This window comes from Parambassis ranga, chromosome 1 (assembly GCF_900634625.1).
Source record: "Parambassis ranga chromosome 1, fParRan2.1, whole genome shotgun sequence".
Taxonomy (NCBI): Eukaryota; Metazoa; Chordata; class Actinopteri; family Ambassidae; genus Parambassis; species Parambassis ranga.
The window spans coordinates 6,406,980-6,545,359 of record NC_041022.1 but is presented as its reverse complement, the minus strand read 5'-3'; the positions used below and the strand labels follow the sequence as shown (position 1 = coordinate 6,545,359).

Here is a 138,380-nt window from a genome sequence, read left to right as displayed (position 1 = left end):
ATATTTGTCCTCCTGATGGTTTTTAAGAACGTTATCTGCAAAATGCAAGGTAGGTAGAGGATCACACACACACACACACACTGATAATCTGTAAAGTTCTGTTTAATCTTGTTTCAGGAAGTAGAGTCAGTGAGACAGGAGAGGAGAGGAGGGTCAATCCTGTAAGTAAACACACAGTGAAACACACTGAACAAGTTCACACTCATTTATTCATGAATATCAAAGAAAACACACACCACCTCTTCAAAGAGCAACTTTTTCCACCTTTTACCTCAATCTTCTAGCTCAGCATGAAGAGTAAATCTGGTCTGTACGTGTAAAGATATTTCAATCATGAGAGACTCAGCGAACTAAATGAGAAAGATTCATTAAGTACAAAGTTTGAATGTGCATTGGCGTCCTGGACCCCGTCATGAAGACCACATCCGGAAAGGGGGCAAATGCAAGAGGAGAGGCCGCTGGATCAGAACATCCCCTCGGGGTCTAGAAATGGTGGTGGTGGAGAGCTGGAGGGCAGGAGATAGGAGTCCTTACTGGCGTGGATCTGGTGGTGCTTGGGGTGGAGGAGGGTTGCCGGGTTCGATCAGAAGATAGCTGGACAAGAGACGAAGATTTTAAATTTCGTGCTAAGCTGTGATTGGTCAGGAGAGGGATGGAAAGCAACAGCTGATTGGTGAGGGAGGTGCTTTCTATTAAGCACCTGACGGATATTGGAATAGCGATAAATGGTGACTGATGGGAAACAGAGTCTTCCTGACTGAACTTACGCTAAGAGCTACATTAGTTTGCGTGCAACAAGTTTCTCTGCCGTTTTCTTGGGTTTCATGAGTCTCACTCCAAACACACATTGACCAGTTGCTTCAGTCACTTTTAAATATTGACCCCAGACCCCAGTCTGTGTCCAATCACCAATCAGCAGCCAGTATTTTGTTTTATTCTTTTTCAGATCTATGACTTCAGAGAAGATGTAACATATGCAGATGTTACCTTCTCCAGTCCACAGACCATGTTTACCTATGATGGTGGTGTAGATGATGACCAACAGGTTATCTACCAGGACGTCCGCACAGCAGGAGAAAACTAGACTGTTCTAAATAATTCTCACCATACAACAGCTGAACAGTGCTTGTTTCATCTTAACAGATAGACAGTGATGTTTAATGTGTCTGAACTCCTTGAATGTAAATATGGACAACTGTGGGGCCTTCTAATCATTGGGACAAACTCAATGAAATGTATCTTTCATTTAAATAAAACAATGTAAACTTAAACAAGTCTGTGTGTTTTTTTTCTACTTTTGGCTGGTTGCCACAGCCAATCATCTGTTTCCACTTCACACTATACTTTGCATCCTCCAACTAACTTCATGTCCTCTCTTTGTACATCCACATATCACCTCTTTGGCCTTCCTCTTGAGGTCTTGTCTAACAGCATCTTTCCACCGCCATTTATTTAGATTTATTAAAAAGAAGAAGTGTTGAGCTCCTGTCACCATGACGGTGCAGCTGAAGACCTGCCAGGCTATAAAAATATCACATTAACAGAAGAAGTTTACATGAATCAATAGTTCCAAGAAGCCAATAACTAGCCCCTGTAAGGCCAAAACGTGAGAATGGCACACTGTAAGCAGGATGATCACAGCTAGTGTCCTGTTCTACACTGTGCTGCCACTGTATTCAGCTTCATGACTGAGTCATCAGATCATTAAATCATATTTAAACAGTGCATTGAGATAGCAGGACATTGTACATATGACATTGACCTGTAAGGTGAGGCGTTCAAAGCCTGTGTGTGCTTTGGCCCTGCACTTCTTATCAGGGCATTCCTCTGTAACAAATACACACGAATGGTGATGTGTGAAAACTCTTGCTGCAGTGTGATGATCGCAGATCACCCAGCAAGACACTGAAAACTGCACCAAGAGCCAGCTGTCAGTAGATAAGATCATAACTGCTGTTTGTTATAGTACTGTGGCATCAGACCTGCACATCAGTCTAAGAGGCTGTGAACTGCATCTGATAAGTAAACACAACGCATGTTTTCCAAGGGACTTATTGTTTTTAATATACAGGAGTGTAAGCTGGTTTAGAAAGATGAAGACGTGGATACACCAAAACCTGCTGTTGGTCCTCTGGGCTTCTCACCTTTACACTGTAAAAACATGCTGGCTCTATTATTGATTAGAACTGAGACAGCTGATCTATCATAAGTTGTATCCTGGTGTATAGTTTCCAACACTACACTGTAAAAGGCTTAGAAAGATAAAGACATGGATATACCCAAAATCCGCTGTTGAGTCAAGATTCAAGATTCCAGACTATAGAAGTTTATTGTCAAATGCACAGCAGAGGTTACACTGAGCAATGAAATTCTTACTTTGCGAGTTCCCTTCACATGACTTTGTACACAACTAAACTAAGATAAAAGACAATATACTTATTTTAGGCATAGTAAGAATAAATAAAGCTAAGAATAAGCAATAAGAAAAATAAAATAAGCAAAATGTGCAGTTCTATGTACAGAGGGTAAAGTGTTATCGGTGTTAAGGTGCATTGTTTGTGCATTATTGTCAGAGGTAGGACATTTAGAATGTGCAAATATATACATGCAAAAACAAATATGTGCAATTTTTGTATTGTGGCAATGATGTTACATGATAAATGTTCAGTCAGTGTTCAGCAGCCTGATGGCCTGCGGATAGAAACTGTTTTTTAGTCTGGTTGTTCTTGCTTTCACACTCCTGAAGCTTCTGCATGATGGCACGAGTGTGAACAGTGTATGCTGTGGGTGAGTGCAGTCCTTGATGATGTTGTGTGCCCTCTTTGTGACCTGGGTATTGTAGATGTCTTTTAGAGATGGGAAAGCTGCTCCACAGATGTCATTTTAATGACACGTTGGAGAGCCTTCCTGTCCTGAACGGTGCAGTTCCCATACCAGACTGTGATGGAGTTTGTCAGGACGCTCTCCACTGTGCATCTGTAGAAGTTGCAGAGGAGTTTGGAGGATAATCCAAATTTCCTCAGCTCCAGTATGAATCTGCACTGGGAGTTGTAGCTTTTCATGCCACAAGAGGGCAGTGTAAACGAAATAAAGAAAATAACAGGACTTGATCTACATTACAGTTGATCATTTTGAGGACAGCAGGATAAGATCTGATCTGATGGCCACTGGCAGGGAGGACCTCCTGTGGCGTTCTGTGCTGCTCCTCGGTAGTCTCAGTCTACCACTGAATGTGCTCCTGTAGGACAGCAGTGTGTCATGCAGAAGGTGAGACTCCAGCTCCACTCCAAGTACCGAGCCAGCCTTCCTAATGAGCTTGTTGAGTCTGTTGGTGTCGGCAATCTTTATCCTGCTGCCCCAGCACACTACAGCGTAGAAGATGACGCTGGAGACCACCATCTGCAGCATGGTCTGGCAGACGTTAAAGGACCTGAGTCTCCTTAGGAGATACAGGCGTCTCTGACCCTTCTTGTATATTGCCTCTGCGTTTGTGGACCAGTCCAGTTTGCGGTCAATGTGGACACCCAGGGGTTTGTAGCTGTCCACAATGTCCACATTGGTACCTTTGATGCTGACCGGGTCTGGGAGTGTCTGGTGCTTACTGAAGTCCACCACCAGCTCTTTTGTCTTAGTGACATTCAGCTGCAGGTGGTTTTGTCCGTACCACTCCACGAAGTTGTCCACCACACTCACCACACCACCACCCCACTCAGGTGGGGTAAGGGGGGCAGGGTAATGTTAGTGATGTTAGTGATGGGGAGGTGAGACTGGTTAGTGTGGTTAGGGGGAGGGGGAGGAGGTACATTGTTACAGACAGGTGGTAATGGTGCATCACAGGAGGGTTGAGGGGGAGGGTGGTCAGGGAGTGGACTATCAAACCTGTCAAACCTGTTGAAAAACAGGTTAAGCTGGTTGGCCTCCTGCAGATGCTCCATCCATCAGCTGGTCAGAGATCCTATTGTGGCCGGTAATGGTTCTCATGCCACTCCATATCTCCCTCAAGTTGTTCCTGAGTTGGCTCTCCAGCTTCCTCCTGTAGCTCTCCTTGCCCTCTCCGACCTTCTCCTTCACCTCTGCCTGGGCCTGCTTCATCTCCTCTCTGTCTCCACTCCTGAAGGCTGTCTTCTTTCTGTTGAGTGATGCCTTGATGTCCTTTGTCACCCATGGTTTATTGTTTAGAAAGCAGCGTATTGACCTGGTGGGGATTAGAGAATCTGTACAAAAATTAACATATTCGGAACATAGTTATCAGACAGATCTGACCCTAAATCTTAAAGAGCCACATCAGTCATTCATACAGTTCAGTTTATATTGTCATGTTGACAAACAGGGTAGAAGTCTTGTGTCACAGTCAGGCTTTGGTGCACATTTTCAGCTGGTTTATCACTGCAGATGGTTCTCTGCTGTTTACTTGAATCCAGCTCTGAGCAAGCTGCAGCTTACTACAGTTTACTGAAGTGTAATTAAAGCAGGGTCAGGATTTAAACTGTACTGAACATAGAAATTGTGTTGTTGTTGTGTTGTCAATCCACAGATCACACTGTGAGTCAGCAGCATCCGATCCATCAAAGCAGTCATACCCATGATTATGCAAAATTTGAAGGCGTAATATATTAAAAACAATTCTACATCTAACACCATCTGATGCTTCAGCTCTAAACTCAACTGTGTGGTTTGTTTGCTGTGAGAGGTGACCACAGCCTGCTGCAGACATGTGGAGGGCTGGTTTCCTCTGCAGATGTACTTCAGGTTGTTCTGGTCCACAGACTCATATGGACAGCTGATGGACACTGAACCTCCATCATAACTTTGGATTTTAGTCACACTGTGACAGCACAATTTATTTGTGTTTGTATTATATTGAATTATATGTAAAAATGATCTATGATATGAACACACTTTAAATCATTAAAATTGGTTCTCTGTGTTATACAGACTGAAATCATGCGTTATATGAATTCATAATCATTACAGTTAATACAATCAGCAGCTTCTTTATGTCCTTTATTTTGTTTTTTTCAAAGAGATGCATCATTGTAGTCTTTTGACCTAAATGCTGAACTAAGATGTTCACACATTTGCAAACGCCCAAATGATTCAGCAAACTGTTTCACACATTCTAAACTTAAAGACTGCTTTAGTTTGTGTTTTCTCTCTGAAGATGAAGATGTGGATCCTTCAGCACCTGCTCTTCATCCTCTGCAGTAAGTTATATTGTTTCATTTAAAACAAATACAACCTCACTTTACTGTGTAATCATTTTGTTTCTCTCTTCACAGCTGCTCTGAGCTGTGTGACAGATGCAGCAGTGATCCATGTGTCTGGATATGAGGGGAGTGATGTTAATGTTTCCTGCTTCTATGATCAGAGTTATGAGTCTTATGAGAAGTACCTGTGCCGGAATAAATGTGGAGACAGTGATGTTCTTATTACAACATCAGAAACAAAGAAGAACAAATACTCCATCTATGATGACAAAACAACAAGAAAATTCACAGTGACCATCTCTGATCTTCAACACAAGGATGCTGGAAAATACTGGTGTGTAGTGACGAGGACTGGGCCAGATTTCTATACTGAAGTCAACGTGTCTGTAGTGGCGGGTAAGTCAGAATTTACATTGACATAAAATAAAATCGAAGGAACAAATGAGATAGATATGAAAACTAAGAGTGTTTTTACTCATTCTTTTCAAAGCTTGTGTTTTCTGTTCTGTACAGACAGCTGCTGTCACAATGTGACTAAAGTCCAAGGTTATGATGGAGGTTCAGTGTCCATCAGCTGTCCATATGATTCTGTGGACCAGAACAACCTGAAGTACATCTGCAGAGGAAACCAGCCCTCCACATGTCTGCAGCAGGCTGTGATCACCTCTGACAGCAAACAAACCACAGAGTTTACACTGACTGATGACAAGAAGTCACAATTCACAGTGACCATCACCACTCTGACCCAAAAGGATTCTGGGTCGTATCTTTGTGGTGTCCATAGAAACACTGGACTGGATGTTTTCTCTGCTGTGGAGCTGGAAGTCAAAGGTCAGATGTCACAGTGACACATTTAACATCCTGCATATGGAACTTTTTATTAATTGTGTTCTTTCTTTCTGACAGTGTGGTGCTGTGTGAAGTCCAGCACAGAGAAACCTGTCACACACAACAAACACATCAATGGTACGTGTTTCTGTGTGTGTGGTATGTGTGTATTTTTTCCATTTACTGCTGTGTCTCAGCGACTCTAAGATCCATCTGTCATTGAAAAAAACCAGTGATTGTGTCTTCAGTCGGATTTATTTTAGTTTAGCTGAGATCATTTCTTTTGTCTTTTTAGATGTGACTGACTTCCCACATCTGGTTTACATTCTGCCTGTGACTCTGCTACTGATCATTACATTGGTCCTGGTTTTTGTTTTCAAAAACAAAGTCTGTAAAACCCAAGGTACATTTTACACACAGAAACACACAGACAAACTCAGATCAGCTCTAATATTCATTGTTGTGTTCTTTCAGGAGTCTGTGGAGGAGAGAGGAGGACATTTAATCATGTAAGTAAACATTGTTGCCTCCATGTGCTGATATTAAGTTTCAAAATAATCGTTTGTTCTGACCCTATGCCGGACATAGTTATAGTGTGCAAGTGTATTTGGCAATACTTAAATCCTTGGCCCGGAACCTATTCTCACCAGGAAGATGGAGCATGAAGTCGATATTTCAGTACTAGTTGGAACATGTGTCCACATCTGTATGTGTTCATTGATCCTGACAGAAGAACTCTACTGTAATCAACATTTCCATGAAGCCTTTAAATAGCACCAAACTATATGGATGGCATACAGGTTCTGTTTATTTACTGTAGTGAATATAAAATACTTGTTTCTTAGTTTTAACAGAACAAACTGCATTTTGTTTATGAAATCGTAGATAACTGCTCCAAAATAATACTCCATAATGTAAGTTACTTTTTTTATATGAAAGCTGTTACTGAGAGAAGGGAAATAACTGAACACACTGCACACAATGTGCTCTTGTCATGTTCACGCTGCGGCCCTGTTTTTTTTACATGTTAATAAAAGGAAGTTCCCCCTGTTCCTGCATGCTGAACTGAAGCAGTGGAGCAGAGGACGGTCAGTCCTGTAAGTAAACATGGCTTCAGCTCCACAAGGGTTCTAGTTCCTTCTAAAGGCTGTGATGGGGTTCTCTTGAGAACCTCAAACTTTTTCGGTGCAAAAATCAGAAATCCCTCTCTTTGAGTATCTTTGGAAGCTTTCATCACAGCCAAGGTTAAACATACATAAAACCTGCATGGCCTTTCTGAACACATCTGCACGTGTGTTTGACAAAGTGTTGGCCAGAAACAGATTGATTTACATGAGTCGCACTAAATCATAACAACACAGCTGAGGTCATCAGCTAAATAAATCTCTTTTTTTCATGTCATGCGGCATATAATCAGCCGGCCTGACACTAGTTTAGTGTCTGTGAGAGACAGAGTCACAATGTAAACTCTTTATCAAACTTCATAAACTTTACAGGGCAAATTTATAAAAGCATAAATGTCTGCCTTGTCTCCATATCTTACATTTCTACTTTCAAGAACAAACCCAGAATTAGCGTCATTAAGTAACCACGTGTTCTTCTTGTGTTTAGACATGTGAAAATCCAGAGGACACCGCCTGTTGACGAGCAGCTGGAAGTGTGTACCAAAGCCTCACTGCAACACACAACATCTACCGTTTGTCTCTCTGAAAGTAAAAACTGCATGCTGTACTCTAGTGTAGCTGAAGTTTGTATTTTAAGATTTTGTAATAAAAAATATCAACAACAACATTTATGTAAAACTGTAGTTCAACCGCTTTATTGCTGAATTTTGAACAAGGTTTATCTTTTATTCAAGGTTTGTAGCACATTATGTTGACAGAACAGATTTACTCCTTATAATAAAGTCAGAATAACTCTGTCATCTTCTTCTAAATTTGTTTTTTACACATTATAATTATTTTGACCAAATCAGCAATCTGACCCCAAACTGGTCTGGATAGTTTCTCTGTCACAGTCTGGTCCGTCAGTTTTTTAGGTCCCTTGGAAACATTGTGGTCTCCATTCTTCAACAGTTTTTATTAGTTCCCTTCACTCCTTCATGCATTGTGCAAGCCTTACTGGTGGTGATCTTTGTATGTGAACCTGGGCCTGGTGCAGTGCCATTAAAAAGGCCTTTGGCCCTCAGTTCTCTCTCTCCTTCCTCATCTGTCCAGACATGCCGAATCGCACGGGTGATTTCTTTCTAGATTGCTGGTTTTGTTTCGCAAACAAACACACTCCATAAGGCACGCATACATTACTACAGTTTTTTCTGAATGCTTAAACAATTTCTAAAACTATTATTAGTTATAGAAAAATCACTCACTGAGTTTGCAAAACTAAAAGCTTTACACTCAATTTGCACTTTTGTAACACACAATTTGCAATTGTATAAATATAATCCACTGCACAGCACTCTTTTTGCTGAATTGTAAACACAACTCACTGCTTTACACACAATTTCCAAATGATCAACACACTCCTAGTAAAACTACACACATTTATGGCTAGTATTTACACTATTTTGCCAACTGTCTGGCTACACTGTCACATGTGAGAACTGTTTTAGATCATTAGTTCACTTTGCAATCAGCATGAGCTCTGTAAATAAGACACAGGTAAGCTTCAGTGTGGAGAACAATGGAGGGAGAAGAAGACTGAGAGGAGTGAGAATTAGAGGAGGATGAGGACATGAGGAAGCAGGAGGAAGAGGAGGAGGACGAAGACTAGGAGGTGAATTTAGAGGAAGAGGACGCGGAGGAGAAGAGGAAGGAGGAAGGGTAAGAAATAGAATTACTGATGTCATCAGAGCTACAATAGTGGATCATGTGATCAACCATGGAATGACCCTGAGGGAAGCTGGACAACGGGTTCAGCCTGAGCCGCTACACTGTAGCAAGCATCATAAGGACATATTGATGAGAATCGGTTAGTACAGTTCCCTCACACTAAGTTTTGTAGGTGTACCATACTCTAATGAGAAAAACATCAATACTGTACATGTAAAACTGAAACTGTTACTCCACAGAATTACTAGACATCCAGCATCTGGAAGAAGGCATGCAAGGATATGGACCAGGCATCATGTCAGGCCTGGATACGGCACTCCAGGAGACATGTTCCCCGGTGCCTGGGACTAAAAGACATTGCATGTGATGTTGATGAAATTCTGCGGCCGGAGCCAGAGAGACGACAAGACTGATTTTCTCTCTCTCTCTTTCAGTGAAATTGTATGTTTTCTTGTTTTCTTGTGATTGTTTTGATATGTGTGAATAAACATTCATACTTGAAATTTGAATCCCTGTGTGTTTATGGAACTATTTATGACAAAAGTTTGACCTCAAATGGACAGACCTTGTGCACAGAGAAAGCAAACGCCAGATGTGTTTTCAGTTAATTCCATCAGTGTGTAGTTAGCAAATTCACTCACTGAGTTTTCAAAACTGAAAGCAAAAATGCTGCTTTACACACAATTTGCAAATGTATAAATATAATCCTGTTATGTGAGGTGTAGGTTTTCAACAGGACCCAGGCGCAGACAAAAAATAAAGTTCAACAAAAGTGAGCTTTATTTAAAGCTAAACAACAACAATGACCAGAGGAGCGGGAGAACAAAAGGAGGGCTACTGAAAAACAGTGCCAGTCAAAAATGCAAAAGACAAAAGTACAAATACAAAAGAAAGGAGGATAAAAACAAAGCCAAACCTGAGGAAGATGGGAGGATGAAGAAACACAGAGGAAAAAGGAGGACGACAAGATGGTGGAAGGCAGGTAAACACAAGGCGAGACGAGCAGGGATTTACACAGGATTCACATGGGAAGAACTGACAAAGACAAAGGGAAGCACAGGTAAACACAATTAGGGAGGAGCTGGTAATCAGGAGGAGGGAAAAACTGGCAGGAGGTAAAAACTGGCAGGGAGACATACAGGGAAGACATACAGGAAAAGCAGGACTACAGAGTAAGACAAGGGGGGCACAGCAACACTGAGGACAAGAGGGAGGAAAGAGGGATCAGAGGAGGAGGAAGACTTAATAAAACTAACAGAAAATCATAACAACAAATGAGGGAACAGAATAAATACAACTTACTGCTTTACACACAATTTCCAAATGATCAACACACTCCTAGTAAAACTACACACATTTATGGCTGGTATTTACACTATTTTGCCAACTGTCTGGCTACACTGTCACATGTGAGAACTGTTTTACATCATTAGTTCACTTTGCAATCAGCATGAGCTGTAAGCTGTAAATAAGCCACAGGTAAGCTTCAGTGTGGAGAACAATGGAGGGAGAAGAAGACTGAGAGGAGTGAGAATTAGAGGAGGATGAGGACATGAGGACGCAGGAGGAAGAGGAGGAGGATGAAGACTAGGAGGTGAATTTAGAGGAAGAGGACGAGGAGGTGAAGAGGAAGGAGAAAGGGTAAGAAGAAATAGAATTACTGATGTCATCAGAGCTACAATAGTGGATCATGTGATCAACCATGGAATGACCCTGAGGGAAGCTGGCCAACAGGTTCAGCCTGAGCCGCTACACTGAAGCAAGCATCATAAGGACAAATTGATGAGAATGGGTTAGTACAGTTTTGTAGGTGTACCATACTCTAATGAGAAAAACATCAATACTGTACATGTAAAACTGAAACTGTTACTCCACAGAATTACTAGACATCCAGCATCTGGAAGGAGGCATGCGAGGATATGGACCAGGCATCATGTCAGGCCTGGATACGGCACTCCAGGAGACATTTTCCCCGGTGCCTGGGACTAGAAGACATTGCATGAGACGATGATGAAATTCTGTGGCCGGACCCAAAGAGACAAGACTGATTTCCTGTCTCTCTCTCTTTCAGTGAAATTGTATGTTTTCTTGTGATTGTTTTGATGTGTGTGAATAAACGTTCATACTTGAAATTTGAATCCCTGTGTGTTATACATATATTGTATTATATTTATACATTTGCAAATTGTGTGTTACAAAAGTGCAAACTGAGTGTGAAGCAATGTTTCTGCTTTTAGTTTTGCAAACTGTGAGTGATCTTGCTATAACTATTAATAGTTTTAGAAATTGCCCTATAGGAATTATTGTTAGTGTTTAAGCAATCAGAAAAAAGGGTAAAAGAGGAAGTTCCTGAACAAGACCACTGCAGCAAGTTGGCACACAGATACAGAAGTAAGGGAGCTTCACTGTGCTGGAGGCGATTCGTGGATGAGTCATCTCTTTATAGGTAAGATTACTTACACTTAAAGTTTATTGATAGATTTTTTTATAGAGTTGAATTTAGAAATGCTTTGAGAAAGCAGCAAAAACAGGGTCAACAACTTGTTTTTATGGGCATGAGGTTTAAAGCTGAAACTGTAACTTTGCTGTTTCATGGACAAAAAGAGATGATGTCACATCCATTGTGGACAGTATCAATCTGCATTAGAGTTTTGTTCATTAAAAAAAACTGCATTATTGTTGGGTGGTACGGTGGTGCAGTTAGCACTGTCGCATCACAGCAAGAAGGTTCCTATTCTGTAGAGTTTGCATGTTCTCCCTCTGCCTGAGTCCCTCCATGTCCCACATTCTAAAGACGTGCTTGTTAGGTTAATTGGTGACTCAAAATTGTCTGTGTAAGTCTGTGTATGTTGCCCTGTGATGGACTGGTGACCTGTCCAGTGTGTATCCCGCCTCTTACCCTGGAATAGGCTCCAGCACTCTGTGACCCTGCACTGTAAAGCGGGTTATTAGAAAATGGACGAATGGATGCTCTTTTGTATGACTGAAAATGGAGGCAGAAATTGATTAAATTGCTGGTGGCTTTGTTTGATTTGTCTTACATTTATATTGGGAAGTTCTTAATACTTTCTTATTATTCTTCTGTGGTCATTTGACTCTTTAACATGCTGGGAAATGCTGACATATTACTGACTCTTCTGGGAGTTATTGAGAATGTTTTTATATATATGTTTTAGTCTCTGTGTTGTCTTGTTAAAGGTGAAGATGAAGATTTATCAGAACCTGCTCTTCATCCTCTGCAGTAAGTTTGTCATAGACAACATCAAATTGTTCTGTTACTGTGACAGCTGTTAATCATGCCTGCATTATAAATAAACGATGAGCACTTCTTTTGCAATGGATTTATTACTAGAATGAATGCAGATGTCATTTCCTATTTCTGTCTTTTTGCAGCTGCTCTGAGCTGTGTGACAGATGCAGCAGTGATCCATGTGTCTGGATATGAGGGGAGAGATCTTAATGTTTCCTGCTTCTATGATGAGGGTTATGAATCTTATGAGAAGTACCTGTGCAGGAACGACTGTGGAGACAGTGATGTTCTTATTACAACATCAGAAACAAAGAAGAACAAATACTCCATCTATGATGACACAAAGGCACAAACCTTCACAGTGACCATCTCTGATCTTCAACACAAGGATGCTGGAAAATACTGGTGTGGAGTGTGGAGGACTTGGTTTGATATCTTCACTGAAGTCAGCGTGTCTGTAGTGGCAGGTAGGTAAATAAGTCAGAATTTACATTGACATGAAATAAAATCCAAGGAACAAATGAAATGGATATGAAAACTGAGAGTGTTTTTACTCATTATTTTCAAAGCTTGTGTTTTCCATTGTTGTCTATGTTCCTGACAGACAGCTGCTGTGACAGAGTGACTAAAGTCCAAAGCTATGATGGAGGTTCAGTGTCCATCAGCTGTCCATATGGGTCTGTGGACCAGAACAACCTGAAGTACATCTGCAGAGGAAACCAGCCCTCCACATGTCTGCAGCAGGCTGTGGTCACCTCTGACAGCAACCAAACCACACAGTTCACACTGACTGATGACAAGAAGTCACAATTCACAGTGACCATCACCAATCTGACCCAAAAGGATTCTGGGTCGTACCTTTGTGGTGTCCATAGAAACACTGGACTGGATGTTTTCTCTGCAGTTGAGCTGGAAGTCAAAGGTCAGAGGTCACAGTGACACATTTAACATCTTACATACCAAACACTGAAATATTGTTCCTCCAGACTCACAGTGGAGTGTTGCAAACTACACAAAGATCCAGTTGTCAGTAGGTAATGTGAAGGAAGAATTAGATGAAACATTTTGTGCAAAAGAAAAATTCAGTTTGTGTCTTTATATTTGTTTCTCTGACAGTTTTTCCACAGCAAACCAGCACTGGGAGTCCAAACATCACTGTCACATCACTGACATCATACATCACCAGCAAACACCCCAAAGGTACGTGTGGTTAAAACCATTTGCCGTGTGATAAACCTCTCACTGTCAGCAGACATTGTGTGTGTGTGTGTGTGTGTGTTTAATAAGTGTATATTTCTTCTTTTTCTTTTCTTACAGATGTGACTCTTTTCACCATCTTTAATTACATTCGAGCTGCATTTCTGGCTCTGCTGACACTGCTGATCACAATGTTCGTCTTTGTCATGGTCTATAAAAACAAAGTCCGCAAATTGCAAGGTAGACATCACATACACAAACACACATACATAAAAACACACAGAGACAGGTCAACTGTAATCTGTTCTTTGTTGTGTTGTTGCAGGAAGTGAAGTCAGTGTGATGATGCTGAGCAGTACTGAAGCAGTGGAGCAGAGGACGATCAGTCCTGTACGTAAACATGGTTGCACTAAAACATAACACAGCTGAGGTCATCAGCTGAATAAATCTCTTGTTTTCATGTCATGCTGCATATAATCCGCCGGCCTGACACTAGTTTGATGTATGTGAGAGACAGAGTCACAATGTAAACTCTTTATCAAACTTCATAAACTTTATAAGGTCAACTTATAAAAACCATAAATGTCTCCAGCTGATGTTACATTTCTAATTTCCAAGAACAAACCTAGAATTAGAGTCTTTAAAGTAACCACCTGTTCTTCTTGTGTTTAGACATGTGAAAATCCAGAAGACACCGCCTGCTGATGTGGATTCAAAGGAGGAGCATCAGTCACAGTGACAAGCAGCTGGAAGTGTGTACCAAAGCCTCACTGCAACACACAACATCTACTGTGTTTGTCTCACTGAAAGTAAAAACTATATGCTATACTATAGTGTAGCTGAAGTTTGTATTTTAAGTTTTTGTACTAACAATTATCAACAACAAATGAGCTACTGTCAGTATATTTATGTAAAACTGTAGTTCAACCATTTTATTGCTGAATTTTGAACAAGGTTTGTCTTTTATTCAAGGTTTGTAGCACATTAGCATGTTGACAGTTTGTTTCACAAACAAACACACACGCAGACTCCATCAGGTATGCATACATTACTAATACTGATCATTGTTATTATGATTTGTTATGCTTTCTAATAAATAGTTCGATTGGCACTTAACTTTGTTTCTGCTCCTGTTCTTGGTTGCAGCATTTGAGTTGTAACACAATACACCCAAACAACACACATGAGTATTTAGAGAAGATTGAAGCAAGGCGTCTGGACTTGTGGAGTTTTCTTGAAGACGTTTCACTGCTCATCCAAGCAGCTTCATCAGTTCTAACTGTTTGGTGGGGAAACATGGTTTATATGTGGTTACAGACCTCAGTGGGTGGGTCTGGGTAAAACTTATAAAACAATACCCCTAAATGTTTCCATACTTACCTGTGATGATCTGGCTGACTGGGCCAGGTGTGTCTAACGACTGGCTAACGACTATGAAACTGCCGGAGGGGGACTGGTTGACAGCCCTTTGTTCTTGCTGTGAGTATGTGCAAACTTCCTGGGAATGGATGGTGTTGTGACCTTCCCTGGTCACCCCGGATTGTCAGATTCCGTCTCCTGTATTCAGAACATTGAGTGAAAGAAAATACCCTGGGTTTTGTAGTTTCGCCTTTTGCAAAAGGGAGAACACCCAGTGAACACAGGCCTTTCAGTCTGCTTCACTCCCATCCATATGTGTTCTGCCCTTCCCCTGGACACAGGCTTGTTTTATTGAAAGTTGAGGTACATTTGCATAATAGATAAACAGTTCTTCAAGACCCTCGTTGGTATTCCCATATTGGGACATGTTGCCCCTTTATCTCCACCTACTAATTATCATAATTGGTCTAACATATTTATGACTATGAAACCCTTTGTCCCTTCTATGTTGGACGATTTATCTTAGTCCATGCCTCCTAGTGCTTCGGCCTTCACCGCATCAAAGAGTTCCTCCCTAACTCTCTGTAAGAGTTATAGATGTGTTTTTCTCTAAGTGTAAGCTTATATAATCAAATACATACATGGTCTGTATCATGTCATTGCATAAATAACCTTGTATACTTCACAATGGAATCACTGCATTGTATGTGGTAGAAAGATGATGTCTGAGGCCACCACCTCTGTTAAGGGAAGGTTTTTCCAGCTTAACATAGATGGCTTCCTTGACTCCTCTTTCAAACCACCTTTCCTCCCTGTCTAAAATGTGAACATTGTTGTCCTCAAAGGAGTGTTCTTTGTCTTTGAGGTGGAGGTGAACAGCTGAGTCTTGTCCTGAGGAGGAGGCTCTCCTGTGCTGAGACATTCTTCTGTGGAGTGGTCTTTTAGTTTCTCTAATGTACAGATCAGAGCATTCCTCACTGCACTGGACTGTATATATCACATTGCTGTGTTTCTCCCTGGAAATATTGTCCTTCGGGTGAACCAGTCTCTGTCTCAGTGTTGTCACTGGTTTGAAATAGACCGGGATGTCATGTTGTTGAAGATCCTGCGGAGTTTCTCTGATACTCCTGACACATATGGAATGGAGATGTTCTTTCTCCGCTGGTTGTTGTCCTTCTTCTTGTTGTTGGGGGGTCTTGTTTTTGTGGCTTTGATGAGTGCCCACTTGGGATAGCAACAGGTCTGCAGGGCCTTCCTGCTGTGGTGTTGCTCCCTCTTCTTCCCCTCTGAGCTGGTTGGTACAGTTTGTGCTCTGTGCTGCAGGGTCCTGATGACTCCCAGTTTGTGTTCCAGTGGGTGGTGTGAATAAAACAGCAGGTACTGGTCCGTTTCCTGTACAGTTCCACATTGAGGCTCGAGCTTCCCTCAGGGTCATTCCATGGTTGATCACATGATGCACTATTCTAGCTCTGATGACATCAGTAATTCTATTTCTTCTTACCCTTCTTCCTTCCTCTTCACCTCCTCGTGGTCTTCATCTAAATTCACCTCCTAGTTTTCGTCCTCCTCCTCTTCCTCCTGCTTCCTCATGTGCTCATCCTCCTCTAATTCTCACTCTTCTCAGTCTTCTTCTCCCTCCATTGTTCTCCACACTGTAGCTTACCTGTGGCTTATTTACAGCTTACAGCTCATGCTGATTGCAAAGTGAACTAATGATGTAAAACAGTTCTCACATGTGACAGTGTAGCCACAGTTGGCAAAATAGTGTAAATACCAGCCATAAATGTGTATAGTTTTACTAGGAGTGTGTTGATTATTTGGAAATTGTGTGTAAAGCAGTAAGTTGTGTTTACATTTCAGCAAAAAGAGTGCTGTGAAGTGGATTATATTTATACATTTGCAAATTGTGTTACAAAAGTGCAAACTGAGTGTGAAGCAATGTTTCTGCTTTTAGTTTTGCAAACTCAGTGAGTGATTTTTGCTATAACTATTAATAGTTTTAGAAATTGTGCTATAAGAATCATTGTTAGTGTTTAAGCAATCAGAAAAAAACTGTAAAAGAGGAAGTTCCTGAACAAGACCACTGCAGCAAGTTGGCACACAGATACAGAAGTAAGGGAGCTTCACTGTGCTGGAGGCGATTCACGGATGAGTCATCTCTTTATAGGTAAGATTACTTACACTTAAAGTTTATTTATAGATTTTTTTATAGAGTTGAATTTAGAAATGCTTTGAGAAAGCAGCGTAAACAGGGTCAACAACTTGTTTTTATGGGAATAAGGTTTACAGCTGAAACTGTAACTTTGCTGTTTCATGGACAAAAAGAGATGACGTCACAGCCATTGTGGACAGTATCAATCTGCATTAGAGTTTTGTTCATTAAAAAAAAACTGCATTATTGTTGGGTGGTACGGTGGTGCAGTGGTTAGCACTGTCGCATCACAGCAAGAAGGTTCCTATTCTGTGGAGTTTGCACGTTCTCGCTCTGCCTGAGTCCCTCCATGTCCCACAAATTAAAGACGTGCTTGTTAGATTAATTGGTGACTCAAATTTGTCTGTGTAAGTCTGTGTATGTTGCCCTGTGATGGACTGGTGACCTGTCCAGGGTGTACCCCGCCTCTTACCCTGGGATAGGCTCCAGCTCTGTGTGACCCTGCACTGTAAAGCGGGTTAATAGAAAATGGACGAATGGATGCTCTTTTGTATGACTGAAAATGGAGGCAGAAATTGGTTAAATTGCTGGTGGCTTTGTTTGATTTGTCTTACATTTATATTGGGAAGTTCTTAATACTTTCTTATTATTCCTCTGTGGTCATTTGACTCTTTAACATGCTGGGAAATGCTGACATATTACTGACTCTTCTGGCAGTTATTGAGAATGTTTTTATACATCTGTTTTAGTCTCTGTGTTGTCTTGTTAAAGGTGAAGATGAAGATTCTTCAGAACCTGCTCTTCATCCTCTGCAGTAAGTTAATGCATGTTTGTCATAGACAACACCAAATTGTTCTGTTACTGTGACAGCTGTTAATCATGCCTGCATTATAAATAAACGATGAGCACTTCTTTTGCAATGGATTTATTATTCGAATGAATGCAGATGTCATTTCATATTTCTGTCTTTTTGCAGTTGCTCTGAGCTGTGTGACAGATGCAGCAGTGATCCATGTGTCTGGATATGAGGGGAGTGATGTTAATGTTTCCTGCTTCTATGGTCAGGGTTATGAGTCTTATGAGAAGTACCTGTGCAGGAACGACTGTGGAGACAGTGATATTCTTATTACAACATCCGAAACAAAGAAGAACAAATACTCCATCTATGATGACACAAAGGCTCAAACCTTCACAGTGACCATCTCTGATCTTCAACACAAGGATGCTGGAAAATACTGGTGTGGAGTGACGAGGGCTGGGAAGGATATTTATACTGAAGTCAGCGTGTCTGTAGTGGCAGGTAGGTAAAAAAGTCAGAATTTATATTGACATGAAATAAAATCCAAGGAACAAATGAGATGGATATGAAAACTAAGAGTGTTTTTACTCTTTCTTTTCAAAGCTTGTGTTTTCTGTTGTTGTCTATCTTCCTGACAGACAGCTGCTGTGACAGTGTGACTAAAGTCCAAGGTTATGATGGAGGCTCAGTGTCCATCAGCTGTCCATATGAGTCTGTGGACCAGAACAACCTGAAGTACATCTGCAGAGGAAACCAGCCCTCCACATGTCTGCAGCAGGCTGTGGTCACCTCTGACAGCAATCAAACCACACAGTTCACACTGACTGATGACAGGAAGTCACAATTCACAGTGACCATCACCAATCTGACCCAAAAGGATTCTGGGTCGTACCTTTGTGGTGACCATAGAAACACTGGACTGGATGTTTTCTCTGCTGTTGAGCTGGAAGTCACAGGTCAGAGGTCACAGTGACACATTTAACATCCTGCATATGGAACTTTTTATTAATTGTGTTCTTTCTTTCTGACAGTGTGGTGCTGTGTGAAGTCCAGCACAGAGAAACCTGTCACACACAACAAACACATCAATGGTACGTGTTTATCTCTGTGTGTGTATTTTCCATTTACTGCTGTGTCTCAGACTCACAGCAGACCGTTTGAAGCGACTTTAAGATCCATCTGTCATTGAAAAGAACCAGTGATTGTGTCTTCAGTCAGATTTATTTTAGTTTGAGCTGAGATCATGTCTTTTGTCTTTTTAGATGTGACTGACTTCCCACATCTGGTTTACATTCTGCCTGTGACTCTGCTACTGATCATTACATTGGTCCTGGTTTTTGTTTTCAAAAACAAAGTCTGTAAAACTCAAGGTACATTTTACACACAGAAACACACAGACAAACTCAGATCAGCTCTAATATTCATTGTTTTGTTCTTTCAGGAGTCTGTGGAGGAGAGAGGAGAACATTTAATCATGTAAGTAAACATTGTTGCCTCCATGTGCTGATATTAAGTTTCAAAATCATCATTTGTTCTGACCCTATGCCGGACATAGTTATAGTGTGCAAGTATATTTGGCAATACTTAAATCCTTGGCCCTGAACCTATTCTCACCAGGAAGATGGAGCATGAAGTCGATATTTCAGAACTAGTTGGAACATGTGTCCACATCTGTATGTGTTCATTGATCCTGATGGCAGCTAAAAATGGTGACTACGCTGCCTGAGTGGTTTTCCTTGTAAATTGCGTTTAACAAAACAGTGAAAACAAAATGGTTTGCGTTGTCAGGGGGACTAGAACTCAGACTTAAAACTGTATTGGTCCCATGATTGATGGTGATCCGTTGTGGTTCCACTCAGGGGCTGGAGTCATCACTTCACTTCTCTTAATGTACACAGCAATGTTTTTTTAAAAGCAGCCTGAATGTCCCTCCATGAGAGAATTAATAGAATTTGTTTTATGCTCTTTGTTTTTCTTCAGATCTATGAAAATTGAGATACTGTAATGTCTAACGTCACAGTGACTCTACTGTAATCAACATTTCCATGAAGCCTAATAGCCTAATAGCACCACACTATAAGGATGGCACACAGTCTCTGTTTATTTACTGTGGTGAATATAAAATACTTGTTTCTTAGTTTTAACAGAACAAACTGCATTTTGTTTATGAAACTGTGGATAACTGCTCCAAAATAATACTCCATACTGTAAGTTACTTTCTTATATGAAAGCTGTTACTGAGAGAAGGGAAATAACTGAACACACTGCACACAATGTGCTCTTGTCATGTTCACACTGCGGCCCTGTTTTTTTACATGTTAATAAAAGGAAGTGCGCCCTGTGCCTGCATGCTGACCTGCAGTCCGGACCCTGAATATTCCTGTGCTCATTGACTACACCAGTCTCTGCTGCTCATCTTTGTTCTAATTACTGTCAAATTACTTTTAGTATGTATGGACTGACGATATATATAGATATCCATTATAATATAATCACTGTTTCATCTTGCTTGTCAACATCAACAACCTGTCATGTATGATGTTTGTGCATGTTAGTTCCTCTATCGATCTCTCTCTCTCTTTCTCTCCTTGATCCTCTCTGTCCTGTCTACCTCTTCTTCTCCTCCTCTACCCGGCCGGCTGTCAGCAGGAAGGTTCTCCCTATGAGCCGGGTCCTGTTCAAGGTTTCTTGCTGTTAAAAGGGAGTTTTTCTTGCCACTATTGCTCTTAAGAGGGTTCAGGCTCTGGGTCTCTATGAAGTGCTTTGAGACAATTTCTGATTGTAAGATATAAATAAAACTGAGTTGATCTGAACTGAATTGTTTTAAATCACAGTTTTATAATTTACAACTCCCTGCATAACTGGGGGTGTTTTTGTTTTCAGGTTTTCAGGTCTTCTTATTGTGAAAAACCCACCGTAATGAAGATTATTAATACACTGTTACTCATAAAGTTTGGATTTGAATTTTGTTATATTATTATATTTTACATTGATGACGTTTGGTGCGACTTTTCGGATGGTTTTGGCCATAATTAAAGAATTACTGTGTTATTAGTGCTTATGAAGGGGGAAAAGTCACATTTTCTAATGGAATAAAAACATCTCAAAACAAATATACATATTATTCAACAACATTTTTAGCACAGATTGTCAGTCTGTCTGCACTGCAGCCCTACACACAGATAACAGGAAATTACTACAGAACTAACTGAATGTTTGTGGTGACGAGTGATCACAGCTTTAGTCTGCAAGGTGATGTTTCTTCCTCATCTTCCACTTCTTTCTATCTGACGATCACACAGCACAGATCTCACAGTGGACTGTTGGAAAATACAGCAAGGTTCAGCAGTCAGTAGGTAAGACCATCACTGCTGTTTATTATAGTTCATAAGATGTTCACATCTTCCATCTTTGTAGGAGGATTTTTTATATGCTGTCAAATAACAACAGAATAGCTGTGACAGAGCAGAAACAACACGTCCATGCACTTTTGCATATCACATGAACACCACAGGGAAACAGCAGCACATTGTTAGAAGGTTTGATTATTCATGAACAGGATCAGAACATGATGATGTGTGTGATCCTCAGAGACTCACAACAGGATGAGAGCAGGAAGATCCAACATAAAGTGTGTTTATTTCTGGAAGCAATGTTTCCACTCACAGTATGGACCAAATGTCATTTGTGCAGAATCAATGCATTGGTGATCAGAATGTTAAAATGCACAGCCTGAATTAACCACTACAGTTACATAAAGTTCATGAAAATATGATGTAGAAATACATGAGAATGTCTAAGGTTGAGCTTTATGTTGTGAAAATCAGGCCTGCACATCAGTGTAAGAGGCCATGAACTGCATCTGATAAGTAAACACAATGCATGTTTTCCAAGGGACTTATTGTTTTTAATATACAGGAGTTTAAGCTGGTTTAGAAAGATGAAGACACCAAAACCTGCTGTTGGTCCTCTGGGCTTCTCACCTTTACACTGTAAAGACATGCTGGCTCTATTATTGATTAGAACTGAGACAGCTGATCTATCATAAGTTGTATCCTGGTGTGTAGTTTCCAACACTCCACTGTTAAAGGCTCCAGTATGAATCTGCATTGGGAGTTGTAGCTTTTCATGCCACAAGAGGGCAGTGTAAACGAAATAAAGAAAATTACATTACAGTAGATCATTTTGAGGACAGCAGGATGATGTGCAGAACATAGTTATGAGACAGATCTGACCCTAAATCTTAAAGAGCCACAGCAGTCGTTCATACAGTTCAGTTTATTTTGTCATGTTGACAAACAGGGTAGATGTCTTGTGTCACAGTCAGGCTTTGTTGCACATTTTCAGCTGGTTTATCACTGCAGCTGGTTCTCTGCTATTTACTTGAATCCAGCTCTGAGCAAGCTGCAGCTTCTGGACTCAGACATCTAAAAAAGAAAAAGAAACAGTTTACTGAAGTGTAATTAAAGCAGGGTTAGGATTTAAACTGCACTGAACATAGAAATTGTGTTGTTGTGTTGTCAATCCACAGATCACACTGTGAGTCAGCAGCATCCGATCATCAAAGCAGTCATACCCATGATTATGCAAAATTTGAAGGCATAATATATTAAAAACAACTCTACATCTAACACCATCTGATGCTTCAGCTCTAAACTGAACTGTGTGGTTTGTTTGCTGTCAGAGGTGACCACAGCCTGCTGCAGACATGTGGAGGGCTGGTTTCCTCTGCAGATGTACTTCAGGTTGTTCTGGTCCACAGACTCATATGGACAGCTGATGGACACTGAACCTCCATCATAACTTTGGATTTTAGTCACACTGTGACAGCACAATTTATTTGTGTTTGTATTATATTGAATTATTTGTAAAAATGATCTATGATATGAACACACTTTAAATAATCTTTATCTGTGTTATACAGACCGAAGTCATGTGTTATATGAATTCACAATATTACAGTTAATACAATCTACAGCTTCCTTATGTCCTTTATTTTGTTTTTTACAAAGAGATGCATCATTGTAGTCTTTTGACCTAAATGCTGAACTAAGATGTTCACACATTTGCAAACGCCCAAATGATTCAGCAAACTGTTTCACACATTCTAAACTTAAAGACTGGTTTAGTTTGTGTTTTCTCTCTGAAGATGAAGATGTGGATCCTTCAACACCTGCTCTTCATCCTCTGCAGTAAGTTTTATTGTTTCATTTAAAACAAATACAACCTGACTTTATTGTGTAATCATTTTGTTTCTCCTTTACAGCTGCTCTGAGCTGTGTGACAGATGCAGCAGTGATCCATGTGTCTGGATATGAGGGGAGTGATGTTAATGTTTCCTGCTCCTATGGTCAGGGTTATGAGTCTTATGAGAAGTACCTGTGCAGGAATGAATGTGGATACAGTGATGTTCTTATTAAAACATCAGAAACAAAGAAGAACAAATACTCCATCATTGATGACAAAACAACAAGAAAATTCACAGTGACCATCTCTGATCTTCAACACAAGGATGCTGGAAAATACTGGTGTGGAGTGACGAGGACTGGGAAGGATATCTATACTGAAGTCAGAGTAGAAATAAAGCCAGGTAAATAAACAAGTCAACAGTGTGTGGACAATTCATTTAATATTTCAGTCTTTCTGATGTTGATTATCTTCCTGACAGACAGCTGCTGTCACAGTGTGACTAAAGTCCAAAGTTATGATCGAGGTTCAGTGTCCATCAGCTGTCCATATGAGTCTGTGGACCGGAACATCCTGAAGTACATCTGCAGAGGAAACCAGCCCTCCACATGTCTGCAGCAGGCTGTTGTCACCTCTGACAGCAAACAAACCACACAGTTCACACTGACTGATGACAGGAAGTCACAATTCACAGTGACCATCACCAATCTGACCCAAAAGGATTCTGGGTCATACCTTTGTGGTGTCCATAGAAACAGTGGACTGGATGTTTTCTCTGCTGTTGAGCTGGAAGTCAAAGGTCAGAGGTCACAGTGACACATTTAACATCTTACATACCAAACACTGAAATATTGTTCCTCTTTATGTCTGACAGAGTGGTGCTGTGTGAAGTCAGGTAACATGAGTGGCGTTATGGGACATCCGGTGACTTTACAGTGTCCTTATCCACCACAACACCATGGTAACAGGAAGTTCCTCTGTAAAGGAGACCATCACAGCACCTGCACAGACATGCTGAACAATCAAAGCAGGTTCACACTGAAAGAAAATGTTTCTTCCAGCTCTTTCTCTGTGACGATCACAGAGCTGGAAGCAGGTGATGCTGGGACATACTGGTGTGGCTCAGACTCACAGTGGAGTGTTGCAAACTACACAAAGATCCAGCTGTCAGTAGGTAATGTGAAGGAAGAATTGGATGAAACATTTTGTGAAAAAGAAAAGTTCAGTTTGTGTCTTTATATTTCTTTCTCTGACAGTTTTTCCACAGCAAACCAGCACTGTGAGTCCAATCATCACTGTCACATCACTGACATCATACATCACCAGCAAACACCCCAAAGGTATGTGTGGTTAAAACAATCTACCATGTGATAACCCTCACAGCAGACACACACTATCAGGATGAGTGTGTGTATCGACGTCTTTACTGTGTTGTGTTTATTTTTCTTTTCAGATGCAACTCACTTCATGATTTGGGTTTACATTCTGCCTGTGATTCTGCTTCTGTCCATAATATTTGTCCTCCTGATGGTTTTTAAGAATGACATCTGCAAAATGCAAGGTAGGTAGAGGAACACACACACACACACACACACAATGATGACCTGTAAAGTTCTGCTTTATGTTGTTTCAGGAAGTAGAGTCAGTGTAAACACTGCTGAGACAGGAGAGGAGAGGAGGGTCAGTCCTGTAAGTAAACACACAGTGAAACATACTGAACAAGTTCACACTCATTTATTCATGAATATCAAAGAAAACACACACCACTTCTTCAAAGAGCATTTTTTCCACCTTTTACCTCGATCTTCTAGCTCAGCATGAAGAGTAAATCTGGTCTGTACGTGTAAAGATATTTGTTTGTCTGCAACAAGTTTCTCTGCCGTTTTCTTGGGTTTCATGAATCTCACTCCAAACACACAAAGACCAGTTGCTTCAGTCACTTTTAAATACATTGACCCCAGACCCCAGTCTGTGACCAATCACCAATCAGAAGCTATTAGTTTTTTGTGCTATTCTTTTTCAGATCTATGACTTCGGAGAAGATGTAACATATACAGATGTTACCTTCTTCAGTCCACGGACTATGTTGACCCATGGTGGTGGTGTAGATGATGACCACCAGGTTATCTACCAGGACGTCCGCACAGCAGGAGATAACTAGACTGTTCTAAATAATTCTCACCATACAACAGCTGAACAGTGCTTGTTTCATCTTAACAGAGAGACAGTGCTGTTTAATGTGTCTGAACTCCTTGAATGTAAATATGGACAACTGTGGGGCCTTCTAATCATTGGGACAAACTCAATGAAATGTATCTTTCATTTAAATAAAACAATGTAAACTTCAACAAGTCTGTGTGTTTTTGGCCACCTCACACTATACTTTGCATCCTCCAACTAACTTTATGTCCTCTCTTTGTACAGCCACATATCACCTCTTTGACCTTCCTCTTGATGTCTTGTCTACCGCCATTTATTTAAATTTATTAAAAAGAAGAAGTGTAGAGCGCCTGTCACCATGACGGTGCAGATAAAGACCAGCCAGACTTTAAAAATATCACAGTAACAGAAGTTTACATGAATCAATAGTTCCAAGAACCCAATAAATAGCACCAGTAAGGTCAAAATGCAGAGTGCTGCCACTGTATTCAGCTTCATGACCAAGTCATCAGATTTTTTATTCATTTCATTAAATTGTACTTAAACAGTGCATTGAGATAGCAGGACATTGTACATATGACATAGCCTGTAAGGTGAGGCGTCCAAAGCCTGTCTGTGCTTTGGCCCTACACTTCCTATCAGGGTGTTCTTCTGTAACAAATACACACTAATGGTGATGTGTGAAAACTCTTGCTGCAGTGTGATGATCGGAGATCATCCAGCAAGACACTGAAAACTGCACCAAGAGCCAGCTGTCAGCAGATAAGATCATCACTGCTGTTTGTTATAGTACTGTGGCATCAGACCTGCACATCAGTGTAAGAGGCCGCTAACTGCATCTAATATGTAAACACAACGCATGTTTTCCAAGGGAAATATTGTGGTAGGGAGTTGTAGCGTTTCATGCCACAAGAGGGCAGTGTAAACGAGCTGAAGAACATAACATGACTTAGAATAGAGAATAGAATATACTTTATTAATCCCTTTGGGAAGGTCCCTCAGGGAAATTTCGGGTACCAGCAGCAATACAACACTGACAGTCAGAGCAAGAGTTAAATAGAATTAAATAGAACATAGTGCAGTAAAATAAAATAAAAGATTAATTATATACAAACATTGCACAACCAGCATAGTTATTGATACACAGGGATATTTCACAAGTTATTGCACTTTATAATAATAAATTATTGCACGTGTGCTGAATCAGGCGGGCTGTACTCCTCCCTCCTTCTCCCCCTCCTGCCAAAAGCAGCAAAGAGTTGTAGAGTTTGATGGACAAAGGGGACAAAGGAGTCTCTGAGTCTGTTGGTCCTGTTCTTGGGGATCTAGACTTGATCTACATTACAGAATTAATTAAGAATTAAGAATACCTTTATTAGTCCCACAATGGGGAAAAAACAGATACAGAAGAAGACAAGATAGTTAAGGAAAAATTTATACATGATAAAATAAACTACCAATAAAATATAGATTAGAATAGAATCAAAAAAGACTTTACATATTAACAGTTATTGCACAGGTGAGTGGAGGTAGAAGTGGTCTGTAAGAAAACTGTACATAGTGCACCTAAAGAAACTAAATAAATAATTTATTGTACACTGTGGTGTGTGAATTTTGCACCTATCAGAAGTGTTTATTATACAGTCCGACAGCAGCAGGAAGGAAAAACCTTCTGTATCTCCCCTTCACACACCGAGGGTGGAGCAGACTCCCACTGAAGCTGCTCTGCAGTGCTGACAGGGTGTCCTGCAGGGGGTGGGACTCATTGTCCAGCATGGATGTCAATTTTCTCAGGACCCTCCTGTCACCCACCTCCTTCACTGAGTCCAGAGAGCAGCCCAGGACAGAGCTGGACTTCCATGATGACTCTGTCCAGCTTCTTCGTCTCCCTCTTAGTGATGCTGATACTGATGCCACCACAGAGTCATAGAAGGTCTTCAGGAGTGCCCCTTTCACTCCAAATGATCGCAGTTTCCTCAGCAGGTAGAGCCTGCTCTGGCCCTTCTTGTACAATGCATCTGTGTTGTGAGTCCAGTCCAGTTTGTTGTTGAGGTGAACACCCAGGTTAGTCCACCTCTGTACTCCGCGTTGTCGTCACTGATGAGACCAACAATCGCAGTGTCGTCTGAAAACTTCTGCAGCACACAACCGTCAGTGTTGTGTCTGAAGACACCCTCTTCACAGACGTGTAGAGGGTGAAGAGGATGGGGGCCAGGACAATCCCCTGAGGGGCACCCATGCTAGAGGTGAGTAGTCAGACAAACAGTTCTGGGCTCGGTTGATCTGGCACAGTTGATCATTTTAAGGACAGCAGGATGATGTGCAGAACATAGTTATCAGACAAATCTGACCCTAAATCTTAAAGAGCCACATCAGTCATTCATACAGTTCAGTTTATATTGTCATGTTGACAAACAGGGTAGAAGTCTTGTGTCACAGTCAGGCTTTGGTGCACATTTTCAGCTGGTTTATCACCGCAGCTGGTTCTCTGCTGTTTACTTGAATCCCGCTCTGAGCAAGCTGCAGCTTCTGGACTTTCACACATCTAAAAAACAAAAAGAAACAGTTTACTGAAGTGTAATTAAGCCAATCCACAGATCACACTGTGAGTCAGCAGCATCCGATCATCAAAGCAGTCATACCCATGATTATGCAAAATTTAAAGGCGTAATATATTTAAAACAACTCTACATCTAACACCATCTGATGCTTCAGCTCTAAACTGAACTGTGTGGTTTGTTTGCTGTTAGAGGTGACCACAGCCTGCTGCAGACATGTGGAGGGCTGGTTTCCTCTGCAGATGTACTTCAGGTTGTTCTGGTCCACAGACTCATATGGACAGCTAATGGACACTGAACCTCCATCATAACTTTGGATTTTAGTCACACTGTCACAGCACAATTTATTTGTGTTTGTATTATATTGAATTATTTGTAAAAATTATCTATGATATGAACACAATTTAAATAATCGTTATCTGTGTTATACAGACTGAAGTCATGCGTTATATGAATTCACAATATTACAGTTAATACAATCTACAGCTTCCTTATGTCCTTTATTTTGTTTTTTTACAAAGAGATGCATCATTGTAGTCTTTTGACCTAAATGCTGAACTAAGATGTTCACACATTTGCAAACGCCCAAATGATTCAGCAAACTGTTTCACACATTCTAAACTTAAAGACTGCTTTAGTTTGTGTTTTCACTCTGAAGATGAAGATGTGGATCCTTCAACACCTGCTCTTCATCCTCTGCAGTAAGTTTTATTGTTTCATTTAAAACAACACAATTTAAATACAACCTGACTTTACTGTGTAATCATTTTGTTTCTCTCTTCACAGCTGCTCTGAGCTGTGTGACAGATGCAGCAGTGATCCATGTGTCTGGATATGAGGGGAGTGATGTCCATGTTTCCTGCTCCTATGATCAGGGTTATGAGTCTTATGAGAAGTACCTGTGCAGTAACGACTGTGGAGACAGTGACGTTCTTATTACAACATCAGAAACAAAGAAGAACAAATACTCCATCTATGATGACAAAACAACAAGAAAATTCACAGTGACCATCTCTGATCTTCAACACAAGGATGCTGGAAAATACTGGTGTGTAGTGACAAGGACTTGGATCAATATCTACACTAAAGTCAACGTGTCTGTAGTGGCAGGTAGGTAAATAAGTCAGAATTTACATTGACAAAATAAAATCGAAGGAACAAATGAGATAGATATGAAAACTGAGAGTGTTTTCAGTCTTTCTGATGTTGTCTATCTTCCTGACAGACAGCTGCTGTCACAGTGTGACTAAAATCCAAAGCTATGATGGAGGTTCAGTGTCCATCAGCTGTCCATATGAGAGTGTCGACCAGAACAACCTGAAGTACATCTGCAGAGGAAACCAGCCCTCCACATGTCTGCAGCAGGCTGTGGTCACCTCTAACAGCAACCAAACCACACAGTTCACACTGACTGATGACAGGAAGTCAAAATTCACAGTGACTATTGCCAATCTGACCCAAAAGGATTCTGGGTCGTACCTTTGTGGTGTCCATAGAAACACTGGACTGGATGTTTTCTCTGCTGTTGAGCTGGAAGTCAAAGGTCAGAGGTCACAGTGACAGTTACACATTTTTTAGTCAAACATCGTAAATGTTGTAAAAGTAAAGATTATTTCTATCTCGACAGTTTTTTCACAGCAAACCAGCACCGTGACACCAAATAACATCACAGTGGAACCTGTCACAACACAGTCAACATACATGATATATATATATATATGTATATTTCTTCTTTTTCTTTTCTTACAGGTGTGACTCTTTTCACCATCTTTAATTACATTCGAGCTGCATTTGTGGCTCTGCTGACACTGCTGATCATAATGTTCTTCTTTGTCATGGTCTATAGAAACAAAGTCCGTAAATTGCAAGGTAGACATCACATACACAAACACACACACAGACATAAAAACACACAGAGACAGATCAGCTGTAATCTGTTCTTTGTTGTGTTGTTGCAGGAAGTGAAGTCAGTGTGATGATGCTGAGCAGTACTGAAGCAGTGGAGCAGAGGACGATCAGTCCTGTAAGTAAACATGGCTGCAGCTCCACAAGGGTTCTAGTTCCTTCTAAATGCTGTGATGGGGTTCTCTTGAGAACCTCAAACTTGAGAACTCGATGGGTGCATGGTGTGACTCCGCTGATCCCCCTCTCTCTTTGAGTATCTTTGGAAGCTTTCATCACAGCCAAGTTTAAACATCTATCAAACCTGCATGGCCTTTCTGAACACATCTGCACGTGTGTTTGACAAAGTGTTGGCCAGAAACACATTGATTTACATGAGTCGCACTAAATCATAACACAGCTGAGGTCATCAGCTAAATAAATCTCATTTTTTCATGTCATGACACTAGTTTAGTGTCTGTGAGAGACAGAGTCACAATGTAAACTCTTTATCAAACTTAATAAACTTTATAAGGCAAATTTATAAAACCATAAACGCCTGCCTTGTCTCCATATCTTACATTTCTACTTTCAAGAACAAACCCAGAATTAGTGTCTTTAAAGTAACCACCTGTTCTTCTTGTGTTTAGACATGTGAAAATCCAGAGGACACCGCCTGCTGATGTGGATTCAAAGGAGGAGCATCAGTCACAGTGACAAGCAGCTGGAAGTGTGTACCAAAGCCTCACTGCAACACACAACATCTACTGTGTTTGTCTCACTGAAAGTAAAAACTATGCTGTACTCTAGTGTAGCTGAACATTGTATTGTAAGATTTTGTACTAAAAAATATCAACAAAAAATGAGCTACTGTCAGTATATTTATGTAAAACTGTAGTTCAACCGCTTTATTGCTAAAATTTGAACAAGGTTTGTCTTTTATTCAAGGTTTGTAGCACATTAGCATGTTGACAGAACAGATTTACTCCTTATAATAAAGTTAGAATAACTCTGTCATCTTTTTCCAAATTTCTTTTTTTACACATTTTACAGTTTTTTTCTGATTGCTTAAGCACATTTCTGTAACTATTGGCTATTTGTGCAAAACTCTACACACAAATAAAACAACCTTACACCAAATCAGCAAAACATTGTAGATCTCTTGCAAAAGCTAATACATCTTGCTTAACTCTTCAAACCTTTATAAAAATGGTATTTTTGTACCACACAGTTAACACAAAGCATCATATTACTAAGCACACAATGTGCCAACTACACACTGATGGTATTAACTGAAAACACATCTGGCGTTTGCTTTCTCTGTGCATAAGGTCTGTCCATGTGAGGTCAAACTTTTGTCATAAATAGTTCTATAAACACACAGGGATTCAAATTTCAAGTATGAATGTTTATTCACACACATCAAAACAATCACAAGAAAACATACAATTTCACTGAAAGAGAGAGAAAATCAGTCTTGTGGTCTCTCTGGGTCCAGACACAGAAATATCATCAACGTCACATGTAATGTCTTCTAGTCCAAGGGGAACATGTCTCCTGGAATGCCATATCCAGGCCTGACATGATGCCTGGTCCATATCCTCGCATGCCTCCTTCCAGATGCTGGATGTCTAGCAATTCTATGGAGTAACAGTTTCAGTTTTACATGTACAGTATTGATGTTTTTCTCATTAGAGTATGGTACACCTACAAAAGAGTGAAGGAACTGTACTAACCCATTCTCATCAATATGTCCTTATGATGCTTGCTACAGTGTAGCGGCTCAGGCTGAACCCGTTGTCCAGCTTCCCTCAGGGTCATTCCATGGTTGATCACATGATCCACTATTGTAGCTCCGATGACATCAGTAATTCTATTTCTTCTTACCCTTCCTCCTTCCTCTTCACCTCCTCGTCCTCTTCCTCTTCCTCCTGCTTCCTCATGTCCTCATCCTCCTCTAATTCTCACTCTTCTCAGTCTTCTTCTCCCTCCATTGTTCTCCACACTGAAGCTTACCTGTGGCTTATTTACAGAGCTCATGGTGATTGCAAAGTGAACTAATGATGTAAAACAGTTCTCACATGTGACAGTGTAGCCAGACAGTTGGCAAAGTAGTGTAAATACCAGCCATAAATGTGTGTAGTTTTACTAGGAGTGTGTTGATCATTTGGAAGTTGTGTGTAAAGCAGTGAGTTGTGTTTACAGTTCAGCAAAAAGAGTGCTGTGCAGTGGATTATATTTATACATTTGCAAATTGTGTGTTACAAAAGTGCAAACTGAGTGTAAAGCAGTGTTTTTGCTTTTAGTTCTGCAAACTCACTGAGTGATTTTGCTATAAGTATTAATAGTTTTAGAAATTGTGCTATAAGAATCATTGTTAGTGTTTAAGCATTCAGACAAAAAACTGTAAATAATGGCAACAGCTCGGGTGATGCTGTGACAGTGGAAATGAACATGAGGACTCTCCTCTGACATAACAGGAAATTACAGACCACTCATCACTAACCACATCTAAACACATATTAGTGGTGACGAGTGTTCACATGAACGTTTCTTCCACCTCTTTCTATGTGACAATCACACAGCACAGATCACACAGTGGACGGTTGGAAACTACACCAAGGTTCAGCAGTCATTAGGTAAGACCATCACTGCTGTACACAGACTGAAGTCATGCAATATATGAATTCATAATCATTACAGTTTATACAATCTACAGCTTCCTCCTCTATTTTATTGTTCTCAAAAAGTTGCACAATTGTAGTCTTTTGACCTAAATGTTCACACATTTGCAAACGCCCAAATGATTCAACAAACTGCTTCACACATTCTAAACTTAAAGACTGCTTTAGTTTGTGTTTTCTCTCTGAAGATGAAGATGTGGATCCTTCAACACCTGCTCTTCATCCTCTGCAGTAAGTTATATTGTTTCATTTAAAACAAATACAACCTGACTTTACTGTGTAATCATTTTGTTTCTCTCTTCACAGCTGCTCTGAGCTGTGTGACAGATGCAGCAGTGATCCATGTGTCTGCATATGAGGGGAGTGATGTTAATGTTTCCTGCTCTTATGGTCAGGGTTATGAGTCTTATCAGAAGTACCTGTGCAGGAACGGCTGTGGAAACAGTGATGTTCTTATTACAACATCAGAAACAAAGAAGAACAAATACTCCATCTATGATGACAAAAGAACAAGAAAATTCACAGTGACCATCTCTGATCTTCAACACAAGGATACTGGGAAATACTGGTGTGGAGTGACGAGGACTGGGAAGGATATCTATACTGAAGTCAGCGTGTCTGTAGTGGCAGGTAAGTCAGAATTTACCTTGACATAAAATAAAATCGAAGGAACAAATGAGATAGATATGAAAACTGAGAGTGTTTTCAGTCTTTCTGTTGTTGTCTATCTTCCTGACAGACAGCTGCTGTGACAGTGTGACTAAAGTCCAAGGTTATGATGGAGGTTCAGTGTCCATCAGCTGTCCATATGAGTCTGTGGACCAGAACAACCTGAAGTACATCTGCAGAGGAAACCAGCCCTCCACATGTCTGCGGCAGGCTGTGGTCACCTCTGACAGCAAACAAACCACACAGTTCACACTGACTGATGACAAGAAGTCACAATTCACAGTGACCATCACCAATCTGACCCAAAAGGATTCTGGGTCGTACCTTTGTGGTGTCCATAGAAACACTGGACTGGATGTTTTCTCTGCTGTTGAGCTGGAAGTCAAAGGTCAGAGGTCACTGTGACAGTTACACATTTTTTTTCAGTCAAACATCGTAAATGTTGTGAAAGTAAAGATTATTTCTATCTGACAGTTGTTTCACAACAAACCAGCACCGTGACACCAAATAACATCTCAGTGGGACCTGTCACAACACAGTCAACATACATGACCAGCAAACCTGTCAGCGGTATGTGTGTGTGTGTGTGTGTGTGTGTGTGTGTGTGTGCCTAAAATGTTTGACTGTATTCTCACAGTGACACTTGAAAAAGGAACAATATGTGTGTATGTGTGTGTGTGTTTCCTTCATTTCAGGTGTGAATCACAGAATTTTGGTTTACATTCTACCTGCAGTTCTGACTCTGCTTCTGGTCATAACAGTGGTTACAGTTTATAAAACCATCACAAAGACAGGTCAGGCACACACACACACACACACACACACACACAGAGGGACAAATGTGCTGATGTTCTTTGTGTTTTTCCAGGAATTGAAGCCAGTACAAACGTATCAAACACTGCTGCAAGAGAGGAGAGGATCAATCCTGTAAGTAAACATTGCTGCAAATTAAATATATTGATATAAAAGCCATTTGATCACAGGAGGTTCGTGTACCTTTATTCTTCTTATATGATAACACACACTGTGGCACTGCTTAGGTGACTTTCTTATCCAAATCAGAAGACGCAATTAAATTTCATAGCAGTCTGACCATGTTTTTCTCTATTATTGTGTTTGTTTCATTTATTTATTTGTTGCTTTCTTTTCAGATCTATGACTTCCACTAAGATGTAACAGATGAAACAGACTCTTCCAATAAACACAGCATGAAGATCAACAAGATATCTACCAAAACATCCCCATAACAGGAGATATATGTGGACATGTTAAAATGTTCAACATCATTTCTTTGAGCTTTTTTTTGTAGCGTGTAGCATGAAACGGGAGGTTATCATCTCATTGTATGCAGAAGCTGCACAACGAATGAATGGAAGTTTGTAACTGAACAGAAACATTTTCCAATGGTTCAATCGATGATGCAGACAATCATCAGGAGCTAATCTTGCAGACTGCAGCTAAACTGATGTCCATTTCTGGTTGGTTGCATAGTGTTCATTGTCTCTGTTTACTGCATCTTTGTCAGCACATGGTATGAGGTGTACAGGTTTCCACTGAGTGCCCTGTGTATTCTAGATTCTAAGTTGATGGATATAAATAAAGACATGTTTCCTGTCAGTGGAGTTGATCATTCTGTTGTTTATTATGATCTTAATTAATCTAATAATCTTGTGTACAGTAGCCACTGAGTGCCATTTCTGCATTTGGTAATTAGCTCAGTCACCTGAGCCAAAGCTGCTGCTGTTGCCAGCTTGAGTAACTTGGCAACACCAAACAAACATTCAGCCGCTCAGGACTCACTCAGTCTTCTTTTTCTTTGCTTCTCCATCTGATCATATCTGCGTTTTTTTTGACTGATCAGAAATGAGCTGGGACGTTTTGGTGTCACGGCCGCAGTATGACAGCAGAGCTGTGGCTCAGGGAGTCCAGGAGAAAGATGCTCCTGCAGACCCGGAGGTCCTGCAGCTGTCCTCGGGCTCAGCCACCGCCGGGTACCGCTCAGCTAAATACATCCCCGATGAATGGTTCTCCAACTACCGAACCATACTTCATCAGGCCGGCACTGACAACTACGAAGCCCAGAGCATCCAGCGTGACTCCAGGACTCTGTACCAGGACGCCGAGGCGACCACAATGAAAACCCAGGCCGATGGGACCCGCCTCCTCGGAGAGAGACTTCAAGAAATCCACTACTGGAAGTCCGAACTGCAGCGACACATCGAGAAGCTGCAGGCCGACACAGAGGCGCTGCTGGCGCTAAAGACGCGACTGGAGAAGGCGCAGGACGCAACGGAGACCCCGTATGCCATCACGACCGACAACCTGACCTGCAGGGGAAGAAGACCTGGACCCGACCTGGTCAGAGACCCTGTGGAAGAGGAGCTACTGAAGGTGACCACTCCACACATTAAAAAGCAGAAAAGCAAATTACAATCAATAATTTCTGTCTTGATAAGATCTTTTGAAATGGAGATTCGTGGTCAACACAAAAAGCTGCAAAGTTTAATAAAAAGGCAAAGCAATAATCAATATGTGAGCTTTCACCATTTTTTTTTGCTATTTGAGATTGTTATACTTTTATGTGTCTATTCAGTGTTGTGCTCTCCATGTTCTCTCCATCACATAAATAATAAATTGTATGAGTTTTGCAGGAGGTGGAGCTGATCAGAAGCATCCAGGCTCTTCTGAAGAGGACTACAGCTCAGGTTGTCAGTCAAATTAAGTGAGTGTCAAACTCAAAGTTCGTCATTTTCATGACAGAGTTCAGGGCACTAAATGCTTTCTGTGTGTCAGGATGAACAGAGAGGCCAAGCAGATGTTAGAGCTGGACTGGTCGGATAAGTACCAGGCTTACAGCTTGGATGACCACAGTGGAAGACACAGTAACATGAGTCCAGACACAAAGAAGCACCCCAGCTCAGCTGCTGTGCAGGAACAGTGAGTCTGATAACCCTATAGACTCATAGTCCTTCTACGTTTGGACACAAACTTATCAATCGTTTCTCAACAATATGAAAGCCTGTGCTTAAATGTTGGGGTTTTAATACACAATCTGCTCTGCTGCAGGGTGTGTAACTGCTTGTCATGGACAAAGTTTACACGGGACAACCTGTCCAAAGCCATGCAGGAGGAACAGGCCACCAGCAGTCTCAGGTCAGAGCACAGGCTAGTTCAGGAGACCTACAATCAGCCCGGTGTGTCTGGTATCTTTGGCACAAAGTGGCTTGTTATCATTATGTCATTTGTTGTGCTGTGTGTGTGTTTGCTGCACACACAGTGATGCTGCTGTTTTGTGTTTTATCAGAGCGCTGGTAGAGCAAATGCTGCAGGACACCACTGAGGATCTGAGAGTGCAGTGCTCTAATGTGGACCAGGCCTTCAGCCAGCGCTGCAAGGAGCTGATAGACGCCAAGATCCAGCTGGAGATGAAGCTCGCACAGGTGGACAAACTGACAGGATGACTGACTGATCAATGACCTGTGATTCATTACTGTATGTGTGCAGATTTTAGAGCAAATTGGGGCCCAGGAGAGGAACATTGTCACTCTTCAGCAGGCCATCCACAACAAGGAGGCTCCACTGAGAGTGGCTCAGTCCAGGCTTTACCTTCGCTCCCTGAGGCCCAACATGGAGCTCTGCAGGGACGACCCCCAGCTCAGGTCACACATGCACACAACACAAAAACCCCTCTCTGTTCTCTGTCTCCACGTTCTCATTCTTAACTTGTGTCTGCAGTTTGGAAGGTGAGGTGAGGCAGATCAATGTCAACATGGCATCTCTGCAGCAGCAGCTTAGCGAGGCCAGAGGCTCCTTGTCCCACCTGGAGGAGTCACGCATGGCGCTTGAGAAGGACATCAAGTGTAAAACTCAGTCGCTGTTCATCGACAGGGATAAGTGCATGATGCACCGTAAACGATACCCGACCATCTCACAACTGTCTGGATACTGAACAAAGACATGTTTGTTTCAAGTGTGTGAAAAAGAAAGCCTTAAGCATTACTGTAGTTATTACATCACATGTATTTGAATTAATTTTCATTCCACATTTATGTAATCCAAACAACATTACCTGTGTTTTACAGTGTATGTTTCTAGAGTATCTGTTCTTTTTTCTGTGGTCTCTGTTGCACAAATGCATTGATTCATCACACAACTCATCACAGCTGCTGCAAAAGGTTTGAAATGTAATTGTGCTGTTGAGATCAATTGTAAATTTACACTAAACAGAATTTACCGACAACTTCAGCCAAACTTCATTCACTCCACTAGAGGGCGTCCTTGAGCTTCTATTACTCCTCTGCAGTCCTTAACCTAAACGGTACAAAGAAATACTCCATTACTCTCCTTTATAACAAAAATGTAAAATACAAGTGCATAAAGTATTCAAAAAAAAAGTAGTGTGATATACATATTTTTTTTCGCTTCATTAGAATTAAGCTGAGATAACATATGAGAAGCTTAAAGAGAAATTTACTAATCGATCATAGAAGCTTAAAAAGTTTGGAAATAATTTGTTTCATCTTGGTTTTTATCCATAAACGTAACTAAAGCTGTCAGATAAATGTTTTAAAGCAGAAAATAATATAACTCTAAGGTGAGCTCATTCATTCAGTGGATCTTTGGGAATCTCTGGTCTTCTTCACTCAGCCACACAGACACCATTCGTCTATTCTTAGAGAGAGAACTGGCCTCAGTGAGGAGCTGCCACGACTCAGGAGGTTACGAAACTCTGCTTCATGCAGTTTCATTCTTACAGCAGAGCACATATTTCATGACACTGCCAACTGTGTGTGTGTGTGCATATATTTTTATGATAAAACAGCTAACAAGTGTTCAGACTTCAAAAGGGAAACACCTTTTGGTTTGATACACAATAGAATGTGTTTAACTGTGGGGGTAATAGACAGAGGTCCCATACCTGCAGCAGGTACAGCATGATTTAGGTTTGTGCTGGTGACAGCTTTGGAACAATGCTGACTTCTTTGGTCAGTTTCCGTTTTTTCTCCAGACTTTCTTTGAGTTATGAAAAGGAGAAACGTGACCTGGAGGAGGAAGGGGGGGGGGTGCTTAAATAAGAATAAAATGGGAGGGATGGATGAAGTAGGAGATCCAAGGGAGTGACAGAGAAGAAAGGGGGAGGGAAAAGAGGAGAACAGTGGGACAGCAGGACCAAACTCACTGCCTTCTTCTCCCCTCAGTTCTCTCTCCCATCTTTCTCCCCGTCACTCCAGGCTGAGATCAACAGATGAGGTGAGTTAGCATTTCTCTCCTCTTTCTTCTCTTCTACTCACACCTGTCCTCCGACAGACTTCACTCATTACTCAGGGGTGCAGCTTTAACCTGCACATATTTGCACTGTTGTATTTTTAAATGAAGACAGACTTGTCTGAAAACTTAAATTGACAGAAGAGATAAAGGTTTTAGAGGTGGACCGAGGATGAATCAATCATTGCTCATTAACCTCTCACAGAGCTGCTTTATGTACGTGTGAGAACATTTTTTATGACAGTGTTTATTTGCTTTTGTGTCTGATGGCTAAATACAAGCAGCTAAGCTTGAGGTTTTGCGGAAAGCCAGAGTTTCCGTTGGTTGGATGGAGAGGCTACTTTTAGCCCTGGTTATTACTCCCTCGGCCCTGACTGGTTCAGACTGTTTCTCAGGCCTCCAACTGTCCTTTAAATGACTCTGATTATGTTACAGAATAAAAACATCTATCATCATCAATCTTTCACTTTACTGCCGAATGTCCCGTCAGGGTTAGAGGAGAAGTTTCTAATTATATGTTTTGTCAGAGCATGGAATGTGAGTCCTGTGGCTTTGCGTGATTTTGGGGGGATTTTTGTGGCAATGTGCATATTTGTTTGGGGGCTCCTGTTTTCCACATTCTCTCTCCCCCTCATTCTGCTTTTATTCTGTTACTCCAGGATGCTGTGCCTCAGCTCCCTGTCCACACTCCTCGCCCTGCTTCTCCTCTTCCCTCCTCCGCTGTCTGCACAGGAGGTGCATGTGCGCCTTGCAGGCGTAGGTCGGCGTGGAGCAAATGAGGGCCGTGTGGAGGTGTTCTACAATGGAGCATGGGGCACAGTGTGTGATGATGAGGTGGATATTAACCTGGCCAATGTGCTGTGCCGACAGCTGGGCTTTCAACGCAGCTTCACTTGGGCTCACAGCGCCAAGTTTGGCCAGGGACAAGGTATGTCCAGCGGAGAGCATCTGGCCTAAGTTTGCTGTTCTCCTGAGTCAATAACCGTCTGTCCCTTCTTGTGTTAGGTCTCATCTGGTTGGACAACGTGCACTGCAAGGGCACAGAGATCTCTATTGCAGAGTGTCACTCTAATGGCTGGGGAATCAATGACTGCACCCACTCTGAGGATCTAGGGGTCATTTGCAGCCCAGAAAGAAGACCCGGCTTCCCCCCTGTCTCTTTAGAGGAGCCCCCTTCATCTTCAAGGCAACAGCCAAGTCAGCAAAGACAGAGAAACGCACCACCACCACCACCGCCACCACCACCACCGCCACAGTCTGCACTACCACCAGCTCCACCTGCATCTCCAGGCCAAAGCATCTCTTCTTCTTCAAGAGGTCATGAGATTGCACTCCATCGCAACCCAACCTCCACCCGCCGCAGCTACATCTCCCCACAGGAAAACGGCCATGAGATCCAGATCTTAAGACGAAATAGGGGCAGTTCAAGAACGAGAGAGCAAGTCAGCACAGCTTTGCCACAAGGGCACCAGCTGCGCTCACGTGTGGCAAACGGTGACGCCAACAGGCAGAGACACGAGACGGCCAGGAACGGTCCACAGGCCGTGAGAAGAGAGGCAGGGCGTCAGGCCAGCAGACAATCCCAGCTGCAGTCAGAGAGGAGGAGTGACAGGAATCAGCAGCTCAGTGGGAACCATGTCGAACCAGACCCAGTTTATCCAGACATGGGCCGGGAGACTGACACACAGGTAACAAGAGCACACGCTACAGAAGTACCTAAAGCTAGTTTTATAAGGACTTGTAGAGAAACATCCTTTTTGAAGCTGCAGGCCAGCGGGGAGGTGTAATTAGAGACAAACCAAAAACCAGATCCAGCAGAGCCTGAAGTTTAGTTTAACTACCAGTAGGTCTGAACTGAAATAAAAACTTCAGCTCACAGGAAGTTGAGACATTCATCACTTCTGTTTGCAGTCCTTTCTTCTCAACTTGCAAAGTTGACGTTTTCTTTACCTTTTTGTAATCATCCTGACACATTGAACAAACAGCTGCTTTCCTTCCTGCTGCCTTCAGTGTGTAACACTGATTAGAGAGTGTGATGATTAGAGGCACAGTGTGTTATCTTTTGTAGCCTGGATTGTGTGCTGTTTATTTAAACAATGTGACAATGAGTTGTTTGAATAAAGATGAAGTTGTGTTTATTAACTCAAATGAATCCTGTTACAGAATGACTCATCAAGCCTCTGTCTGTGAAGTCATCAACACATTTTTTTTGATGTGTACAGGGATCAGAAAGGCTTCATCTGGAGGAGGCTCGTCTACGGCCTGTGCTGTCCAACAACCATGGCGGCATGGTGACGGAAGGAGTGCTGGAAGTGAAGCATGCAGGGAAGTGGCGTCATGTGTGCAGCGAGGGGTGGGACCTGAGCGGCAGTCGTGTCGTCTGTGGCATGTTAGGATTCCCTGCAGCAGAAGCGTTTGACCAAAACGCCTACAGGTAAGTATGTGTGACTGGACGAGGATGGAGACATAAAAAGAGTATAAATGGACGTGTGTGTGTTTATAAAAGGGATGGAAACGTGCGGTGGACTACACATCCCTTCACGGATTAACTGGCCCTACGCCTGGATTGCTGTTCCAGCACCGCTGTAGTGGAGGTTAACCACAACTGCTGTCATTAGTATAACCACACCAGGCACAGCTTGTCCACAGCAGCATTAGCCAAGCTGGGGCTGTCCGCCAGGCCTCTCTGCGCCCCCCGCCCCACCCCCTCAGGCGGAGTGGGCCTCAACCTCAGACCTTTAAAATAGTCCAAGAGAGCATGTTATTAATGTCAGATCCAGACGACAAGATTATCATCATCATCATCCTCATGGTGTGTCTTTACATGAAACCTCCTAAACATGGCTTCTAATCTCATATAATTAAGAAGTCTGTGTGCAGCAGCATTTTCCAGTGCTGGATGGGCATGTTGGAGAGATGAAGGACTCCCTTCACTTAAACAGATTAACTATTGATGCAATTTGATTTTGTAATTAGAGTCGACCAAAGGCTCGGTGCATTTTGGCATCTTTCAGCGTGTTGTTTTGGATTGTGATAGCATCCAGAGAGGTAAGGGTTAAAAATAAAAAATTAAAAACAGGATCTAAGCTGAGGATGTTCTGTATCCCACTGCAATATTGCCAGATAGGAAAGTATTATAACATGGAGGTATATGGGGACAGACTCGTTTTTTTGCAGCCAGCCTCAAGTGGCCATTTGTGGAAGTGCAGTTTTTGACCCCCAGCCCAGGGGGGTTATCACTTGAGGAAAACCAATTCAAACTTAATCAATTCAGAAGGTGATGCTAAAGCAGCTTAGCGATGACGACAAATAGAACGAATTACAGACTAAACATCTTACAAAGGACACACACTATTTTTCAAATAGGAGTATTATTTTAAGTCACTGGTTTACACATGCAGCTGTATCGACCTTAATTCCATGTATATAGTCATTAATTTGTTTTCCTATGACACTTGCTCTACTAAAAATGACAGGCTCATGTTGATTTTATTCTCATAAATCTGAATAATCTGTCTAACTTTAGCCATAAATACACTGAAGCACCTACACAAACCTTCAAAGCTCGTACACACACATACCATCAAAACCCAAATATCTCACTTACAGACATGCTAATATACCCCTCTCTCCACCCTCACTGCACACAGGCCAAAGTCCACAATCCACCTTCACACACAAATAAACATCCAAACGCACACACGCACATACACTCGTGCACATGCACACAGCGTGTGTCCGACTGTCTGCCCACAGAGGTCTTTTTACGGCTTGGCTAACAGGGCGACTGTACTGACCGCTGGCCTGCCCTGCACCATCTGTGTCTCCATGTCGCCAATAATTACCCCTTGTGTCCTGCTCTGCTTCAGGATACAGGCTGCTTCTCCTCAGCTGCCCTGTTCACCACCACGGCCACAGTGTAGCAGTGAAAACGTCTCTGTTTTATCTCTCAGAGCTTTGATGGGAGTCAGATGAAATGGTGAAATGGTTTGTCGTCACTTTTAGTCTAGCAGACCTCTTAAAGGTCAAAAATATGGTCAGGTCTGGTTGTCCTTCAAGTTTTCAATACAACAACAACAACAACGCTGAACAAACACCTCAGAGAGCAGACTAGAGAAACATCACCTTTCTGTGCCAGGAATCCAACCAGCAGCTTGTGTAAAGACTAAAGCAGCCCATGAATGTTGTTTGTTTTCTGTAAACCTCCACCCAGCTATGTGGGAGACGATTTAGGCAGACATTTCGGTCCAACAGTAAACAGCTGAGGGGGGTAGGAAGATTTTTTTTAACAGACAAGAACAAGTAGCATCAAGTAGTTGTTCTGTCTTTAGGGCCACAGCTGTCGATTGGTTTCAAAGCAGGTTTTTTTTGTTGTTGACTATCATTTGAGGTTAGACGTTCTATATGTCATTGTCTTAGTGGCCACTTAGTGGTATTAACAACCTTTTGTTTTATCCATCCATTCATTTTCTGAACATGTTTTGTGTCACTGCTGTTGTTTTCTTGGTAAGGATGGCATATTTGCTAGGTTTACATCAGCATCCACACTACTCCTTCATGTCAGGCCTCTCAACACTGCCCTTCCAATTTTAGTTTGAATCTACCGGTAGTTTGAACTTCAGAAGGAATAAGTCCAACACTTTACCCGCTGATCGGGTCCTATCAGTATCAGTCACCACAAAAATGTGCTCAGCTATCTGATGGATGTATTTAATTTCCACAACCTGCAACAATTCATAGTAGCATTGTCATCGTGAACATCTTATGACAACATTAACATCACAAAGTAACTAGCTTCTTCTCAATACTGATCTACGCATGACAACAGTCACATGACATCTTCCTGGTGCTACCCACTGTGCTGGCAGAGGCCCATGCCTGCTCTTTTTTTGGTATTTGCATGCACTTCAACAGCTGTAATTATGGTCTGAGAGATCCTCTAATCTAGAATATTCTCTTAACTGAACCTGCTGCACACCCTTTGCTGTGTCAGCACTCCTCTCTCTCCCTGGCCATGTGGTTGTTTTTTTTGTGAGACAGCCTTTGTCTCTGCCTGTTAAGTTGCTCAGCGAATTTTTACAGATGTGTAAATACTCCCCCACTTTGCTACGCTTACAAAAGAGAATGCTAAATCCATTTTCCAGCTCCCTTGTTTCATCACAGTCACACTCTTTAAAGCTGACAGTCACTTCTTCAGTTCATCTAATTTACTTTCACCCCCTGCTCCACGCTTCTCCTCTCCTCCTTTTTAGTTCCAGCCCTTTTTTAAAGACCATGTTTAATTCCTTTGTGGCAATTAGACTTAAAAAAAAACACTTTTCTTGGAAAGTACATCATTATGACCCCCTTTTTGTTCCACAGAGGTTGATGGGACTGTTGAGGAGTCAGTGAGGCAACCTGTCGTCTCCTGAGTGAGACGATGGTTTCCAGTCAGGCAGCTTTGCATTCATGCAGTATAATGAGGGGTTATCTCAGCTTTTTCTGACAGTCAGCTTCTTTCTTCACTGCGGCTTATGGTATTGTGTAGTTAGCTAAAGATGAGGATCCTAAGAAGAAGAAGAACTCAGTGCTGCAGCTGTAACCTGAATGCTGTGTTGAGGCTTGCTGCTGTGGTTCACTTCCATTCCCTGCAATCTTCTTATTAAACAAGAGAGAGCATCAACTCGGTTCTAACCTGTCTCTGACCTGATAAGCATCACACCTTATGCCTTTAGTTCTCACCAGAAGAGCTGAAATATGTCTGAAAACCAAAATAACATGCTTTTCCACTTGCTGTGAAGTTGGGCAATTCTCATAAAAGTTGCCCAGTTGACAGAGATTTCAGTCTTACATCACTCGTTCCGTGTTTCCCAGCATGCAGTCACATAACGACAGCGGACTTTTAAAGATCTCTGTTTTTACAGAGGCAAGGCAGGGAAAGTTGATATGTACGTGCATATTTCCATGTCTGGTGTGTGTGAACCAACATGCTACTGCTCGACCGCAAAGCAGACACTGCCAAGCACACCAGGCAATTATATGGGTAGCACTCTCAACCCCCGCCCCCTCTCCAAACCCTGAACCAACACCCCCATGCTGTCTGTCTCTCTCATTTTGATTTACCACGGAGTTATGAAACACTTTTTAAACAGCGAAAACAAGCACAGATAGGATTACCCACCACACACAAGGAAAAAACACACAGTCACACACCGCTTACACATACATGGAGTACACCCATTCACTGAAACTATCAATATAAGGAGAAATCTATACCTCCAACACAGACTGCATTATGTCCATTCATCCCTTCACTTGTTTGGAATTACAGTTTTTAAGTCTCTTATTTAACATGTCAGCATATATAGCTCTTGAAGCATGATGATTGACAGCAGACAAAGTCCACAAACAGAGGAGGTGGAGTGGATAGTGGTTATACACCATGTCCAGATTTTCACCCCAGAGTCTGTGTACCATGTGTTGGACTTTTTTTTACTTACAGTTAGACCCTGGAGGTTCTTTCACAATGTTAAACACTGACCTTCTGCCACATGCAATAAGCTGCTTCATGGTCAAAATCTTCTTTGCACAGAAAGCGAACAAACCTCTGCATTGGTCAGAAACATAGCTCAAAATCAATACCAACAACTCCTGAGTGAGTTACACTCAGTGTGATGACTTGTTTGAATTCTCAGCCAATCCTGATCAGGAAAATAATGGCCAAATGTTTAGGAAATGACCATAGTGTGCATCCACTTATGGTCATGTGAATCATATGAAAGCTTCCAGGCAAAGCGTGACTCATCACCTCCGAAAATGGTAAATAAACTTGTTGCTTTGTGAAAGGGTCTATTTTAACCTAAACTATGATCTTTTCCTAGACCAGACCACAATATGAGTGAAAAGAAAAGTGATGTCTGACATGGAGAGTGAGACTTCTGACTTTTACCACCGCTGCTCAAAGACAGACACATGTTTTACTGTTTATCTGGCCGAATTAAAATGCATTGTAAATGCATCCACCAGCAGAGACCGAGCTATCCAGACCACCAGCCTGGCTTCTGTTACACTTATTCACTGCTGGACTGCAGCAGAAATTAGAAAATAATAGCATATCACTGTATCCTGAGAGTGGAAAGTTTCCTGTTGCTGTCATGCACAGTTGGCCCTCTACAGTCTGGTCTATTGTTTGATTGTAAATAACTTGTGGTGTGCATGTTCCGTCTCTACCCTGAGATTCCTATTCATTTTTATTTTTTCATTCCAAGACTCAAACTCATTTCTCGTCATCTGATGGTGGGATGAAATAGCCATTGGTATACCAGGAACCAGGGGTTCCTCTGGAGAGGAAACATTGCCTGTTTTAGTTTAGCCAAATATTTAATTGCATCATGAATCTGGTTGTTCAGTCAACTCTCCTCCTGGCTATACTTGGCATTCTGACTCATTTTATTCAGACGAATTCATGAAGGGCGTCAGTCACACTGCACCTGTCTGTGGTCACACTGGCTGATGCAAGTGGTCAGCTCTAATGTGTGCGTGTGTGTGTTTGTGTAAGGCTTAGAGGGCCTCATTTTGTGTATACCCACTATTTCCCCCTTGGATTTGACTCTCGTTTAGGGTAAGACCCGTCAAAGTAGACACAGTTTAGAAAACCCTGTTGGAGTTGGCAGACCTCAATAAGGCTTCATGGAGGGATTAATGTATAGTGGCCCAGTCATATTTTTAGATTTTTTTTCCACACGGAGGCCTCAAACCAGACATCCACTGTAGACTTATAGCCAAACAGTGAAACAAAAAGAAAGACATGAAAAGGACGGGTTGGTTTTAGAGGGAAGGGAGATGGTTTTATCATCTCATATTGTAAATCTCTCTCTTTCTCTTTTAATCTGTGGACTAACCACAGATGCAATTTCCAGCATGCGATCCCTCCTTCATATTTGAAGGTTTCAGATTGTTTATTTCATATTTGATAAATGGGATGACTGAAGAGGAAATGAGAGGTTGGGCAGGGGTAAGAAGCAGACTCGTACAGGGCGTGTACAGGACAGATGGTTGTTTAGTCCGCTTGATGTAAAGATGCACAGTTGTAAATCCAGAATCTGATGTTTTTTATGTTTTGTTTTTTTCAGAAAACTGTGGGATTCCAAGTTAGCTGATCCTTCCTCCAGGTAAAATCAGATCTAAAGTAAGTGCCAAATGACACATCTCTGCCCTGTCTAGCTACATGTTGCTCTTTTTCTGCACAGGCTGAGGACGCAGATCGGTAAGAAGGCTCACTGGGTGGAGAAGGTGCAGTGTCAGGGTGCGGAGGCTTCGTTGTCACAGTGTCAGGCCCAGCTCTCCCTCCCCTGGAGTGATGTCCCGTGCAGGGGGGGCATGAGCGCTGCGGTCCGCTGCGTCCCCGGCTCTCAGTTCGTACGTCACGGCAGACCGCCTGCACCACCCGCTGTGCCGGTGAGAGACTGAAACAAACACAGGAAACACAAAAACAATTTAAAAAAAAAATGTGTAATATGTTGGTTTACAATGGCAAAGGTTACAGACTCACAGTAAGTGAAGTGAAGTCAAGTGCAAACTGATCAAAAAACTGTTACACAGTTTAATATGAGATTTGGTTTAAAGTTAACAGTACGATTAACGTTGCTTCAACGTCCTTGAATCTAGAAATGTAGAAATACATCCAGCGCATTGCACCCTGTAAAAAAATCTTGTTTCTGTTTGTTTGCTTTGAGCCAAATTCTTTTCTCTCCTTAGTTCAAGTTCAACTAACTTCCAGCAACAAACTTTATCATTTCCACACTATGACTGAGAAAGTTGATGCCAATCTTATATCTGTCAGATAACTATGATGCTGTATGTATGTATACTCTAATTCCCTCTACATAATTGATGTTGTCAGTTGAATCCACCTTAAAAAAAGTGGTACAATGACACACCAACATGGCAGTATGTTGAGCTGGTACAGTAGAATATGTGATTGAGACTAAAGTGCTGGACATGCTACATAAGATTCACCTAAGCCTTTCCTCTTTCCTCCCTCCAGCCTGTTGTGCGACTGAAGTCTGGGCCCAGAGTCGGGGAGGGCCGTGTCGAGGTGCTAAAAGAGGGCAAGTGGGGCACTGTGTGTGACCACCTCTGGGACATAGCTGCAGCCAGCGTGGTCTGCCGAGAGCTTGGTTTCGGTACAGCCAAAGAGGCCCTGACCAAGGCCCAGCTGGGCCAGGGTAAGATAGGACACATAAACACAGCCACACACATAGTGTGAGCGCACAGTCCCGCCACACTTTGAAGTCTTTCTGGTGATGAATTTAGCTTTATTCACTGTGACAGGGGAGGTTATTGTGGGCAACATCTGTGTGTTTAAACAAAACTATAATTGAGTCTTAGTCCTAAGTAAGCAGATAACCTCATTCAAAAAAATCATAAACTGTATAAATATGGCTGCCAGCGACTGATCTGATAATCAGGCTTCTGTTAAATACAGACATGGAATCGGCTCATGACCCTGTCTATGATCAGTTTAGCTGAGTGTTTCCTTTAGACTAAACACCTCTTAGTTTAAATGCATGTTGCTAAACGCAGACCGTAGATATGAGCAAACAAATAAACCCAGAGAATATGTTTACAGCCCCACCTCTACTTCTATCGCAAAAGCTGAATGTTGAGGAACTCTACCCATGACCAATTATACAAGTGTAAACTATGCTAGGAGGTTCCAGCAGATAAAACAATGGCATGTGTTGTTGTCAAAATAAATCTGTTGTATATGTGAAAAGTGAGCGCAGCTTTGAAACCAGGATGTCAAGCAATCAGCAATGCTTAGGACCAAACGTTCAGAAGTAATTATTTTGGCTTTTGTTATGGGCGTGAAAATGCAGCCACTAAATTGTCAGGCAATAACAGAGTTAAACATTTTTCCTAGGAAATAGCACTTTCTCACACTCAGTCGTTGTCCCCCCATTTCTTGCCGTACCTCTGCAGTAAGTCTGTAATCACGTTCATTTCCTCCCATTATCTTTCTGCCCAAATGAGCACATAGCACGTCCTTTAATGGCTTCCTTCTCTCTACTTTACTTAATTAAGTAATTCATGGAAAGCATTTGAGTGTTACTTTTAGGGTTCTATTAAAGTAGGTGCAAGGGTGCTGTTATGTCTCAATAATAACCACGGTTAACTGGTGTCTCATGCCACTTTATGAACTGTGTGAAGGCTCACGGCAGTCAGGGAAGAGCAACTTGGAGCTAAGCATGATGACATCATTTGCTATTTAAGGCCAAATTATAGGGCTTTAATGGGCTTTAGCCTGGGGCTCATACACCTACGCAAACATCGATGTGTTCAAAGATTTTACTCCAGTTCGCCATTTTGGTGTCTATTTTTGGTGTATAAGGCACAGGGGCACAGCAGCTCTCTGGCTAAGCTCAGTTTTAGAGCCACATCAGAAGTCCTCACATCACATCTGGGCTTTTAATCCCTCTCTGTGGACATCTGTGGCTGCACAGCCACCTGCTTTGAGAGACTTTAATGTGTGTATCACTCTTTGCATGTGGCCTTTATTTGGCAATCAGTCAACTGTTGCTCCACACCCTTCTTTTCTATAGGTACTGGCCCCATCCACATGAACAGCGTGCAGTGCACAGGCAGGGAGAAGTCCATCACAGACTGTCACTTCAGACCGGTGCCACTCTACAGCTGCAAACACAGCCAGGATGTAGCCGTCCGCTGCAACATCCCTAAGACTGGCATGCAGACCACGGTGAGAAATGCACCCGCGTTACTGTACACACATTCACACATCACACGGCAGCGTTAATGGACTAAAGAGAAAATACTTTCAGGTGCGTCTGGCTGGAGGCAGAGAGCCTGCAGAGGGACGTGTGGAGGTGCTGATGGATGTCGGAGGAGTGAAGCGCTGGGGTGCAGTGTGCAGCGAGAACTGGGGCATCAACGAGGCCATGGTGGTCTGTCGGCAGCTGGGCTTGGGCTTCGCTTCCAGAGCTCATCAGGTAGAAACAGAATTTTTTAAGTGTTGCCATGACTCTCTTCTTTTCTGTCAGGTTTGTTCTGTGTGTTCTTGCATTTCCACTCTCTCTCTCTTCCAATCCTGCTGTTTGTGTGTCTGTGCTGTATTATTACCAAGGCCTGAGGTAATTACAGGCTTCCCAAACGTCCACTTCCAGCACACTGAAAATAAAAGAGGGAAAGCGAGGCGAGGAGAGATCAGGAGAAATTCACAGAGCAAACAAACTGAAAATAGAACTGTACATGGAAAGGGCAGCTTGAGTGTGTTTTGAGGGGGGCTGCTGGGAACATTTAACAGGCAGTTTTAAAACAGTGAAAAAGAATGGAAAATGTGATAATGTGTACTGATAGCTCCTATAAAAAACTGGGTTTCAATGTTTACAGCAGAGGCTGCCATTTGCGTTCAGAGCCCACATTTTTTTGTTTACTTGTTATTTCAGGAATGTTTAAATGAGCTCTAATGATTTGTATGAATGTGTTTGTCTTTTTGTGTGTGTATCTGTGCAGGAGACTTGGTACTGGCCTGGATCTTCAGACGCTGCTGAAGTGTTGTTGAGTGGGACTCACTGCATCGGCACCGAGATGTCCATCCAGCAGTGTCGCAGGAACACAAACGTCTACTGTCCCAGAGGAGGAGAGGGCAGGGCTGCAGGAGTCACATGTGTGGAGAGTGAGTCCAAAACCAGCAAACACATGGACACAATTGTATTTATAGTGCAGTGGTTATTTTAAAGGGCAACGCATATTAAAATCTGTTTACAGGTGTTTGGGAGACCTATTGCTGAGTGGAAAAGTATAAATATGTTCCCCTCTCCATGCATGGAGCTAAACGAAATCTTATAAATTGCCTCTGGTGATGGTGCTTCTCATGATTGGTAGGCTGTGACAAAAAAATGAAAGTGACATATTCATCCATACTTGAAGCTCACAGTTCAAGGCTACATCAGCTTAGCATTACACTCGAGACGAGACGAGGTCTTGCCCCTCCAAAGTAGAAGGGTCGACTTTTTCCTGAATCACTTTTTGTAAAAATAAATTAAGATATGTGTGAAAACATATATTTAATGGGACACTATTATAACTGATACCTTCTAGGACCCTTATGGACATACGCTAATCCAATTCTTCGTCTCCTGCAGCTGCTCCTGACCTTGTGGTGGACGCCCAGCTCGTCCAAGAGACAGCCTACCTGGAGGACCGACCTCTCCACCTGCTGACTTGCGCTCACGAGGAGAACTGCCTGTCCTCCTCTGCTGCCAGGATGAACTGGCCCTATGGACACCGCCGCCTGCTGCGCTTCTCCTCACGCATCATGAACCTGGGTCGTGCCGACTTCAGGCCCCGGGCTTCCAGGGAAAATTGGATATGGCACCAGTGTCACAGGTGAGGTGAGACAGGGATCCATAACCTGAAGCAAAACAGAGGTTTAAAAGGACAGTGTGTAAGATTAGATTTAAAAAAAAAAAAGACTAAATCAGACAGCGGGCAGGAAGGGACACACCCAAGAGAAAGGTACTGTACCTTTTTTCTTTAAATTGTACCTTTGAGGTTTCACTTAAAGCAGCAGTTGCTCATTTTATGCTTTCCACCAGAGAGGGAGTAACAACAGGGTGATTTGGTAAAGAAAATTTGATCTCCTTCATGGCCCAGGCCTGGGCATCATTATGGGGTGGCACAAGAATAAGAAGCTGTTTGTGCAAGAGGTCAAAAAATTCAATGTCAGCATCCAAAGATGAATGGGGAGCTAGGATTTGGTTTTTGGAATAGGATCACTGGGTGCAGCACAGAGCAGTGATATTTTTGGGATGTGGACTATAAATACAAACACATATAAAAGACTGTTATTTGATGCAATAAACACAATCTTTTATTCTCCAAAATGATGTTTACAATAAACATCCTCCTCACTGGTCACCCAGTTGTTACAGTCAGAGCCATGACTGCACTCTGGCTTCTTATCTCAGCGGTTGTGGTTCCATGTCCCAAAAGCTGGAGGCACAGGTCTCCCAGCCGCAACCCAATCACTACCTCTACAACCAGCAAACACATGGTTACACTCTTAGTTTTGGTAGAGTTTCTTCTGGGAATGGCTCTGTAAAGAGAGAAAGAGAAACACCCAGCTGATATCCAAATGTAGCCTGGTGTTGTTGTTTATATAGCAGCTCTGTTTCAAACGTTCTTCCTCTCTATCACTCAGGCACTACCACAGCATTGAGGTCTTCACTCACTATGATCTTCTCACCCTAAATGGAACAAAGGTGGCCGAAGGTCACAAAGCCAGCTTCTGTCTGGAGGACACCTACTGCCCCGACGGTAAGGCCTGATTCTAGATGAAACTGCTCGTTAAGGGGAAAATCTGGAAACAAGAAGCGAGAGAGTCGTGACAAACAAGCGAATCGAAAAAACATAAAAGTGCAAAGCTGAAATCCTATAATGAGCAGTCAAAGTCAGCAGCAGGCTGTAAGATCAGAGGCCAAGCCTAAATCGACCTTGGCTTCACAGAGCCCAGACAGCTTTATGCAGCTTAGAGAGCCTTTCTATTCATTTGAAAGAGACACCAAAAAAAGATCTGGCCATTTAAATTGTTTTTGTTATAATTTGAGAGTGCTGGTGGGAAATCAAATCCACAGAAAGTCACAGTGAAGATTTACACGTGGGGTCTTAACCCTTTTTGTTCCGTTCAGGTATCCATAAGCGGTACGCCTGCTATAACATGGGACAGCAGGGTATCTCAGTTGGCTGCTGGGACACCTACCGCCATGACATTGACTGTCAGTGGGTCGACCTCACGGACGTGCGACCTGGAGAATACATCTTTCAGGTCAGTATATGACACAGCGTGGAGCTGTAATCCACATTAAATCTTCATGGTAAAATCTTGGTCGCTTACACAACTTCTTAGATTAGGCATGAAGGCAAACACAAGAGTTTGTGTTTCAACATCTGAAGGCACACATGAGATAAAAGCTGTGATAAAACACTGTAATTTCAGCCAAATGGCTCCTGGCTGTGTTTCCAGTCATTCAGGTGTACAGCATGTATGTAGTTTTAAGGGTGTGTGTGTGTGTATTTAAGGAAAGTGAATTTAGTCTGGATTTATATAGAAAGTAGACCTGCTATTAGTCCAGCTCACTCTCACAGTGTACGGACCTATCGGCGGTGGAAAAGCTCTGTCAGCAGTTTACAAGTTTTATGTTTGAAAGCTGAACATTTGAGACATCCAATCTGCTGCGGTGAGCGACTCATCCATCCTGCCTCTCTGTTATTTGTTCTATTTTTTCCTGACGGCTTAGTGATGATGTTTAAAGTTTCTAATTATTTGCTGAGTGTTTACATAAAATCAAGATGTTTAGGTTGCCGCGTGTACATTGGACTGTGCGGGAACTACATGACACATGTCAACCGGCAAGTCTTCAGAGATAAAAGCCGCGTATATGTCATGAAGCAGAAACCAACAGCACTGTGACGAAGCAGCACTTTGTGGTTGTGAGTGTGGTGCAACAGTAGTCGCACTGCTCATAATTTTTTTTTTCTGTGAGAAGTGAGAGATTGAAGGAGGGTGTAAAACTCTGTCACAGGGTGGCAGCCATTTTTAGGACCATACATTTAGGCTGATGAGTCACGTTCACCTCAGTTTGATTGCTCCTGATTGTGCTGTCAGCTGCACAACCTCGTCGTCTTTTACACAACAGTGACACAGGCTTTCATTGTGCTGTAAAGCAGGCTGTGGGCCCTTTGTTTCACATCATTACAAGAGCCTATAATAGGGCATCCACTGCTACCAACTTAATATGGTGTTTTACACCGGGACCATAAAATATGTGCTGAAATCATCAGTCACTCTGTACATATATGAAGTTCCAAATTTGGCCTAAAATGTATAAATATGTAAGATTTATACTGTACGTAAAAATGAAGCTAGGCTGCTTTATTGAATATGTGGTCAGGTTATCTCTTTGATGTGTGCATCAGGAAAATTCATTTGTGTGCTTTTCTTATATATGGCAGGCAGACAGACAGGGTGGAAAACAACAAACCATGGCAACCAACCATGGCTACAGTCTAATGATAGGCTGCGACTTAAATCCAAACCCAGAACTGTCATCTGCATCTTGCTTTTTTTTCCTGCCTCCACACAGATAACAGTGGAAAGTGATGTCATGCATCGCTTGAACCCCCAATTTATACATCATGGGTCGTATAGAAAAGGAGAAAACAATAATCCTGTGGCCTCTCAGCTGTGTCCTGTGGAAAAAAGTGTTGTTTCTAAAATGCGTTACTTTCTCACATGTTGCCTCACTTTATTAAAAGACACCATTTGCAGTGTTTAGAGTCTAGACAGTTACGTTCCCAAGCAACCAGAGGAAACTTCAGGAGGTCACTGAGGAAAGAGTCCCACATACACCCATCTCTGTCTGTGGCCTGTATACTAAACAGTCTCAGTTTTATATTTAATATACACATATGCTAAATATATCTCCTAAAATGTGCACATACACACATAATATAATTTGATAACATCATACTTCCAGCACCACAGCAGAAAGGGCAGGTATAGTAAGAGGTTAAATTCTTAGTTGTGTAGTTTAGCTGCAATCGCTTAACCCAGATTAACATGCAAATATAATACAATATCATCAGCATACAGGGACATACAATGGCCCCGTTGAAGGAAAAATGAAACACCGGCTCTTGGGAGCAGCCAGTGGGGGTGCAGAGATGTTGTGCAAAATACGTTTTGCATCTTCACCATTAAATGAGAAATCAAATAATCTCAGAATTGTGTTTAATTGTGTTTAAGCATCTACCAGATTTCAGTACGGGGAAAAGGGATAAAAAAAGACCTAAAAAATCAAATAAAGGTGGTCATGCTGAGAGCTGTAGCTGTGCAAAAGGAGAATTATTTGGTTCTGGAAGCACTGGTGCATCAGACTATGGGTGTTACTTATGCAACATTTGGGTGTGTAGTCTTTATAATGACATACTTTCTCAGTCTTTTCAACAATTTAGGCAGTAAAGCTGCTACTTACTTCTTTTAAATTGACAGATATGATACAGCATACTCCAAACAAGATAAAAAAAAAACACATGTATTTTTACTGATATAAGGTCCCATGTAGATCCACAGAAAAAGGACAGGACTTTGCCTCTGTTTATATCCTAGTCTCTGCATGTTGTCTGTCTGTTTAAATTGATCCCTCTGCTTTAAAGCTGCATCACCGAACCATGAGATAAATGAATGAACTTTAAACTTAACGCAGCTTTGTTTTTCTTCCTCTGCAGGTAGAGGTCAACCCTTCCTTAGACATGGCTGAATCCGATTTCCAAAACAATGTCATACGTTGTCGGTGCAAGTACGACGGAGCACGTGTTTACATGTTCGGGTGCCATGCAGGTACTGCAGTGTGTTTTCAGCAACTTATAAATAGCCACCTGTGTGTGTTTGTGAGTGTTTGTTCCACCTCTTTTCTTTTTCTTGTTCGATCAGGCGACGCTTACAGCGCTGAGGTGGAGGACTTGTTTGACCACCAACGTCAGATTTCCAACAACTTCCTGTGAATAAAGGAGCAGCCAGACTTAACAACAAAACACCTGTACAACTCCTTACCACACCTCAACATGTCAAGGGAAGGAGGGGGTGGATGACATGCCAGTAAACAGGGAGGAAAGTGGAAAAAAGGGGGGCTGGTTTAGGAACATTGACAAAATGACAATTAGAACCTCCTGACTGATTGTCATCACCAGTGTTTGTTGTTGTTTGAAAGATAAAGAGATTAAAAAAATGGAAAGTTTGAGCAAAAAATGAACAAGACCAAAGTCACAAGCATCTTGTTACCATAATAAAATGGAGCAAACTGAGTAACCTTGATACATGAAACATTACCACAGTTATGAAACGTAATGACATGAAGGCACACGTGAACGTCTTCTACACCATCACAGATTGTTTACAAAACTCTGTACGTGCTTTCTGTGCTTTCACTGTCCACATTACAAACTGCAGTATTTACTGTCCCAACTGTGTGGTCTTTGGTTTGGTGAGACCTTTTTTATTATTATTATTAATTTCATGGTGCTAATTTGCCTTTTATTGAATAAATATTGTAATGTATTGCACATGTATTGTCATGTACAGTTTTATATTACCTCTCTGAAATAATGTTCTTTAGACCTTTAATTTATGCAGAATTTTTAATGTACTTTTGAGTTGTTTGTGTTTGTTAATTTTATTATGAAAACTATTCTCCACTTTTGTTTGTTCTTTACCTGTCGGTGGTAACAGATGAGATTTGGTTACGCTTATCAGTACTTGGTAATGGTAGTGAAAGAATAAATGTCAGATTGACAAACTGTACGACCATTTGAGGCATGGTTCTTTGACCACAGATTTTTGTTAATGCAGGCGCCTATTGTTACAGTTTCTGCAGAGGATTTAGAAGGAAAATAGATTCTTGCAGTTTATATAATCCCTTTTGTAAGCTTGACAGTCTGATCACAACAACACTGCTTCACCACAATTTTTAAAGAAAGCTCTAAACCGAGTTTCCCATCCTTTCCCCCGGGAGCCTGAGCTAACCTGTGTTTTATTTCCAACCTCATCCAGTCTCATGCACGCACACAGTGCAAACACTGGAAACTGTCACAGCTGCCCATTACCTATATTTTTTGAATTGGTTTTTTTAGTACAATATGATGTTGACACTGTATACACAAACATGGAAAAACAAAGTCCATGGAATAGTCCTTTTTAGTCACAGCAGCAGTGTGTGGTTGGTATAGTTCAGCTGTCAGACTCACAGGCCACTTCCTCCTTTTAAAGTAAAGTCAAATCTAAAGCAACAATAAATCATCTTATCATATTAGATCATGTCTGGCAGCGGCATGAGCATAATGTGTGTACACAAAACTGTCTAACATTATTTCACTATGCAGTTTAACAGTGACACAAACTGAATAAGTTTGACTAATCAGTTCATCAGCTGACACAAACTTACACATACAAACACGATGGTACTTACTTGATGGTCTTCTGCCTTCCTGCTGGTCTTTTCTTGAGGAAGGTCTTCAGCACACTTCAAGTGAAGTGTAACTTTCCTGCATTCACACACATGAACACTGTCAAGGAGAGAGAGAGCAATAACATTCAATAAAATCCATAAAGTCCATAGCTTGAAATTTGTAGAAGGAGGTAGACTCCCATGTTTAAAATGACACCGAAATTGCTTAATATTTAAAAAACTATAATTTTTTGAAAAAAACTGAAGTTGACCCGGAATGTCCTCTGTGAGATGAACATTTTGATAGTTTAATGGCTGAAATCGGTCAATGTATGCTGAAGATATGCTGCGCCAAAAAACGTACGGAAGAAGAAGAAAGAAAGAAGAAGAAAGAGGGTGAAGAACTGAATTGCCTAGCAGCAATCAAACTAATAACAACAGTCCATGTCGTATTAAATAGCAGCAAAATGATTGATTTTCTGTTGGCATTTGAGCAAGTAAATTCAATTTTCGATTAAACTCAAGTTCATTAGCATACTGTCTTTTACAATCACAATTATCTCTAGGTGCTTCAAAGAAACCCAAAACCTGAGCCTGGAGCCTTGAAGACAGCAAGTGGAAGCTGCAGCTTAGTCTTTCTTCTGCATTTCTTCAGCTTTATGCTCTGACTGATCGACCTCTTTGCTCTCATACTAGAAGACACCAGTTTTGCAGTTGAAAACATTCTCAATACAAGCAAGCACTGGAGTCATCATGACACAGTTTGTCATTCCTCTGAGAGCCAATGACATCACTGGTCCCCTAGGGACATAAAATATTTGTTTTTTGGCTCCTGACAAATAACAGTTCGTATAAATGCTATTATTACTAGAACGATACTAACAAGATGCAGGTGGCAAAGAAACCGTGTCAACACTATCAACGTTTTAAAAGGCAGGAGGGTATGTTTGCTGACAGTGCTAGGAAACCACCCTTCACCACCAGCCTCCTTTATTGTGGTTGGACGTTAGATTATTCCTTCATTTGGATCAGGCCTCACACTTCATTTGCTCCATGACCTAACATACACACTGTTTCTGTGTTGAGTGCACGGTTGGCACTTAAAACCACCACTTGCTCAGTAGTGGTTTGTGTTTGTGTAGTTAATCTAATGATTGTGTACGACTAACAGCATCCAACAGGCTGCTCTGTGGTACATCACCTCCACACGAAGCCACAGTAAAACATGAGATTATGGGCAGGGTTCAGATCTCACACGACGATGGTAAAAGAGACTCCAGTTCAGCTGCAAGAACACCAACTTGCAGGGAGGTCGGTGATGAAATTATTTGACACTGGAGGCAGGTTATGAAAGAGAAAGTTGTGCATGTGGGTGTCTGACTGCAAGAGGAAAAAACTATGAACAATAATCTCTCCAGTAGAGCTTGAATAATGACACATTAGATTAAAAGGAGCCTTATCACAATTTAAAAGCCTGTTTTCCCACCACAACAGTTAGTACTGATGAAGCTGGAGGAGGAGCAGCAAAATGTCTTCAAGAAAACACTACAAGTCCAGTTGCCTTGCTTCAAACTTTTGAATCAAAAAATGACCTGGATGACTGACAATCTTCATCTACACACAAATCAAAGTGTTTTTTCGACCTGCTCTTGGGTTGATAATCAACAATGCTGCCAGATTGATTTCCAACACTGTAACAATGAGGCAGACTTTTATCAACAAACTGCAAAATCCACTCACTATATGAAAATTTGGCCCTTTCTGCCAGAATTATAATTTGTCTGTGCATAAATAGAACATGTAATGAGCCTAAGGCACAATTAGCCAGCTAGCAGCCACGTGGCACAATGTCCCCATTGCCCTCAGCTGATGAGCTAAACGGTTACAGAACCAGCCTTCTTATAGCATCACTGTACAGGCAGTTGTAGTTATGGATGTTTAATAGTGGGAGATACCACATAGTCACTAAAATTAACTAATTCTCTGTGTTATACAGTATTTTTAAACATTTCCAATAAGAGCAGTAGCTGTTAAAGCCAAACAGCAAGTTCATAGAAGTTTTATACAAAGTTCAGTAACTAAGAACAAGCGACAAATTCACAGGTCTGTCTCTAAGCTGACTGAAAGGGGTATAATTATTGGCTGAGAAGGTGAATGAGCCGCAGTGCCGCATGGTCTGTGGTCGGCGGACTGCAGCCTCAGAGGAGGCGGCTGCCTGTCAGAAAAGTCTCCTCTGACGTGTGTGTGTGCGTGTGTTTGTGTGAGAAAGCTGAATTATGAAAAGTGAAAAAGACATTGAGGATAAAGGCTAAAAACACTTTTATGAGACAACATCTCAACTTTCCAGGAATAAAAAGACACATTTTCTGTGTTAAACCCGAGTGTCACTGTATTTTCTAGACAGTAGATAATGTGAAGATGAAGAGGTACTGCATACTCAACAACTTATTTTACTAAAATACTTGACTACTGTGACAGAATTAAATGCATACAATATTAACAAATTCAAATTCACAGATGCAGGAACTGTGCAGCTACTTGAATAACCAACACTTTTTTGCTTATGTGCTACATAAACAGCAATTATGAAGCTCTTTGTGGTGTGAAAATGTTTAAAAATATCACCTGAAATGTGCCTGAATAGTGAGCTGTGTTGTGTATGCACCGAATGATCGTTGTTCTTCTTCCTGGGAATACAATGAGACTCCCGCCAAATAAAAAAACATATCTCTGTTGTTGTTGACCACATCATCATCATCATCACTTATGTTTGAACAATAGGCTTGCACCACTAGCTTTTAGGTTTTTACAGACAGCACACTTTCTACTGGACAATGACAACAGCAGCTGCTCTGATTTAAACACAGTGTCAATTCAGAAGCTGCACACTACCTTTAATAAAACAGAGATTCAAACAGTATTATTTAAAATAACAACTGATAATCCAAACACTTAAACAGAATAAAAGCTACAACGTTTCTGCACTTGATCATCATAGCTGAATTTCATGTTACTGAAATTTTATAATTAAAAAAAATCCATAGAAATACCATCAGGTGATTCAGGTTGGAGCTTTACAAAATTAATTAATTAACCATTTAAATATATGTTTAGCTTCAGTGCTTCACCAAAGACCATCCAAACACTGTTAGATGTAAAGGTGGTGTTAGGGTCGGTCCCCGCAGGAGTATAAAGGTAGGTTAACAGTAGTGGAACACTTTCCTCTGCAGGATAACAATAGACAGAGAGTGAGGAGGAGTTCAGTGGCAGTTGGTGAAAGAAGGAAAAAAAGAGGGAACCCATTTTTGGGAAGCGTGGTGGTAGAAAGGAGTGGCCATTCGATAAAGACGGAAACAGGAGAAGAAACTGAAAAGTCCTCAGCCTTTGGTGAATTAAGGAATATACACAAGATGTGTGTCCAGTCATTTCCCCTCCCAAGCGTCTTCCCTCTGCTTGGCTGCCAGGCGTTTTTGTTCTGAAGATAAATCACAAACAAGACAGTTCAACACACGAGTAAGGGAAAACCATTTTATAAACAACACTTAGGTGATTCGTTGCTCTAAATTTACATCACTGTCCTGACCACATGTAGGGAAGTGAAGAGCTGTAGCAGACTGAAGAGCCAGCTGCAGATTAATCTCTGCCTAAGAGCCATACGTGGCATCTGTTCCGAGGACATAATGTTTATTTCATGATGCGCTTCTGCACTGACATTTACTGTGCGTGTAGTCTTCTTAAATAAAGAGCACAGCAGCTCAGAACAAAGGAGCTTTTTTTAGTTCACTATACTCAAGGCACTGACTTCCTGGACTGACTGTTCAGAGGACAGCCTGCTGTGGTTTTCTCTGCCTATATACTTATGTTCCATCTGTGAAGGGAAATGGCTTCTGGACTGATTATAGACCTGTTATGATCTGCACAGCAATGGATGGACTTGACATCCCACCAGACCTAATGATTCAATTGTAATGTATGAAAACAGCTCCCACTTGTGGTGAAGACCTTTCGGTGCAAACAGCGGAGGTGTCTGGTGGGGACTGTCTCATATCTTCCACATTTCTTAATGCAGACAAACTGGGCATACTGCACAACACTCACACATACACTACTGAATCTACTGAATCCACCCTTAACTTTAGTAACAGCCCACCAAAGAGAAAAGCTCTGGAGAGACATCCATGTGTTAATCATGCTACAGAGCACAAACCAGAACATACACACAACAGCCTCTAAACTCTGAAGAGAGAATAGCAAGTTATACACCTGAACTCCAATAGTGCTGGACATCAAGAACATTTCTATTCAGAAATGGGCCCAACTCTTCATAATAGAGAGCATAATAATAGAAAACCGATGGTAAAAAGCTAGTTTAATGTCCAGTCTGAGTGATCTGGATATTTGCATTATGAATACATAACCACCATCATAACCTGGGCATAGTGTGTCTGTACCCCTTTTGTACCTCGCGCTTCCTGGAGTTTCTTCCTCTCTGCCTCTCGCTGCTCCTTCGTCAGGTTGCTCTTCACACCAAGAGCACCGATCACAAGCTTTCGAGCCAGCGCTGCACTCGTCTGAGGTCTCTCTTTAGCAGGAAGGAGGTAATCTGATGATGAAAGGAAAAGATAATAAGAATGATACAGATTATACATTTTAAATGTGCAAGAACAGTACTGCATTTATAGGAAATTTACATGTTTGAATTCTCATTAAACCAACAGCAAAGTATCTAAGCAGCACCGAATTTCAATAAAAAGCATGGCAGCAGCCTTAAAGCACTTTGAATACCTTTGCTCAGGGTAATAAACTGCATTTCGGTGCAATAACATCCTTCCTGCTAATATGCCTGAATCCTCACATTATAGAGTCAGTTAGTGTGTTTGTACCTGAGCAGCTACGAGCTGCGGCCTTTGTGGCAGAGGAGGATTTGGAGAGTGGTCGCAGCTTCATCAGTGAATGCTTTGATCGTAGAGCTTCACGCGCTAAACACAGAAAAGACAAATAAATTGCACAGGGTACATTTAGATATGTGTTTGCTGAGCAAGTCGGAGTCTGCTTACATACCACAATCATCTTTACGACAACATTTTCCCTTGTAATTTTATGACAAGTAAAACTTCCTGCAGAGGATAATGAAGTGTTAAAAACTTAGACCAGTGTCACTAACCTGCTATGGGGCTTGAGAAAAGCCCCAGGGCATGTGTGTCATCGACCCACTTAATGTCAAATCCTCTCTGTCTGAAAATACAGTCACATAAAATCATTAAAAGATGTTGATATCAGATCAATTACTTTTATTAGTTCTATCATTTCTCAAATCATAAATATACATACTGGTAGCACTGAAATAACTTCAGTAGGTCTTCTGTCTTGAATTCTGCAGGGAAGTCATAAATCTCTACAATATGGGAAAGTTCATCCTCCCTGAGGTCAATGTCATCATCGTCATAACCGTCCATGTTGTAGTAATCGAACCTAGATTCCTGGATTGACTTCTTTTTTCTACCTTCCTTCACAGCCAGCTAAAGAGGTGAGGAAGACAGGAGAGAGAAGGACATAAAGGAAGGAATCAAATTAAAGGCATAATACTTGAAACACCACACTGCATTCTTCTTGGTCTAGTTTTGTGTTAGATATATTTTAGCAAGATGTACCTCTTCAAGCAGGTGTGGATCTAAACAGTCTCCATCATCATTGAACAAAGTGTCCCAGCTCTCCTCTTCCTGGTTTTCCTCCTCAGCTGATGTGGCATTCTGCTGGGCTGTAGTTTCTGCCTCCACTTTTGTTGAGTCTGGCTGCCCATTAACTATACCCTCTGCATTCTGTAACCGCTCCTCGTTCACATCCACCTTGACATCATTATTCTGTACCTGCCCTCCATCTCCTCCTCCTCCTCCTACGGGTGCTGCTTGATCTGCTCCTCCAGCCTTGTCTTTCTTGTTCTTAGCATTCTTTCGTGCCTTGTCTGTGTACCGAGGTCTGGGCTTGGGTTTGACTTCTCCCTGAGTCTGGTTTTTGTCTTTGGAGGCATGAAGTCGTTGCTTGGGGGCATATAGAGCCTGACTGGGCCTCTTTGACTGAGAGGGTGGCGCGGGTGTTTCCTGGGCTGAAGCACTGTCGTTCTTTGGCTGTTCTTCCTCCATGGTTCCGTGATGTTACCAAAACATCAGGTCTGGATCATTGAGGAACAGAAGCATTCCCTTTAAACATTATGTTAACATAATGTTAACAGATTTCTAATTGTTATATGCATCTAATAATTCCTTAATCATTAATTCTCTTACCAGCGCCCTGAACTGGCTAGCTAGCTAAGCAGCTCAGCTAACTTTAGTACTCGCGTTCAGACTATAATTATTATTTTTGAGAACACAAACATAACAAAGAAAACTAAAACTAACATTAAATGCCATTGAATGCAGATGTGTACTGAAACTATTTCAACAAAACAAATAAAGATCCATTTGCAGCTTACCCGTGTTCGGTCTGTTTAACAACAGGATTCTGTCGCACTGATGACGCAAGCGTAGGTCAAAGCAAGGCATTATGGGAGATTGTGTTTTTTTGTACGATGCTGCAACCTAATAATTTCGTAAACACTACAGAAACCTGAAATAAGCAAATATTTCAAGAGCGCAGCTGACAAACTAAATGTTTGAATGTATATTGATCACTATTAGGAAGCTCACCGATTAAGCTAACGGCGCGTATACTTGAATTTTTAATAATTGTTTATCGTGGAAAGTATTTTATATTTAAGACACTTGTATCGCCTGATTGTTTTCATTTTTATTTCATTTAATCAGGAATATACGAGACGCATTAAGAACTAACTAACCCGTCTTTGCAGTTAGGGGTCAACGCAATGCATTGTGGGAAATCGTGTTCTTTTACTGTGCTGCAGCGGACACAGCTAGCAAGATTGCCTAACGATTCCTCTGTCCTCGACGTAATACGCACAGTTTGTCTTCTCCCACTCCTTGGGAGCATTATGTTGTTGCATAAACATGTGCGTGATGTGGAAGTGTTGTGTTTATATTACAACAACTACAAACAGACCGAACCTGTGCATGTCAGACACACGCGTACAAAAATACCATCCCGCTATTGGTTAATATCCCAATTATTCAGAGAGCTCCTTGCTGATTGGCCAGAAATCTTGAGGTTATACAAGCTGTTTCATAAAGTCGTATTACAGGAGTTGTGTAAGGTGAAAAATCTTTGCCAAACGATGAAATAACGACTCTGAGTACACTGACTTCACTACTAATCAGATCAGTTGCATCTACACTCTGAAACGGTAAGACGGCATTAAGACGGAGGGAATTAAATTCCTGCAGGCTGAGCCGGGAGCATAGGAGGACCTGTTAACATAGGTCTCACTATTTGGCATATAATGTATTTATAGTAGCCAATAGCATTAGTAATAACATCTCGCATAGGTTGCATGGATTATTGCAGCAAGTCATTGTGGATGTATTCACCTTTATTCAGTTATTTCATGCATTTTATTGTAATCTATAACAGGCTAATCTATCTATTTTAATACTTTAAAATGTTCTGTATTGCAACCATAGCAGTCACACATGGCGTGGCAGGGTTGCTTTGATCAAGGCTTGGTTCACATCAAACAAATGGTCCAATGACTTTATTCTTTCTTTAGTTTGCAGTGATGTGGAGTTCAGGCCTGCTGCTCTTCCTGATCTCTCTGTGGCATCAGTCCCACAGCCAGAGGTCCAAGTCCATGCTTCAGGTGGTAACAGAGACGATTCTTCCCCCTGACAGGGTGCACAATCCCACTCAGCTCAACTATGGGATGGCCGTGACAGATGTGGATGGTGATGGTGACCTGGAAGTGGTGGTGGCAGGGTCAGTGTATGATTTATATAGATTTATATATATATATATATATATATATATATATATATATATATATATATATATATATATATATATATATATATATATAAAGCTGCCTGAGCAGTTGTACTGTATGTGTTGCTCTCTTTCAGGTACAACGGGCCCAATCTGGTGCTAAAGTATGATCGCACTGAGAGTCGGCTGGTAAACATCGCTGTTGATGACAGTGACTCTCCATACTATGCACTGAGGGACCGAGCAGGAAATGCTATTGGAGTTACAGCCTGTGATGTGGATGGAGATGGGCGTGAGGAGATCTACTTCCTCAATACAAACAATGCATACTCAGGTAAATATTACTTTGAAAATGTGAGAAAGTAATCTCACCTAAATGATTTTTTCCACTCATGATGAATTACTTTTTTTTATTCAGGACGTGCAACATACTCAGACAAGCTATTCAAGTTTCGTAATGGTCGCTTTGAAGATCTGCTCAGTGATGAGATTAATGTGCGCCGTGACGTCGCTAATCACATGGCAGGACGTTCAGTTGCATGTGTCGACAGAAAGGTCTGTAAATCCCCTTTCTTCACTGTCTTACTTCTTTCCTATGCTGTTCTCTGACACATACTTTTTTTCATTCTGCAGGGCACAGGCCGTTATTCGATCTATGTGGCCAACTACGCCAGTGGCAACATCGGCCCCCATGCTCTTTTAGAAATGGACGAGGCAGCCAGTGACGTGGCCAACGGCATCATCGCTCTGTCTGATGTAGCTGTAGCAGCCGGGGTCAACAGGTTAACAGGTCACTGTGGAAAGCCGAGGGCCTGTGACTGATGTTTGTTGATGCAGCTGGATCCTCACAGTTTGCTTGTGGTGCAGGTGGTCGCGGTGTGGTTGTCGGTCCGATCCTGAACCAGGGGAGGTCTGATGTGTTCTGTGACAACGAGAATGGAAACAACTTCCTGTTCAAGAACAATGGAGACGGGACCTTTGTTGACATGGCCAGGCATGCAGGTAAGAATTCAAGGGAACCCTGTTATGTTTCATACTGCCACAACCCTTCAAAGTCCAAAAGGTAACATTTCTAAGTTGACACCACACCAAAAAAACTTAACATCTATGTATTGTGTTGCAAAGATATATTTTGAAGTTAGCATGCTAATCAGCCAGCACTAGAATGTAATACCACTTCTGACCACAAGATGGAAGATGGATGAGTTCTATACAAACAGAGTGTATTGCGCTCATGTGTAAAGGCGTGGAGGACCGATACCAGCACGGCAGAGGAGTAGCACTAGCTGACTTCAATGGCGATGGAAAGACGGACATCGTCTACGGTAACTGGAACGGCCCTCACAGACTTTATCTGCAGGGCAGCGACTCCAAATTCCGGGTGAGAAATGAGAACATGACAGTGAATAAAAGAAATAAAAGCAGGATCTGATGGCTATGTGTTATTATTCTTTACAGAATATTGCCACTGCAGAGTTTGCTGCACCGTCACCTATTCGTACGGTCATTGCTGCTGACTTTGATAATGACAAGGAGCTGGAGGTGTTCTTTAACAATATTGCCTACAGAGGAAGTGCCCCTAACAGGCTGTTCAGGTTACATTTCATTAATTATGAGAACTCAAGTCTGAGCATTTTTTAATTAAAAAACTGTAACATTGTTTAAGAGTTGTTTTCCGAAGCGTTTGTTTGTTTGCAGGGTGTCAAGGAGAGCTGGTGCAGACCCTTTGATCCAGGAGCTGAATGTGGGAGACGCTGCAGAGCCACAGGGGAGAGGGACAGGTCAGCTGTCTTTAAACTGGCATATGGTCATTGAGCTGATTCAGTCTAAATTCTGTGTGTTACCTCTGTGTTTAGATGAGATTCACAGAGGCACAGCTGTCAGACACACGCTGCAGTGACGTTGTTATGTAGGTCAGTGCAGTGAAAGCACTCTGTGTGTTGTGGACAGGTGGCACCGTGACAGACTTGGATGGGGATGGACAGCTGGAACTACTGCTGGCACACGGAGAGAGCGCCCAGCAGCCCATCTCTGTCTTTAAGGTCACACAGGTGTGTGTTTGTGCAAATGTGTGTATCTTTGTTTATGATAACCACCTACAAGCTAACCCCCCACCATCTTTGCTGTCAGGGCGCATCCAATAACTGGCTGCGGGTCATTCCTCGTACCCAGTTTGGCTCTTTTGCCCGAGGTGCCAAGGTAACAGCATTCACCAATCAGAGCGGAGCTCACACACGCATCATTGATGGAGGCTCTGGGTACCTGTGTGAGATGGAGCCTGTCGCCCATTTTGGTTTGGGTAAGTTCCTCTGACAGTGTACACACAACAATAAAAAAGCCAGAATTGCATACACTGCCTGTGACTCACACAGACAGACACACACAAGTGCAAATGACCAGTATATTACTACTGATTACACAGCTGCCGACTTGGAATTAGGTCAGGTTTGGTGACCCAGAAAATGGAACAGACCATAAAAATTAAAGGAAAATCAGCTGTTAGCTTAGCCGGAGCACAGGAATGAGTATGAAACAACAAAACTTAATCTGAAACTAGAGCTACCTGTTTGCCCCATACAAAGCTAATCCTGGAGCTACTTAAAATATACACAATAATAGGAATGATGTCAATCATCCTATCTCTGTTCTCTGTAAATGAAGCAAATAAGTGTTTAACATGTATCTTTTAAAGATCCATTGTCCTTTTGTGTGACAACCTGTGTTTGTTTCTGCCCATAACTTGAAGGAACTGACCAAGTGAAGGTGCTGGAGGTCACCTGGCCGGATGGCACGACCACCACTCGGGTTCTTCAGGCTGGTGAAATGAACTCGGTGGTGGAGGTAACCTATCCCAAAGAGGGGGAGATGATGGTGCTGACTAATGACACGCAGGTACACAGGGTGGATTTACAGGATGTATTTTATAGAAAATAGTATCAAATATAAAAAGACTATATATACTCTTTTACAGTGTGGGAATGGCTTTGCTGTCAAGAATGGCCGCTGTGCAGGTAAGCAGCTTTTAAATGAACAATCATAGCTATTTAGATTTTTTTTAAGTGTTTTAATTTACTGTTTATGTTTCTACAGGTCTTTGAGGATATTCACATACAATAATGTTACAGAGAACATGGGTTTAAATGCTTTTTTGTCTCTTTTGGCTGTTTTCTTTATGAGTAGTTTGAATATTTTTGTTTTTCTCTTTCTTCATTTATTTCACTTTAAATAAACTTGTTTAAATAAAGATGTGCTGGGTGAGTCAAATTGTGATTTCATGTATTTACTTTGACTGACATTAGCAGCAAAAGCAAGAGACTCACTGCACCAATCAGAAAGCTTTCTGTTACAGAGCACCTCTTCTGCCTCCCTCCTCATCATCATCACCTGTTCATTCTATTTAGTCTTAACCATGCTGACTCTCTTTGTTTTCCTCCACTATTTTTGTTCTCTCCCTCCATCCATGCAGCGCTGGCTCCATTTTATGATGGCGTTCGCTCTGTTGGCTCCACGCTTGAAGCCTCCTGTTTTAAGAAAGTTTTACTTCACTGTGTCATGGTGCTGTCTGCACTGAGAGGTCTGAGGTGAGAGGGGTAAAGCCAGGACAAAAAGACCTGATGGGAGGGCTTACTGCAGCACATGCTGAGTCTGGATGAGCTGGCTGCATGCAAAAATTACTCTGGAATCAGTATTGTGCTCTTAACCCAGCTGCAGGGCCGTATAACCAGGCAGGGATGCATGGAAACAAGGGGGAGTTTGCATCACAACAATACATAAGCAATGCAAGGCAGAGGGTTCTAACTATTAAATAAGGTGGATGCAGATGAATAGAATTCAGCCATTCTTTTATACACCCATGTTTTAAGGTATAATGAGATACTTTCCCTGCTGAATATTTGCATAATAATAACAGATAATAAAAGAGGCACGAACGCTGTGCAGCTGTGATGAAACTGTTTATTTGACACGGGTCTCACACACCTCACTGCCATGTGTATCAAACAACAAGCCGTATGAAAAATTTTGTTCTTGCACAAACAAACAAAAATGTCACCAAAATAAAAGACACATTCACATCAGTGAGCCAGTGTGTTTTTTTGGCAGTTATTGTCGTTCTTTGGAAGTTTTTTTTTCATAAATCAGGGAAGGGTTGATGTATTTTAAAAACACTACAGGAAAGATTCAGGAAGACTTTTTTTGACTCAACCTTTCTCCACTTGCTGCTGCATTTAATGCACAGTAAGTCATTGCATAATCATCAAAATATTTTAGGATAGGTGTGACGTGTGAAACCAAGAGGTTAGTACTTCGATTTGTGCATGTGTCTAACAAATAAAATGCACACGTCATGTGAGAAATATGGAAGATCTGCTACATTATATATGCATGAATGGGATGAATGACATTCATCTGCTACCAGACAGCATGATTTACAGCAGAGGTGAAAGAGGAGGAGGTGCAGCATGTTGCATTTTACATCCTGTGATAAAATCTAGAAACCCAGACTGACATATTGATAAAAGCCCAAAGTCCTGTGTTCAACTGTTGATGGCGGATAAGTTCATTCTAGCTTCCTGGTTGGTCCTGTGTAGTCGGGGTGCAGCTATGGCAGCTGAGGTATGAGGTTTGTGGTCTTCACTTCTGTCCCCTTACTTCAAAGAGGAAGAAGAAAAATTATACGATCACACAAAGTACTACTAGCTGCATGATTTCTGTCCTTCTCATTGACTCTAACACGATGACATCAGCACTTGCACAAACAACTAAAGTGCATGTTTACTGTGGGAAAGCGTGTGAGGGCAGTTCAAGAGCCAAAAAACAAGAAGAAGTAGCTTGTGAATCCTTTGTGTGAGCGAAGCTTATGGGTGTGTAGTGATGGAACGTGAGCGGTATCATTGTCCAAGTTCTCCTCCAGGGGTGATCATGGGGACATGGTTCCAGAAGTACCCAGTCATCGAGCAGTGCTGCCGGACACGGAGCTGCTGCCTGAGCTGGAGCCGCTGGATCCCCGGTCTTCATAGATGGAAATCTCTATCTGGTGGAAGTAGTTAGGGAACAAGGACTTCCTGTGGAGGGCGGGTTATTTATACAGAAAGATGTAAATACACGAGAAAGGATACAACACGCATCCCCCTCTCTATGGGATCTGTGATGAGCAGACCTCTGGGTGCATAGATCTTCTCATTCTGCTCCTGAATGTACTTGGCTATCTTCTTTAACACCTGACAAGCACACATACATTGAAAAAATGAGTACAAGAACACAAAAAAGGCTTACAAGCACAATCGTGCAGTAGTAAGGAGCCAATCCCAGCTGTCTGTGGGGAAGAGGGTCTCCCAGGGCTGACATAAAGAGACACCCATGCACACTCATAAATACACATACAGCCAATTTAGAGCCCCCAGTTGACCTAACATGCACGTCTTTGGTATGTGAAAAAAAGCCAGAGAGCCCAGAGAAAACCGACTTATGCTCCAGCCAGAGTCAAACCAGGCGACAGTGCTAAACACATTTCACAATACACCACAAAAGTTTAAATAAATGACCAGCCTGACCTTCTCATAACGTGTCTCCATGCAGAGGAAGATGAGATACGCTGTAGCGCAGGCCAGACATCCCTCCAGGTAGGACTGCCCTCCGATCTTTTCGGCCTCTGCATAATAGTTATTGAGTGTCTTCACCGTGTCCTCGAACAGTGTCCGCTCAATCTGGAGACACAAGTCATTTATTTATTTGCAATAACTACATTAGAGTTACAATTAATAAAAAAATGTAAAAACTTTCAAAAAGCTCTGATATTTAATGAAGTTAGCATGCTAACTTGCTACCACCAGCCTGTGCCACTATACAGTGATTGAATGAAACCTCCACATGCAATGATGGCTCTTATTAATCAATTACTGGAGAACAGGATTGACAGAAGAACTGAATGGTAAAGGGTTGTTTTTAGCCTAGCATTAGCTTCCGTCAGCTCTTCCTGCTTCCTCCAGGTTGGTTGTTGGATGATTTCTATGTCTGGTAGACATTAAAAGTCCCTCACCCTGCTCTCCAGCTCAGACGGGAACTTGGTCTGAAACTTGCAGGTGGTTCCTTCAGTGTAGTCTCTCTGGATGAAGACTTTGTTGGCCAGAGACGCGCTGTGCCTCAACTCCTGCAGGTTATGAAACTGCAAACACCACAGACAACAGAGTGAGGTTTGAAACACTATCTCTATAATAAGCCCCCAGAGAGATCCTCGTCTATCTCTGAGCACCTGTTCACCTGTAATGTGTACAAACAGAGGCTGATTTAGGAGTATAGGATGATGGAGTGGAAGCAGACAGGATGTGATCAATCACTCCGAGGCCCTGTGTCTGCACTCATCTCTGCTGTTGGAGCAGAGCCCAGCACTGGACATACTATCTTACCCACACACAGGCTTTGATTCTTTTCCCACCTTCCACAACAGATCAATGAGAGAGAAGCAGATGAGGCTGACTGTTAAGAGGCCAGACACATATTCTTGGTGTGTGTTTGGCATCAGAGTCTTTTTTTTCTATAAAGGCACAGATGCAGGCTGGAAAAGCAGGGAGGAAGGTCAGGGCAGCTGTCCGTGGTGCTGAACCATTTTCCTCCCTCCCACTGTGTGTGTGTGTGTGTGTGTGTGTGTGTGTGTGTGTGGGTGTGTGTGTGTGTGTGTGCAGTCAGTGGTCACACACAGTGGCTTGTCACCGGATTAACGGGGCTTCTCAGCAGACAAAAACAGATCTGCTTTCACCAAAACAGTTTAACGTGACGGAGGCTGAATGGGGGTTGCGTGCCGATCCGCTGTTTCTGCCCAGCCTTAAAAATTTCTCTTTAAAAAAATAATAAAATGTAGAAAAATATATAAATAACAGCAACCCAAGCATCGGTCGGGATAATGTAGGACATGTAGGCGTCCTCCCTGGATTCCAGTCAATCAGTCAAAAGCACAGCTGCCCTCACTGACCGCGTTAACCGCACCCCACGCCTCTCTCTCTCATTCTTCCAACTGTGTCCGTGCTGATGATCCAAACCTGAGCTGGAAACTGAAACAGATAACAGAGAGCCAGCGTCTTACCTCTGTCGCCATGTTGCCATCCGTGGCCGTAGGGACGAGTCCCTGCATGCATGCGCTGAAATCGCTTTAGTGGGACATGAAGAGGGAGAAGGGAGGGGTGAGCCGGAGGGGCGGAGCTTGTGGTAGTACAGTGAGGATTTACATTACAGCGGAAGGCATCATAGCAGATAAGGAACATGTGATACTATTAATGTTATTGATGGCTCTGACATTAACAAGTCATGTTTTTATGTTTTCAAATGTGTGCGTTTGTTGTGTTTAATTTAGTTTAATGCTGCAGAAATGAGTCCTAAAACAGAAACACCCAGGAACCTTCAGGGCTATTTTCAAAGGACAAGAAAAACTGTGGACTATTAATCATCATCATTATCATCATCATCAATCATCATCATCATCATCATCATCATCATCTCAGTGGTATAGCAGGGTTGTCCAATAACCGGAAGGTTGGTGGTTCGATCCCAACTCCTCCCTAAGTCATTGTGTGTCCTTGGGCAAGACACTTTACCCGCACTGCCTCCAGTGTACTCACTGGTGTCATAGTATGACACTGCTTGGCAGCAGCCTTAAACAATTTCCCTCTGGGATTATTAAAGTATCTAAAATTTTTTTTAAAAATCATCATCATATATGGATGTTTTCAATAAAGTAAACTAGCAGCAATATACATATGGAGATTAAACACTGTAATGTGGAGGCTAAAATAGGATCCAAATATTTAAGTTTACACTGAGGTCTTGGTATATTCCAATAACATATAGTTCAATAATGCTGAAGATAATTCCTCAACAGTGACAGCTGCTGCCTTTCTTCATCAAATACTGATACAAAGCGAACACAATTAAAACAGGAAGGAAAATTAATATAACATCCTATAATCAAGACAGCCTGCAAATGCCCAGAACTGAAAAGGCAGATGTCAACAGCTGCTGGTGTATGTTTATGTATCTGATTCATCTGACAAAGAACATACTTACCACATGTCATTTTCTGTTAATTAAAGTTTCACAGAGTTTATTTCATTAAAGGAATATTTGCAACTTTTAAAATAGGGGTCAATATATACAGTTTGAATCATGAAGGGTCAAATAATAACTTGCACTTTCTGCAGTTTTAAATTAAATATATTAGATATAGAACAATTAGAACCATTTACAGTAACAGATTATATATGATTACAATAAAAGCAAAGCAAACGGTTACAATCAGCTGTGTCTGAATCATGATTAAAACTATTTAGTCACTTTTGTCACAATGCCTCCACATCAGTTGTTCAAGTCAAGTCCTGCTTGCACGAGTATGAGGCTCTGACTTCTGCTCGTTTCTCAGTCCGTTCAAACAGCTTAAATACAGTTAGGGCGACTTTGATCCAGTTAGAAGAAAAGAATGGGCTTCGTGGACGTCTACACCTGGTGGCTGCTGCTGTACTTAATAAAAAACTGCTCATGTGACACATACAGTAAAAACATAACAACTGCTCAAAGCCAACTAGAGAATATATGAAATATGTGAGCAAACACCAGTCCTTTAAAGGGCAACCCATGGCTGATCACATAGTATCTGTTGACAGGTGAAGGTCTATGTTATGTTAGACAGTAAACATAGCCTGTGCAAATGTTTAACAGATTATAGGCCAAATGCATATCATCTTTATGTCTGTTACTTTGTTCATTTGAATGCACCAAATCTAGTTTCTTTGGAGAAAACTTCCAGCCTTATACCCACGACATCAAAAACATCATCAATCCAAATGTTCCTGAATCATAGTGCAGTCTCAGTTTTGTTCCTTTCAGCATCACAGTACAGTTTTTAACCCTACGCTGAAGATATGAACATTCAGACCAAACCACTGATATCCTCTCTGCTCAGTCCGGCCTCCTGTGTGCATGCTTTGTACTAGGTCCTATAATAACAGAGCCATCGTGCTCTGTATTCAGTCTCACTGATTCAGAAGTTCCAGTCCATCACTTGCAATTAAAACAAGAAAAATCTAACATGTTACAGTCGAAATCTCAAAAGCAACAGGAGAGGCTACAGAGGGATGCAACCAGTGAAGGCAAGGAGTGGAGTTCCACATGGGGGGTGTTCTATCATGAAAAACCGAGGCATGTAGGTTTGGGTTTCAGAGAAATAGCTCAGGGGCGAACAGTGAATAAACTCTGGCTGGCTGCTGCGAGACAAATCTAACATGCCACCTCATTGTAACTTGATGAGAGATGAGTTACAGGCAGCACAAACAAACACGGTCTCTCTCTGCGCCTCCGGAGCTGAGAAGGAAACAGTGAGAGACAAACTCCATCATTAATCTGTTTGAGCAAAAATCTGGTTATTTATGTGTTTTCTTTTTCTTACCCGTTGCCCCCATGCAGGATCTCAAAACCTTAAAAGAACAGCATCGGGAACAGAAGCTGTTGCCACAGTTACTGCAGTTCCTCTGCAACACACAGAGACATCAGGTTGAAACCAGTGTCCATAAAAAGAAATGACAAAATTATATAATGCATGGGGACTAAATAAATTCCCAGTTCTCATCACAAGTTTTCAGTCTCACCCTTTTCTTCAGAACTGAGAAGACAGCATTGCAGCTAGAACAGTTGCCTTTGGAAACAGATTTAAAAAAAAATTGAGTGAGAATAGGTTTCTTCTTTCATCACTGAGGTATAATAAGAGGGATGCAATCAGTGGGTGAGTCAGAGCTGACCTGTGCTGGTGGTGGGGTAGCGTTTACGCAGTTTCTCTGTCAGTTTAGACACCTTGCTGCGTATTGGTTCGTTGCGGCTCAGGAGACCATTTTCAGAGATGGTGTCATACTCAGGAGCTCCGAGAGGCCCGTCATCATCCTCCTGAGGGGGATTATGAAGAGGACATATTAAGAAAAGACCAGCAATCTGGTATAAAACAGATACAAACTCAGCAGCACAGCTGAAGTGGATGAGATCCAGCCAGATCTACTAATACATTTTTGGCATAAAAATCAGGCATGGTGAGAGTACACAGCAGGTGTCCACACAGCAACTAAAGTCAGAGCAATCTCCACCAATTTAAATATAAGAAAACTGTATAGGTTGTTGTGCACAAACTCATCGATGCACATGCTATAATTAAAGAAAAAACAGCGAGCGTCTGTGCATGCTTTCCATCATAACACACAGAAACTGAGGATATTATGGTTTATGGGAGGAAAAGCTGATGTGCCTCACTAACATGACTTGAAATGACTCAACACGCTGTGTGAAGAGAATAATAGAGACTGCAAATATGGGCCTCATTATATCATTATTACATGCACATAGCTGGATGAATGAAAAATCCCCTTACCACCAGGACCAAAGGAGTTTCCTTGTTAGGAAACAGAATAACACATAAGAACGATATTACCCACAAGCACTGATACTGAGTTTGTCTGACTGACTATAAACTACACAAGGACACCTCACAACCTTACAATACAGGAATCAGAGGTCATAGGCAGCTACAGCGCCAGTTTATTGCCTCTCTTCTAAACTGAGGGGGCAACACTCACCTGCAGTGCAACCGAATGCTCCTGATTTTCATGGACAGCAGAAGGAAAACAAACAGGAAGTTGTAATGACAAATGATGTGATTTCCTCAGTGAGTAGCAAGGTCAGAGAAAGAGGCAGCTCAGAGATAGGCAGAATGAAAGGCTCAATTAAAGGAATTATATTCTATGCAAATTATGTGCGTTCACAGTGAGAAATAAAGGAAAAGATTGATACCAATCACATATCTAAGAATTTAAGCATCTTTAAGCTAAGCTAACTGGCTGCTGGCTCTAGGGCCCTCATGCTCTATCCAAACAAATTCTACAGATTAAAGGAATCACTGTTACTTCGGAAATTCTAACAGTTAATGATAATAATAATAATTAAAACAGGGTAATAACATTTAGGGTTACACTTACCTCAATGGCATCCTTAAATTCATCATCAGGCTCAGCCTCCTCCGCTTCCTCTATACTGCCAGGAGACAGGTCCTGCCATCACAGACACAGACTGTCACACATGATATACATGACTGTTGGCTTGGACAACTATCAACATTTAACTACTGGATGACCGTCAGATCATTGGAACACTCTGGGGACCAAACCCACAGGCACGTCTGCATTCTTCAGTGCAACCCAGAAGCCATGAATCATGTTGCTGCAACCAGCGGTCATGGAGACTTTTGAGTAGGATTTGCGAGAGAATGAGCAGAGGAGGTGACAATACAGTAAAAGAGGGAAGGAAAGAGAGGAACATAAAATATACCCGAGTCATAAAATGAGTGCTACATGGCTCATAAATGGTATATAAAAAAGCAAGGTGTCAAGTTGTTTGTAGATGCAGAGGAAGATTGTAAGATGCAAAAAATAACATAAAATGAAGTCCAGGTAGTGGCACTGTGCCTGATTTTGACCTGCAGAACAGCATGACTATGGTGCCTCTGCACACTGAAATACCTAAGTTCATGTACTGTATATAGTACGGTGAAAAACACCTTGTTTGCTGAGGTTGTGAAAATGTGAACAGTTGAAAGAATGTGGACCCTGTCCATTCTTTTTTTCCTGTCATAGCAAAACTGACGTCTACTATAAAAACAGATTCTAGTGATTTTTTAAAAAATCCTTCCCTTCTTTGTCTCTTTTATATTTTCTGGCTGTATGAATGCTAAACTGAATGAATGCCGTCTACTTCCAGCCACAGTTGTGCTGTTTACATAGAGGTGAAGGACCTTTCAGTGAAAAATGAGCCGATAAAGACTAAAAATGTGACAGATGTGAATAACAAGAAAAAAAAGACTGCTTGCTTCCCCAGAGAGTTTGACCATGAATGTAATCAGTTTCAGTTTTCCTGCCTCTGCTGAACAATAAACTGATAACACAAACAAGCTGCCATGAGTGGAGGGAACAAATCCATGCATGGATTTGCAGTATGGTACGGGACAAATACATTGAGAACAAGGGGTCAACAGGGTAAGAGGCTTACGGCTGTGGGTGGTTTTAATGTAAATCAGAACTGAATCCTTTACTGTTGAAGCCCTCATGTGCCTTTTTCCTCCCTCTTCCTCTCACCTCCACACTAGTTGGTGTGGGGGTCCTGTCCAGCATGTTTCCCTGCTCCTGTTCTTCAAACGCCCCCTCTGGGACCTGGGTCTGACCCATGTGGAACAGCTTCCTAAGGTCCAACAAAACTGGAAGAAGAGAACGGGACAGCACATGAGAAACCTCTGCTTTACTTTTGTAAACAGATTATAGTGAGACAGAATGAACTAACCTCTGCAGAAGTCTCTGTTCCAAAGGAAGATGGAGCTGTTGAGCCCAGCCAGGACCCAGCCCACAGGAGCAACATACAGCAGACACACCACTATTAAGATCCCTCCATAGAACCTGGATGAGGGATATTAGACATTCAAACTGTTCAAACTGATTGGCAACAAACATCTAAATCACTGAATGTACATGTCATTTAATACACATGCTGCAGTTGTAATGATTAGTGACTCAGCTGCTGAGTAATATCGATCCCATGTGATGTCTGTGTGTATGCGTGTGTGTGAGCACAGGTACGGACCTTGATGACTTGGTGTGATTATCCCAGTACAGGACCTTATAAATAGCCTCTGCTGACTGACAAGCAGATGACAGCATGTCATCCAGGTGCTTCAACCTGGTGAAGACAGAAAACGCCCACAAATACAAACATTGTAAGAACACAGATACAGCCCAACACTTTCATGAACAAATACCATTTAAAGGTCACGCACATACTGAACAAAAGCACCTGAAGATAAACTCATTCCAAAAAGTACCTGATGTTTTTTTTATAATTAGTCTGTGATAGATTAATTAGAAAAAATAGTCAACTTGTGGAGTCTGTGACAGCTAGACGACTTACAAGGACTCATACTAGCCAGAAATAAGTGAGTATACAAAATAAGACTACCAGCTCTATTAAGCAACAACAATATTGTGCAATATATGCTGCTAACACACAGAGTACAACCAACCAGCAGTCAAGCTATGCATATTGTTACCACCCAGGGGAAACAAAATGTTGGCTTGTTGGAAGATTACTTCAAAGTAAAAGCTGTTTTACAGTTTAGCATTGTCATCTATTGGCTTTTCCACCGATTCAGAATGAAGAATCACAGGAATTTAAAGAAGAAGTATATGTAAATATAAATCTAATATACATGCAGATATAACAGCAAGTGCACACATGGAGAATTACTCATTGGCTCTCCGCACACACAAGCACTCTATATAAATACATAGAAGGATTTAGTGTGTTGATTGACATGTTATTTAATGTTGATAAGACAAGACATCTCACGTTAAAAATATTACGCGCTAATTTCTGAATAAATAATCAATAAATCATCACAAAATTAGTCATTGTTAAAAAAAATAATAATCTTTAGCTGCAGCCCTGCAGCAATTGTCTTACAGGTCTTTGACTTCCAGCATGGCCTCCTGTTTGGTGAGATGCACTGTCTGCAAGTCTCTGCGGTGCACAGCATGATAGCGCCTCTTCTGAAGCTCCGCTTCTGAGGCTCTGCCCCCACACCTGTCCTGCAGGTATCCCAGGGCAGCAGGTGCCGATGCTGCCACTACACTCACGGTGAACCATCCAACTGAATATCAGAGGCAGACAGAACAACGAGCGTATACATTATTCATGCAGGCCTTTAAAAACACCACAATAAAGCTGGATCAATATCATTTCCTTATGCCTCATCTTACCTTCATTAACTGTGCAGAAGAACATATTGAGGAATATACAAACAAGCAGAGAGCACAGCGGCATCTTCCATCTGAGATAAAAAAAACAACAGATCACACTGAATATTCCACTATAAATATGGCTTTCTACAATTACTACCCAAGGCAAAGCACTTATATCACATGAGGCTCATACAGGCTGCAACCACACATACACACCCTAGCAGGAAGCGGGTGAGCTCCACTGCATCTGCCGCTGGTTCTAAAAACAAGGCCATTCTCTTATAGGACACAACCATGTTGAGGAGGTCAAAGTTGGGGGTACAGCGAGGGCTGCCCAACTCAGAGGCATCTGGAGACCCCAGGGTCTCCTTAGATAATGTGTGCATCAGCTCCCCGCGCTCCCCTGCTGCACCCTGAGAAGGGTCCTGTTGGAACGATGCGGAGCTGTGCATGGTGATTTCTGCACAAACAGAGTGGGAGAGAGCAAACAGGAGGTGAGATGAGCTAATGTCATCAAGAGGTTAACTTTGGACCACACCCAGGTGATCAGTGAGAAAGGGCCATTCCGCAAACCTATAGGTTTACAAACTACAAGGATTGTAATCTACATTAAACAAAATAGAAGCACAAACTATTTAATAGAACAATGTATGGCTAATTATGCTTAGCTACATTACCCACACTCAGTAAGCTAGCTTCCTAGTATGAACATTGACAAAAGGGCCAACAGTATATAGTTCTCGCAATGATTTTAGGAGATTGTCAGACACAAATATAAAATATTATGTCTCTAAAAAGGCTAAAGAATATTGGGTTTGATATATAGTTTATGGTTATGTTAACTTCTTGATGTTTTGAATGTAGCCTTTACAATATTACGCAACAGGTCTTTCAATTCCAAATCATTCACCTCTATGGAATTTAACTATTGATCATGACTATTACCAACCAGAAAAAAGCGCCATAATCCTAAAATCAGCATTAACAATTGTGGCCTGCAGATGCAGCCAAACAGTAAAGTTACCTCCCTTCTGACGCCACAAAAACATTGTATTGTAACGTTTTATTTATATTAATACATTTCAATAACTAATGGGTTAACAGTATCGAGCAGATAATTTACCCCGAGCTGAGCGTCCAAATTATGAAGCAGCAGAGGTGCTGAGAAGAAAATAGGCAAAACTAGCGAGTCCCACCGACATCCTCATCAGCCCGGAGGAAGGAAGAGCCTCCAAATTTAGCCGACTCGTTCAACATGACAGCTGCCAATCCTCCTGCATGAGCTGTAACCTCTCACAACGAGGCGGTTTATAAAGCTGTCCGGTGTGTGCGCGTAGAACTGCAGGATAAAACGCTTATTTTGTTCGCGGATAAGCTATCTTTGTTAGCTTTGGCTTGTCCTACGAACGTCCACTTCCTTGTTTTGTCCAGGCCGGTTAATTGATAGCAGAAAAGGAGCAGAATATAGTCGATCACAGAGTAGAATGACCGCCAGGGGGTAGAGTCGACTAGATTTTTACAACATTTAGACGTAGACAGTTATTTAAACATTACGTGTTATTATACAGATCTATTGGTAATATGAAAAATCCGCTTCTGTTTTTTGGTTTTCATGTCGGTGAGCTAAAAAGCAGCACAATTCCTCCATATTGCTGTACGGTGGACTTAACGTCTGCAGTGACACCTTGTGGTAAATACGTGTATTGCATCATTCGGCATCTGCCTTAAGTCACAGCAGCCTGTTTGTATCTACATGATAATAGCACAATCATCTTGAAAGGACAATCAGTTTTGTTTTATTATCTCTGCTTCAGCAGTTATAACCACACCATTGAAATTACTTATCAATTATGGTTACTTCTGTAAGTATTAAATGTGCACCCTTTACATGCAACAAACCTGCTGCAGTTACACTATTTACACCCTGAGCTGCAGAATGTCTGTCCTGATTTCACATTCCCACACTCATTTATGTTGATTGAATTATAGTATAAGGGCAAAAACAGTAATAGAAGGAGGAAACTGTCCACTTCAAAGTGCCCTCAATTAAACAGACTAAGCTGAGAAGACAGAGGAATACTTTGAGTCAATGTCAGTGAATAATTGATTGAGTCACTCCTCGGTGAGTTGAATGACTGCACTAAGCTTTACTGCACCTCTTCAGCTGCTGCTGAAACTGGCAGTGCATTTGTACACCACAACAAACCTTCTGTACTTTGTGCAAATATCAACTCTTTATTAAACCACTTACATTGTTTTCCATAGAGTGATAAATACAAGAGCTGTTTGAATAAAGTGAACCACAAAACCCATTACAAAACATAAAAAAAAGAAAAGCAGTGATTTATTGTATAAACATTAAACAAGTCAGAAAAGTAGCACTTGGAATTGCACTGAAAGTCTCCACACACATATGATTATTATTATTTGCTACTGAGCCATCATAAGGAAAAAAGCAGCACTGTGATTACACTAGAGATCATGTAGTTACAGTATTTGGAATCATTCCTTTTTTTTGTTTTTTGACTGGTGTGCCGCTGCTCTTTCACATCGAGAGGAGCCAGCTGAGGAGGCTCAGGCATCTGTTTCGGATTCCAGGACACGGTGGAGAGACCACGTCTCTCGGCTGGCCTGTGAACGCCTCAGGATTCCCCTGGAAGAGCTGGAAGAAGTGTCCAGGAAGAGGGAAGTCTGGGTGTCTCTGCTTAGACTGCTGCCCCCACAACCGGGCCCCGGATAAGCAGTTTAAAGATGGATGGTGTGTTAACAGTTAAGAGCCCCTAAAACCTGTTGAGATGATACAGTGTGGGTGAGAGAACCTCAAAGACGAGGGTGCAAAGAGTACAATGGATTCAAGGGTGTATGAGAAGCAGAAAGGCCACATAGATGGAAGTATGCAAGAAGATGCAAGAGGCTCAGAACTGTATCAAATCAAATGATTACACCATGAGGACTACTGTACCTGGTTGATATGGGAGCGCTGGTGGAATTTGAGCCCCCCACAGTTTCTGAAAGATTTCCCACACTGTCCACAGACGTAAGGCTTCTCCCCGGTGTGTATGCGGAAATGCCTCGTTAAAGCCCCGGAGTGACGGAAACACTTGGAGCAGACCGAGCAGGTGTACGGCCTCTCTCCTGTGTGGATGCGCAGGTGGGTCTTAAGGTTCTCCATGCGGTTGAACTCTCGGTTGCACTCGGCACAGCGGAAGGGGCTGAAGCCCGGTGGGTAGAGTTGCAGCCGGGGCCTTTTGCTTCCCGGTATGGGCTGAGGACAGTGCTGCTGTAGTCTCTGCTTGCAGTGGCCATGGTGGCGACGCAGCAAGCTGGGCAGGTGGAAGGTCTCACCGCAGGATTTGCAGGCGTAGAGGGTGGCGGCGGTGTGGCTTTGGTTGCGGCTGGCCTGGGGATGGACTCCGTAAACCTGTGAAGGGGCTTCTGAAACAGAAGCTGGTTCTGCCAGCTGGAAGATGTTTGGAAACTCTGAAGAGAGGGACGGAATATCGGTGGGTGATGGGAGGCTAGTGGGAGGCTCTGAGGGGTGATCTGTTGAAAAATAACACGTGAGGTTAGGAATTGAAAAGTTGTTTACTATATAAACTATATCAAGCTAGAGTTCCATGTGGAATGGCAATGCTGTTCCATTTTGTGATCGTCTCTTACCCTGAGTGTTTGAGTCCTGGCTCTGAATATCCAGCACATCTGGCTTCCAATCCTCCAGCATTTTAGACTGGACCACTGACATACGTTCAAAGCTAAAATCCTCCATTTTTATGGAGTCCAAACAGCAAGAGGAACCATCCATCTCCACCTCTTCTTCATCTTCTAGCCTCTCCTGCTTTACAGCAACCTGCTCTAGTGTCCCGTTAATGGCGGCGTGTGATGGTGGTGGATGGCAGCGTTGGGCTCCTGGGTCTGGACATGGTGGGTTCCTTTGTTGTACCTTCACCACACATACACGTGTGGGCTCTGCAGTGACCAATGCAAAAACAGAGCATAAGAGAGCTTTAGACTTTTTCATATAAAAAAATGAACAACATGCTTCCTTATGAATCAACACTCCTACATGTTACATATCTGGGTGTAACTAGCCAAAGCTAGTGCCGACTCTCCATTCAGGGATAATGTCTAATATACCAGTCTCAATAAGCTGTTATAAGTTAAACCATTCCTGTTTATATTATGCCAACTGCACTGTCTTGCACTATACATCTTTTGCACTCTTACTGCATTGTGCCTTCATTATGTGCCTTGTATTTTGTGTGTGCCTCATTGTAGGTACATTTTTTACACTTTATATTTATCTTTAGTTTTTAGTTACATGTTACATGTTGCGGAGTGAAGAGTAACACAATTTTGATTCTCTGTATGTCCAGCACATATAGCAGAGTTGACAATAAAGCTGACTTTGACTTGACTTGACTAAAAGAAGCTGCAAAGTGTGCAAAGGTTCAAACTACAGGTGACCAGGCCACACAGGCATCACAGGATGCAGCCCTCAAATTGAGACAACAAGCCAAATGCAACTAACTAGCATTATTAACTGTCTATGCTATCTACCTATGTGTAGAAGCCACATGGGCTAAAAGTGAAAATAGCATCAGTCCACTGATAGCTGGATGCAAACTTATGTGTACAAAGCAGTATAAATGTGCATCCAGAGAGGTTTATAAAAGCTTTCCAGTTGATGTTTTATTCTACACTCAACAAAAATATAAACGCAACACTTTTGTTTTTGCTCCCATGTTTCATGAGATGGACTTGAAGATCTAAACTTCATTCCAGATACACAATATTACCATTCCTCTCAAACATTGTTCACAAATCTGTCTAAATGTGTGATAGTGAGCACTTCTGCTTTGCTGAGATAATCCATCCCACCTCACAGGTGTGCCACATCAAGATGCTGATCTGACATCATGATTAGTGCACAGGTGTACCTCAAACTGCCCACAATAAAAGGCCACCCTGAAATGTGCAGTTTTGTCTCACAGCAAAATGCCACAGATGCCACAAGCATTGAGGGAGCGTGCAATTGGCATGCTGACAGCAGGAATGTCAACCAGATCTGTTGCTCGTGCATTGAATGTTCATTTCTCCACCATAAGCCGTCTCCAAAGGCGTTTCAGAGAATATGGCAGTACATCCAACCGGCCTCACAACCGCAGACCACGAGTAACCACACCAGCCCAGGACCTCCACATCCAGCAGGTTCACCTCCGAGATCGTCTGAGACCAGCCACTCAGACAGCTGCTGAAACAATTGGTTTGCATAACCAAACAATTTCTGCACAAACTGTCAGAAACCGTCTCAGGGAAGCTCAACTGCATGCTCGTTGTCCTCATCGGGGTCTTAACCTGACTCCAGATCGTCGCCGTAACAGACTTGAGTGGGCAAATGCTCACATTCGATGGCGTCTAGCACGTTGGAGAGGTGTTCTCTTCACAGATGAATCTCGGTTTACATTGTTCAGGGCAGATGGCAGACAGCGTGTGTGGCGTCGTGTGGGTGAGCGCTTTGCTGATGTCAATGTTGTGGATCGAGTGGCCCATGGTGGTGGTGGGGTCATGGTATGGGCAGGCATCTGTTATGGACGAAGAACACAGGTGCATTTTATTGATGGCATTTTGAATGCACAGAGATACCGTGATGAGATCCTGAGGCCCATTGTTGTGCCATACATCCATGAACATCACCTCATGTTTCAGCAAGATAATGCACGGCCCCATGTTGCAAGGATCTGTACACAATTCTTGGAAGCTGAAAATGTCCCAGTTCTTGCATGGCCAGCATACTCACCGGACATGTCACCCATTGAACATGTTTGGGATGTGCTTGACCGGCGTATACGACAGCGTGCACCAGTTCCCACTAATATCCAGCAACTTCGCACAGCCATTGAAGAGGAGTGGACCAACATTCCACAGGCCACAATAGACAATCTGATAAACTCTATGCGAAGAAGATGTGTTGCACTGCATGAGGCAAATGGTGGTCACACCAGATACTGACTGGTTCTGAGTCCCCAGACCGCCAATAAAGCAGAAACAAAATGCACATTTCAGGGTGGCCTTTTATTGTGGGCAGTTTAAGGTACACCTGTGCACTAATCATGATGTCAGATCAGCATCTTGATGTGGCACACCTGTGAGGTGGGATGGATTATCTCAGCAAAGCAGAAGTGCTCACTATCACACATTTAGACAGATTTGTGAACAATGTTTGAGAGGAATGGTAATATTGTGTATCTGGAATGAAGTTTAGATCTTCAAGTCCATCTCATGAAACATGGGAGCAAAAACAAAAGTGTTGCGTTTATATTTTTGTTGAGTGTATATTCTTCTGTCATGTACCAACACACACATTTATGTGTTCTTATGTTAATGATGAGTGGAGAAGTGACCAGTTTCTGCAGTGTTCTTAGTGACACATGTATGGGACTAAGAAAATAAGCTGAGTTGTAGTTTTGGCTCCCTCTACAGGCATCACTCCTATTTACACAATGTGTGAAACTATATTTAGCACACATGAACATCTTGATCTTAAACATCCCACAAAGTTGTAGCTAATCAAACACAGTGTGCTTCATACCTTTAGTTTGTTCGTCTTCTGGATCTGAAGCTGCCTCACTGTCGCTCTGAGCCCCCCCATCACTGCTGGCTGTCTGCTGCGGCTGACGCGCACCGCTGTGAGCTGCAGGAGACTCACCTGTAACCCCGGTACAGCCGCGCACACTGCTCACTGCAGGTTTGGGGTTTATTTGATTCGGCTGCGGTGGTCGGTCCGTACGTTTCCTTGCCTTACAGTAGATGTGTTTGTTGGGAGTAGGGCTGCTGCCGCCTCTTTTATCCAGCAAAGCCTCGGCTCTCTGCAGCCTTTGTTTGAGGGACTCGTTCTCTCGTCGCAGCTCCTCGTAGATGTCGCTCGTCGCCTGACCTACGCGCGTTTTCACCTCCTCAACTGCGATCCCCACAGCCACCTCAAACGCCTCGTGTATCGCAGCAACAAGCGCCTCCTGGAAAAACAGCGCAGCCTCGTCTCCGTGTGGGTTCGGCACACACGGAGGCCTTTTAGTTCGGGTCAGCTGCGGGTTCATGGCGCATCGGTTCTGAGCTCTGTGATCAGGTAAGATCACATTCCAAACAGATGATGGTTATCTTGTGGCGAAGGGAGAGGTTTCACTTCCGCTGACAGAATGCGACGCCTACTGGTGTGAAGGCGGAACTGCACTGGTTCATTACAAACTTTAAAAAAAGACAACAAGTAGGAAGCTCAGGTTTATTACATTAACAAAACACAGTAATCACAATGTGGACGATGGTTTCAACGCCTCATCCAATCCATCAGTCACGGGATTTGTAGCCTTCTAAGTGGGAAAGTATCCAGCAAGAAGGTCCGAGGACGCCACACGCCATCACAGCCAGGACGCACACAGATTCCTGCAGGGCAACGCCTTACTTCAGTCAATAAGACAATAAATAAAAGCCAAAAAACAAACCAGTGGCTCCACTTTAACTCACCTTCACACCGATTTTATTTTTAGGTAGTTTTGAGTGGATGTAAGTAGCTCGTTGTTGAACGCAGGCCCCTAGAAGAAGAGCCCGCCGAGACTGCAGCGGACCAGTAAATAGCCGATACATGTTTTATCACAGAGAAGAGATGAATGAGGTGACAGAGCAGCAGCACACCTTAAAGTCAGCTGCAATCACAACACACGTGTTGATTGGCCTTTAATTACGTTGCCTTCAGGTGCATCAAGAAAAATAAGCTTCAATGAGGTTATATAAAGCAGGAACCAAGAGGAAGCTTTTATTTATAGCTGACAGTGTTTGTGTGTTTAATGAGTCTTAAGCCTGGGTACAAGAACAACAGTATACACAGTACCAGGGCCCTTTGGAGACAGTATGCTATTAAATCAGTCACCAGTGCAGCTCTTTTTTTTTTTAGCACTGAGTCTGTACAGGTTAGCCTGGTTCTGTCACTTCTGATTCCAAAATGTCAAGATGGTGACGTCATGATGGCTGTTGTTGATTATTTTTTACAGTCTATGGAAAATACATGTATGTGTGTGTGTGTGAGAGAGAGAGAGAGAGAGAGAGAGAGAGGGTCTCTTCTTACAGTGTGAATATATTCTCCTCTCTCTACAGAATCTTGGCCTTCTTACTGCTTTTTCACATTAATGTCGTCTACAGACTGACTGTTGTTTTGAAGCTGGTACCTTTGCACTGACGTCATTAATGGATTACACTATTTGATTAGCCTTTTCCTTTAACGCCCCGCAAGGCTCTGACGCACCGGTCAGAAGTGGGTCGGCTGGGCATTAGTGAAGGTTGTAGTCTGGGTGGCAGCTCATTAGTCAGTCTGTCTGCAGTGTCTGGTTGCATCGTGCCTCGTTCATACCACAGAGGGTGAGTACTCTCATTATACTACATCACACCAATAATTCTTAAGGTTAATTTTTATTTTATATATAATAGATAACACAAGCTAATAGATAATCAGTGGATGTGGTTTGTATGTGTCGTGTTGCAGTGTCAACAACTGCTGAAGCAAATTCCCTGTATGTACTGTGTACATTCTGATTGATAATACTGGAAAATTAAAGATGACATAAAAACTGAACAGTATTGGCTATAGAAACAACTTTTATAAATTCAGTACTGATCAATAAAAGGTCTCCTATAAACAGTATGTGGGTTATTAAGATGGTAGGTGGGGGAAAATGTATTGATAGTGCACTGCTGCCCATAAATTAGAATTAAATGAGTATAAATAAACATTTTAAAGTGTAGTTGTTTTAATAAATAGATAAGTTGATCAATTCATCAACTGGTTTTTGGTTTAATTGCTGGTTACACAAAGTTCAACAATCTTCCTTTTATTTTATGGCCCAAGGATTTCTTTAAAACTACAGTATTGGTTGCAGCCCTGTGTGGATCTTTGTGTATGTTTTTGTCCATTCCTTTCCCTTATTGAGCACACAGGGCAGGTGTGTCTGAGGTAACTAGGTGTTTTTTGGCCTGCGCTCAGATTGGATGAAGGCTTTGACGGTGCTTGTGATATCTTTAGTTTGACCGCTTTCTTTAATTCTCTCCCCCTTTTTCACCTTCCCTTCACATCATCTTCCAGCCCTTGTATAACCGCCTGGAAGCTTTCCACCTGGATAAACATGGCGGAGGACCTGGCATCCAGCACTGCTGACGATAGTCTGCCTACGCAGTGGAATCCCTGCAGCCGTCGCAGCAGGAAGTCGGGCTGCTCCAACATCTTCTCAGGGGTCAAACTGCATCAGCTGCACAAGTTGTTCAGAAAAGCCGGGGACAGAGACGCCGAGCACCGGGCCAAGCTGGTGTGGCGAGGAATGGACACGGATGTGGAACCAACAGAAGAGGCAAAAGAAGAGGAAGAGACAGAAGATGAGGCAGGGCTGGCACAGGCCCTAGTAGGGCTGAGAGTCCGAGCAAGAAACAAAGGAGGAATCAGAGCAGAGGGACACAGAGACAATAATAAGTGGCTGAGAGAATCTGGATATCTCAGGTATGTGAGACGATGTCAAAAAAATAAAGAAAAGGCATGAAAAGGCACATGATGAGTTCATTTGTTCTCTCTAATCTAATAATAAGAGTCTGACTGGAAACTCTTCTGTCTGCAGAGACAGAGTCTTGAAATGCACTGTGTACTGTGTCATGTGCCTAACAAAGTCATCACGACCTCACGAGACAGTGTCTTCTCTCTCTGCATACCAACACACATACACAAAACACACACAGACACACATAACTGTCATGCTTCATTTTCCACATTCCTCACCGAGATGAAATTAGACCTGTTGGAGTAGTAATGAAGTGCTACAGAGTGGGAAAAGGGATTACATGGTAGTGCAGCAATAACAATACAGCACCCAGCAAAACAAATGAAATACTGTCCTTTGGATGACTGGCCAGTATGACAGTTGACATGACATTAGAAATCGCTTACAAAATATCAACAAGACCAGGATTTCAGTAGATCTTAGCTAATAATCATAAAATGTTAATGACATTGTGGTGATTTATTTCACTTAAATAGTTTGAACCTCTGCTCTGTTTTCCAGGATTGAGGAGCCACTTTCTGGTTACAGTGTTGAGGATGAAGAGGCCGACCTAGCACAGAGTCCTGGAGAATTTCTGCTGCAGACCGACCACGACGCCTCAGGAAACCAAAATCCCTTCAAACCGTTGTCATGGAGATTGGGTGTAGTGAGGCTGGAGGGCGCCAGGGACTCAGAGCGCTACCTCCACCGCATCCTCCATTAAAAACTACCTGGAGTTTGGAGTACCACACGGGAAAGAGGATGAAACAAAAAGTCATGAAATACAAGACTGACTTTGCATGAAAGGACATGCTGTATCACTACTGTTAGAGCACAATGACAAACTTCAGTGATGTGTCCTGGTGTTTAATAGAAATGGGCTGTCATGTGTGAAGCCCCATTCAATTATTTTTTTAGTTAATATTGATGACATGGAACATGGAATCAGCATTCTTTTACCATCCAGCAGCTATAGATGCAATATTCCATCTCTTAGCTGTTTTTGTTCCTGTGCAAAATATGTGACATTTAAGCTGCCAAATTCGTCCAATTTTTCAGATTACTGTGATGTAATCTGAATTAATGTTCCTTTAAAAAGCAGGAAATGACTCAGATGAAGACAGTGAGTGTTGAAAGTTGATGAAACTGTGGACTATCTGTAAATTTGTTACTACCCGACGTTAACTCCCCGGCATATTTCTCTTAAACTATGACCTGCAAGTGTTCCTGTACAATCACAAGCTCTTTGCACACAAGCTATTTGTATTAATATGTTTTAATTATATCTATAATTAAATATTACATACAAATTATACAGTGCATTGTCACATTACATTTCATGTCAGTTCAACACAGCAGGAAGTTACTTCTCCGTTTACTGCCCACAAGCCAGAAAATTACCAGTTTTCAACATGGACACACTAGAGGAGGTGAATTTTGGTCCACCAACAGCCAGTCAGCTTATCTCCATCTCAAATGACAAATTAACTCATCTGAGTGGGAAGACAAATGATGGTGAGCCAGAGAGTCTAACAGTTTGAACCTCCGCTTTCTAATAGCAGCTGAGACAATTTTCAGATCCTAATCTTAAGAGGAGTAACATGATGTGTTCACTGTGTAAAGACACACACACACCACTGAGTGTTCAGTTCCTACATCTGTAAGACCTCACCACCAAGAACACTTCTCTGTTTTGTTAAAAAATAAAATGCTGATCAAGTGGCACCGCTGCTTTCACAAGCCAGGGGGCTTTTTTAACTGCAGAGGAGGGAGTATGCGTGTGAATATTAAAGGCAGAGAGGTATGAAAAAATAAACACATGGAATGCAACACCTCATCCAAAACAAACGCATGAGAGGCTTCCGACTGGCGTGCATGTGTGTGAAACATTATGTGCACCCAGGAGTCCAACAGAAAAGTCTTCTCACTGAAATATTTCTCCGGAAGGTACAGAATCTTCATCACTTAAACATTTTCATTGGCATCCATGCAAGGCACAGAAGCAAACAGGGAAGATATGATGTAAGAATCTTCCTCTTTTGGCCTCATCACTACACCCACTAACTCAACTCTCTGTTACCAAAATATCCATAATGAGAGGAGAAAGGTGGGGAGGGTTACTTCCAATTCCAGGACAAAAATCTGAGCGCTCAGATTCCATCTTCTCCTCCATCCGTACTCCTCCAGCTTCCTGCTGTTGTTCTTCTTCTGCGCTGCCACTCCTTCCCTACCACCAGGTGAAGAATGGTCTTCTGCTCTGGAAACTCTGTGTGTAGGATTCACTGTTTGCTCTCTGAGGTGCTCTGGCTGTTTCAACGATTACTGGTGGCATCTGGACCAACTGAAGGGGCGTTTTACCATCCTTCAGGGCTTGGCACAGGTTCAGGATCTTAAGATAAAAACAGAAATGACAGACAACATCATTTTAATGTCACTTCCCCTATTCAGGCCCAGAAACACCAAACCAAAAACCAGCTAAAACTGTCGACTAACACTGCCTGTATGTGTGAAGATACTGTGAAATAACTGTCTAATGTCCAAGTGCCAGTCAGTGTTTTTCAAACTGTGTTTCATTATTCCAGAAGGCCACAATTGAAAAGAGTGCTCTGTGAATGCCCTCTCAACTTATCACTTACTTACATCACTGTTTAGTTTCATGCACTACTTCAAATGATCTACACAACACTGGGCAGCTGCACCAACCACACTAAATCATCCCAAAGCCACCAACCATTTTCTAGATGTGTCCCTCCATCAGCTTTAGATTTTACTGTCTAGACAGATGGGGAAAAAAAGAGGAGAAACCTTACCTGCCCCCTCATCACAGCTACTTGTTTGTGAAACTGTCCTCTGTCAAAACCTGGATCTTTCTGTGAGACACAGCAGATTAGACATATAGAATGTTAAACGCAGTGTTCATTAGTCATCCTCCTCTAACTCTTTTTAAACATATGATTCAGTTTCTTGCCTTAAATAGTTCATAAAGGTCCTCTTCTAGGTCTTTGATGAAATTTGGGTCAGAGAGTTTGGGTAGGACTAACTCTCTGATTTCCTGGGAGAATGGAACTTTAGCCTGGGATAGCCACGCCCAATAGAAGGGGTCTGGGGATTGGAAATGTCATAAAACAGGAACACAAAGCATATTTACTTTTAAAGCAACAACAGCATTGATCAGTCAGGGCTACAGCAGTGAAGGGGCTTACATGCTCTCCAGGAGTCGGGGTGTTTGAGGGGGAAGGCGAGGCCGTTGTCTATGGCTGCCAGCTTAATGATGGGATCCTTAACTACCACCCAGTCTGTGTCCTGTAGAGGTAAAGACAAAAGGGTATTACATACACACAAGTTTGTTTGTCTGCCTCCTTTTGTACAGGTCAATGTGTGGTGGCATTTACTGCACCAGAAAGGGGTGAAAATTGTAGACATCTGTCCCAAGAATGAATGCAGATGAGAGTTTTGTCCAGTGGTAACTGTTTCTGTAGACCCTTTTAAGGTATCTTGCCATGTGTAAGGAATTGACAAACAACAGCAGGGCATTGTTGATGTGCCCCTGAGCTAGCAGCAGATGTAGTCACAGCACCAAATTGACAGCTGTGTAAAAAAGCAAGCTGGTGCCAACACTACATTACACTTCCTGACTGCCAGCATGCCCTTTGAAGCCAAGCACTGAGACGGCCAATTCTGTTTGCTGCAAAGCGTAAAAAGGGTGTCTTCTTAACAGCATTATCACTAACACATAGGAAAGGGCTTGTATGATAGTGTGTCTTCTCACCCTATTGCCGACAGGGTCCATGGGACAGTCGTACTTCAGCAGCCAGTTGTCATTTCCCCTATCTAGAATAGAAAAACAGTTCATTAAAAAGTATTCTAATAAATGAGTTACTTTACTTTGAACACTGTGACTACATACCTGTGTTCCTGATGATGTAATCGAGGACTACGAGCCGCTCAAACTGCAGCTGGAGCTGCCGGTTGGTGTTTTCAGGCAAAGGCTCTGCTTCAAACCTCCGCAGCCAGAAATCTGCATCTTTGTACCCATCAACAAAAAGCTGGAAGGAGCCGACCTTGTGGGATTAAAACAGATCACATAATTGGTGAATATCATACACAGATCATTACATTCAATTATTAAATGAGTAACTGAGGATATTAATTACATTACCTTTGGTGGCAGTCCAATTCTGTGGAAGCGCTGGCCAACTTTAGGCACCTTCTCCAGAGCTAGCCTTTTTCCTCGAGACTTGACCCTGTCTATAGCACTGTAGTTGAATGTTTCACTTGCCAAGTACACCACCTGAAGTGAAAACGCTGATTTAGAGAGAAAGAACATTTGAGTTGTTGCTTCTGCAACACAGTACTGTCTTTACCTTGGTCCTAGGAACAATGTTGAGCTCCAGCTTCTGATCAACTAGGCTGGCCCCAGCCTCTGAGAGATAACCTTGGTTTAACACCAAACAGTCGCGGCCAAAACAGCAGGGACAGCACAGTTTCTGGAGCCACTTGGTCCACTTGGGATTCAGCTGGCCATAGGGCTCTTCATTTTTAGGTTTGAACACTCCAATGATCTTCTGCAAAGGGAAATAGAGGACGGAGGTGACCAAGAAAGGCAGATAAAGCAAAGTTGAAGAATGAAAAAGAAGGTTTGATTGTGTTTAAGTATAAACTCTTTGATAATCATATCCATCATGAACTGAGAAAACACTACTGAAGTATAGAGAGAAACTACTGATTGTGAAATTATACCATTAAGAGTGCTTTTAAATGAGTGAAAGGTACTGATGATCAACAACAATAGAGTTTCCTTTAACGGAAAATTTAGTTGGATTGGTTTTAATACCATTACATGAGCTAACAAGTTGATGTAGCATCTAGTCTGCCTTTATATCAGCATGAGAGGACGAGGAAGTATGGCTGCCTAGGCAGAGAGCCTTACTATAATGCCAACTACATAGAAGTGACTGGTGTTGCATGGAAGTCATCCTCCAATCTGTCAAGTGTCACCTGACGCTGAAGAGGGGATGTCTTAGTGCTAGGGTAAAAACAAACATCAGTGACCTGGCTCTTCATCGTGCTCCCTGGTGTCTGGTCTCCTGACAATAAATGTGACTAAGCAACAGTTTAGCTCATCAGCTCTGGACAGCATAATTAACAGAAATGCAGTCCTGTGCAGTAATGTTTATGTTTGTCCTGTATATGAATGTATAAAGGATTACTTAACGTATACATAAATGTTCCTTGCTCTTACCTTTGCGGTCATAGAAGAGCAACTCATGTGTGTAAGTGACTTCAGCATATCAGGGCTATTGAACTGAACAACAACTAGTTAAGAAAGGTCCTGAGCATCATTCACAGGCTTTTTACAAACAGAACCTACAGAAGAACTTTGGTAAGAAAAAGAAAAATTTTGGGTGTGGGGTCACTTTAGAGTTGAATATAGAAATCACATGTTGCATTACTGGCATCACTCACACTCACGCACTCAGATTACAACATGAAACTTGGTCATAGAAGAGAATTATATCGTCACAGGGAGCAAGCACATGACCACTAAGCACAGTGGTGACTAACTAAAGAAACCAGAGAGGTGGGGGTCGAGGAGAGCAGGTCAGTAGACAAAAACCTCACACATCCAGCCGACAATACCACGTTCCCCTCTGTTTCTGTCCTTTCAAAATGGTGGGCAAATGGCACATGAAAAGACCTGAAAGTAAAAGTCTACAGACACACTTCCTTCTTTGACTCAAGGCACCGATTGTTGATTAGGTCTTACTGGGAGGACATTGTAAGTTACTCAAGACTTTTATTAGACTGGCCCAGAGTGTACAGAGTGTCATTAATGTGATGATAAGAACTTGTCAGGAGCTGTTGCAGGCGGCGAAAAACTGACCATGTGTTGATTTATCCAGACTGTGCATCAATTTTTAGATCTTCTGCCACAACAAATATGAGATATGTGTGGTCAGCATTTTCAGCTTGATAAGATACCTGACTCAATACAGGGAAAGGTAAACAGAAAGCTAACAGAAAGGACAAGTAACAGTTATATTATCTTTGGGCATGTGTTACTGGTGACATCACAGTGACAACTTATCAGATAACCCTAATGATCTCATATCATACAACCCAGTCACATTAATGATGAATGCAATTGAGTATGTGTTCAGGAAATCTATGCAATGTATCTGCCTGCTGTACAGGTTCACAAAGAGCCATTTGAGGTGAGAAGACAATTATATATCACTTCTCAGTGAACCTACATCTGTTTTAAATGCAACAGGATACCTTTCACAGTAAAGCATAGATCCCAGAAGGCATTGCTTTGCAAGTGAAAAGACTGGTGTGCTCCCTCTCAGCACTTTGTGTGCTGTGCCAGTATGTTTCATTAACTCCAGAGAGGGAGGTGATATCCAATATGGCTGATAAAGATGTTTTCGATATCTCAGTGTAAGTTTATTAGTTTATCTGGATTGAAGTAGGGCCGTGTTGTTTGCAGTGTATCTGCCAAGTCATCCCGGGCTAGTTAGAAGAGGCCCTCCCTGGTAGCGACTATCAAAACACACTGCATGTTCCAGACTTACAGCGATAGCATCACAAACAACACCTCTGATTTCACGGGTCACCAGACAGCCAAAGCGGGCCGTTAGCATAGCAGCAACAGCTTAACTTAACAGTTCTTACCCCCTGTGAGTCTTTGACAAAATAACTTCCACTGGAGCCCTGGTAGATCCTCTCCGGGTAGATCCCTTCCTCTATGGCTCGTTCGGCCTTTCGGATGATCTCTCTGAACTCGGGGTCCTCTGGGAATTCATTCCTGTGCGGATCCCTCGGCGAGTTTCCACGGTCCCTGTCCAGGAGTGGCTGTCTCTCTCGGTTGCGTCCCGGGCTACCAGCCGGGATGCGCACTACGGAGCCCGGGGTACTTCCAAATGCGCCCCTGGGGCTGGCGGGCTCCGTGGGACAGTAGCTGAAATCACCCGAGTCCCGGAGCGGAGAGACAAGCGGACTCGTCTCGTCCATGACTATGAAGCTGGACGACGAGTTATTTTAGTTCCCGTAAAAAGATAAAGTAGAAAGAAGAAGAAAGAGAAGAGGGAAAAGAAAGTGGGACGGTTGTTTTGTTGGCTAACAGTGACGGTGGCTAACAAGGAAACACAGGAAAAGAGAAAAATCAGATGACTGTCAGCTTCCTAGAAGAGGCGGGGCTTAGTGAGTGTTTGGTTCGGAAGTCAATCAGCGTTAAGGGTTTTCTGTCGTCAACGGAGTCTACGGTGCTGATTGGACACAGTTGTTCCGCCCACGGAAAACACGTGACAGCGTAGCTAACCTAATCAATTAAGTCCACAAAAAAGTCTTTGATAAACATTTTAGTGTTTTATCATGGATGTATTCATGTATTATGTGACTGAGGTATAACTTCTCAAACCTGCAGATGTCAGGAGGGACATTCTGTCAGCCTGATAGAATTAAAAAATGGAAAATTAGGTTAAAAAATGTTGTTGACTTCATTAATTTGAAATAATTTAATCAAAGGATAAAGATAAACAATATAAAGCTGAAAACCAACATGGCCAATGCACATTACTTTTTAAAACACATTGAATCATATATTGTTGTTGGTCTAGGAGCCAATTTAAGGCTTCATCACAACAGGAGGAGCTGATACACTGTATGGCTGCTGTAATGACTCTTTGGCGCCATCGCTCTGTTTCCAATCCACTAATAGAGGCAGGCTATCACATAAAACTTTAATTTATTGAGTCCATTGATCCTCTGTATCTGTAGTAAGTAAGCTGTAGATGCTTTACACTTTAAAAATACTGAGTGGTTAAACTGTCTCCACACTGTGCTTCAGTGTAAGGTCAAAGGTCAGAGGAGATATAATCTGAGGCACTCACATGTTTTAGGACAGCCACATCTCACATGTGTCTGTTCTGAATATTCAGTGAGTAACAGTCATAGTGGGAAACAGTCAGTCTGGTGACTTTGCTCAATCCTTTGAGCTGAAGTGTCATCAATGTGAGGTTAAAATAATCGTTAACAGTATCTCTGCAGAGGCATCCAGTGTAATAGAATTCATAATGCATTTACTACACCAAGCAAGAATATTTACGAAGGCTACTGGTTTTATACCTTGTTTTCAACCTATATGGCCTATATGGTGTTATATCTTGTAAATACTAGTAAAAATGGGTATTTTAATGGGTATTGTAATGTTTATGTTGCTTTTAAAGGTTGTTTTAATGTCTTATACATGTTTTCCGGTGCCAGAAAGTATTTTTGTTCCCATTTGATGCAGTCACACTGGCCTGTTGGATGCACTGCTGGGCGTGTGGACGTGCCGCTATGCGCATCCTCCTGCCTGCCTCCTCCTCCAGCGCTCGCAGCTCGCCCTCTGATTGGTGGAGAGCGGCAGGAAGAGAGGCAGAGAATTTCGGATCGTGAGAGCTGTCAAGTTCACTCGGTACGAGCCAACGCTACAAACCGACAACGGCTACATACGCGCCATCACTCCAGATATCCAAACATACCACGTCTGTTTCTCTGTGACCGTCTTTGGGGTTGCGGCGGAGTTAGGACACAACTGAGAGCGCTTCTTCCGTCTTTAAGGAAGAGCCCCCAAAGTTTCCGGAAATACAGCGCAGAGGGCATTAGTGTGAGGATGGCTGCGTACAAGCTGGTGCTGATCCGCCATGGAGAGAGCTGCTGGAACCAGGAGAACCGCTTCTGCGGCTGGTTCGACGCGGATTTAAGTGAGACCGGGGAGCAGGAGGCGAAGAGAGGAGGACAAGCCCTGAAAGGTACAGTACCAGATAGTAGTAGTCCGCGGCCTAATCGGGCTTTCTCTCGGTCATTGGATTAAGCCGTTGCAAGCCAGAGCTTATGCAACCCTGGGGAAAGTAGTCGCCTCACTGCGACACAACACAAGCCAGCAGCAGCAGGAGAAGCACCGTGGGGCAGTGTCCCCTAACATTAGACCAGACGGCTGTTAGTTAACATGTATATGCTAAAGTGATCACTTGGCAGCTTTCCAGTGTGTTTTTATTAGTGAGTGATGATACAATATTTCGTGCTTTGTGTTATGAAATTAAAAAAACTTTGAAATATAATTTGTTTGAGACATGTAGGGGAAGCATGGTGCCATTCTGTGGCAGACATCTATGATTTTACTGGGATGAGTCATTTTCAGATTCAAAGCTCAGTCAGTCTGAGTGTTCAATGAGTAATTCAATGAAACCAAGACTTGAAATGTGTTTTATTAAAAATATACCTTGATGTAATACACATTTAACGATATATTACACCATTTATTTTAATTTCTATTCTATTCTGTTCTTTAGCTGAACAAAATACAAATTATTATATTAAATAAATCTGTACATACCTAAATATATTTTGACTTATAGCATCCAGTAAGGCTAAAGCTTTAGTAGATAGATGTCTTCATTAAGAATACATGCTGAGAAAAATTTTCCTGTATATGCTGTATATTACGGGTAGGTGGATGGACACACACACAGTCACACACTCTCACTCCTGTCTGTGGCACAGAAAGCCCCTGCAGGCACATCTGACAATCTAGCAGTGTCAGTTGGCCCCTGACTACGCACAAGCAAATGCATCAAGCTGCAGGGCAATAAACAGGGCAGCAGACAGTCACTACTGCGTCTCAAGCAATGTTGTAGATGCAGCAGTGTGTTTACATGTCAGTGAAACCTCTCTGTGTTTAGAAAGCTTTGAATCCTTGCCCTCTGGATCATTTCAGATGCTGGCTATGAATTTGATATTTGCTACACCTCTGTCCTGAAGAGGGCCATCCGCACCCTGTGGTTTGTCCTGGACAGCATCGACCAGATGTGGCTGCCTGTGCACCGGACCTGGCGTCTCAATGAGCGTCACTACGGCGGCCTGACTGGGCTGAACAAAGCTGAGACGGCAGAAAAACACGGAGAGGCCCAGGTCAAAATCTGGAGGCGTTCTTTCGACATTCCTCCCCCTCCCATGGATGAGGAGCATGACTTCTATCAGAGTATAAGCAAGGTGACAGCTTAGGAGAACTAGAGATGCAGGCATCTTTAGAACATCAGTTTAAAATAACAGAGACTCCCTGTGTTGTTTTAGGACCGCCGTTATTCTGACCTGACAGAGGACCAGCTTCCCAGCTGTGAGAGTCTCAAGGACACTATTGCCAGAGCCCTTCCCTTCTGGAATGAAGAGATAGTTCCACAGATCAAGGAAGGGAAGAGGGTGCTGATTGCTGCCCATGGCAACAGTCTCCGTGGCATCGTCAAGCATCTCGAGGGTAAGTAACAGATTTATGGGATAAAGTAAGCCTACCTCCACTCCATCTGCAGCAGGTGGTGAACAGCTTTTCTTCAAGAAGAAGAGCTTTGTTGTAGGATTAATTCTCTTGTTGGACACCCCAGTCAAAGATGTCACTGCAGACATGATGACGAGTAAGACGCAGTGTACAGACAGGCGTGTGGTCATTGTGCGGCCACAGCTTCAGTGTGACCTCATCCACAGATCCATCTAACTGCACCAGCTGCATGGAAAGGGATCATAAGCTCTGCATGTCTGTCACTGTCTCACAGGTATGTCTGAGGAAGCCATCATGGAGCTGAACCTTCCCACTGGCATCCCCATTGTCTACGAGCTGGACAAGAACCTGAAACCTTTAGGACCCATGCAGTTCTTGGGAGATGAGGAGACCGTGAAGAAAGCCATGGAAGCTGTAGCTGCTCAGGGCAAAGCCAAGAAATAGACTCCTCCTTCCTCTGAGAGCTAGCGTATTGCGTGCTGTTGATTTATCAAATTACAAAATGGAGGTTATTTACTGTTTTTGTCATCGCACACTTGCACACACAGACATTCAATGTGCACTTTATTGTAATAAGACCCAGCTCTCACACAAACATACAATCTGAGGATGGATTTTATTGATTGACCATTACACATGCATTTCACTGTTAGACTATGGATAATCAGCCGTTCAATAAACACTGACCAAAACATAAATTAGGGACCAGTGAGCGGGAGCAAACATAGACTACTAATGCAGATTTCTCCCAGTATTCCTTCCTTATTAACAGTCCATGTAGGTATGGCTCAGCAGGAACTGTTTAACCTGTAAAGTAACACTGGCTGTTGTTAAAAGGCCAAGTTGCCTGTTTGCTCTGCACTGCTGAATTGTGTTTGCTGTGGCATTGTGCAAAAAAAGAGAAAAGAATAAATGTTGTGAGCTATTATGTCATAAAATCCTTTTATCAGCCGACGTCATTTCACAGCACTGTTCGTTCTTACCCTTTGTTGAAGATAGTTTTGTAAAATTAATAAATATATTGCTTTTAATGAATTATCAGAGCAGTGTAATTAAAACATCTATAGAATAATAAAAAATTGAACAATATGAATACAGTAAAGACAATATTGATCCAAAAATACTTTAGGAATTTTTGTTTTATGTGCTACTAGTTTGTACGAATAAGTTCAATGGGTGTTAATGTCCAAACATGTATTTTTTGTCCTCACTACTCCTATTTTGAGTATTTATGTATATTTGAGTTTTTACCCAATCTATCAATCAGTGCTATATAATTCAAAATATGGATTTTTAAATTAACTGATAATTCAAAAAATTGCAAGTTTGAATGACTGCTAGAGGAGGCTATAATACGCAGAGACTGAAGTTGCCATTACTTCATGTATTAATGAACTATGTAGTTTATGTAGTCAAGTATGTGTACTTGTATGATGAAGTATGATGAAACCTGTACTAGTGTACAGGGAGTGAATGAAGAATACAACAGGAAAGGCATACAATCAACAATTGATAAAGACAACAAATTTAGTTGTTGTCAACATTAGAAATAGATTACATTTTTCAATAAGACTACTATAATATGACCCACAGAAGTGTGTGCCACGTTGGGATTATTTAGAAATTAACTTTACTTTTTTTGAATATGAGATAGTTATTGTATAGATTCACTACTTAATGACTTACATAATGATTTAGAGAAAATACAAACCCATATGTACAGTCTGTATGACATAATGCCACATGGTTTGGCCTGCGTTCACGCGTGGACCTGTCCCTTTTTTTTAACTTCCGTTTTCCGTGACTCCAGCCAATCAGAGTCGACTCACAGCCCTTCACCACAGCCAATCGGGTGACGATCTGCTCTTCTCGAAAACATGTCGCCCATGAAGCTGTGTGTTCCAGGTGAGTCCCGTAAACTTGTATTTCTAACCCGTTTATCCCAGACTTTGGACCTTTTTTCTAATATTCTCCTCAAGTAGATTTACTGTGATGCTTTCGCGTAAAGTTAAACTGCAGTCTGACGGGGTTAAATCCTGATAATCATTTCCAGCTGCCACGCGTGGAGTGGGCTTTAGCTTCCCGCACAGTTACTGTTGCCTTCAATGACTTTTTAGCTAGTTGTTCGTACCAGAGAGGAGAAAGTGGTTTCAGGTGTAATTGTTTTACTGTTCTTATTTGCACTCGGCATTCTAGAGTTTTACTTTTTTCACGGCAGGTTTCATCACAGCAGCCCTGCCCATCGCCTCGGGCAGGATAACATTCCTTTGCTCTCTTGTTTTGACGCACCCATGGGAAATCCGCACAGATATGTTGCGCGTGGTAGCAGTAAACGTTCACACAGTGTTTATTTATCGTATGTGGTCTAATGCTGTTAAATATCAGTGCTGTGGACGGTCACGCATGACGAGCTTTTGTTGTGCTAGATGCTAGTTATGAAGAGTAATGGGTCGTGGTTTTGGTGTAACGTGTGTCCCTACATGTCTGGAATAGATATGTCACTATAGCAATGTAAAGACAGGTAAACACACACAGTTACACCCAGAATTCTGTTATGTTGAGGCAATCCACACAGACTGTAACTTAAAGGGACAGTTCAACTCAAAACTCAAGTATTTACGTTTCACTTGTGGTTTGCAGGGCTTTTTATTCATCCACATCGATTTGGTGTAAATCTAAGAGATGTTTGTTTTCAATGCGTTTCAAGAAGAAGGCACTTGATATCAAAAATCACTTGGCAACTGTTTAAACGTACAAAAAAAGCAGTCTTGGCACATGTCATGGCTCAGCTTAGGAGAATGACATTCATGTTTACATCCTGCGGTGCTGTGGCAAGCATGAGCATGTTCATATCCCCAAAACCCTGCAACTCATATCAAAACAGCCCAGATGGATAAATTGCACAGCGGGCCACAGCGGAATTAAAATATTTGAATTTGGGGTCAGGAAGCATGGCGCTTTCTCTTCTTGAAAGATCTGCTAAAAGGGCAGCACCATCATTTAATTATATTAAACACAATAAACAGCTAAAATGAACAACATGAAAACTTACTCACATAAAACATGTGCACACAAACAAGGTACACTGCAAGGATTTCACCAGATCCCTAAACTCATTCAGTGTAACAGGTACTTGTAGTCAAAGTTGGGATTGCAATTTATTCCAGACATTAGGTGCTGAAAACCTAAACACTATCTTCTTTCTTGCCAGGTTCAGTTTGTACTTTGTAGACTATAAATAGCATAACATCCATAGAACGGAGATCATGTTTCCTTGTTTAAAGACAAGAGAGAAGGGGAGGAGTGATGCCCAGAGTGTTTTTTTTTAATGAACACATACCAATGACTGAGGCGTTAACTTTACAATAAAACACACAATGGTGAGTGAGGGGACCGCAGTTAGTAATGAATCTTAGAGCTCTGTGGTACACACTATCAAGCTTGTAAAGGCAGTGGGTGGATGAATTTATGCATAGCAGATCTCCATAGTCAACAATGGGCAAAAAGGTTGCTTCCACTAATTTCTAGTTACTGAAGTCATTTGACCTGGGAATGAATGCTGACTGTACCCCAAACTGAAGACAGAAGCCAAATGTTAGTGGGTCTTACTCATGACATGGTCCTTACTCATAGATAGATGAGAGAGGTAGACATATAATGTATTGATCCCCAGGGGGAATTCAGGTATCCACTAGCAGCAGTTGGAACATGCATACAAAGGTGTAGACACACAGTGCCAAACAAAAAAACGTAAGACCAAAAAAATCTAAACAAGGTATGAGTCCAGGTGGCAATTATGTGTAAACTGTGCAAATATAAATGCAAAGTCTGTTTGCAGTGATTAACAAAAATCCAGTTTATAAATGTGTAATTTGCTTTGGAACTTTGTAACGCTTAAGTGAATGATTTATGAGTTAAGGTGTAGTGCTTTTCTCGTGGTGTTTCTTCATTGATCTTTATTTGCTTTCAGGTGACAAGCTGTGCAGTGTAGAAGACTGTATTCCTGGAACAGGAGTGTACCTGCGGCACGGCTACATATACTCATCACTAGCTGGCTATGTGCTCAGAAAAAATGAGGGCGAGGAGGTAAGGGGGGAAGCTGTGAGGCAACTAGGTGTGTTAAAGTAAAAGTATTTGTGCAATGTTTGTAAAGACAATGTTAGTGATATATGCACATGACTGAGAAAACTGAGCAGGATTTGTGTGACCTGTGTGTGCGTTGTTTTATTGCAGTTACCAGTGATCTCCGTTGTGAGGGAAACAGAAACACAACTACTGCCAGATGTAGGAGCGATAGTCACCTGCAAGGTATGTAATGGAATCAGATGCTCTTTTTTTAACCATTAAATGTTTGGATTAACTTTACAAGTTTAGATTTTTAGGTCTACTTTGTTAAATAGCTGTAGGCTTGTGCAAAATCGTATCGTGTGCAATTAATCGTCAGAAAAACTGTCATCGATTAATATTTGCCACTTATCGATTACGGCGATTAGTGCCTCGTCATGATGACACATTTTTGTGTGCGGCGTACTCTCACCATCACCCGCGCACATGTGAGTCCACAATAACAATAATGGTGGAAGGCAGTGGTATTCAGTTAAATAATGCGGAGCAGCACGTTCCTAACATAAGTTCAACGTCTGTCACCATAAGCCCGAGCACGAAGAAAGCCGAAGAAAGCGTGACGAGGACACAACGCTGGCTACAGCTGTATATAGTGCCGCGACATGCATTAGGTGAAGCGTGGAGCGTTGGTTGTTGCCATAGTAACTGAATTTTTGCTCGTATCAAATGAATGAACTCCGATCTTTATTTAAGGACTGAGCAGCAAGATAGGAAACATTACAACAGCGAAGTCTCCTCCAGCAGATGTTGGAAAGAATTCCACTCAGCTGAGAATCCGCGATACGTTTAGTCATTGTGCTGCTTACGACCAAACTAAGCACTGAAAGAACGTAACGTAGGTTGATTTGCAGACACACATTTAAATGTGAAATTGTCCGGTTTGTTTATTTGTTTGTTTTTTCTGCTGCTGTTCTACAGTCTGAGTGAAAACATGCACTAGTCTGTGACATATTCCAGTCGCAGGTTCATTTGCGCAGACACATTTTTTAACTTTAATAATCACTGATGTGACTTTTTTGAACTTATTTGTCTATTTGTCTGTTTAATTTGAATGTTGACATGCTTTGTGACCTTAAGATAAAAACATTTGAAGGACAAAGTTACTTTAAATGTTTGCTTCATTATTATTTTGAAGCAGTTTGTGCCTCAATATTATCAATACATATTTCCATGGCTGGTTGGTGCCTAATCACTACTCACCAGCTTAACCTATTAGAATGAAGTAGTTAACTTGACTGATGATTTGTCGGTATCATGCTAGAACACTGTGCCGATTTAGAGTCAAAAACATGTAAGTGCAATTGTCATCAATTAATCGTCAAATTAATTGTTATCGGCTAAATGCCAATGCAATTAATCGTGATTAATTTTTTTGCCAATACCCTAAATAGCTGTTTTTTGTATTCAACAGGTAACAAGCATCAACCCCAGGTTCGCCAAAGTCCACATCCTTTACGTAGGATCCACACCACTGAAGGACCGCTTCAGAGGGACCATCAGGTAAACTGACTATAAAATAAAGCTGTGTTTTAATGCTGTTGTTTTTCCTAAACACATTCTTTCTACTTCCGCAGGAAAGAAGATGTACGAGCAACAGAAAAAGATAAGGTACGTTTAAAGTCATCACTTTCTCTTTGTTATCCAGTACAAGGATGTTAACTCTTCTTCCTGCTTGTTGCAGGTGGAGACGTACAAAAGCTTCCGACCTGGCGACATTGTCCTGGCAAAAGTTGTATCCTTCACTTGATCTTAAATGAAAACCATTCCTTTGCTAGTCAAACAATTCAGATCATGCATTAGATTTTTTTTTTGTGACCCTGGACTGGATAAGCAGGTTAGGAAAACGGATGGATGGCAAACTTCCATACTGTCTTTCATGGTGCTGAAACACTTATTCAGTAAGCTACTGTGTCCAAGGAATATGAAGTGTGGTTAATGGTATTGTTGCACCACTTCTCAAGTCTTTTTCAGCTACCTTCTGATTGTCTAAAAATCTGTTGTTGAATGCTTGACCTGTGGCGTCAGATTTCTCTCGGTGACGTTCAGTCAAACTACCTGTTGACAACAGCTGAGAATGAACTGGGCGTGGTGGTGGCCCATAGTGAAGCAGGTAAGTTCCATTGCTTAAATACACACAGCTATTTGGCACAGAAGGATCCATGCACAGATTACTAGTTTCCTGTTTGAACACAAGGTGGTGCCAAACAGCAGACTAACCACTGATTATTAGACCTACTCTGTTCATGTTTATCAAAGATTTTAGGTAGGATTATAATAGATCCAACGTACAGTATTCTCTGATCCTTGCTGAATATAAGTTGTCTTGTAATTGTTCATCAATAGTTCATGACTGTCTTTGCTATATGACAAGGTGCCCAGATGGTCCCCATCAGCTGGTGCGAGATGCAGTGCCCACGGACGCATGCCAAAGAGTTCCGTAAAGTGGCGCGAGTGCAGCCGGAGTACCTCGCCTGAGAGATCTGAAACTTCTTTCCATCACAAGGAACACACACCTTCCCCTCCTCTCTTCAGTCGCTGTCGTTAAGTAGCTGCCTAGCTTCTCTTAGATGATTCCTGAGAGCCTGGGTGACATGCGACTCATCGGCTTCTTCTGGTTTCACGTTTATCTGTCTGCACGTTTTGTCATCGTTCCATTGTGCTGGCTTGAAAACAATGAAGAGACCAAACTGCAGAAATGTATGGTTAAAAAAAAGCAGCTTTTAACTTCCTGAAGACAACCTGATAAGAACTGTATCAGTCCACTGTTACAGCTGTTAAACATTCGAATATTGCACCTAGTGATGCAGGACTCGCTCATACCCCATTTCCGGTGATGTGAATATTTCCAGGTTTTGGGCTGTTGTAGAGTTGTTTCAATGGGCCCACATCGAGCTACATTATTACCTCACTGTTTACATCTCTGCTCATTTTTTCTCCTGAAAGTTCCTCTTTTCATGGACCCGGCAGATTTGATGCTGAACTGGCTGTTTTTTTTGATGGTCACAAAGGTTTTAGTTGACAAAAGCAGGTCTTTGTTTTACACTACTCTTTGGCTGTCTAGAGAAAACGAGGCACTGGCTCTGAACCAGCCCTGGAATTGCTTCTGTGGAAATGAGGTATCAGTGTTACTTAGTATGGCAGATTATCAGGTTGCTAAAAGGAGTAGGTGGAGCAGAACGGTAAAGACGTGACTTAGACTCTTTTAATGTAAAAGGGTGTTTTGATTCGACCAGGCATGTTGCACATCTGCAGCTGACATGTTTTAAAATAATGTTGCTGAGTGACATTTTCATCTCCCGAGGCTCGTCGTTGTTTCAGATCAACTGACAGACAGACCACAACGCCTAATGACACACAGCCAACACGCACGGAATATTGAAGTACATGATAGTCAAATATTTTTGTCACATGATCACAACTGAACAGTCATGAGCCAAAAACAAGCAAGCGGTGAGGCTTCTGTTGTTTTGTTAAAGCTGACTTTTCTCATTCTTCCTTCACTTTGTGGCAAATGTGCAAGAATGAAATAAAATGACTATCAATACCAACAGTTTAAAGTTTCCTCCTTCCTCCAGCTGTAGGACGGGTCTTTAACATACAGTATGTACAAGGGGCAGTTTGCTCCTCTTCACTAGTTTCTGTGTATTTACAGCACATTGATACTCTGTAAAAACAAACCCTGGGCTGAGCCAACAGTAGACTGTGCAAAACAAAAAAAGTTAAAACAAAATGTACACAATACACCCCACCATCAATCATCGAAGCGAACCGATCGACATGCATTCACATCAATGGAGAACTTCTTATTAGATGGTGCTGCAAACCCAAGTCCTGCCCCCCTGTTACCAAGGTCCATTCTGCGCGAGTGGGCTCGCTGGAACTCTCCCAGAAGCCCTTGCTGCAGCTTTTGCTGCGCGTCCTTTCCCATTGCCATATTTGCTCTTTCAGTGCTCGTTGCAGCCGGCTGGAAACCCTTCTTGAAGCCGCCCATTAACCGCAGGAACTTCTGCTGCTGCTCGGAGCTGTTGAACTGAGCAGTGCCCCACTGGCCCAACCCCTGCAGAACAAAAATATTATGGAGAAACATAAGAAAGTAAGTGAAAATTAATTTCACTCAGATCTATCATTATATATCTGATGATACAGGGAGGGTTGTCAGAACTTGCTTGGGCCTGCACTGGGTGGGTCTTTAGAAAGCTGCATTTGATAAAAGAGCCGTGGGGAGATTCCACACTTTTCATTATCTTAGGAGAGAAGCACTGATACTGACCGTGGGTTCAGGTGGTTTCTGAGGCTGAGAGGCCTGGTCGATCTCTATTTGTAATGCCTGTCTTCTTTCCTATTACAAACAATAGCCACACTTTATTTCACTCATCATATAGAACAAGTACAGTTGACATGTATATCTGTCCAGACTACTTACACTATACACATATAGGAAGACTTTATATCAGAATCAGAATCGAGTTTATTGCCATGTAAGTGAGGAAACACATTACTAGGAATATGCCTTAGTGTCTAGTGCAAGAGTGCACTAAATATAGAGATGTGTTTTTACTGAACAATACAGTGTCATATAAATTGACATTGTATATTAATTAATAAGCCACAACTGAAGGTAGTATCCATCAGTCCAAAAAATAAAGTATATTCATACTGTTTATTGTTTTTGAGACTCACACTTTAAGCTATGAGATAATTAACCAAAATAATAACTAAAGAGTGTGTGTGTGTGTGAATATACAGCTATGCAAGCGTTAATGAATATGCTTTTTGGGTTAAAATATTTCACAAAATATTCATTATGCAGAACTGTAACTGCCACTGGATGCAGGGAGGGACCTCAGTTTACCTGGTTGATGGTGATCTCATCAGTGTTTCCAGTTTTCTCCGACAGGAAAACCACATCCACCTGGGAAGACTCCTGAAACACAAACCGAGTCCAGTAACCATGCAGCTCAATTAGAACCACATCTGTGTACAACCTGTTCGCTTACCTGCGAGTCCTCCTGTGGGTCCTCCTGCTCTTTTTTGATCTTCTTCTTTTTCTTTACACTAGCTGCAGCTCCGTTGCCGCTCACCTGCTCTACCTTCTTCTTCTTCTTTTTGCCCTTCTTGCTGGTGGTGTCACTCTGACCTTCATCACATTGTATTACCGTTGGTTCCTCCTCCTCAGTCTTTGCCTTTTTCTTTTTCTTTTTCTTCTTCGGCTCAGTCTCCTCTGCTTCAACTGTCTCCACAGAAGATGTGCTACTCTTGCCTTTTTTAACTTTTTTCTTCAGCTCTGTCTTCTCATCGATGGAAACAATCTCCATCTTTAATTCGTCTTTCTTCTTCTTCTTTTTCTTGAGCTCTTTTCCATCTTCCTCCTCTCTGTCTAATTCTGCTTTGCTCTTTTTGCCATTGTATTTGGTCTCAGCTGCTTCGGCTACATTTCCTTCTACTTGACTTTTGGTTTCCTTCTTTATCTTCTTTTTCTTTTTTACCTCCACACACTCAGACTCTGCAGTTTCTGCCTTGATTCCATTCTCAGCTGTTTTAGCTTTCTTTCTTGTTTTTGGTACGGTGTTTTCTGAGTTTTCCTTTTTCTTCTTTTTCTTTCTGTCAGCTAACTCTTCAGTCTCATCTGTGATTTTAACTTTGTTTTTACTCTTCTTGACTTTCGTTGGCACATATTTATCTTGCAGTTCTTCTTCCTTTATAATTTCTGTTTGACTCTGTATAGATTTTACTTTTTTCTCCTTTTTTTTCTTCACCGTTTCCTCTTCCTTTACTGAAATCTCTGCAGTGTCTTCTTGCTTCTCACTCTCAGGTAGCAGCTTCTTCTTCTTCTTCTTTTTGCTGACACCTTCATCTGTGACTTCAGAACTATTGGCATCAATGAGAGAATCAGTGACAAGTTTTCTTTTCTTCTTTTTCTTCTTCTCTTCCTCCTCACCATGTCCATCCTGACACTCCTCTTCTATTACATCAACCTTCTGACTTTGCTTCTTCTCTTTTTTTACCTTTGTTACATTTTTGTTCTCAACAGAACAATTTCTGTCTTCAGTTAGAGCTCCTTTTTGTTTCTTGTGTTTTTTCTCCTTTACAAAAGTCTCTTCACTCTTCTCTTCTTCCATCACTCTCTCCACAGCAACAGAGCTGCCGCTTGTCTGGACAGAGAAATACAATTACTGAAAGACATGGACTGTATTTGACATTAAATGGTAAAAACAAAGCCATGTAAGTGTGAGAATAATAGCGCAATAGTCATGTACCCAAGGTTTTGCTGGCTGCTTGGGCTGGGACTGCAGATCGATGTCTCGTTGCAGGGCCAGCAGCTTTGCCTGAAGGGAACCAAGTGGGGTTGTGTCAAAATGTTTATATTAAAAAAACATATAAACACAAGCATATTGAAAGGAAATACTTTCTAATACCAATACCTCACATAAATACATTCATAAGCATGCTGTAAAACTAAGTATTCATCCATCTATTTTTTAAACTGTGCTTGTCCATTACAGGGTCAGGGGAGGCAGGAACAGAACGGTCTCAGGCGGCCTGCAGGTTCCAACAAGGAACTGTTTTTGCTGTAAGGTGACAGTGCTAACCACTGCACCACAGTGCAGCCTAGATCAGCTTGTATTTTTCCCAATTATTTCATCAATGCGTCAAGATTTTAGGAATCAAAAATGGCTTTATTATTACTATTATTCTTTCTATTGTGCTTCAGAGGGCAAGAAGTGCCTGGATCAACCTGGCCACCAAAGCTGGATGAAACAGAGTGGAGGATTGCTGATTGATAGGTAGTTACAATATAGTTACAATAATAACTTTATTTCTAAAGCACTTTTTTAAACACTCAGTTTCAAAGTGCTGTACAATAAAATCCAAGCAGGAACAACAGCACTTGGTTAAAATACCATCCAGTAAAATTCATAAACACAAGGTGAGTCAATAAGACATAAAACAATTTAAAATATTAAAAGTAGAATAAAATATAAAATAATGATAAAAATACGAATAAAAAATGCAAGTAAAAATAGGCCCGTAAGATAAAACCAGGCATAAGCATAAAACAATTAAAAAGCAATAAAGTAAAACAATAAATGAATAGATAAATGAACCAGTTTATGAAAACTCTAAACAATAAAAGTGAGTTTTAAGAAGAGATTTAAAAGAAGACACTGAGTTTGCCCGCATGATATCCTCGGGCAGGGAGTTCCAGATTTTGGGCGCATATGCAGCAAATGCGCGGTCACCTTTTGTAATTAGCCAGGTTTTGGGGACTGATAGGAGGAGTTTACCAGAGGATCTCAGGCGGAGTTCAGGCTCGTGAGGGGTTAAAAGGTCCTGCATATAAGAGGGGGCGAGGCCATTTATTGCTTTAAAAACCATCAGTAAAATCTTAAAATCAATTCTAAAAAAAGTGAAGGGCAGCTAGAACTGGTATTATGTGGTCACTTCTCCTTGTATGAGTTAGAAGCCTTGCAGCGGCATTCTGTATTAATTGTAGTCTGTGAATGTTATGTTTACTGATACCAGAATAGAGGGCGTTGCAGTAGTCTAGCCTGGAGGAGATTACAACAATGACACTATAAATCTTAGGATTGGCAGTAACTGGCACAGTGTCTCACAGTTAACCTGTTCTAGCTTTTATTCCTGAACTCAACACTGGACATAAATAATATATTCTTCCTTAAAATGGGATAGCCTGTGTAATAAATCCATACCTGATCAACAAAATTCCCAGAGCGTGTAGGTGCAGGCTTTTCAGAGACAAACACTATGTCCTCATCGGAATCCGTCTGAAACAGAGTGAATAAAAAGGCACACATTCTGAGCCAACACATACAGGATATTTTTGAAAAGACCCTAAAGTTGAGATTTAGCAACAAGTTCCTATGCAATCCATTCAGAAAGACAACACGGCAACACATAGCGTGAAGAATGAGGAAACCAGGTTTATTCATTATGCTAGTTTTAGGGGACACTAGACATGCTAGCGAGCTAAGAGCTAAACAGCAGCTAAACTATAAACCACTGACCAAACAACTAATTCAGTCAGCAACGCGATGAGATACATTCGCGGTGGGTGCACGGAATATAAATAAATGCACACTTGAAGCATGCTTTACTTACTTTGGACACTTTGATCATTCACGTGGATTCCCCGCTTACGTTCTTGACCCGGAAGTCGATTTTCCTCCTTCCTGTAGCGACGAGACAGGCGTCCGTAGCAACGTGCACGTGCACGTAAGCATTGTGGCTACAAGTATTCCTTGTATGTTTGTTGTTTCTGTTGTGTTACATTACAACATTTTAGTCATGAGCTTTTAGGCTAAGCTGTAGCTAACATTAGCACACTCTTAATTGAAACAATACGGACGCTAAACTAAGAATATTAGCAGCCCACACACTTGCCTTCTGGTACCTGCAACCCCAGGGATTTTTTTTCACCACCTTGTTGGTCTCTTGTTTGCATAACACTGTGTGCTACTCAACCACCAGCCGACAAAGCTAAACTTAATGGATGCGGACAATAAGACCAGACAACATTTTAACAGAAAATGTGCACTGATGTATTAGCCACTTTGTGCAAATCACATCACAGACATTCATGTTACGCTGCCATAACACAGTGACAGTGCTATCATCATAAGAGCATTTCAAAAAGAGAAATACCAGTGCTTTTTTTTCTCCCCACATTTGGAACGTTTACAGTACACGTTTAAAAATCAGTTATATAGGGTTATTACATAAAAATCCTATATTTCCATTGCACAATATCAGATATCAGAGCACACACCTGTACACAAAAGCAAAATTATTAACAGTTTAGTTATTTACTCCATTATTATAGCAAAAAAAAAAAAGAAAGAAATCACAACTTTACCATGATGACAGTCGGATCAAATGTTATGGATTTAAATCAGGAGGATAGAAACCGCAACCAACCAGTCACATATGAGGTTTTTTTTTAAATATTGCTGTGTTTGAACAGCTGATGCCAACTAGAATTCTGAAGTTAGAATCAATAACAAAAACATCATAGAAGAAATGTCTCCAGTTCAATTCATGGACAAATGTTTTCTTTGTATTTATAATACAGTATAAAGTTATCCTGAATGCCAGAAAACGCAGAGAAAAGGTAAGTAAATCCTTTGAGATTATCTAATGTGTTAAATTTTGCAGCGCAGCGTCATTTAGGCATTTAAATTTCTTTAGGAAGAACGAGAAACAGCAGATGGCAGTATTAACCCAAGTTGAGGCTATCCTGTATCAGAGCATCAGACCAGGTATGATCATTAAACAGGTTAAGGTGTCTTTTTTGCAGAGGAAAGGCTGGTTATCTTACAGGGCAGTTTTGGGCAAATACAGTTTGATAGAAGATGGCTTCAAGATAACCAATTTGGCATTGCAAGAACATGGCTGATAAGGGCCCAGATTTCCTTTGATCATTGTGCCAGTGTTAATCATAAAGATTAAGATGAAGATCTCATAAAGATTGTTTGATGCTCACCACCAGTTAATGCAGAAAAACAAGTAATTCCAAAGGATTCACAAGCCTTTTCTCGCCCCTTTATATATAAGAAACTGGCATGTATCACAAACATCGTGTCTTTATTGATCAGCAGCCTTACTGGATCCTGGATGAATGAAAACACCCTGAAACTGTCTGACAAAGTCCAAAAAAAAGCCTGTTTCTTAGCTGTCAGTCATCACTGGTCTCTCATTCATCAAGGTGAGACTTCACTGTCAACAATCAGTGTTGAAACTGAAATGAATATTGAATATTGAATTTTCTTCCATATACCATATATATCAAAATTCTATAAAACACTAAGAACACATTTGACAAAATACATTACTTTTAAACTTTGCTTTAACATGCGTCTCCCAGACAAAACCAGCGCTGATAAAGTGCAAAACCTCTGACAGTAAACCCTATACTGCAGAATTAGTATCGCAATATTAAATGGCTTTTAGTAAATGCTTATTAAAAACATGTTTAAAAAACAGACTGTAACGTTCACCTTTTATATCTATTTGATAGTCCTTTACAATCCTGCTCAAGCTCTGTGAAATATATGAAATTTATGAAAATGTGCACTGGGATGGAGAGAGAGAGAGAGAGAGAGAGAGAGGGAGGAAAGCCCTACTAGAGTCCTTTGGGGCTTGAACTACAGAGAGTGAGCTTTGTGGGCATTTGCAGGCCATTTACATAAACATCCTAAACGCTTGTTTTGTTGTAGAAGGAAACCAGAGAGAAGAACAAAAAAAGTGCAGTTTTACCAAGCAGATGTTAGTAACGGCACTGCTCAGGCAAAAGTGTTTGATTCACTACATTTAGTCAGCCTTTGAGCTCTAACAGCAGCTCATTCAGAAAGTCTCCTCCAACATGACGTGGTTTTATATATAACATTATCGCTCCAAGCACTCTCTCACTCTGTTTAAATGTCAGTTAAGCAACATGTCCTCACGAAAAAACACCACATTTGGTCGATGAGACATCCATCAGCTGCGACACACGGTTGCATTTATGCTAACAGAACACATGGAGACATTAGGTGGGGTTACATGTGAGGCGTTCGAGTCCCCGTGACACCACGAGCTGTTCTGTTTTCACCTGGTGTTGGGTTTTGTGTGGGTACATTTTGATAATCGTGTCTGGATTTGATATAAAAATGACTTGAGGCTCAGCATTAAAAATGGGGTATAAGGGGTTAATTTAAGATCATCAGAAATCCATAGCATTTAACACATTTTACAAGGAGAATCGTTCCAGTCGTGCGGTTGCCAATTTCGGCTATCATCATGCCAAGGCCCACCCCACCCATGAACACGTAGAGATTCAGCCGGAGGAACATGCACACGTGTTCCATTTTCAAGGACTGAAACATGGACCTAACGTCATGTTTTCCTGGTGAGGACAGGCTGTTATTAAGACTGTATGTGCTGGTCACAATAATGCACCGTAAACACTGATGCTTCACTGCATGAAGCTGTTACTCCTCTCTCTCTTTTGATTTCAGTTTTCATTTCCAGTCTGCCAATACAGAGGCAATCAAGAACAATTAAGCAATTAAATACTGTTTTTAAAATCCATACATGTGTGCAGAAACACAAACACAGGTAATATCTCTACGTCACATGAAATCGATTCCATATGATATGTACTGCTCCTTCTTGTTAGGCAATGGGATATTCTTCTGTAGTTTCCACCCATGTTACCATAACCGACGTCCAGTGTAATTAATGGGGGCCGTGGGCATCTACAAGAGATACATAAGCAGTGAGAAAGCAAGTTAATTTTTCAGTGACGGAGAGTTTCTGCCATACTTACTGTACCACCGTTCATGACCAAGGCCATCTCAGTGGGTTGGTAGACATGTCCTCTGAAGGCAATGCCTGGACGCATGCTGCCATGGCTGCTGTGGTATGTTCCAGTTTGAAGAGCTGACACACCAAGAATGACAAAGAGAAGTTACATAAACGTACTCCCTAACTTTAAGACCCTTAAAGGTAGGGTAGGAGATTTCATTCTGATGCGCTTTTTGTTAAATTAGTGTAACTTCTCTTTACAATCTGATAGCAACCAATTAGTTCGGCAGTTTCGCTTTAAAACGAAGAATATTAATCATCTGTGGAAGCTAAAAAACACTAAAAACATCAGCCAATCCTCCGAGGCACACCTGCGCAGAGAGGTACATGCATGATGGCCGAAGTCACAGACTGGTTGGGAGGCGTGGCTTCGGGGTGAGCTCAGAGAGAAAGAGGTGTGTGTTTACTTTCAAAATCTGGCTGACTCTCACTGAGTTTTCAAAATCTCCTACCCTACCTTTAATGCCTAAATCACAAGCTTGAAGTGAGGCACGGGGACTTCATCAGTTCTAACTGTTCTTGTGGTGAATGCAGGTTTATAGAGGACAGTGGGTGGATCTCATGCCCCAATATTTACATGTTGGTTATATTGGCTGTCTGTTGAGGCTCTTTGTATGCAGGCTGCTGTCCTCTCTAGTGTTGGTTAGGTGTCTTCTTTTTGTGACTTTGATATAATGTGGTGCTAACATCCACCCCTAGGAAGTTTCCCCCCATGTCTACTTGTCCAATGAAAACAGTGGGTTGTTAACCCCACCACAATCCCACCACCACAGCTTCCCTGCAGTCCTTACAGTTCTTAGCCAGTCGTTAGTCAGAATACACCCTCAACACACAGTCAGAATAACAAACACAGGTAAGTATTGAGCCGTTTGCAACAGCTGTCATCATGACATCCACCCACTGAGGTCCTGCACCACATATAAACCTCTTTCTCCACCAGAACAGTTAGAACTGATGAAGCTGCTTGGAGGGGCAACCTCGCTTCAACCTTATGAATGAAAATAACCTGGACCACTGAGAACCGTGATCAACCTCATGCCCAATGGACACCCACACTGGTTGATTATGGCTGATTAGACCCCTTTTTAGGACATCTGGATATTGTGTTTGTTGATTCACTGTTTAATGAAAGAACTACCTTAAGTGGTGCTCTTTTGTACATGAAGTCTGGTCTCCCGCCTTTTTGGAGGACAACGTTTGACCTTGTTTGTAACCCGTTTAATTCTTTTTCTGATGTAAAAAAGGGAGTTTGTTGTTTTCATAAGAGCTGGTCATGCTGCTCTACAAGGTCATGGTGATATCCCTTTAGCAAATGATTGTTTGTCTGTTGTTACAAATGTACGGCCACTTTGCTGTCAATATGTTTAATTTATGGCACAATTCATACAGGATCGGTAAAGGCAGCATAATGAGGCAATCTTCTTAGCAGTGCTATAGCAGAGCCTGTGTTGTGGAAGCAGCTTATGACTCCATGGTGAATCATCCTGTCAATTTAAAACTAAACTACTTAAAAGTCTGTGACCATAGACGTGGGTTAGAATACCTGCAGCAGCCGGCACAATCTGCTGCTCGAAACAATTCATTTTGAATGAATTTAAAACATTTGAGTCAATTTTTTTTAAGTCGCTAATAGCCTTTTTTTGCACATCAGTAGCCCAGTGTTCATATTGGCTGAAATAATTACAGTGGCCGCAGCACAAACACAGCAGAGTCCCATGTCTCTGTGTTGAGCAACAACATCACTGTGGAGATGAGCTAACAGTGAAAAACAAACATTTCAGCATGTACAGCAATCTTTTAGTGTTTTAAACCGTTAAAAGTTTTTTATCAGATCTGAGCTTTTACATGTGTTATAATAGATTAAGTCTTCATAACCTTAATTAAAGCCAGCTGGCGGGTGCTGCCTGTTGTCATAATTGTAGGGTTTTTTTATTGAGCCGTGGTTTTTATCTAGCTCGGCTGTGACTCACCAAACTTTAATAACTGTTGTGTATAAGCCTGTAATTTTAATGTATTAAACATGGATTACACCACATCATCCATTATGGCTAATAGCAGCAGCCTTAACCCTCTACCTGCACTTTCACAAAGTGAATTTGTGTATAATCAGTTCTGCACTGCATGGCCAACAAATATCATTCACATCCTGAAGTCTGTATGTTGTTTTTCTTTGCCGCCACCGCCTTCGCGCTGTGTTTATCCTGCCTCATCGAGGTTTAGCTCCTCATCTGTGCATCTGGCTTCGAATAAGTGTGGAGAGCAGTGAAAGTGAAATGAGTCACAATGCTCCCTGTAGAAAAGCTTGTTGGATAATCAGGCATTTTATGGGGATTAATTGGATTTTGGATTCTGCATAGTGGCTATAACTCATCCACACTGGCTGTAAACAGGCCTACTTGGTGCTCCTGGCAATACAGTGGTCACATTATGTAAGTTAAATATTAAAATAATCTGTAGTCCAAGATTTATTGCTTAATTGTTTTATGGTTTGACTTTTTGCAGATTAGTCTAGCTAAATTTGTTTTTAATTGATTGATCAAATTGTAATTTCATTGGAAGGACCACTGTGGCTCCTCATCACTGCTGATCACAGTATAGATTTGTTTTTGTTGTTTGATTTATGTCATTTATTACTGTCCATTTTTGTTGTCAGTTGCCTAGCAACAGGGGTCTGATTACTTACTGTAAAACTCTTAAATGCCAAAGCCATTTTGTACTCAGTCTAACAAAGTATGACATTTGACCCGCTGACAGCATCATTGAATGTAGGTCGAAAGTTGATTTTTTGAGGAAAAGAAAAAAAATCCTCTATAATGCCTCCTGCTATAATGACATGACATACAGACATTAGGTAGGCCTACTTGCACTGTGCTCCTCCACGGAAAAGGCCTGGTTTTCTGGGAAGGGTCGGTGAGAGTGTGCAGGAAGCTCATCCCCAAAATGTGGAGGAGTAGCCGTGTGACCGGTGTCATAGAAATCTTGTGTATTGGATTCTGGATTTTTCCGGAGACACAGGTGCGCCTCTGGGATGGCGTGGAACAGCAGCAGGATCCAGCCTTGAATGACCAAAGCCACAGCCAGTGCAGGCTCATCCAGCCCTTTCATATCTCTCTTTCCTCCTCCGCCTCCTTTTTCTCTGTTGCCCTTACCCCGCAATGCTTGGCTGCCGTAAAGGTAAAACCCCAGCCAGGCCACCCAGAGCAATGCAGATGCAAGACTGGAAAGAAAGAGCCAGACGGCATTACACTTCCATCTCCTTTTTTCACTGTCTCCTTCTCTGTCTTCTTCACTACTCCCTCCTTCTCCTACCAACTCTCCTCCGCACAGCACCACCCCCAGAGAGAGACCCATGGCTATGAGGAGCAGCCCCAGAGTGTAGCTGCAAGTCAGGGCAAAGTCCAAAGGTGGATACTCGCAGGCCGGGTGACCCTCTCTAACTACAGTCAGCAGGACCCATTCAGCAGAGATTATCCCCTGAACCAAGGCCAAGGCCAGACCCAGGGCTGCCAGCGTGCTGCCCGATGGGCTGCTCTTCCCTGCCACCAGCCTCCTGAGCCTCACACCCTGCACTAACAAGCTGGAAAAGCAGAGGGCAAAAAGGGGTCCCCAGAAGGCTCGGCGAACCACACAGAGTGCCTGGTTCTTCCCCACGAGGAAAGCAAGAGAGATGATAAAAATTCCAAGGAGCGTGCCCAGCAGCAGGAGCAGAGGCCCCAGGCCGGAGCGCCTGGCAGGGTCGGAAATGGAGGGCAGCTTAACTAGCAGGAGCACGGCGAGGACCAGAGAGGCGAGGCCGCCGCTGCAGGCCACGGCCTCTAGAACCACGCCCCACACTGCCTCCAGGTCGCAGAGCACCCTGTAAGGGGGGTCCACATCCACACTGCATCCCCGAGGAGGAGGAGAAGGGTGGGAAGAGCCATAGCCAATCAGTGACAGGAGGCAGATGAGGATAGGGCTGACGGCCATCTTAGAGAAAAAAGACAGGGGAAAATATATAGTGATGAAAAGAGAGAGGGAGAAAGGGTTAAAGGAGAGGGAGAAAGGTATAGCACAGGTACACAGACGTAAACAAGCGGTGACTCAGGGAGGAGGAGGAGGAGGAGGAGGAGGGGAGTCAGGAATCTGGATCCAGCAGTAAATTAGTGTAAATTTGTCCTTAAAGCATCCTCATGAATCACAACGCACGTCAGTATCTGTTCAGATCCAGTAAACCTGTTGTGTGAGATGTTTGTCATCCTTCCGACACACACACACACACACACACACACACTGCACAGAATAGAACTGCTTTTAGCACTGGGCAATAGTTTCCATGGTAACGGGAAACAGCGTGGGCTGGATTCATTGCATACTGGGCTTTTGAGGAGTGGAGTTCAATACCCAAACACACACACACACACACACACACACACACACAATGTTTATACTCATTTGTGAGGACCACTTATTGACATAATGCATTCTCCAGTTAAAGTTTTTTTTCCCCAAACAGTGAATAAGTGAGGCAAAAATGTTCTCTTCAGCAAGAATCTACACATCGCACATACACAGCAACACAAGCGCATATGGACATACAAGACAACAACTTCCCATTAGATTGTTTTCATGTCGAACTCACCTCAGTTGAATTGTTTACTCTTGATTACTGGCGGTGCAGAGGTATCATAATTGTCCATACGTCATACTCGGCATCACTTTAGTTAGTTGCAGTGTATTTCTTTTGTAATCCCATTTAATTGAGTCCTTGATGCTGCAGAAACAAAACGGTTTCCATTTTGTCTTTGAAAATGTCGCTGCCTGCACTCTCAGCTCCCACTGTTTTTAAAGTACTAAATAACACAGTTTGAAAGACCAGTAATGTCCTGCTGAGGCAGTGACTTGTCCAGCTGCTCCAAGAAGAATCCACAATTATGATGCATGCCTTGATACTTCACACACCCACACAGTCAAATATATCTTCATGTCCCTTTCACTCTTCTCTCTCACTCTCTGCCTCTCTCTTGCTCCCTCTGTCCTCCTCTTTCTATTCATTCTGTCTGCATGTCTCTCTCTCTCTCTCTCTCTCTCTCGCCCAGCTTCACACTGAATCTGCGGAGGTGTCAACGGAGACACAATCCCAGCTTACTTCTGCTCACCCACACACGAGGAGTATGATTTGCCGATGCACCTGTCTAACCAGGAAGAAGATAGGAAATAAGTACATAAGCATGTCAACGCACAATCAGTCCAGCATTAGTCACTCCTTTGCGCATTTCTGTGTTATTTCCTGCCTGCAGGCTCCCACGTCTTTCTCTTCCCACTTACACAATTCCTCCTCACTTCCATAGCTGTGGGAAAAGCACTGTAGAGTCATCATTGATCAGCAGATTGGACTGTTTCTTCATAGGTGGATAGGTGTCACTGTATGTTTGTGTCGATGGGATTTGGAATGAGGAAGGGCAGATGGTCAATCTGCACACAGGTGAGCTGTGTGGACATGTGACCATGCTACTAGAGAGCGTTACATAATGGCCAGGAAGACATGATTCAGCCAAGTCTTCCTTTAATCGCCTCCCCTTCGTGTGGGGTTGGAGAGGGACAGAGCATGAGGGAAATCATGACAAGGAGCGACCACTGTACAGCCGCAGCTAATCGAGTCAGTATGGATCAGTGTGTGAGAGATTGGTGATGACAGACTCTGGTGAGCTCAGGCACTGTTTGAAGCCAAACAAGCCAAAGCTGGTTTGTGGTACACAAATAAACTCACAGACAAACAGATGTAAGAGAAGAAGGGCACACCTGCACCCTGCTGTGCCAGTCTACACAGTCTAAACTGGATTTCAGTCCTCAAATGCATGTAGGCAGCAGTGAATAGAGTGATGTTCAATGGGCCAAATTATTCTCAATTTATTCACTAACTCAATTTCCATTCTAGTCAGAAGTTGAGCTGAAACACTGTTAATATTATGTGGAACAGAAACACATAATCAAAGATGAGACCAACCAGCACAGAGACTACAAATCTGGAGGAATGTTTAGCCTGGCTATGCTGTGTTTTTATATTTCTATATATGAAGGAGTCATTTTGCAGGTATTGTCAATGCTATTTTATTCATTAATCCAAGAAATTCCATGGAAAGTGGATACACAATTGAGACATATGCTAGACCTTTTCAAACTATTATGTCACATGTTTGCTCAAATTATATATTTAAGCCAAAATAATCAGGATCTGTCACACTATTGTAAGATCTATCCACTGGTGTTCATAAATCACCTGTGTGGCTAATGTTTGTAATGCTACATATGACAGGCCATGTAGCTTGATGTTTTTCACGGGAAACACATATGTAGATACAAATGTTTCTCTGCCAGCCGCTTTTTCATCTGCGATCTGTCTCTCAGGACCAGCAAAAGTAATGTATAAACACAGTTGTTTGTTGATATAACTGGTAGAGGACTCAGGAACATCCCATTCATTTTTATTGTGCATACAAACCCACCCTACCACTCTCTTCCTAATGTCTTCTCAGTTAGATGTCTAGTGAATGCACCTGTGTGTTATTTTGCTTAGTTGTGGGCTTGACAGAAAGAAAAAAAAACAAAGGTTGAACACAACAGTGCAGAGAAGTGCTGACTAACTCAACTCGTCATTCCTAATCTGGGTAAATCCAATGGTTACTAAGGCAACAGGCTGACAGGACCTTGTTAAGCATGGTCCATCCCATAATCCTATAGCCTTATCCCACTTCAGGTTCCTCCTCCACACATACACATGGGACATAAGAAGTTCACAAAGGAGGCATGTTGTGTTAGGCTGTGTGTGCAGCAAGCCACTGCTGGCACACGACCGGCACATGAAGAATGAGTGATTTACATCTGTCACTGTAGTTTGTGTGGCCCCTTTTACATCTCATTTCACTGCCAGGGGAACATTTTAAAATGGTGCACATGCTGCCTCACAACCTGTCTGCTCCATCTGCTTTTGCATTGGATTTTTTAACAAGAGCAGAATACATTGGTGGACGTCTTGTTTTATACCACTTATACAGTTCATTAAAATACAGGTAGATCATGATTTCTATACACATGAATACACAGGCATGTTTTTGCACATAGAGCGTCAGCTTCTGTGTTTTCTCAGTTAGGCTGTCAGTGGGGCTCCACATTCACAACATGCGTTTGTGAATGTGGATGACGTTGTTACAGGAGGGGCAGGAGTGCTCCACATCCTTACAAGCATTCACAAAGAAGTGGATGAGACAGCAAGGCCAGATCCTGGTGTGGAACAGCAGAAGTCAAAACAATTGAATTCATAATGTGCACATTGATGTGTTTATAAGTTTAAGCTGCAGGTTGAAACTTGTTTGATGAAGTCCACAATGTAATAAACATAAACGTTAATCGATCATTTATATAATTGTTATCATTGCACAAAAGGAAAATGGCAGACCAGCATGAAGAATAGACATAATGATCCGTTTATCTAATGTAACATGACACATTACTTTGTTTTATTTATCCTCCATGTATAATTAAATGTTTACTTAAACAATTATGCTTTCTCAAATATTTTATTTTATAGTACCTTAGATTGAACTTCCCATGTAGAGAGCAGGGACTCTGGACATAGCCATGGTTACTGTTATGCTAACTGAACATATGGATGTATGGATGTCCGACATACAACATTATGTCACGTTTTTATGAATGGAATATATGACTTTGTGGCCTGACATCATCAGATCATGGGGCTGATACAGCTGCCAAAACTTTTGCTATGTAGCGGATTTTCACTCAGGAGTCCAAAGTTCAAGTCCCCCGACACCATGAGCTGTTTTGTCATTTTGGATTACCATAGGGACATGTCTATTCAGTATACCTGCAATTCTAATTTTTCAGTCAATAATATTATAATTCTAATAACTGTCATGTGTGAAGCTTAGCTGTGAGTCTCGGTGTTTGATTGTTTGTGTGATTGTACTCACAAACAAAATCCCAGAGTGCCACAGATCACCCAGGTCAGCAAACCGTTTTTGTACTCAGTTGTAGTCAGTCAACTGTGTTTTGGCAATGAGGACATACCCTCTGTCCAGGAACATCAGTCAGAGGCCGCTGCCCCACCACCACATGGTTCACTGAGAGCAGAACAACACAGCCAACTGATTACCGACACATTTACAAATTCATAGTGAATTGACACTCACCAGGCTGCACGACCTGAGGTTGCTGTGCGCTGTACTGGTAAGCAGGCTGTTGAACTGCACATAAGAGACAAGATAGAGAAACAGTCTTGAAAAAAGCAGACCTACAACATGAATGGACCTAAAACACAAGAAACAATCTACATTACAGCAAAAATATGCAGGTGCAGTGATGCAGTTCTCTTACCAGTCTGTGCGACAGCATAGTTAAGCACTGCAGCGGTTGCCACAGGGGGGGCAGGGTACTGGGACACTACAGGGGGGCTGGGGTATGGGGTTGCCACTGTGGGGCCAGGGTGCTGGGGTGCAGGTATTTCATCCTTTTTCATGACTGAAGGTGAAGAAAAGTAAAGCATAGTAAAGCTTTGGTGTTTAAAAGCATTTCCTTAGGAGTTCTTGTGATGCCCAACCAAGCAAGACAGGTCAATGAAAACCTGAATTCTCTGATGTCTTTTCATGCAACCTTTTTGCTTTTGACACTAAAATGTTTTGTCACTTTTATATAGCAGCCCAGAATGGACAAACCATACGTTGGTTTTTCAAAGGACTTTTTTCTTGCGTCATGCGTCAATTTGCACCAACCAGATCGAGCAGGCAGGAAGTCAGGCAATCTCTCCCTCATTTACATGTGCATGTACATTTACATCATCATAACCCACTGAAAAAACATAGCCAGAGCCAGAGCCATGTACATGTAGAGAGGGAATTAATCATCAGGTAAACAGGCAGCTATACTTCAGAAACACGTCTGGTGTGAACAAAAACGCGCTTGGTGTAAATCTGGAGTAAATGATACTCTGTCAATTATGAAAGAAAACAATCCACTGTTGTATAAGTTTTTATTGAAAATGACTTAAGCGCCAGCCTGTCCTTGACAGAAACACATGAGTGTTGACCTTTTATCTTACAGTTCCAACATGTTTGTTTTGTTATTTTCTCTATTGTTCCCAGTGAGAGCATGACAATAAAACATATGCCTCAAGGAACAAAACATATGACGCTCCTCTGAATTTGATTTCAGAAAGGTTCTGGTGCACAGCTGTATTGTCACAAAAACAAAACACAAAGCCGGGGCGGCAGTGCTGTGGTTTTTTTATGATAATGGATCATTGCCAACGCCCTGCAAAGTCTTGTATGACAGAAAAAAAAATCGGTGGATACATGGATTACATCAACATAGCGGCCAAAAAAATGTAACACAAGCTTGTTTGCCTTGAAATGTTTATTTTCCTGCATAGACAAGCTGCTTCATTTCATAATCAAGCACATAGAAGTGCATTTTAACCAAGGACCTCACAACATTCAATTTAAGAGTGTTAAAAACAGAGGAACTTGTATTTTTTTAACTGCCACAGAAATCATAGCTCATATTTACAGTTCACACTTTAATTTTTTAAATTTGTTTCATCAGGATTTTGTTGATTTTCTCACATTTAATGCTGCTTACCTTAACAGGGAGGTCAGCAGGGTGTGTCAGAGCCTCTTCTACTTTCATCCTGATGTTCGGACAACAGAGGCAAGAAGATAAATATTACTGTAAGAAGGAGGAGCAACTCCGATCAGCTGGTGTTTGTTTCCCAAATGTCCTGAATGACAAAAGGAAAAACTTTGTTATCTGAGGAAGCAACTATATCGAGCTTGTGGCAGATACACTGAGCTGTGTGATTTTCTTTATATTTACAGGGGACAGTGTAAGCAGAACATGTGAAGTTTTATGTCAAAGTAATCACCAGTTTATCACAGGGTCAACACGAAGAGACAAACAGTTATTCACGCTGACACCTACAGCCCCCAGTTAACTTATCCCACACAGAGACCATGCAGACTCCATTCAGAAAGGCCCACAGCTGGGAGCCTCGTTGCTGTGAGGCAGCAGTACTAACCCCTGCACCACCACGCCACCCCTAAGAGAAATCACTGTAGGTGTGTGCAACCATACGATGTAAATAAAAGACAGCATGTAGTGCTGCTGACTGGCCACTGGGGGGAAGCAGTTCACCGGGGATACAGATGCTACAAGAATGTGGCCACTACAGAGATGAAAGAAACTGTTACTGCTGATGGATGCTTCATTTCCTGCTTCCTGGTTCTTTTATGTCTGTAGCTTCTTCGTGTGTGTGTGTGTGTGTGTGTGTGTGTGTGGTGGCGTTGGGAGGTCCGCATCTTTTTAAAAGATTCTGAGCTCTTATGGCTTTTACTCGAGGTCTTCTATTTTAGCCTGATTCAGCAATTATGAATGGTTTGTGTGTTGGTAAGCATTTGTTTGGTGTTTTTTTTATAAAAGCCTTATTTTCATACATTCATTTCATTATGATGGTTATTTACCCTCTGCTTTGCTGTCTCTAATATCATTGAATGCAGATCCTGCTTGTTTTTCAGGTTTCCCTCATTGTATTGTCCTTTTGGCAAACGCGTGGCTACCCCCAAAATAGGCACTTAGCCACTAAAAGAAGACCCACCACTAACAGGAGAGAGGACAACAACCTACACAGAAGGGCAGAGCACAGGAAAGCCACCTCTACAGGACTCAGCTGTACACCTCAAAGAAAAGGGACACATCCATTAAGCCTTATAGAGCTATAGTCAAGTGATCATCACACAGATTCACCTACTAAGGTCCTCAAAAACCTGCATTCACCACCAAACAGTTAGAACTGATGGAGCTGCTTGGAGGAGCAGAGAAACATCTTCAAGAAAACTCTACAAGTCCAGATGCCTGGCTGGAACGAATATGACCTGGTTGACTGAGATTCTTCCTCGACGTCTCTAGCATACTTCAGTTGGGCTTGGAGGCATCTTTTCTGCAGAAGTGGAGTTTGTTTGGTCTGTAACCCGGTGCTCCATTACTGTGGAGGACTCTTGTAGCTGAACAGTGTTTCAAGATTTCAACTTCTTCAGCTTCTAAGTACAAAATCAAATGCAGACAGGCTCACTCTAGTTAAAGCATGGACTATATAGTGATCATTGCAAAACAGTGATTTGTACTATGGCTAAACAAAGAGGACAGTTCCTAAAAGAGGCTAATAACACTGACCCTGGCAGTGTTTGTAGCTTGTGTGTTTGTTTTGACATCATCTTAACATCTCATTTCACTGCCAGGGTAACATTTTAAATGGTGCACTTGCTGCCTCACAACCTGTCTGCTCCATCTGCTTTTGCATTGGAGAGGTCAAACATGACTTATTAACTGCATGAGTTATTGTCTGTTCATTGATCACCCAGGCTACATTACTGGATTTTTTGCATTTTTTTTAATCAATCTTTAACATTTTTTGAATTTTTACATAATGATTGCACTTGTTAGTTTAGGGGCAAAGAACAGAATAAAATCTGCAGTGCACATCTTATTTTATACCACTTACACAGTTAATTAAAATACAGGTAGAACATGATTTCTATACACATGAATACACAGGAATGTTTTTGCACACAGAGGCTCAGTGTCTGTGTTTTCCCAGTGGGGCTGCCTCACATGCGTTTGTGAATGTGGATGACGTTGTTACAGGAGGGGCAGGAGTGCTCCACATCCTTACAAGCATTAACACAGAAGGGGATGAGACAGCAAGGCCAGATCCTGGTGTGGAACAGCAGAAGTCAAAACAATTGAATTCATAATGTGCTCATTGATGTGTAACCTGTTTATCAGTTTAAGCTGCAGGTTCATACAAAACTTGAATAATTATACAGACAAGAATTAGGCCTTTAAATATGTAAAGCAGCTGTCATTAAGACCACGTGTTGTTAACGCATTATTTTAATGTCCATAACCCAGTGTGATGACTCAGGAAAAGTGTTGAAATTCAAAATCAAGACTTTAAAGAATAGAAACTTGGGGTTAAATGTAAATGCCTCCTATGGCCAAAACACAAGAAAGTGTACTGTGACAACTACAAAAACATATTTCATTGGATATGTTCAAAGTTTCATTACATGTACGAGTGTGGACAGACACCACATCCTGCCAGATATGACCCATGGTTATGCTATCGGAACATATGGACAGATTTTATAACGTCCTTCAACCTTTACTATGTAAAGGTTGTTTATACAGTAGCAAATATTATTATATATTTCTATTTCATATTTCAATTTATCTTTGGCTTCTATTTGTCTGTAACAAACAAGAATTTCCCCTCGGGGATAAATAAAGTAATTCTGATTCTGATTCTGATTCAAAAATGGGCTGAAGGCAAGCTGGGTAAGTGGGGAGGTCTTTGCAATGTACTGAATTTCCGTTCAGGAATCCAAGGTTTGAGTTCCTCTAACACCATGAGCTGTTTTGTTTTCGCCTGCAGTTGCTATTTGATAATCATGGGTGGATTTGACATTATAAACTAGCTGTAATAATAATGCATTGGCCCTATATGGTGCTTTTTTCTGGGCTTACATTGAGATGCATTGTTCATTCACACCACATTCACACAGTGGTGGTAGTAAACTACACATGTAGTGCCAATGTGCCCCTACAGCGTCTCCATCCACCACTGGTTCATTCATACACCACGACCGTCATCTGGTTACTGGTTAAGCATTAAAACCAGCGTAAGAGGTGAAGTAAAGGACATCTTGAAACACATCAACTAGATAAAACCAATACTGACTTCATGATTCTAATAACATGCGTGAAGCTTAGCTGTGAGTCTCTCAGTGTTTGATATTTTGTGTGATTATACTTACAGAAAAATTCCCAGAGTGCCGCAGATCACCCAGGTCAGCAAACCGTTTTTGTACTCCGTTTTAGTCACAACTGTGTTTTGGCAATGAGGACATTTCATTTGTCCAGGAACATCAGTCGGCAGTGGCTGCCCCACCACCACATGGTTCACTGAGAGCAGAACAAAACCAGTCAACTAATTACAGACACATTTTCAAATTCATAGTGAATTGACACTCACCAGGCTGCACGACCTGAGGTTGCTGTGCGCTGTACTGGTAAGCAGGCTGTTGAACTGCACATAAGAGATAAGATAGAGAAACAGTCTTAAGACCTACAACATGAATGGACCTAAACCACAAGAAACAATCTACATTACAGCAAAAATATGCAGGTACAGTGATGCAGTTCTCTTACCAGTCTGTATGACAGCATAGCTGTGGGTGTCCACAGGGGGGCCGGGGTACTGGGACACTACAGGGGGGCTGGGGTACTGGGACACTACAGGGGGGCTGGGGTACTGGGATACAGGGGGGCCGGGGTATGGGGTTGCCACAGGGGGGCCAGGGTACTGGGGTGCAGGTATTTCTCTATTTTCCACGACTAAAGGTGAGAAAGAAAGAAGCATAGTAAAGCTTGATTATAAAATAATATCAGTGATTCATTTAATAGAAGAGCAGCAAACATGTAAACCAAGCAAGACAGGAGACAGAATGCTGCAATCTGTAATATATCTTTATACAATGTGGTGGACTTCCATTCAGAAATCCAATGTTTGGGTCCCCCTAACACCATGAGCTGTTTTGTTTTCTAACATAATAGTGAAACAGCAGACCTACAACATGGGCCTAAAAATCATGAAACAAAATCTACATTACAGCAAAAAGATGCAGTTCTCTTACCGGTCTTTACGACAGCATAGTTAAGCACTGCAGGGGTGTCCCCAGGGGGGCCGGGGTATGAGGTTGCCACAGGGGGGCCAGGGTACTGGGGTGCAGATATTTCTCTATTTTCCGTGACTAAAGGTGAAGAAAAAAGAAGCATAGTAAAGCTTTATTATATATTGATATCAGTTTTAATTCGTTCTTGTGATTTATTTAATAGAAGAGCAGCATGTTAAACCAAGAAAGAGGGGAGACAGAACCCTGCAATCTCTCTTTTCATGCCATCTGTCTTTCAGAAGTTGCTCTTCACATTTTAAAGCAGTGACTTGCCACTGTCTGTGTGCAAGTAGGTTAAAACAAAACTTTTATAATCATACTATAAAAGGTTTGTATTCTGTAAAGGACGGAGCTGCAGTTTTTAAAACTCTCTGCTCTGGAAGTTACCACGTGTTGTAAACAAAGGTCACAGTTGCTTTGACCTACTGTCCATAACCCAGTGTGATGACATGGAAAAAATTTTCATACAAATGTCTGAGTCCCCCTGACTCCATGAGCAGTTTTAGCTTTTGCACATAAGAGATGAGAAAAGATAGACACAGTATTAAAAACAGCAGACCTACAACATGAACCTAAAAAACATGAAAAAAATCTACATTACAGCAAAAAATATGCAGGTACGGTGATGCAGTTCTCTTACCAGTCTGTACGACAGCATAGTTGAGCACTGCAGGGGAGTCCACAGGGGGGCCAGGGTACTGGGGTAGTGGCATTTTGCCCTTTTCCATGACTAAAGGTGAAGAAAAAAGAAACAGAGTAAAGCTTTATTATGAAATAAAATCAATTTTAATCAGTTTTTGTGTGTCCTTTAATAGAAGAGCAGGAAACGTGTTAAACTAAGCAGGACCTGAGACAACGCCCTGCAATCTCTAATATCTCTTTTCATGTCACCTGTTTTTTCAGAAGTTGCTCATCAGGTACAAGCACATTTTTAAGCAGTGACTTGCCACTGTGTGTGAAAGCGGGCTGGTTTGGTGGCATACTTTTTACATTTTGAAATGCATTTTTTCAAGAGTAAAACTAGTCAGTTTATTCTTTAATCAGCACTTGAGTGTTTATTTTTCTCAGCACCAACACGATTTTTTTAATTATTTGTTCTCCAAAAAACATGTCTCAAGGAACATATTAAAAATAAGCTCTTCCATCAAAACGTCATCAACCAGTGAGCAAGCATGAAGTGTTTCAGTGGTATCAATTACATGTAATTTATGTGCATGGACAAGAATTCAGGAAACACTGAAAGTATTTATAATAACATATTAGTAAATTGTAGAAGACCCAGTGTTTAATATTACAGCTGAAATACAGCTTTTTTTAACCACAGTTTACATTTGAACTTAACGTTAAAGTACTAACATCAATCAGAAAGCATTGTTTGATGTTCGTACTTTATTTAAATATATACACCACCGTTCAAAAGTGTGGGGTCACCAGGCCAGTTCTAGCTTCTCTGATCAGCATAACAGTTCTGCCTTTTTAACACAAGGTAGTGTACAAAATTACATTACATACAAAAACTTGTATTTATGTGTGTCTGTGTTAACACACTCTTATCCATTATACTAATCAGATAACACAGAGTGAGACCAGATAAACAGAGTGTGAGTGTGTGAGATGACAAATCTGGTTCAACCTGTCCACATTTTCTCTTAGTCAGTCACAGTCCTCTGTTTACGATCACACACGTCTGTCCTTCTTGTTAAAAACCTCCTGATACCGCTTGTGATTCAAGTTAAAATAATGTTCAGTGTGTATTTTGCACATTTTTGTTAGAAATTACTGAGGAACACATAACACGATCAAACACACACAGGTGGGGTTTGACCACAAAAAACTTTAAAACTTTAAAGTTCCATTATTGTGTTCATCTCTTACCTATTTTTTTTTCCTATTTACACATTAGCTTCTAAATGTTTAAGACAACACAGAGACAAATCAACACATCACCTTACTCTGAGCTTACTTCAGTTGTCTTGTCCACTTTTTCAGTTGATTTAATCAGGGTCAGCAGGGCGTGTCAGAGCCTGGCACTGTTTCTCTTCTACTCTCGTCTTGATGTTTGGACAACTGAGGCAAGAAGATAAATATCAGTGTATATGTGCCAGAAAGAAGGAGGAGCAACTCAGCTGCTGTTTGTTTCACAAATGTCCTGCGTGACAAGAGGGATTTATGAGAACAACTGCACCGAACTGTGGCGATTTACTTTACATTTGAGCAGAGGACAGTGTAAAATAACTGAGCAGAACATCTTGAGTTTTCATGTCAAAGTAAACAGCAGTTTATCACAGAGAGACAAACAACCATTCAAACTCACACCTACAACCAAGTAGGTCCCAGTTAGAAAGGCCCACAGTTGGTAGCCTGGAGGTGATTTCAACCATACCATGTAAATAAATGACCACATGTAGTGCTGCTGACTGGCCACTGGGGGGAAGTAGTTCACCGGGGATACAGATGCTACAAGAATGTGGCCACTACAGAGATGAAAGAAACTGTTATTACTGCTGATGGATGCTTCAAAGTGCTTTTTAAAGATGACACCCCAGAAACCCAAAAACCTTGGACATACACCAAGGAAACATGCAGGGTCACAGGGGGGCTGGAGCCTATCCCAGCTATCTACAGGTGAGAGGCAGGGTACAGCCTGGACAGGTCAGGTTCTTCGCACACACTGACCTTGACCTGTCACTTCTGCCCACCAATTCATCTTTTCAGGTGAACCTTGCCTATTTTATAGAGGCAGTCTTGAGATGTGAGGTGGTCGCAGTGAACTCAATCTATAACCATCATTGTGAGTCTTTTTTCCTGCAGCTAGGGCTGTGTCAGCAAACCGGGTCCGGAGGGATTTTCTTCCTTGAAATAATTATCAGAGGATGTGAGAATGGATCAGACACTCTGACTGTCGTAAAAAAGGAGGGACTGTAAATCCTGCTGCTGATGTAGGAAAGGTTTTAATTAAAACCAATGTTCTTCTCTTACATACAGACAGTGAAATAGCAAAGTATTTGTTTCTTGTACAGCTGATGTGGATCTGTTTGTTTGTGGAGTTTCTGTGAGGCTGATCCCTCAGAGTGCACAAAGATCATAACTGTGAGGAGTTTGTGATACAATCAGAAACACAGCACAACATTAGTAACATGTAAGTCAAGATTTTTAGTGATAAATGTATCTTTCTGTTTTTATTTGGAATGAAGACAATGCGACTGTTGCTACTAAACGTTGTCACATACTGTACATATATCAGGGCCATTGTAACACGTGGGAGGAACAAAGGCTCCATGCTTTTACTTCCATTATATGCTGATGTGCTGCATAAGATCTTGATCTAAAAATACATTACTGTTAACTTTCAGCTTCACTAAAGACCAAGAGAACTTTCCCTTAGTTTTCTAATTACAAAAAATTAATAATAATAATTTCTACAGCCTCAAAATGCTTGATTAAATTGATGGCATAATTAATTAGTGGTTTTATAGCAACACAATTAAAACCTTGCTATATTTAGAAAGGAAGTGCGTCATCTCCCTCTTCTGGCAGTAAGAATTACATAAAACACACTTTGCTCCATGTAAACAACACAATGAATTGTCTAGAAAATGTAGAATTTGTTTTATTTATTGTTCTGCCTGTTTTTTTTCCAACTATAAACCCTCTTCAGAGTTTCTTTTTTATCCCCAGCCTCCTCTATCTCCATGGTTACAGTCTCCTCCACCCGCCCCTTTGCACCTACAGCTTTCCTGGCCAGAAATGTCACCACAGATCAATACGATCTGTATCAACACACATCCATTTCCAATCTGCACTTCTGTGCTTTTTATACTGTGGTTGGCCCTCCTTAGACCTCCTATGAACATGTCATCATTCTCACCCTGATCCTAGGTCCACTCCGCAGGTTTACAGCTAGATTTAAGGTTTTGTGCTGGCCTGATACACAGAGTCATCTTTTTTCATGACTTTCATGATTTCTTCCACCCCGACAAGATTCCCAGTTCCAGCTGCACTGAAGCATCCCTACAGCATTATACTGCCACCACTGTGTTAGACTGTGGAAAAGAAAGAGTGACCAAAGAGCTCTTGTTTTGTTTCATCTGACCAAATGACACATTTTCAGTTTGTGTAATCTATCACTGGGTTCTCTATAGCACACTTCAGGTGTCTTTTCTACAGAGGTGGAGTTATTCTTGGTCAACATGGCAGTCCATTGTTGTGCAGGCTGCTAGTAGTTATACAGTGTACTGCAAGATACCAACCCTCAGTGTAAGAGCAAATCAATGCTTACAGGGTCGCTCTAGGTAAAGCATAGATTACATTACATAACAGTGATCTGTACTATGGCTTAACAAAGAGGGCAGAACTTAAGGGGGTATTGACACTGGTAGTGTTTGATTTGTGTGAAAAAAGATTGAATTGTAGTAAGATGTACATGTACATGTATCTAAGTGCACACACATCTATCTATCTATATATATCTATATATCTATATATAGATATATATATATATACATACATTATAATTATAAATATATATATATTTTATAATAATTGCATATCTAACTTAGACCCATTTCACACATTGCATTCTGGGAATCGGTGTCATCTGTCAACACTTAGGATTCATCGTACTGTTTTTACACAGGGGTAACACACACAGGAGATAAAGCTGTAAAGGATGCTGCTTCTTGCTGACTGATAAGTGAGATAAATGGGGAAAAATAGACTTTTCAACATGCAGCAACGAGCGAGCTGAGTATCCATAATAGTAACATCACAGAGTCAATTATTAGGACTTCAAAAAGAGCCGCTGGGAAAAAAAAAGATCTGTGAGAGAAAGGAGAAAATAAGTGAAATGTTATCACCTGTAAGAGGCACAGCTTGTTACTATTTTCTCTCTGTCAGAAGCTTCAACAACATCAGCAGCAGGTCTTCTGTTCCTGTGTTCAGACCTTTAAGATTTTATACTTTCACACTTTTCCCTTTCTCACAGCAGAGCTAAATGCTCCAGTGTGTTGCTAACTTTGTTGATGTCTGACAGGTGCAGACCTAGGAGTCCTTTTTTTAGCTTTTAAGTCATAATATAATTAAAACAGGCAAGTGAACAAATAAAACAATGACACTAATAGGGAATTAAGATGTTCATGTCTGTAGTAAAGTTGGCCATTTTAACATGGAGTTTATGAGGACTCTCTTTTGGCACCAGTCCCTAGAGGCTGGGGTGTGAACTGCAACTTTTAAGAGTGCTGCATTGGCTTCATGTCTGAGCTTGTTGTAGATGAATAAAATGTTGTGAAAAGATCCCCTTTAACCCAAACTGTAATCCTAGCCAAGTGGTAGAGTTACCTACACCTAGCCTCAGCCTCCTGGGTGAAAGTCTAGAACATTACAGTCACCATGTGCTCCTAAAAATTCATAGGTGCCCTATACATTTAAGTCATGTTTGTCATTCTGACCAAAAGACACCAGATGGTATTAAGTAAACAGTAAATCAATCTATTCTGATGTATTCTTCTTCTTTGTGGAAACATTGACCTGATGTTTTCCTTCACTCCGTTTGAGACACGTGGGTGGCAATAGGTTATATAACCACATTTGAAGTTGTCTGGAATTTGTTTTAATAATAAAACTTTAACCTTAATGCCAGACAGAACATCTATGATTGTCTGTGTGGCAGTATATGTGCACTAAAAACAACACTTACACAACTTATGTACAACAATCTTATTTCCTATTTAGCCACATTGGCACATAAAGCAAACATGTTCAGATGCTGCCTTGCCATGACTGGGAAGGAGTGCATGTCTGAAAGAGCTTTATATACTTTATGCTGCGGACCAGCATGAGGCTCGACAAAGCCTACAGGCAACCAAGCATATCATCCCTTAGGCCAGCAGGGCTAATAAGCAGCGACTCTGGTGCAAACATGGCTCCCATGGGAGAGCAGGAGGTGTGGAGAGCAGACTCATACATACAGGAACCTGCCACGGGTTTATGTATAAATCCCTCAAGACCTAATTTCACTTATAAGAAAAAAAAAGAAAATATGCTCAGCATCTTCAGATGGCATTACTTTTCTCAAATCTCTCGAAAACCTCAAGAATTCTACATTTCTATTCAACACAACATGATAAATGTAATGAATTTGCAAAATACCTTATTCTCAAATATTAGGGAAACAACCTCTGTTAGCCACTAAGTTGTTCAAAACACTCTTTAACTGTATGGTTAGTGATGATTAATACCACAGATACCTCCCTGCATTTCTAAATCTTTCCAACAGGTCTTACACACACCACTGTAGCACCCAGAAAAAAACACATTCTGAGGTATTTTGAGGAAGATTGTTCACCATAACATGCTTATTTGTTGTCTAATAATATATTTGATTTCTACTAGGCCAGATTGAGAATAAACCACATCACAGAAGTCCAGCTTTTAATAATAAAGTGGACCATTCAATTCACACAGATCACTGTGTGGCCTTACACCCATAGAGGCCTCTTAAGAGGCTTTCATCATATCTATGTGGCAGATTCTATCTGTTTTTGTTCGATCTAAACATCTCATGGGTCCTTTTATGCAGCAGTATAATGTTAAATAATGGACCCAGATGACGTCCTTGTCCTTGTCCACCGTAAGCAGTGATGTGGGCGAGGCACAAACATTTTATATTAGAAATGACAACAAGACAGAGATCTCAGTGGGTCTGAGAGCTCACACTGTCTCTTCTTCTGTGTTACTTTAAATGTTGATCTTAACCTTCAGAAACATATTGCCAATATTTCCATCTGAAAAACATTTCTAAGATACAATGCAAGACCACTGCAATGCATTCTTTGCTGCTCTGTCAATGCACATTTTAAATAGACTCCAGCATATCTAAAAAGCAGCAGCAAGCGTTTTAGAGAGAGAGAGAGAGAGAGAGAGAGAGAGATTTAAAGAAAAGCAAAGAGTACAAGCACATCAATGACGATGAGTGGTGATGGCTGTGAACTATGGACTTTATTCATCAGTTCAGTGCATTACAACCTTTATTTTTAATTTCCTAATTTCCCTCTAATTGCTCTGACATTCTCTTCAGATCTCTGCTTTCATCCCACTCAGGCAGAAGAAAGATTGTTATGGAAACACTTTGTTTTATTGACCTTGATACTTAATTTCAGCTTATCACATCTTCATCTTTACTTTCTTGCTGAGAGTCAGTGAGGCTCTCATGTTTCTCTGAACTGCATCTGTGGCAGCTAAAGGAAAAACAAGGTGCTAACGTGAAGCTGAATACAACCAAGGTTCTCAGGACAGAAGCCTGCTGGCTTTTAGTCAAGCCATGTAATTACACTGATTACAATTTTTAGGATAAACAACAAGCGGCACTGTATATGTGTCAAGACCATAATCAGTTGTTTTGGCAGATCAGAGTGAAAGGGGAATATGTTAATGATAGGAGACCATCATCATGTCTTTAATTCAATTTGTTGAATCAAAACGAATGCAGCGAACCAAAAGGTTAGAACAGCATTAAAGGAAATCAATCAGGAAAATCAAAAATACAAATATTGATTATTTCAGCCTCACAGGTTACACTTGATTTTTTCCAACCACATAGTTTTAGTGTTTCTGTGCATTTAATGCTGATAAGTATGTGTTTTTCTTTTGGTTTGATCATTTTTGCAAAAATTACATTTTTATGGAAAATGTAAATCTGACCTAACGTCAGGAAATCGGCTAATTTAGAGATGAGCTTTAAATATCAAAAGGAGCTCAGAGAGGTAATTAACATGGTTTAACACTAACCTCATTTACCCTCATTACTTATTGTCTTTTAAAGGAGCTTTGAAGACAGATTAAGGCGCCCAGGAGCTCTGCCTGCATTCCATATGGGGGGATTAACACCTTGCAAACTAGTAAATTTAATCTACAAGAAGAACACAATGCAGAGATCCAAAAGCCAGTTCATCCCAACTTTACTGTGCCCAACCTTACAGCAGGAGATTGTGAAGCTGCTTCACTGCTTTACCTATATTTGAATAAACCAAGAGTCAGGCGGAGTCAGGCACTGTCAAGATGGATGGCAGTGGACTACACTGAGCTTCTCCACCTATTTTAATTTACCATTTACATTGAATCTTTATTCTGAAAGGAGATTCTTAAAACACACACACAGACAAATACACCCATTAAATACAGTTAGAGTTAGACCAGATAGGAGCCGAAGTTGGTCAGCTGATACCAAACTTCACCCACCAAGCTCTGTAGTGCTGCCATCTAATCAGGCTCTGATTACACTCTTGATTATACTGTTCAGTTTGTCATCAACAGGTGGCGCAGAAAGAGGAGACTACTCTTATCCTGAAATCCTGACTGATGTTTAGGTCTGTGCTGCAGTAACTGATGTGTGGAGAAAAAAAAAAAAAATATATATATATATATATATTAATATATATATATATATATATATATATATATATATATATATATATATATATATATATATATATATATATATATATATATATATCTTTAAAGAGATGTTTTTCTTTTTTCTCCACACATCATATATATATATATATATATGATATATATATATATATATATATATATATATATATATATTCTGCATCATTCTCTTTGTGTATTTTGTATGCCTTGACTGAAAGTCATTAGCATATATTACACAAATAGAAAATGTACTGAAAAGAGCTGCTAAATATATCTAATTAGTGTGAGTCATTTGAATGTTAAATCAGAAATTAAGATTTCCTCTGCTGTCTCTGCTCTGACAAATAGTTCTCTGGGGTCATGATAGCATCATCAACTGCTGCAATTTCCATGGAGACATCAACACGGCAGCACTCTTGAATAATTCCAATTTGTTTACATATCCCTATAACAATGAAAACCGCCTCATGGTGCTACACAGAAACCCAGAGCTGACACCCTGAGAGGAAGCACAGTGGTGACGATACCGAAAGGAACAGCAATAAGGTAAATCTTCTGCTGAGGAAGGCCAACTGGCATAAAGAGAGAGAAAGAGAGAGAGAGAGGGAGAGAGAGGACACAGAACAATGTCATACACGCAAAGAGATAGAGATAGTTCAGGGACACCTGAGTGTAGCATAACTATAAGCTTAAAAATTATAATATATAACATATTTTATATGAATATATTTAACAACACTGATTATAACTATAACCCATTTCTTCTGGTGAGATGAGATTAGATTAGAACTGATGAAATTAGGGTGGGTTAATTGTTTTTAATGTTATGAATTTGTGTTTTAACATGATCTGTACCTAAACCCTTGTTGTTTTCTAATACCTAACCTTAACCAGTGCCAATTTCAGCCACGATTAAAAACAAGAAAGTTAACCACAGACAAAAATTAAAGGTTTAACTGGATGAAAACAAAACAGCTTGCAGTGTCGGGGGGACTTATCTGTTGCATAGTTCTCTAATATCCCCAGCCTACCTTGTTACACTGACTTTTGAGGCTGGGTTAGTCCCGTGATCGGATGATGTTGGGCAATCTGATTATACATTCCATTAGTGTAAACGTAGCATAATGTTGTGTGTTGGTAATTACATACATATGTACTGCATACATGTAACCATTTGTCATATCTGGAGGATGAGTATGAGGATGTGCTGGTTCTCAGTCACTTTAAAACAGCCCACTCAGTTTGCTTGCTGTTATTTTATTTATCATCATTATTATCATTATTAGTTTGATTGCCGTTGCTAGGCAATGTTCTAGGCTAGGCTAGGCTATTGTTCTTCACCCTCCTTCTACTTCTTCTTCTTCTTCTTCATATTCTTCAGTACATTTTTTGACGCAGCGTATCTTCAGCATACATTTCAGCCATTTCAGCTATCAAAATGTTCATCTCACAGAGGACATTCCGGATCAAGTTCAAGTTTTTTTTTTAAATATTTTTTCAAATATTAAGCAATTTCTGTGTCATTTTTAACATGGGAGTCAATGAGAGAGCCCTTCAACGACGGTCATCTGCAAAATGTAGCTCCTACAAATTTCAAGCTACAGACTCCATTTTAGTCTTAAAACGCTCATTAGATGCTACTCTTTCAAACTTGTATTCAGAATTTTCTAATTCCGAATCGTTTCAGCACGCCAGGCTCTCAAAGTTGGAGTGGTTTTTGAGGTCTCCTCTGCTGTTACCATGGTGACAGGCTGACACACAGAGGGCATACAAAGCTCTGAATTGCTCTGATTCTCCAGCAATTCAGAGCAATCCTTCACATCAGCATTCAAAGCAATGCTCCAGCTGCAGCAATCAAACTTGCATTTTCTTCAGGAAAAAAATCCAAATTGGTTACTTGTGTTAACACACTGTAATATCATTGTGAGGCTATCATTATTACAAACAGAGAGTTTTCTTATCAGAGAATGAGGGAAGAGGAGGAAAGGAGTAACAGCTTGATGCTGAGTACAGTGGAGAGGATGGAAAGAAGTGGTGACGAGTGCTAGTGGGAGGCAGAGGAGAGAGGGAGAAGCTGCTGCTGTGCAGCTGTGATAAATGCAGACCACCAACTGTGTGGCCTTTCATATTGCAACACCCCTGCTCCTCATTTTGTTCCGGCAGACCTCACTCTGGCCTAAAAAAAAATCTCATAACCACACCAGGAGGTCTTTTAAACAAACAAAGGCACGAACACTCACACAGATGAACGCACACATGAACAGAGGCTTTAGATTGACTTTCTTTTTCCTATGAACATCGGAGACTGTCTCAAAATAGCTGTCAGTAAAATCAGTGCAAACAAGAAGTCCCTGTTCTTGTTGCTTTTATGAAGTTTGCACGTTAGAGCTCTTCTTATTCACCACTGCAGCAGACATTTACTCTGGTGGGTGATAAAGGCTATTGTACCTGCAGTGCACTTTGCATCCAGTCTGTCACTGAGCATCTATCACACCCTCTCCGGTTGGAGCTAATCTGTCTGTGCCAGGATTTAAAGGTCAGCACGTTTTTTTTCTAGATGTTTGCAGACCATATAACCGAGAAAAAGAGAGATGAACGGTTCACAGCTGCACCCATTTTAACCAACAGTGGGTTTGGGCTTAAAAATACTATAAAAAATGCAAACTATGATAAACACAGAGTGGTACACAGAGTTCTGTACCTACCAACAATAAGTCAAGATTGGACAACAGGGCCGCAGGGCTCAGGGATGCTCTATAAGTGCACAGGCTGCTCCATGTGGTCTAATCACCCCTTGCAGAGCGAATGTGCCGCATGCTGGCTGCGATGAAAAGCAGCCAGATGCTAACACCTGTCCACCAATGAAAGCACTACAAAGAGCAGCTTTAAGCAGCATTATGGCTGATCAGTGTGTATGAACATACTTGAGACTCTCATCTCAGATGCCCTCTGCTATTCCTATACCCAGACGTATTCATGTTTTTTCTATATATATGTAAATGTTTATGTTAATCATGTTTCCATTATGTCACATACTGTAGCCTCAAAATTATAAAGACGAGGTCAAAATCTCTAATCCAGAGCAATCTAAAGCTG

At 41.6% G+C, this 138,380-nt stretch overlaps 15 protein-coding genes and 2 long non-coding RNA genes across 25 annotated transcripts in view; 8 read left to right on the top strand and 9 right to left on the bottom strand.

The window, feature by feature from the left end:
* Positions 1–1,213, top strand: part of LOC114434924 (polymeric immunoglobulin receptor-like) — a 4,010-nt gene extending 2,797 nt beyond the window's left edge. Inside the window, exons 7-9 of the mRNA XM_028404385.1 lie at positions 1–49; positions 118–161; positions 947–1,213. The exon at positions 1–49 is cut by the window's left edge and continues 59 nt beyond it. Of these exons, the coding sequence (XP_028260186.1) occupies positions 1–49; positions 118–161; positions 947–1,084 (231 nt within the window). The 3' untranslated portion in view covers positions 1,085–1,213. The remainder of the gene's footprint in view (positions 50–117; positions 162–946) is intronic.
* A 19,698-nt stretch (positions 1,214–20,911) lies between these two features.
* LOC114434955 (uncharacterized) lies at positions 20,912–23,044 on the top strand. The gene is made up of 3 exons (XR_003670526.1): positions 20,912–20,979; positions 22,773–22,815; positions 22,890–23,044. It is a non-coding gene; the product is annotated as an uncharacterized LOC114434955 (long non-coding RNA).
* A 9-nt stretch (positions 23,045–23,053) lies between these two features.
* Positions 23,054–23,809, top strand: LOC114448125 (polymeric immunoglobulin receptor-like; the record flags this gene model as incomplete). The annotated part of the gene is made up of 3 exons (XM_028424909.1): positions 23,054–23,213; positions 23,292–23,609; positions 23,685–23,809. Coding segments are annotated over 3 exons (603 nt in total), but the record flags the coding sequence as incomplete, so codon positions are not given.
* A 10,816-nt stretch (positions 23,810–34,625) lies between these two features.
* tekt4 (tektin 4) lies at positions 34,626–36,711 on the top strand. The gene is made up of 7 exons (XM_028414003.1): positions 34,626–35,153; positions 35,414–35,484; positions 35,556–35,699; positions 35,829–35,915; positions 36,067–36,202; positions 36,267–36,421; positions 36,498–36,711. The coding sequence occupies exons 1-7, from the start codon at positions 34,626–34,628 to the stop codon at positions 36,709–36,711; spliced, it is 1,335 nt and encodes a 444-aa protein (XP_028269804.1).
* A 1,172-nt stretch (positions 36,712–37,883) lies between these two features.
* Positions 37,884–55,212, top strand: LOC114437199 (lysyl oxidase homolog 4-like). The gene is made up of 15 exons (XM_028407728.1): positions 37,884–38,012; positions 38,687–38,955; positions 39,033–39,715; positions 40,250–40,461; positions 46,139–46,177; positions 46,256–46,463; positions 47,053–47,233; positions 48,611–48,765; positions 48,848–49,015; positions 49,539–49,701; positions 50,171–50,414; positions 51,229–51,344; positions 51,716–51,852; positions 54,315–54,426; positions 54,520–55,212. The coding sequence occupies exons 1-15, from the start codon at positions 38,008–38,010 to the stop codon at positions 54,588–54,590; spliced, it is 2,763 nt and encodes a 920-aa protein (XP_028263529.1). The 5' UTR covers positions 37,884–38,007; the 3' UTR covers positions 54,591–55,212.
* A 3,119-nt stretch (positions 55,213–58,331) lies between these two features.
* On the bottom strand, positions 58,332–62,554 carry r3hcc1l (R3H domain and coiled-coil containing 1-like). 2 transcript variants are annotated; one of them, XM_028406236.1, is made up of 7 exons: positions 62,499–62,554; positions 61,681–62,198; positions 61,361–61,548; positions 61,194–61,264; positions 60,913–61,008; positions 60,492–60,632; positions 58,332–59,504 (listed from the first exon to the last, which is right to left on the bottom strand). In XM_028406236.1, exons 2-7 carry the CDS (start codon positions 62,167–62,169, stop codon positions 59,452–59,454), a joined length of 1,038 nt encoding a protein of 345 aa, XP_028262037.1. In that variant the 5' UTR covers positions 62,170–62,198; positions 62,499–62,554; the 3' UTR covers positions 58,332–59,451. The 2 variants fall into 2 exon arrangements, with proteins under 2 accessions (XP_028262037.1, XP_028262044.1); XM_028406243.1 differs by having other exon boundaries at positions 61,681–62,226; positions 62,499–62,536.
* Positions 62,555–63,181: 627 nt separating this feature from the next.
* crtac1a (cartilage acidic protein 1a) lies at positions 63,182–67,148 on the top strand. Of its 2 annotated transcripts, none has more exons than XM_028403013.1 (14): positions 63,182–63,323; positions 63,687–63,892; positions 64,036–64,232; positions 64,317–64,453; positions 64,532–64,688; positions 64,766–64,900; positions 65,143–65,279; positions 65,357–65,493; positions 65,597–65,679; positions 65,849–65,949; positions 66,029–66,197; positions 66,645–66,790; positions 66,870–66,909; positions 66,989–67,148. In XM_028403013.1, exons 2-14 carry the CDS (start codon positions 63,696–63,698, stop codon positions 66,994–66,996), a joined length of 1,644 nt encoding a protein of 547 aa, XP_028258814.1. In that variant the 5' UTR covers positions 63,182–63,323; positions 63,687–63,695; the 3' UTR covers positions 66,997–67,148. The 2 variants fall into 2 exon arrangements, with proteins under 2 accessions (XP_028258814.1, XP_028258804.1); XM_028403003.1 differs by having other exon boundaries at positions 63,202–63,323; positions 63,677–63,892.
* Positions 67,149–68,452: 1,304 nt separating this feature from the next.
* Positions 68,453–71,056, bottom strand: golga7ba (golgin A7 family, member Ba). Its single transcript, XM_028403025.1, has 5 exons — positions 70,977–71,056; positions 69,936–70,061; positions 69,451–69,603; positions 69,016–69,117; positions 68,453–68,930 (listed from the first exon to the last, which is right to left on the bottom strand). The coding sequence occupies exons 1-5, from the start codon at positions 71,022–71,024 to the stop codon at positions 68,847–68,849; spliced, it is 513 nt and encodes a 170-aa protein (XP_028258826.1). The 5' UTR covers positions 71,025–71,056; the 3' UTR covers positions 68,453–68,846.
* Positions 71,057–72,082: 1,026 nt separating this feature from the next.
* Positions 72,083–79,314, bottom strand: zfyve27 (zinc finger, FYVE domain containing 27). Of its 3 annotated transcripts, XM_028415849.1 has the most exons (14): positions 78,827–79,314; positions 77,920–78,163; positions 77,722–77,792; positions 77,426–77,612; positions 76,550–76,645; positions 76,253–76,365; positions 76,051–76,169; positions 74,899–74,970; positions 74,500–74,520; positions 74,295–74,315; positions 73,678–73,819; positions 73,528–73,574; positions 73,329–73,410; positions 72,083–73,243 (listed from the first exon to the last, which is right to left on the bottom strand). In XM_028415849.1, exons 2-14 carry the CDS (start codon positions 78,153–78,155, stop codon positions 73,173–73,175), a joined length of 1,278 nt encoding a protein of 425 aa, XP_028271650.1. In that variant the 5' UTR covers positions 78,156–78,163; positions 78,827–79,314; the 3' UTR covers positions 72,083–73,172. The 3 variants fall into 3 exon arrangements, with proteins under 3 accessions (XP_028271650.1, XP_028271659.1, XP_028271668.1); XM_028415858.1 differs by lacking the exon at positions 74,500–74,520; XM_028415867.1 differs by lacking the exons at positions 74,295–74,315; positions 74,500–74,520 and having other exon boundaries at positions 78,827–79,304.
* Positions 79,315–79,955: 641 nt separating this feature from the next.
* On the bottom strand, positions 79,956–84,897 carry LOC114436986 (zinc finger protein 287-like). Its single transcript, XM_028407386.1, has 4 exons — positions 84,293–84,897; positions 81,364–81,669; positions 80,666–81,246; positions 79,956–80,490 (listed from the first exon to the last, which is right to left on the bottom strand). Exons 1-4 carry the CDS (start codon positions 84,795–84,797, stop codon positions 80,467–80,469), a joined length of 1,416 nt encoding a protein of 471 aa, XP_028263187.1. The 5' UTR covers positions 84,798–84,897; the 3' UTR covers positions 79,956–80,466.
* Positions 84,898–84,965: 68 nt separating this feature from the next.
* On the bottom strand, positions 84,966–85,401 carry LOC114442238 (uncharacterized). The gene is made up of 2 exons (XR_003671325.1): positions 85,222–85,401; positions 84,966–85,140 (listed from the first exon to the last, which is right to left on the bottom strand). It is a non-coding gene; the product is annotated as an uncharacterized LOC114442238 (long non-coding RNA).
* A 3,128-nt stretch (positions 85,402–88,529) lies between these two features.
* pi4k2a (phosphatidylinositol 4-kinase type 2 alpha) lies at positions 88,530–94,458 on the bottom strand. The gene is made up of 9 exons (XM_028414621.1): positions 93,948–94,458; positions 91,637–91,837; positions 91,432–91,563; positions 91,180–91,333; positions 91,042–91,103; positions 90,476–90,575; positions 90,241–90,374; positions 90,083–90,142; positions 88,530–89,661 (listed from the first exon to the last, which is right to left on the bottom strand). Exons 1-9 carry the CDS (start codon positions 94,284–94,286, stop codon positions 89,500–89,502), a joined length of 1,344 nt encoding a protein of 447 aa, XP_028270422.1. The 5' UTR covers positions 94,287–94,458; the 3' UTR covers positions 88,530–89,499.
* Positions 94,459–95,675: 1,217 nt separating this feature from the next.
* On the top strand, positions 95,676–98,515 carry pgam1b (phosphoglycerate mutase 1b). Its single transcript, XM_028403372.1, has 4 exons — positions 95,676–96,067; positions 97,033–97,307; positions 97,389–97,569; positions 97,862–98,515. The coding sequence occupies exons 1-4, from the start codon at positions 95,929–95,931 to the stop codon at positions 98,029–98,031; spliced, it is 765 nt and encodes a 254-aa protein (XP_028259173.1). The 5' UTR covers positions 95,676–95,928; the 3' UTR covers positions 98,032–98,515.
* Positions 98,516–99,406: 891 nt separating this feature from the next.
* exosc1 (exosome component 1) lies at positions 99,407–105,260 on the top strand. The gene is made up of 8 exons (XM_028413555.1): positions 99,407–99,492; positions 101,558–101,673; positions 101,821–101,895; positions 103,124–103,212; positions 103,287–103,320; positions 103,394–103,444; positions 103,738–103,822; positions 104,084–105,260. Exons 1-8 carry the CDS (start codon positions 99,465–99,467, stop codon positions 104,185–104,187), a joined length of 582 nt encoding a protein of 193 aa, XP_028269356.1. The 5' UTR covers positions 99,407–99,464; the 3' UTR covers positions 104,188–105,260.
* On the bottom strand, positions 104,700–109,915 carry knop1 (lysine-rich nucleolar protein 1). The gene is made up of 7 exons (XM_028413540.1): positions 109,834–109,915; positions 109,425–109,499; positions 107,970–108,038; positions 106,710–107,864; positions 106,565–106,636; positions 105,983–106,051; positions 104,700–105,769 (listed from the first exon to the last, which is right to left on the bottom strand). The coding sequence occupies exons 1-7, from the start codon at positions 109,849–109,851 to the stop codon at positions 105,464–105,466; spliced, it is 1,764 nt and encodes a 587-aa protein (XP_028269341.1). The 5' UTR covers positions 109,852–109,915; the 3' UTR covers positions 104,700–105,463.
* A 2,367-nt stretch (positions 109,916–112,282) lies between these two features.
* gprc5bb (G protein-coupled receptor, class C, group 5, member Bb) lies at positions 112,283–117,923 on the bottom strand. Its single transcript, XM_028413408.1, has 4 exons — positions 117,695–117,923; positions 115,938–117,042; positions 113,039–113,151; positions 112,283–112,967 (listed from the first exon to the last, which is right to left on the bottom strand). The coding sequence occupies exons 2-4, from the start codon at positions 117,040–117,042 to the stop codon at positions 112,923–112,925; spliced, it is 1,263 nt and encodes a 420-aa protein (XP_028269209.1). The 5' UTR covers positions 117,695–117,923; the 3' UTR covers positions 112,283–112,922.
* A 3,607-nt stretch (positions 117,924–121,530) lies between these two features.
* On the bottom strand, positions 121,531–128,916 carry LOC114436628 (lipopolysaccharide-induced tumor necrosis factor-alpha factor homolog). 5 transcript variants are annotated; one of them, XM_028407042.1, is made up of 8 exons: positions 128,818–128,915; positions 127,495–127,584; positions 126,816–126,932; positions 126,331–126,516; positions 126,155–126,208; positions 125,937–126,084; positions 122,707–122,755; positions 121,531–121,590 (listed from the first exon to the last, which is right to left on the bottom strand). In XM_028407042.1, exons 2-8 carry the CDS (start codon positions 127,580–127,582, stop codon positions 121,585–121,587), a joined length of 648 nt encoding a protein of 215 aa, XP_028262843.1. In that variant the 5' UTR covers positions 127,583–127,584; positions 128,818–128,915; the 3' UTR covers positions 121,531–121,584. The 5 variants fall into 5 exon arrangements, with proteins under 5 accessions (XP_028262843.1, XP_028262826.1, XP_028262815.1 ...); XM_028407025.1 differs by lacking the exons at positions 121,531–121,590; positions 122,707–122,755 and adding an exon at positions 124,557–124,833 and having other exon boundaries at positions 128,807–128,916; XM_028407014.1 differs by lacking the exons at positions 121,531–121,590; positions 122,707–122,755 and adding an exon at positions 124,557–124,833.
* Positions 128,917–138,380: the final 9,464 nt, after the last annotated feature.

Excerpts from the sequence above, each read along its gene's own strand:
- tekt4 (XM_028414003.1), top strand. The coding sequence starts at position 34,626 with ATGAGCTGGGACGTTTTGGTGTCACGGCCGCAGTATGACAGCAGAGCT. Across the intron at positions 35,916-36,066 it reads CAGGCCACCAGCAGTCTCAG|AGCGCTGGTAGAGCAAATGC; the intron begins GTCAGAGCACAG and ends GTGTTTTATCAG. Across the intron at positions 36,203-36,266 it reads TGGAGATGAAGCTCGCACAG|ATTTTAGAGCAAATTGGGGC; the intron begins GTGGACAAACTG and ends GTATGTGTGCAG.
- LOC114437199 (XM_028407728.1), top strand. Across the intron at positions 46,464-47,052 it reads CTGCACCACCCGCTGTGCCG|CCTGTTGTGCGACTGAAGTC; the intron begins GTGAGAGACTGA and ends TCCTCCCTCCAG. Across the intron at positions 51,345-51,715 it reads GGACACCTACTGCCCCGACG|GTATCCATAAGCGGTACGCC; the intron begins GTAAGGCCTGAT and ends TGTTCCGTTCAG.
- r3hcc1l (XM_028406236.1), bottom strand. The coding sequence starts at position 62,169 with ATGGAGGAAGAACAGCCAAAGAACGACAGTGCTTCAGCCCAGGAAACA. Across the intron at positions 61,009-61,193 it reads TTTCTCAAGCCCCATAGCAG|CGCGTGAAGCTCTACGATCA; the intron begins GTTAGTGACACT and ends TTCTGTGTTTAG. Across the intron at positions 60,633-60,912 it reads CGCAGCTCGTAGCTGCTCAG|ATTACCTCCTTCCTGCTAAA; the intron begins GTACAAACACAC and ends TTTCATCATCAG.
- crtac1a (XM_028403013.1), top strand. The coding sequence starts at position 63,696 with ATGTGGAGTTCAGGCCTGCTGCTCTTCCTGATCTCTCTGTGGCATCAG. Across the intron at positions 63,893-64,035 it reads CTGGAAGTGGTGGTGGCAGG|GTACAACGGGCCCAATCTGG; the intron begins GTCAGTGTATGA and ends GCTCTCTTTCAG. Across the intron at positions 64,689-64,765 it reads CGGGGTCAACAGGTTAACAG|GTGGTCGCGGTGTGGTTGTC; the intron begins GTCACTGTGGAA and ends CTTGTGGTGCAG.
- golga7ba (XM_028403025.1), bottom strand. The coding sequence starts at position 71,024 with ATGCAGGGACTCGTCCCTACGGCCACGGATGGCAACATGGCGACAGAG. Across the intron at positions 70,062-70,976 it reads ATGGCAACATGGCGACAGAG|TTTCATAACCTGCAGGAGTT; the intron begins GTAAGACGCTGG and ends TGGTGTTTGCAG. Across the intron at positions 68,931-69,015 it reads TAGAGAGGGGGATGCGTGTT|ATAGAGATTTCCATCTATGA; the intron begins GTATCCTTTCTC and ends TACTTCCACCAG.
- zfyve27 (XM_028415849.1), bottom strand. The coding sequence starts at position 78,155 with ATGCACAGCTCCGCATCGTTCCAACAGGACCCTTCTCAGGGTGCAGCA. Across the intron at positions 76,366-76,549 it reads AATCACACCAAGTCATCAAG|GTTCTATGGAGGGATCTTAA; the intron begins GTCCGTACCTGT and ends TCCCTCATCCAG. Across the intron at positions 73,820-74,294 it reads AAACTCCTTTGGTCCTGGTG|GAGGATGATGACGGGCCTCT; the intron begins GTAAGGGGATTT and ends AATCCCCCTCAG.
- LOC114436986 (XM_028407386.1), bottom strand. The coding sequence starts at position 84,797 with ATGAACCCGCAGCTGACCCGAACTAAAAGGCCTCCGTGTGTGCCGAAC. Across the intron at positions 81,670-84,292 it reads AGAAGACGAACAAACTAAAG|AGCCCACACGTGTATGTGTG; the intron begins GTATGAAGCACA and ends TGGTCACTGCAG. Across the intron at positions 80,491-80,665 it reads AGCGCTCCCATATCAACCAG|GTTTTAGGGGCTCTTAACTG; the intron begins GTACAGTAGTCC and ends TCATCTCAACAG.
- pi4k2a (XM_028414621.1), bottom strand. The coding sequence starts at position 94,286 with ATGGACGAGACGAGTCCGCTTGTCTCTCCGCTCCGGGACTCGGGTGAT. Across the intron at positions 90,375-90,475 it reads CCCCGACTCCTGGAGAGCAT|ACCCCTTCTATTGGGCGTGG; the intron begins GTAAGCCCCTTC and ends TCCAATCCCCAG. Across the intron at positions 90,143-90,240 it reads ACCTTTATGAACTATTTAAG|AAAGATCCAGGTTTTGACAG; the intron begins GCAAGAAACTGA and ends TGTGTCTCACAG.
- pgam1b (XM_028403372.1), top strand. The coding sequence starts at position 95,929 with ATGGCTGCGTACAAGCTGGTGCTGATCCGCCATGGAGAGAGCTGCTGG. Across the intron at positions 96,068-97,032 it reads AGGAGGACAAGCCCTGAAAG|ATGCTGGCTATGAATTTGAT; the intron begins GTACAGTACCAG and ends GGATCATTTCAG. Across the intron at positions 97,570-97,861 it reads CATCGTCAAGCATCTCGAGG|GTATGTCTGAGGAAGCCATC; the intron begins GTAAGTAACAGA and ends ACTGTCTCACAG.
- exosc1 (XM_028413555.1), top strand. The coding sequence starts at position 99,465 with ATGTCGCCCATGAAGCTGTGTGTTCCAG. Across the intron at positions 99,493-101,557 it reads CATGAAGCTGTGTGTTCCAG|GTGACAAGCTGTGCAGTGTA; the intron begins GTGAGTCCCGTA and ends ATTTGCTTTCAG. Across the intron at positions 103,213-103,286 it reads CGCTTCAGAGGGACCATCAG|GAAAGAAGATGTACGAGCAA; the intron begins GTAAACTGACTA and ends CTACTTCCGCAG.
- knop1 (XM_028413540.1), bottom strand. Across the intron at positions 106,637-106,709 it reads ACCCACAGGAGGACTCGCAG|GAGTCTTCCCAGGTGGATGT; the intron begins GTAAGCGAACAG and ends TTTGTGTTTCAG. Across the intron at positions 106,052-106,564 it reads ATGAGATCACCATCAACCAG|GAAAGAAGACAGGCATTACA; the intron begins GTAAACTGAGGT and ends TGTTTGTAATAG.
- gprc5bb (XM_028413408.1), bottom strand. The coding sequence starts at position 117,042 with ATGGCCGTCAGCCCTATCCTCATCTGCCTCCTGTCACTGATTGGCTAT. Across the intron at positions 113,152-115,937 it reads CGTGGAGGAGCACAGTGCAA|CTCTTCAAACTGGAACATAC; the intron begins GTAGGCCTACCT and ends TTGGTGTGTCAG. Across the intron at positions 112,968-113,038 it reads TGGTCATGAACGGTGGTACA|ATGCCCACGGCCCCCATTAA; the intron begins GTAAGTATGGCA and ends TATCTCTTGTAG.
- LOC114436628 (XM_028407025.1), bottom strand. The coding sequence starts at position 127,582 with ATGGAAAAGGGCAAAATGCCACTACCCCAGTACCCTGGCCCCCCTGTG. Across the intron at positions 126,209-126,330 it reads CTATGCTGTCATACAGACTG|TTCAACAGCCTGCTTACCAG; the intron begins GTAAGAGAACTG and ends TCTTATGTGCAG. Across the intron at positions 124,834-125,936 it reads GGCACTCTGGGAATTTTTCT|GATCTGGCCTTGCTGTCTCA; the intron begins GTAAGTATAATC and ends GTTCCACACCAG.